The sequence below is a fragment of the Leucoraja erinacea genome, chromosome 27, assembly GCF_028641065.1.
Source record: "Leucoraja erinacea ecotype New England chromosome 27, Leri_hhj_1, whole genome shotgun sequence".
Classification (NCBI taxonomy): Eukaryota; Metazoa; Chordata; class Chondrichthyes; order Rajiformes; family Rajidae; genus Leucoraja; species Leucoraja erinaceus.
Genome location: NC_073403.1, coordinates 16,178,767 through 16,322,945, shown reverse-complemented (window position 1 = coordinate 16,322,945; position 144,179 = coordinate 16,178,767). Strand labels below are relative to the sequence as shown.

General features: G+C 43.8%; 1 protein-coding gene across 1 annotated transcript; it reads right to left on the bottom strand.

Moving 5' to 3' along the window:
- Positions 1-41,565: 41,565 nt before the first annotated feature.
- rnd2 (Rho family GTPase 2) lies at positions 41,566-116,995 on the bottom strand. The gene is made up of 5 exons (XM_055657179.1): positions 116,696-116,995; positions 116,100-116,187; positions 64,429-64,538; positions 46,478-46,612; positions 41,566-43,736 (listed from the first exon to the last, which is right to left on the bottom strand). Exons 1-5 carry the CDS (start codon positions 116,978-116,980, stop codon positions 43,488-43,490), a joined length of 867 nt encoding a protein of 288 aa, XP_055513154.1. The 5' UTR covers positions 116,981-116,995; the 3' UTR covers positions 41,566-43,487.
- Positions 116,996-144,179: the final 27,184 nt, after the last annotated feature.

Below are 144,179 nucleotides of genomic sequence, written 5' to 3'. Positions count from 1 at the left end.
TGGAAACCTGTGGAGCCTGCTTTTATACTTGAGGTAGTTGATGTGTCCAAATATGGGAGATTTCAATACGCTCAGTCTTGCAAATGCTTCATTTAATCTGAATTTCCAGGTTATTTGTATATTAGAAAAGAGAAACAAAAGAGAGGAATGTGAATCATTTTTGACTGGTTTAGTTTACTTTACTTTAGTTTAGTTTAGTTTAGTTTATTTGTCATCACGTTTTTAGTTCAGTTCAGTTTGGAGATACAACGCGGAAACAGGCCCTTCGGCCCACCTAGTTCACAGCGACCAGCGATCCCGGCACATTAATACTATCCTGCACACACTGGGGACAATTCTACATTTATACCAAGCCAATTAACCTACAAAACCTGCGTGCTTTGGAGAGTGGGAGGAAACCGTAGATATCTGAGAAAATCTACGCAGGTCACGGGGAGAACATACAAACTCCATAGAGACAGCGCCCGTAGTCAGGATCGAACCCGTGTCACTAGCATTTTTAGGCAATAGCTCCACCGCTCTGCCACCGTGTCGCCCTTTGTACAGAGATACTGTGAATTGCTTGTTCTGCAAGCTATCCATTCAACTCATGCCATACGTGAGTACAATACTGGAACAACACACAGAGAGTCACCATGTTCTGGCATCATCTTACAACATCCAAGTCTCTGGGAAGTGTCCTGGCGGCACTGGATCGATGAAGTGAGGGTCGGCCTGGCCCAGTGTGATACCGTCAACTCCTTCAACCTCTGCTTCGTGCAGCTACAGCAGGCTGCACCCAAATCACTGCCGCGGGGCCACCCGCCGCAATCACCGCCAGTACCACCGCCCACCACCTCCACAAACGATGCCAACTTTCCCTTTCGCCTTCTACCGCCGCCATCTTGGAACAGCCCAAGCCAGGAATGAAGCATCAGGCGTGATGTTGTTGTGGAGACAGGGGAAGTAGTGAATAAACATGGATGCTGCATCCTACAATGAGACCTGAGGGTTGGGGAGATTTAGGGGTGACACATCCCCTATGTACTGATCAATATTTATCTTCATATCAACATTTCTAGAACTGATTACCTGATCGTTTCACATTGCTCTTGTGTGAGCTTGCTGTATATGCACAGTAGCTCCCACATCCTCAGCAGCGACTATACTTCATAACTATTTTACTGACTGTAAAATATTTTAGAAAATAACATAATGGAAGGTGCAAGGAGGTCCTACTGCAGTTGTACAGGACTGTGGTGAGACCACACCTGGTGTATTGTGTGCAATTTTTGACCTATTTTGAGGAAGGACATTCTTGCTGTTGAGGGAGTGCAGCGTAGGTTTGCCAGGTTAATTCCCAGGATTATGGGACTGACATATGATGAAAGAATGGATCGACTGGGCTTATTCCAGCTTCACTGGAATTTAGAAGGGGACCTTAAAGAAACATATAAAATTATTAAGGGATTGGACAGGCTAGATGCAGGAAAAATGTTCCCGATGTTGGGGGAGTCCAGAGCTGTGAGGTCACAGTGTAAGAATAAGGGGTAGGCCATTAGAACTGATGAGGAAAAACATTTTTACCCAGAGAGTTGTGAATCTGTGGCAATCTCTGCCACAGAAGGCACTGCATGTTTTCAATAGTTAGAATTAGCTTTTAGGGCAAATGGAATCAAGGGATATGGGGAGAAAGCAGGAATGGGGTACTGATTTTGGATGACCAGCCATGATCATATTGAATGGCGGTGCTGACTCTTGCACCTACTTTCTATTTTTCTATGTTTCCATGTATCAATGGGGATGGGCAAACTTCAGGCCCAATATCCTCCTTTATTTTCCTGAACAAAAGTTTTTTTACATTACATCAGTAAAGCTAAACTGAACCTAAATCTTTAATTCTATGTTTATTGTCTTTGAAACATAGAGACATAGAAACATAGAAAATAGTTGCAGGAGTAGGCCAATCGGCCCTTCGAGCCTGCACCGCCATTCAATATGATCATGGCTGATCATCCAACTCAGTATCCCGTCCCTGCCTTCTCTTCATACCCTCCTCATCCCTTTAACCACAAGGGCCACATCTAACTCCCTCTTAAATATAGCCAATGAACTGGCCTCAACTACCTTCTGTGGCAGAGAATTCCACAGATTCACCACTCTCTGTGTGAAATTTTTGTTTCTCATCTCCGTCCTAAAAGATTTCCCCCTCATCCTTAAACTGTGACCCCTTATTCTGGATTTCCCCAACATCGGGAACAATCTTCCTTTGGGATTAAACAATAGGACTTCTGACTGCCAGTTCACCTGCAAAATGCACAGCTCAGTTGCAAAAAGAAAATACTGCCAAGAGCTAGAAATAAAAATAAATTAAGTCCTTTAAGTACCCAGCAGGTCAGACAGCATCTAAAGAGAAGGAAACAGTTAACATTTCAGGTCATTGAACTCCCATCAGCTTCCTTATATTCCTGCTCAAGATGAAAACTGGTTGTTTGATGATTTACTGTAATTGTTGAACCCGCATGAACAGATCACTATTTTTATCTTTTATATAACGACAGGGTTTAAAGGAATTTCAAGTCCAGAGTTTTCCATAACTGGTTTGATTAATTGTAAAGCCAAAAGCTCAACATAATTGCTGCGTGTGATTTTCTTAAATGGAGTATTAAAAAAATGTTAAAGTCAAACCAAGTGTTCAGTGGAACATAAACACCAAAATGTTGGAGGTACTCAGTGGGTCAGGCAGCATCTGTGGAGGGAATGGACAGACGACATTTCGGGATGGGACCATTCCTTCCCTCCACAGATGATGCCTGACCAGCTGAGTTCCTCCAGTACTTTGTTTTTTGCTCCGGATTGCAGCATCTCCAGTTTCTCGTGCCTCCATCAACCTAAACAGTTTAGTATTTTTTCTTATTTAATTTAATTTTTTTCACTCTTCTTCTTCTTGCGTATGGCGCGTACAGCCTAAAGTTGTCGGACAACTTGTTCTATTTGATCTTAGGTAGACAAAATTGCTGGAGAAACTCAGCAGGTGCGGCAGCATCTATGGAGTGAAGGAAATAGGCAATGTTTCAGGCCGAAACCCTTCTTCAGACTGATCTTATTTCATTGTGCACATCGGGTTGATTGCATTAGTTGAAACCGGATGGACCACGTGAAGGTTGCAATTTCCCACCCCATTTTATTTTTCACTAATTGCTGACAATACCAGCAATTATTTTTCACTCCTAAATGCTTTTTCAGATGGCGGTGCTTATGACCCTCATGTGGAATTGTCGGAGGCATAGATAGAGTAGAGGGAACCCTTTTGCCAGGGTGGAAATGTCAAGGGCTGGAGGGCAAGAATGGAGATGAGGAAGAATTTCTTTAGCCAAATTGTGGGAAATCTGTGAAATTCATTACCCAAGCCTACTGTGGAGGTCAAGCCATTGGTATTTTTATAGCAGAAATTAGATGGCTTATTGATGAGAGGTGATCTTCACATTCACAAGTTATAGGAGTAGAATTAGGCCATTCAGTTATGGCTGATCTTCTCTTCCTGCCTTCTCCCCGTAACCCTTGACACCCGTTCTGATCAAGAATTTATCTATCTCTGCCTTAAAAATATCCACTGATATTGGCATCATCTCATAAGGGCATCAAGGTTACATTGAGAAGGCAAGAGCATGGGGTTGAGAGGGAAAATAATCCAGCCAGGATTGAATGGCGGAGTGGACTGGATGTGCCGAATGGCCTAATTCTGCTCCTATGTCTTATGGCCTTCTGGTCTATGGATCCATGAATCTTCACTTGAAGGTTCTCCCAGAGTATTGTATGGAGGGAGAGCTAGCATTTAGATGTAGTGATGATGAAAGAGTGGTGATGTTATTTCCGGTTAGAATGGTATTTAGCTTGGAAGGGGGGTTCCTGCAGGAAGCAGTGTTCCCGTGCACCTATAGCCCTTGTCCATCTTGGTGGTTGAGGTTGTGGGATTGAGTGATGAGAAGATGAGGTGAGTTAATGTAATTCATTTTATTCTCTTGTTGAATTGTTGGTGGTGGGAATTGATGTTTATGGAGATGGGGGAATGTCAGCCAAGTGGGCTGCTTTGTCCTGCTTTAAGGCAAGCAATTTAACAGTTTAGGGTTTCAGTTCCTAAGTATCTACTCAATGAAGCAACATGTCTAGCCTCCATAGTGGAGACGCAAGATGCTGGAATCTGTGATGAAAAACAAACTGCTGGAGGAACTCAGCCAGTCAGGCAGCATCTGTGGAGGCAGAAGTATAGTGAACATTGCAGGTCAACTTTCCTTGCTCAGATGTTGCCTGGCCAGCCGAGTTCCTCCAGCAGTTTGGTTTCTGCTCTGACTCCCATAGCGTTGGCCTGTTTTTCATGAAACCACATGTATATAAATTGATTTTAACCACACCTCAGTAACTCCCTTTTCTGGTTGAGGGAGATGCCTGAGTATGAATCCAACAAGAAGCCAACCACAAAAATGTACGGTATGTGTCGGAGCCAAATGATTATTCACCACATATAGCCAGATTGGATTTGTCCTAATTGTTCTTAACAGGAAATACCTGGGTGTTCAGTCTGGCGAAGGCTCCTGACCTGAAACATCACCTGTCCATCAAAGATCTTTCTTTGCTGTCCATATTCCTCAGAGATGCTGCCTAACCTGCTGCCTGACCTGCTGAGTTACCCCAGACTTTTGTGGCTTTTCTTTTGTATGTGCCGTTCCTTGGCTACTCTCTACCCTTTTACATCAGTCTGAGGAAGGGTCTCCAACTCGAAACATTGGCTGTCCATTGGGTAGATGCCAACACAGTAACGTCACTGGGACAACTTGGCTCGAGGTGCAGTCAACGTTGGACACCTTGGTCTGCAACACCGCAGCTGAGGTGTTCACCACTGTTTCTTGTTTAAGCGTTCAGCGCCATTCATCACCAGGTGTGGTAGCAGAGCAGACATTCGATTTGTTCTGAAGATAGACAAGTAACGCTGGAGTAATTCAGCGGGTCAGGCAGCATCTCTGGAGCTTAGGTATAGGTGACGTTTCTGGACGAGGCCCTGCCCCGGAACGTCACCTATTCCTTTTCTCCTGAGATGCTGCCTGTCCCGCTGAGTTACTCCAGCATTTTGTGTCTATCTATTGTGTAAACCAGCACCTGCAGTTCCTTCCTACACATTCGATTTGATCTGTTGATTATGAGAGGGACTCATAAAAGGACTGGACAAGCTAGATGCAGGAAAAATGGGCGAGTCCAGAACCAGGGGCCACAGTTTTAGAATAAAAGGGAAGCCTTTTAAGACTGAGGTGAGAAAACACTTTTTCACCCAGAGAGCTGTGAATTTGTGTAATTCCCTGCCACAGAGGGCAGTGGAGGCCAAATCACTGGATGGTTTTAAGAGAGAGTTATGCCCCTGTCCCACTTAGGAAACCTGAACGGAAACCTCTGGAGACTTTGCGCCCCACCCAAGGTTTCCGTGCGGTTCCCGGAGGTTGCAGGTAGTTGCCGGAGGTTGCAGGTAGTGGAAGCAGGTAGGGAGACTGACAAAAACCTCCGGGAACCGCACGGAAACCTTGGGTGGGGCACAAAGTCTCCAGAGGTTTCCGTTCAGGTTTCCTAAGTGGGACAGGGGCAATAGATAGAGCTCTAGGGGCTAGTGGAATCATGGGATATGGGGAGAAGGCAGGCACGGGTTATTGATTGGGGACGATCAGCCATAATCACAATGAATGGCAGTGCTGGCTCGAAGGGCCGAATGGTCACCTGCTGCACCTATTTTCCATGTTTCTATTAGATCATTTAGGGAAGGCAACACATTGCCACAGCTAGGCACATGTCATAAATGCTCTCCTCACCCACATCCCAACAATGAAAACAATAATCGAGAATTTAATGGAAAGGAGAAATGTCATCATATTTCATTCTTATCCCTCTCCTTGGCGCCACCACCTGTTTTGAAAAATAAATAAATAAATGTTGATAAGATAAGCCGTCAATGTAGGTTATTTAATGGGGAACTAGATACAAATCTGAGTAATGGAAAATGAAAATAAAAAACAAAAACTCGACTTTGCCAGAACTACCCACTTGTGCAGTTACAAGAGACTGTCGATGCTGGAACGTTGAGCAAAACACAAAGTTGTGGAGAAACCCGGTGGGTCAGGCAGCATCTGTGGAGGGAATGGACCAACGGCGTTTTGGATGCGAGGAACGTCCCGACTTGAAAAAAATCGCCTGTCCATTTCCCTCCACAGATGCTGCCTGACCCTTGTTAGTTCCTTCAGCACTTTGTGTTTTATTTCCGTGTTGTAATTTCTAAGTTTCCAGTTTCCAGAGCATTAAGTTGGAGTTGGCTCTCAGCTGTTAATTCTACTGGTCATTGGGACTGTCCCACGTCCGTGGGACATGGAAAGATACAGCAAATAATATTGTCTCATCACCAACAATACCCACACCTTCCCCGCAAACCACGGAAGTTGTGAGAAATAATTGCACCGTGCGAATATTTTATTTCTGTCTTTCTGCATGTCTTAGAGTAATAACATGTAAACATTGCCACAGCTAGGCACATGTCATAAATGCTCTCCTCACCCACATCCCAACAATGAAAACAATAATCGAGAATTTAACATGTAAACAAGAATAACAGGAAGAAAGGTAGCCTAAAAACAAAAGCTATTTAGAACATAGACCAGGTAGAACAGTGCAGCAGGCATAAGAAAGCGATAGTATGCACTTCATTGCCCTCACTTTGCTGTGCTGATTATAACTCTACCTCTGTCTGAGACCACCTGGATGATCTATGGTCTCCAAATCTGAGGAAGGACCCCCCCCCCCCCCCCCCCCCCCCCCCCCCCCCCCCCCCCCCCGATTCCTGGGATTCCCTGTCTTATAATCCATGTTTATCTCACTAGAAGATTGAAAGGCATCTTAAATGCCACTATTGCAGGCTCTGCCTCCCCATCACCACCCCTGGCAATGTGTTCCAGGCACCCATCACCCCCCCTGTGTAAAACATTTACCCTGCCCATATTCTTTAAAATTTGTTCCTCTCACCTTAAAGTTCTTATTGCATCTTATTTCTCTTGATTAAAATAAGTAAAGTAAAGTAAAGTGGCCTTTATTGTCATTCAGACCTTGCAGTCTGAACGAAATGTTGTTGCCTCGCAGTCCTGCATATAGTAAAAATGACAAAAACACACAATAAACACAATTTAACACCCGCCACAGTGAGTTCACCAGGCACCTCCTCACTGTGATGGAAGGCAAAAGTCTTAAGTCTTTGTCTCTTCCCTTCTTATTCTCCCCCTGCGCCGAGGCGATCCAGGTTTCAGATGTTATGACCCCGCTGGGCGATGCTAAGTAAGTCAGTCCCGCGGCTGAATCCAAGCTCCGCGAACGGGCCGGTTCAACGCCGCGGCCCGGGGTGGTCGAAGCTGCCGAAGCTGAGTTCTGAATACAATTCCTGAGTGGAGGACCTCTGTTGCTGCCGTACATGCCAGGAGTTACTCACAAACTCTCCCGAGTCTTCCCTTTGATTCAAACTCGGACTATTTCTTTTACTCGTGGACATTTTTCGACATTGAAAAAACGTCCCGACTTACCTGATGGCCCGAGTTCCTACGGCTGGCATTACGAGCCGCTACAAAATATCTACGGCCTCCTACGTCCTCACTGCGGACATTCACCGACATCCCCCGAGTTAGAATCAACGGGAAGACTCGGGAGAGTTTGTGAGTAACTCAGGAAAGTGGGACAGAGCCTTAAGTAAGTAAGTCTTTAATATTCCCCAGGTCCCCAGAGCAAGTGAACCTAAAACAACAATAAAAAAAATTATGAAATACTTTAACAAGAAATTAAAGGGCAGCACTTGAATATTTCCTTCACCTTGGCGTTTTCTTTCCATGCTTATTAAAAGCCACGTCTAACAACCTGTTCAGTATCTACACTGTTGGCCTGCCTTTCATAAAACCACATTCTAAAGAATGAGGTGTGGCTCAATAAATGACTCCAGTTTCTGGCTGCGGGAGGTACCTGTGCATGAAACAGATAATAAATTAAAGCTCAAAATTGCAAAATATCTATCGGAACCAGGTGTCTTTTCAATGGAAAGTTGAAATGTCATCATATTTCTTTCTATCCCTTTTCCTCACCACATCCACCTTCATCAACAACATGACAGCGAAGGATTGTCAGTGAAAAATATGTGAGGTTGTTCATATCTAGCTTGTCTTTGTTGCATAAATATCCAGCCTTGTTGTGGGGATATGTTTCCTTACGTCAACTTTCCCCACGTCATTGAGTTCAAACCTTGAACATTCCCACCTCCCAATTTTCTATCGGGAACAAGCGATCCAGAGGAAAAAAGTTTGAATATCTCGCATATTCACTTATTGAACAAAACAATTCGAGACCCTTAGAAACATAGAAACATAGAAAATAGCTGCAGGAGGAGGCCAGCACCGCCATTCATTGTGATCATGGTTGATCGTCCCCAATCAATAACCCGTGCCTGCCTTCTCCCCATATCCCTTGATTCCACTAGCCCCTTCTTCAGACAGAAGACTGAGTTACTCCAGCTTTTTTGTGTCTATCTTCAGTTAATTGTCACGTGCACCAAGTTACAGTGAAAAGCTTCTGTTGCATGCTATCCCCCCAGCAGAAAAACAATACATGATTACTATCGAGCCATTCACACTGTACAAATGCATGACCAAGGGAATAACATTTAGTTAGTCTAAGTAAAGTAATCGCTAAACTAAACTAAACTAAAAGCCAGTAAAGTCCGATCAAAGATAGTCCGATAGAAGGTCAGGGCCGCTCTCTGGTTGGGATAGGATGGTTCAGTTGCTTGATAACAGCTGGGAAGAAACTGTCCCTGAATCTGGAGGAGTGTATTTTCACACTTCTATACCTTTTTTTTTGCATTCAGCCCAGAAGGATCCTTTTTAAAAAATTGAGACTGATCTCTAAAAGGCTTGCACTGTGTTTCGGAAAGTTTAATGGGGTCGGCCAGTAGAAAGGTTGCTGTTAGACTTACCAGATCGATATGGAAAGTCATCAATCAGTATTCACTACATCATTTATGCCCCTAACGATAGGGTGTTCTGAGGTGATACATTTTATGGAAAGCTCTCATAACTTTTTGATTCCCAGGCCTCTCATTAACTGCAGATTAATCAAAGTCTTGAACCACCTTCTGGCAATGGAGATGAGAATCCCATCTGTTTAAGGAAGTTGCTCTTCAACAAATGATAGAGGCAAACAGTTCTCCTCTTGCTGAGGCTGAATGTACCCAACATTTAACTGAGGGTTGTTCGGGGGTGGCACAGTGGCGCAGCGTTAGCGATGCTGCCTTACAGCGTCAGAGAGCCCGGGTTCGATCCTGACTACTGGTGCTGTCTACAACATAATACAATACAACACAATACGGTTTTATTTGTCACATTGCACATAAAGTGAAAGTGCAAGTGAAATGAATTTGTCAGCAGCGGTGCAATGATAAAGAACACACAAACACAATAAAAATGTAACACAAACATCCACCACAGCATTCATCACTGTGGCGGAAGGCACAAAAATTGGCCAAAAAAGGTACAAACTTGAGAAGTTTGTACGTTCTCAAAGTGACCGCGTGGGTTTTCTCCGGGTGCTTCGGTTTCCCCCCACACTCCAAAGATGTGCAGGCTTATAGGTTAATTGGCTTCTGTAAATTATCCCTATTTTGTAGAATAGAACTAGTGCCTGAGGATGGCTGTTCGGTGCGGACTCAGTGGGCCGAAGGGCCTGTTTCCATGTTGTATCTCTAAAACTATAATTAAGGTTGTCTTTCTTCCCTCTTTCAGTTTCCCAGCCTTAATAATGCGGATTAAGCTATTATAAATGCCAGGTAAATGAACAGCAAGAAGTTGACATGTGTATTTGTGAGGTCTATAAATATCTGAGCATTTACAGAGAGAGCCTGGAACTTTGCCAAGTGGTTGAAGAGCTCTTTAGCTCAAATCTCATAAAAGTTTTAAGCTATCCTTTAAGGTTTCATGTGATCTGACGTTAGTATTGTCCTTACAGGCTTTTAAATTCAAACAGCAGTGCAGCTAGACACAGCAAATGGGTATCCACGGCCACCTCGACAATCTTTGACTAAACTCCCATGTATTTATCTTTATTTTTCAATGCTTTGCAACATGTAAGTGGAGCATCCAAATGCAGTGATATAAAACAATCTGAGAACAGACCAAAAGTTTCTAATCCAGACTAAGTAAGATTATGAGTGATTTTCGGTCATGCTCGGAAGCTAAACCATTACAATTTGGTTGCTTACGTTAGCTTCAGATTTTAGAGAGGCACATGGAAATGCAGGGAATGGAGGGATATGGATCACACACAGTCTATCTTGGCATCATGTTCGGCACAGATGTTGTGGGCCGAAGGGCCTGGTTCTGAGCGGTGCATTGCTCTGCTCTATGTTCATGAATGTAATCATGGAGCAGGGGAATGAGGGGGTCTTTCAGACTCTTAACGTTATCCCACTGTTCACTCAGGGCATGGTTGACCTGCCTTGGCTCCACATCTCCCTGTGACCGAGTCCAACAAGATGCAGCGCATTCCAGTGTAAACCTGGACAATAAACAGTCACAGACAGATGCACTCTGTTGACCGGTGAAAATGTTCGTTCTCTAACCATATTGACTCGCAGCTGTCTCCTTACATACCTCAGCAGATGACCGACCGACCGCCAGATGCCGTGCCAATATTGAACTTTCCACCGTGCAATTGTAAATTAAGCTGAAAGTAATAATGCCAAATAGCTTGTAATTTATGCCGTTTAATTATGCTGTCTCAGTGCAGCAGATATTTCATCATCACATGCCGTTATTGATATCTCAATGTGAGCAGTGAAGGAAAGATATATCTTTGGTCAGACAATATGGATTAACGAGGGCCTGAGATATAGGGAGGGGTTGGGCAGGACTTCACTCCTTGGAGCACAGGAGGCTAAGGGGTGATCTTATAGACGTGTATAAAATCATAGGGTGAATACTCAAAGTCTTTTACCTGGAGAAGGGGAAACATTGTTGGTGATAGTGTACGGGGTAATCACTGGTTGGCGTGGACCTGATGGGCTTTAGGGCTTGTTGCTGCTCTGTATTTCTAACTAAACTAGTTAGAGATAAAGTAAACTAAACACCGCTTGCGTATACTAGCGAATATGATAGGCACATCACCCAAACAGATCACATGACCCTCATTGACGTACCACACCATCGTTTGTTAAAGAGGTGACATCTCTGATTCAGATGCATCAGAAGGCAACCAATGGGACTGTATCATCCCACTGCTCCCACATTTACCCCTCGCCAGAAGAATCTGTGCCCACCATCACTAAAGCAGTGAACATGGAGCCGGTGCTGTGAAAAAACGGAGCCAGTAGGTGTTAGCAGACTCATCAGTAATCCTCCGCAGTTCATCTTCACTGCACCGTCTCTGATGATTTAAACACTGCGTCTTTTGCTGATGCAGCTCACCCTGCTCATTTTACAAGAGTGAACGATAATTGGGTGCCGTGCACATAGAGAAATACAAGCACTTTCAACTGCTGAATTCTTCAAAAGAAAAAGGGTAAAAAGTAATGTGAGAATTGAAAAGAGGATTTGCATATTTCTACTCATTTAAGGACCAATGTTTTTGAGGCTTTCATGACAACTTTATCCCACTGTAAACCCAATGACCACGATTGTGCCAGCTGACCGTGGACATGGAAACCACCTCCGAGTCAAATTCCTGCATCTCTCCAGCTAGCAACACAGTGGTTTAGTTCAAGAAACTGCCTCCCCACCACCTTTGCAGATTTGGGGTCTAACTCGCAGTAGTTGTTTGGATTGTGGTGAAATGGAAAAAGAGAATATTGGTCACGTCCAGGCACATGGGATTATTTTACCTTGCTATCGTATTCATGCATTGACATTCTGGGCCGAAGGACCTGTTTTTGTGCTGTACCGTTCTATGTTTTACGAGGCTTTTGCCTTTAGGTTAAAATAAACTAGCTGGCAACTAAGACTAGTAGCAGAAAATAAATGGGCTTCCATATTTGAGGATCACAGTCCATCATTCCTTTATGGAAGGAAGGGAGGACATGAAGCTAGAACAAATAAAAATTGATCCGCTTTTCATTTTAATTTGCCTTATTTTTCTGGCATAGTTGCTAAATAAATCTCACCGCTGAAATCTTGGTTTATCCTCCAGTAAACAGAAGATGCTATTTGGATAGCTCCAGGGGATCATAAAATGTATAAAATGTAATTTCTCTTTGAAGGGAGGAATGAAAACCAAGGTATTGCAGAAATTCATGATAATAATGAATGTGTTTTGAAAATACTCAGGTGCATAATCCTGCTCTCTCTGCTAATGCATGAGAATGAGTAGATTCAAGATTCAAGAGTCATAGAGTCATAGAGAGTCATAGCATGATACAGTATGGAAACAGGCCCTACAACCCAACTTGCCCACACTGGCCAACATGTCCCAGCTACACTAGTGCCACCTGCCTGCGCTTGGTCCATATCCCACCAAACTTGTCCTATCCATGTAACTGTCTAACTGTTTCTTAAACATTGGGATAGTCCCAGCCTCAACTACCCGCTCTGGCAGCTTGTTCCATACACCCACAACCCTTTGTGTGAAAAAGTTACCCCTCAGATTCCTATTAAATCTTTGCCCTTCACCTTGAAACTATGTCCTTTAGGCCTCGATTCCCCTACTCTGGGCAAGAGATTCTGTGCATCTACCTGATCTATTCCTCTCATGATTTTATACAACTCAATAAGATCACCCCTCATCCTCCTGTGCTCGGAATAGAGACCCAGCCTACTCAACCTCTCCCTATAGCTCAGACCCTCTAGTCCTGGCAACATCCTTGTAAAAAGTGTCAAGAGTGTTTAGTTCAATAAGTATTGGTGATGGAACAGTAAAATAGTAAGATTAAACGAGAACTTACCAGTTCGAAGTTTGATCTGTATTTTATGAGGAGTAACGTTGAGGGAATACATGAAGAGCCCGCTAGTCCGCATGCGCATCATTCTTCAAAGCAGCGGTGTGAATCACAGATACCTGTAATGACTTAAACATAGTAAGATTAGAGAAAAAGATACCAGTCAAGTTTATGATCCAGGGTGGGAGCGGAGGGCATGTATTCCCTCAACGTTACCCCTCATAAAATACAGATCAGACTTCGAACTGGTAAGTTCTCGTTTAATCTTACTATTTTACTTCGGAGTCACGTGAGGGACTCCATGAAGATTTCAAAGCTCTGTGATTCTTGCCGTGGACGAGTCCATGACACACATCTGCCTTGGTATAGGGGAGAAATATATTCGACATCCATACGGTATGTAGATGCAACAAACAAATTTATTAACAAAAGAAACCATAAAACCCCGTATATTCATGGGGACAAATGCCAGATATTCATTTTGCCCCTCATGAGCTTGGTTACCAAAGGGTGTGACCCCACAGGCTGTCGTTCCGTTTCTCTCCAGAGGTAGGTAGACAGGGCACTTCTGGCACAGTTGATGGAGTACGTAAGTCGTTCGTCATGGTGTAAATGTACCAGAAATTCCAATACCGGTTGAATGTTCGTAGGTCTGTGGATAATGTTGTTCTGGTTGCAATACCTGTGCCATTTTCTGATATATACTAGGTATTGATTTTTTGTTGACTCTCGTTGGGCTCCAGTGATCATGTTCATAGCTCTCGTTGTTAAGCCCAGGTGTAATAAAGGAGCTTTCAGACTCTACAAACCAAAACGTTAATGTGACGATGACAAGGATGACTTGTCCTAGTTGCTGGATTTACCAGTAAATCCGGTCTGTGTTGAATGGTGATGTGAGGTTCTAATATCATCTCCTGTACCACTGGGAACCATGGTTGGGTAGGCCAATCGGATACTATTAAGATACCAGACGCAGAGTCTTGTCTTATCTTACTTAGTACCCGACTGATGAGGCAGAAGGGAGGGAATGCATAAAAGAACAATTTCCCCCCAATGCAGCAAAAAAGTATCTGTAGCTGCTGCCCCAGGGTCTGGTTCCCATGATACATAGTTTGGCACTTGGTGGTTAAGCCTGGATGCGAATAGATCAACATCTGGTGTTCCGTAGAAATACTTTTTTGTCCAACATCCATTCGATGTTCTCATTGAATTTGCGTGACCTGGTGTCTGCCACTAAATTTTGTCTACCTGGTAAGTAGGTAGCTGATATCCAAATTCCTCTGCGGATACACCATTGCCAGATCTTGTTAGCCAGATTGTCACATGATGTTGATTTGTTTCCACCCATGTGGTTGATGTATGCTACCACAGTGGTGTTATCAATTTGTAATTTCACATGCTGGTGAGATAACCCTAAGCAATATGACTTAAGGCCGTGAAAAGCTCCCAACATTTCTAAATAATTTATGCCCAAAGTGTGTGGTAATGATGACTCCTGTTCATTCCATCTCCCACCACAGCTGGTGATGGAATCCGTGGCACCCCATCCGAGAGCACTAGCATCCGTTTGTAGTGTGATAGACGGATTGCTGATAATGATTGGATTGGAACAATGCCTAATGTTGACTTTCCACCATTGTAGTTCTAATATGGCTTCTTTTGGTAGTTCCATAGGTCTATCAAAATGACCTCCATTGTATTTTAGAGCTCTTATTTTTGCCCTTTGTAAATTCTGATAATATAAAGGTCCGAATTGTGCAGCTGGAAAAGCTGCTATTATCTTGCCAATCATTCTCGCCACCTGTCTAATAGATGGTTTTCTTGTGTCAATGATTTTGCTGCAATCCTCCTCGAGGGCTATTGCTTTGTCTTGTGGCAAAGTCACTGACATAAGAACTGAGTTAATGGTAAATCCCAAGAAATCCATTGTTGTTGAAGGTTTCAATTTAGATTTAATTGGATGGATAATGAATCCTAGACGTTCAAATAATTGTATGGTGGCTGTTATTGTTAATTCTGCTTGTTTTACCCTTTTGCCCAATATAAGTATATCATCCAAATAAGCCATCACAATGTGTTTATGTTCCCGTAGGAAAGCTAAGAAACATAGAAATTAGGTGCAGGAGTAGGCCATTCGGCCCTTCGAGCCCTAAGGCTGGTTTTAATAATTTAGTAAATAACCTAGGTGCATAAGTAAGGCCATTTGGTAGTGCTCTGTATTGCCAGTTGATCCATCCAATTAAATTTCAAATAACGTCTGTGGTCACCTGTTATGGGTACTGAATAGTAAGCATCTTTTAAATCAATGCTTTCCATATAGTAACCTTTGAAGATTAATAGTTTAGCAGTAGCAAAGGTTTCCATTTTTGAAGTGAATATATTTTACAAAAACATTCAAATTACTCAAATCTATGATGATGTGGCTACCACCATCTTTCTTATGTTTAATAAAAATGTTGTACACGAATTCCAAAGGTTTGTGTTGGGTTTGTTCAATTATCCCCATTTTATGGAGTCTCTGCAGTTCAGCATGTGCTTTTGCTTTATCTTTGCCCTTAAGCCTGAACACTCTGTTCGGTACATGCTGGACTGGAGGATTACGTGGTTGTAAGAACTCTATCGTGTATCCCTGGATATTGCTTGGGATATAAGTATCTGATGTTAACTTATACCATGCACCCAGAAAAAAGTGTAATCTGCCACCAACACCCATGCTTTCGTTAATAAGTAAGGGACCAGACCTACCTACCTCTATGGTTACCAGTGGTCTTATTTCTTCCCTTGTCCCCAAGGACGTTGATGCCCCGGTGTCTTCATTTGTGTTGTTGTAGATGGGTGCATCTTCCACGAGGGCCGGCCTGGGCCATGTCCTAAAAAAGACAGCTGTTGGATTGGTCTTGCCCTCGACTGTTCCCCGGAGTAGTCCTTGCGACCCATGAGTGCATAGGGGTGGTACTTCTGGGGGTGGCGTTTGGTTGCTTTTATGATTCCCAGGGCTTTGGGTTCTTCGTCCAAATCTTTTACCTGTTTTGGTAGGTCCCCTCCAAACAGGTAAGTCTTTTCGGTGGTCGTTTCCGTTCTGCATAATCCTGCAAATTTTGGGTCTATGCTCTTCTTTCTGATATTGTTTAGTTCATATTGGGTATTGCAGAAGAGGGCCAGGGCATCTTTCTGGTGTTGATTCATATCTTCCTCATCCAGGGTTCGTGTGAATGCTGTTATCCCTGCGGTGAGGGTTTTAAGTACTTTTTGCAGGAGGACATCCCTTGTCCTGATGCTTGCTCCCACATGCTTCCAAATACATGCGTTCACGGTTGGGACATTAAGGGATTTACAGTTTCCAGGTTGCAAGTGACGCCCCATGGTGTCAATTAGGGCTTGTCCCTGTAGCTGGTTCAGGGACATGTAATTAATACTTGCCGCTAACCTGGCTGGTAAATTATCCCCTGTGAGTTCTGGTTTTGCGAATTGAGCCACCATTTCAAGTAAGTTCTCACTCACCCCTTGCACTGAGTTTTCCATCAGTTCCTGTTCATGGTCAGTCCAAATCTGCCCTGCTATGCTGTCCTGGGAGGCAATAGACGCCAAATACAGCCCTGAATAAGGTACTGCAGAGGGGCTGAATGTCTGCCCAGTAGAGCCAGACCCCCTCTGGAGTATTGCCTCCATCAGCCGCTCCATTTTCGTCCAGTGCTCTCGGGCACCTGGTTCTTGCGGCTTATCCTGGACCAGCTGCCACTCCAACGCGGTACAGAGCTTTCGAGCGCTGACCGCTTGCGGTCGCTGGTCCCGCAGCTCAAACGCGTTCCAGTGATCTTGGTCACTGGTTGCTTGCTGCTCCTCCAATTTCTTCAGCCCCACAGGCCCCTGAGCGTAGGTGGCGTGGGGCTGTTCGAAATCCGAGTCATCCGAAAGAACGGATCTGTCGGTTTTGCGTTTAGCCTTTCCACCCGCCAGTGGTGAGGCTAGCTCCGGCACAGGTGCTCCCGACAATGGAGACAGCCCTGCCGTCTGCCGCCGCTGGCTGCCCGTTCCTGCACGGCTCTCCTCCGCCAGCTTTTTTGTAGCTTTGGTTCGTCTTCTGTCCATCCTAGAGGTAAGAAAGACGTAGATCTCTTACCTGTCTTCGCTGGTTTTATACACCAGCCGTTTAGGAGGAACGTCCTTCCTCCATTGAAATGACTCGTGCAATGCGTGTAGCGTAATGATGCGCATATGGACTAGCAGGCTCTTCATGGAGTCCCTCACGTGACTCCGAAGTAAAATTCTTACATGCTGCAGCTTTTGGCCACATTAATGCCATAGCATAGAGTACAGATACAATAATAAATAATAGCATCAATTAATAATCAGTAACCCCACATATGGGACTGGGTGTCTAGAATGAGCTGTCAGAGGAAGTAGTTGAGGCAGGTGCAATAACAACATTTTAATGACATTTGGACAGGTACATGGATAGAAAAAGATTAGCGGGATATGGCCCTCATATGATTATGATCCTGAAACAATTGGAAATGTTAATTTGATTGTCAAACCTTCTCCTGAAAAGTTAGTGCGAAGTTAATGACATAGAAAGCTATTTGATGCAAACAGTCTAGTTTAGTGTTTCCAATGCAGTGTAGTTATGTTTCATTCAATTGCCAATAACCGAAAGATACTTTGCAATAAATCGTTGTAAAACATTTTTTTAAACGCAGTTCATCATCCTGAATGCTTTGAAATTTTTTATTCAATTGTAAAAGCTTGTCTAGAAAAGTTGTGCAAAGTTAATGAAGAGGGATGCTACTCGTTACAGTTTAATCTGCTTCAAATGTAGAGAAGTTATGTTTCATTCAACTGCCATTATCTAAAATATCTGAAGAACGGTTCCAACCCAAAATGCCGCCTTTCACAGTGTGAAGAAGGATCCCAACCGGAAACGTCTTCTGCCCATTCCCTCCCTAAATGCTGCCTGACCTGCTGAGTTCCTGTTACTTTTGTGGTTTGTTCAAGATTCCTGCATCTGCAGTTTCTTGTGTCTCTATTTTATCCCTCCTCGTAACTAAACCCTCTGTCCCGGGCAAAATCTCCAATAATGTCCTAACTTCTCCTGTGGGCAAGAAATCCAACCTGGAATGTGATGACGAGACTTATATGATGGTGCTATAGCGATGTCTTAACTACTGTGTTATACATTTTCATCATTACCCTTCTACCCCTTATAATTCTACTCATTGATCAAAAATGGCAGTATTCCAGTAATTCATTAACTACCATGGCAGATGCAGTATAATGTGGATAAATGTGAGGTTATCCACTTTGGTGGCAAAAACAGGAAAGTAGACTATTATCTAAATGGTGGCCGATTAGGAAAAGGGGAGATGCAACGAGACCTGGGTGTCATGGTACACCAGTCATTGAAAGTAGGCATGCAGGTGCAGCAGGCAGTGAAGAAAGCGAATGGTATGTTGGCATTCATAGCAAGAGGATTTGAGTATAGGAGCAGGGAGGTTCTATTGCAGTTGTACAGGGTCTTGGTGAGACCACACCTGGAGTGTTGCGTGCAGTTTTGGTCTCCAAATCTGAGGAAAGACATTCTTGCCATAGAGGGAGTACAGATAAGGTTCACCAGACTGATACCTGGGATGTCAGGACTGTCTTATGAAGAAAGACTGGATAGACTTGGTTTATACTCTCTAGAATTTAGGAGATTGAGAGGGGATCTTATAGAAACTTACAAAATTATTAAGGGGTTGGACAGGCTAGATGCAGGAAGATTGTTCCCGATGTTGGGGAAATCCAGGACAAGGGGTCACAGTTTAAGGATAAAGGGGAAATCCTTTAGGACCGAGATGAGAAAAAACGTTTTTTCACACAAAAAGTGGTGAATCTCTGGAACTCTCTGTCACAGAAGGTAGTTGAGGCCAGTTCATTGGCTATATTTAAGAGGGAGTTAGATGTGGCCCTTGTGGCTAAAGGGATCAGGGGGTATGGAAAGAAGGCAGGTACAGGATACTGAGTTGGATGATCAGCCATGATCATATTGAATGGCGGTGCAGGCTCGAAGGGCCGAATGGCCTACTCCTGAACCTATTTTCTATGTTTCTATTTTTCTATGTTCAGGCCTTGTCACCCGTGGCGATCTATGGAGCACCAAGCTGCATTTGGAGTATTGTGAGCTATTTTGGGCACCATATCTGAGAAGGGACGTGCTGGCTCTGGAGAGGGTCCATAGAAGGTTTACAAGAATGATTCCAGGAATGAGAGAGTTAACATATGATGAGCATTTGACGGCACTGGGCCTGTACTCGTTGTAGTTTAAAAGGATGAGTGGGGAACCTCATTGAAACTTACCAAACAGTGAAAGTCTTGGATAGAGTGGATGTGGAGAGGATGTTTCCACTAGTTGGAAAGTCTAGGACCAGAGGTCATAGCCTCAGAATTAAAGGACGTTTCTGTAGGAAGGAGATGAGAATAAATTTCTTTAGTTAGTGAATCTGTGGAATTTTTTACCATAGAATGCTGTGGGGGCCAAGCCAATAGATATTTTTAAGACAGAGATAGATCGATTCTTGATTAGATGGGTTATGGGGAGAAGGCAGCAGAGTGGGGTTAGGAGGGAGAGATAGATCAGCCATGATCGAAAAACAGAGCAAACTTGATGGGCCGAATGGCCTAATTCTGCTCCTATCACATGACTTTTATTCCTTTATTCTTCTCAGTATCCTAATACTTACTGCCTCTCTTTCCCTTCTAGATTATTCTTCACTGCACGTTTCTCTGCATTGAATTTTAATAGCCTTACTTCTGATTTATCCATTCATGCCTTTGGACAGCTGACAATTTTCTTCCTCATTATCAACTGCGCTGGAAATTTGTATATTGTAATTAAAAAGTCAAATCATGCTTTTTACATTTGATTTAATCAATAGGACAGAAATCAAAGGACCTAGTCTTGTAGAACTCACTGCCTCTTAGCCATTATCCTTTGTAAACACAAGAAACTGCAGATCCCGGTGCAGAGAAAATGACACAGAGTGCTGGAGTAACTCAGTGGGTCAAGCACCATCTGTGGAGAACATGAGATAGATGATGTTTCAGGTCGGGACCATTCTTTAAATTGGTTGTGGTGAGTGGGGGTGGGAGAGCGGGGGATAAAGCTGAAAGAGAGAAGAGGGCCGGACATAGCCTGGTGAGTGACAGGTGAGGGGGGCGTTTATCTTTTATTACTGTTCAATGTTTTTTTTCCTTTTCTGATGAGGCTCCCACGTGGGACTTTACAAAACACGTCGCTAAAGTGCGTGGAATGCAACATCCTCTTGCCTCTCCTTGTTCCTTCCTCTTGTTCTTGGTTCTTGGTTTCTTGGTCCTCCAAAATATTCCAAATGGAATTTGAACTGGAGGTGGTGAAGGGAGGGCTTAAGCCAGAAAGGGTTATTGGGAAGAAAGAGCTATTTTTTCAACATTTTCATTTGTGTTATTCAGATATGACTTGACCTAAACAGATCCCTGTTGACTTTTCTTGATTAAGCTGTGCCTCCCGAGGAACTTGGACCATGAGGAGGGGAACTCCCTGTCGGTCTGCTCCTGGGCCTGGCCAAGATTCGCGGGTCCAGGCAGCGGGCAGTTGATGGCCGCATAGCGGTCGGCTGCCTGCCCCTTTTCCGGGGTTACGTCCGTGCCCACGTGTCCCTGGAGAGGGAACATGCGGTGTCCACCAGGACTCTGGAGGCCTTCCGTGAACGCTGGTCACCGCGGAAGGTTGAATGTATCGTTGATAAAATTGTTAATATTTTAATTGGATAACTCTGTTGATAAACTGCCAATATAGTCATTCTTTGATCGTGTTACTACTCTGTATTTTTGTTTATTCTGAATAAAAGCATTTTGTATTAAAAAAAAAGAGGAACTTGGACCAAGCTGCCAAATAACATACGTAACAAACGCATGTGGGGCTAATGAACAGGCCACCATACTAGATGTGATATTCACTGTTGTATAAATCAGGAGTAATATAGTAATGATGGAGTACATTTAGACCTCCTTAGCAGTAATAAGGAGGCGGAGGAATTCATGGAATGAATGAAGGATTTCTTTTGAGATCAATACATCGAGGAGCCAGGACACAATTATTTTGGGTCTTGCTTTGAGCAACGAGAAAGAGAATATTTTTACAAGGAGACCTTTCAGGAAGAATGACCATAACATGACAGAAACTTGCATTAAGTTTGAAATTGAAGCTGAAGTCTTAAATCTTAGATAAGGAAAGTATAAGAGGATAGCCAACCTCAGATGACTGGGAAAATTCATTTCACGATTTGATGGTGAATTGGCAATGGTTAGTATTTAAAGAAATATTACATTAATTGTAAAATAAAACCCTTTGGGGCACAAGAGCCCACAAGGAAAAGTGATTCATCTGAGGCTGACAAGAGAAATGAGAGGGAGAATAAATCAAAGGAAGAGGCTTATAAAGTTTCCAGAAATAACATTGAGCCTGAAGATTGCAAGCAGTTTAGAACTCAGCAAAGAGGGACCATGAAATGGTTTTAAAATGGTAAGCTCGAATATGAGTATAGACAGACTGCAAACACTGAAACAGATTGCAGAGCTTCTGTTGGTATGTAAGAGGGAAAGACTAGTGAGAGCAAACAATGGCAGCACAGTGGAGCAGTGGTAGAGCTGCTGCCTCACAGCGTCAGAGACCCGGGTTTGATCCTGACTATGGGGGCTGTCTGTGCGGTGTTTGTACGTTCTCCCTGTGACCGTGTGGGTTTCCTCTGGGCGCTCTGGCTTCCTCCCACTTTCTAAAGGACATGGAGGTTTGCATTGGCTACTGCAAATTTCCGTTAATGCATAAGATGTGAAAGATGGATAACATAGAATTAGTGACGGGTGATAAATGGTTGGCATGGAAGGGCAAGTTTCCATGCTGTATCCCTAACCAAAAGGCACCCTTGCAGATAGAGAGAGGAGGATCTGTAATGGGGAATAAGGAACTGGCATTGGAATGAAACAATTACTTTGTGCATTTCTTCACAGAGGACAAAACAAAAAAAAATCTCAAAATACTAGTGTAAATGAAATAAGTATAAATCACTAAATGGAGACACAAGATATTCAGATGCTGGAATCTTGAGCAAAAACAGAAGGCTGGGGCAACTCAGCAGGTCAGTCAGCGGGAAAATGGACAGACGATGTTTTGAGTCAGTGACCTTCTTTAGACTGGCTGAAGAGTAGAAGAGCTGCAGGAATCACAGATGGGGAGTAGTGAGAGGGGGTCGCACAGATCTACTGGTGGAGCAAGGAGGAGAATCAGGCAGATGGAGAAAGAGATCCAAGAATGTTCTGGTAGCCAAACATCATCACCGACTCCTGGTGATGCCTTGGTCAAGATCACTCAAGATGGAGGTGGAGCATTTGGGTCAGGAACTCACACGGGAGGCTCGAATGAATGGTGAAAGGAGAGTCGCATCTCACAAACTAACCACCGGTCGGAAATATCTCGCATCATTTGTGGAGGAGTGTCTGGTTACCAGCTTGGTCGTGCCAATCAGCTGGGTGGTGCCGTGGTAGAGCTGCTGCCTTACAGTGCCAGAGACCCGGGTTCGATCCTGACTACGGGTGCTGTCTGTATGGAGTTCTCCCCATGACCACATGGGTTTTCTCCGGGTGCTCTGGTTTCCTCCCGCACTCCAAAGATGTATTTAGGTTAATTAGCTTTGGTAAAAATAATAAATTCTCCCTGGTGTGTTTAGTTTAGTTTAGTTTAGTGATGCAGTGCCGAAACAGGCCCTTCGGACCACCAAGTCCGGACTGACCAGCGATCCCTGCACATTACCACTATCCTACATGCACTAGGGACAATTTACATTTATACCCAGCCAATTAGCCTTCAAACCTGTATGTCTTTGGAGTGTGGGAAGAAACCGAAGATCTCGGAGAAAACCCATGCAGGTCATGGGGAGAACGTACAGACGTACAGAACGTAGTCGGGATTGAATCTGCGTCTCCAATAATAATAATAATAATACATTTTATTTATGGGCGCCTTTCAAGAGTCTCAAGGACACCTCACAAAAATTTAGCAGGTAGAGGAAAAACATGTAATGGGAATGAAATAAATAGTAGAGACATGACTAGTACACACAGTAAAGACAGAATACAATTCAAAACACAATATGAGGCAATTAGTGCACAGATGAAAAGGGAGGGGGACGTGGGGCTAAAGATAGGCAGAGGTGAAGAGATGGGTCTTGAGGCGGGACTGGAAGATGGTGAGGGAAACGGAATTGCGGATCAGTTGGGGGAGGGAGTTCCAGAGCCTGGGAGCTGCCCTGGAGAAGGCTCTGTCCCCAAAACTGCGTAGGTTGGACTTGTGGATGGAGAGGAGACCGGCTGATGTGGATCTGAGGGACCGTGTGGGTTGGTAGGGGGAGAGGAGGTCAGTGAGGTATGGGGGGGCCAGATGGTGGAGGGCTTTGTAGGTGAGGATCAGGATTTTGTAGGTGATCCGGTGGGAGATGGGAAGCCAGTGAAGTTGTTTGAGGACTGGAGTAATGTGATGCCAGGATTTGGTGTGGGTGATGAGTCGGGCGGCTGCGTTCTGGACCAGTTGGAGTCGGTTGATGTAGGTGGAGCTGATGCCAAGGAGAAGTGAGTTGCAATAGTCCAGTCGGGAGGAGATGAAGGCATGGATGAGTCTTTCAGCAGCGGGAGGTGTGAGAGAGGGTCTGAGTTTGGCGATGTTGCGGAGATGAAAGAAGGAGGTTTTAATGACATGGCGGACGTGAGGCTCAAGGGAGAGGGTGGAATCAAAGATCACGCCAAGGTTGCGGGCCGTGGGAGATGGGGAGACAGTGGTGCCGTCGATGGTGAGAGTGGGGTTATTGATTTTGCTGAGTGTGGCTTTGGAGCCTATGAGGAGGAATTCTGTCTTATCGCTGTTGAGTTTGAGGAAGTTATGTTGCATCCAGGTTTTTATAGGTGACAAACAGGAGTTGATATGGGAGAGGGGGGGGTTGTGGGGGGATTTGGTGCCGAGGTAGATCTGGGTGTCATCGGCGTAACAGTGGAAGTCCAGGTTGAAGTGGCGGAGTATCTGACCAAGGGGGAGGATGTAGATGATGAAGAGGAGGGGGCCGAGTACGGAGCCTTGGGGAACGCCTTGAGTGACTGTGGCTGTAGCAGAGGTGTTGGAAAGGTAGGAACGGAGCCAGCTGAGTGCAGAGCCTTCAATGCCGAGGTCTTTGAGTCTGGTGAGCAGGATGTTATGGTTCACTGTATCGAAGGCTGCGCTCAGGTCGAGGAGGATGAGGATGTTGAGGGAACCAGTGTCAGCAGAGGTGAGGAGGTCGTTGAGGACTTTGAGGAGAGCAGTTTCTGTGCTATGGAGGGGGCGAAAGCCAGATTGGAGGGGTTCAAGTAGGTTTTACGCAAGGAGGTGGGAATGAAGTTGCGACGCAACGATACGCTCCAGGGTTTTTGAAAGAAAGGGGAGGTTTGAGATTGGGCGGTAGTTAATGAGAGAGGAGGGATCAAGACCAGGTTTCTTTAAGATTGGTGTGACAGCAGCAGTTTTGAAAGCAGAGGGGACAATTCCTTGGGACAATGAGGAGTTGAAGAGATTAATGAGGTAGGGGCAGAGAACGGGGCGGCAGGACTTCAGCAAGGGAGTGGGGAGAGGGTCGAGGGAGCAGGTAGTGGGTTTGGAAGAGCTGATGAGTTTGGAGATTTCAGTAGGGGTGACCAGGTCAAACTGGGAGAGGAAGCAGTGTGGAGGAGGGGTAAGGAGGTCAGTGGAGATGTTGAAAGGAGGGGCCTTGGTAGGTGGTGGAGTAGATGCTGGGGAGTCGGGTACAGGGGATAAAGATTGATAGATGGTGCTGATTTTATCAGCGAAAAAGTGGAGGAACGAGTTGCAGAGATCCGGAGTAGAGGTAGGGAGAGTGTTGGCTCGAGGCTTGAGGAGGTTGCCCACTGTGGAGAAGAGGGTTCTGTGGTTTAGGCAGGGGTCGGTGAATATGGAGGAGAGGTAGGCAGATTTTGCAGCAATGAGGGCATCTTTGTAGTCAGTGAGGTGGAGTTTGTAAGCTTCAAGGTGGACTGTGAGAGATGATTTATTTGTGAGTCGTTCAAGTCGGCGACCAGTCTGTTTCAGTTTACGAAGTGCAGGTGTGTACCAGGGTGAAGATGTGTTGAAAGTTACGGTTCTTGGGCCATAGTGTTACGGGCCATAGTGTTAAGGGAGGTAGACAAGGTGGAGTTGAGATGGTTTGTGAGATCATCAGGTGAGATGGCGCTGTAATGCAGCAACTCTACCGCTGCGCCACCGTGCCGCACCTTAGTGTGTAGGATAGTGCTACTGTACACGCATCGCTGTTCGGTGCGGCCTCAGTGGGCCGAAGGGCCTGTTTCCGCACTGTATAAACTAAACTAAACTAAACCACTCCAGAAGCCCCAGAACTCGAGTGGAAAACAACTGATGGACTGCCTCAGAAGGGGAAGAAGGAAAGATCTGTCCAATAGCTTGCCCACCGCCAGTGCTTAGCTGACTGGCTCGTAATTATACAGTCTCTCCTTTCTTTCTCTGTTTAAACAGGGACAGCATGTTAATAACCAGCCTGTACCCCAGAATCATGGGGAACCAATGAGGGTTGGGGATTAATGGTGCAAGACTGCATTTTGTGTTTTTTGCTGGTTTTATCAGCCTAGGATACACCTGTCATAGAGGCCTGTAATATATAGTTTTAAAGATAATCAACCTCAGTATTTCTTCTCTCTATTATTTGAATCACGTCCATTATGTATTTAATAACCTTCATCCTTAACTATAATGACTGTGCTGTCCTCATTGTGGAGATGGATGGAAAGTATTCATTTGCAACCACGCCTTTGCTTTTAACCTCAGTAGACTGGTTACCATTTTAGTCTCTAATCACCCTGCCCTTTTCGTTATTATTCTCATGTCCTTTAGGTATTTACAAAGCATTTTGATTTCAACTGGCTGCATTTTTCTCACGCTATTTGCAATGTCATTTCCTGTTTTTAATTTGACTTCAATGCTCATCTAAGTTTTTTTGATTGATTGAATTGATTGCAAAATACAGCATGGAAACAAACCCTTTGACCCACTGAGTCCACGCCAACCATCGATCAACCGTTCACACTAGTTCTACTGTATCTTATCCCACTTTCTCAGCCGCTCCGTAAACATTAGGGGCAATTTACAAAAGCCAATTAAACTTCAAACTAGCACGTCTTTGGGGTGTGGGAAGAAATCAGAGCACCAGGAGAAAACCCACGCTGTCTCAGAGATAATGTATAAAATCCACCCAGACAGCACCCAAGGGAAGGATCGAACCTGTGTCTCTGGCACTGAGAGGCATAACCTTGAACAGTTGTGCCACTGTGCTGTCCATTTTTTGATGGTTGATATAAGATTTCCTTTTTGTTTGGTTTATCTATCCTGTATGTTCCTCACCATGCAGTGGTGTTAAGTGGTTTGTTGGTTACAATGAATGTACAGTTATACAAGATTTTATATAAGGAGATAACAAAAAGGTGATGGACACTGTCCGATCCATCTAGGTTACTAACCTCCCCACCATTGAAGGAATCTGTAGGAGGCGCTGCCTCAAAAGGGCAGCTAATATCATCAACAAACCCCACACCACTCTGGCCACACTCTCATTTCATTCTGACTATGGGGGAGAAGGCAAAAGAGGCAGAAAATGGTGACCAAGTTCTTGAAGCTACAAAACAATGAACTAAACTATGAAGTATGGACAGTCTATGATTGTACTAAGGACTTCAGACATTTTTCCACTGGTATTAGGATTATAGAGTTATAGATTGTTTTTGTTTGTTTATTATATGCTAGCTATAAGTATTGTTTTTACTGATCAGTTCTGCTACTGCAAGTAAGACTTTCATTGTCCCATTGTTGGTACATATGGCAATTAAGCACTCTTGACTCTGATCTCTTGACTCTTGACTTAACTGAGAGTCTTCCTGACAACACATTTCACCATCACCATTTACCATGTCCATCAATGCCAGTGGAAGGATCCATGATGGGTTGATGGACACAAGGCTGGCGGTGGGGTTGTTTAGATTTGACAATCCTCTGGATCGCAAAACACACGTCTTGAACACCATCATCGTCTTAATATTGTGTAGGAAGGAACTGCAGCCAACCAGTCACAAAATGTTAGAGTAAAGGGCCTGTCCCACGACCATGCGATTCCATGGGGCAAGTGCGACCTAACGTGGTCGCTTGAGCCGTACGGCCTCGCGGGGCCAGTCCCACTTCAATCGCCGGAGCCGTATGAAGTTGTGCGGAGCTGGTCCCAACATCGTGCGGGGCTCCGAAAAACTGACCGTGTTCAAAAATTCCACACGGCAACGGCCTACCGGCCCGCAGCTGCCTCGACACCGTGTGCACCGCCTCGACGGGCGTGCGCAGCGTTTTGACGCCGTACGCAGCGTCTTGACGCCGTACGTCACGTGCGCAGCGTTTTGACGCCGTACGCAGCGTCTTGACGCCGTACGTCACGTGCGGACTTCGCTCGAACTTCATGTCACCGGCCCTGTCCTGGGATCACTCGACCTCCGCGCGGCCCCCGCTTCCGGTTTGGCCGCGCTTGCCGCATGCAGGTTGCATGCTCGTGGGACAGGCCCTTAACTCAGTGGGTCAGGCAGCATCTCTGGAGAAAAGGAATTGGTGACCTTTCAGTTGACCCTCCTTCAGATGAAGAAGGGTCAGTTTCAGGTGCCGACCAGAAACGTCGCCTATTCCTTTTCTCTGGAGATGCTGCCTGACCCGCTGAGTTACTCCAGCATTTGTTGTCTATCTTGCTGTAATATTGTTTGATTTCAAGTTGTTCTCTCTAATCCACTATTGTTATGTCACAAAAGAAAGCACAAAGTGCTGGAGTAATTCAGCGGGTCAGGTAGCATCTTGGAGAACATGGATAGGTGACGTTTTGAGTCGAGATCCTTCTTCAGATCGACACGAAATGTCACCTATCCACGTTCTCCAGAGATGCTGCCTGACCCGCTGAGATACTCCAGCACTTTTTGTTAGTAAACCAGTATCTGCAGTTCATTGTATCGACATTGTTATAAACTCAGCCAGGTAACATTCTCAAAGGTTTAATTGGAAAATGTTTGCAGTTTAAATAGACTAATAGATGTTATAATGTTTTATTGGACTGCTGTAAAATTGATGACAAACAACCTTTAGCAGCATAATGATCACATTGACAGAAAGATGAAAACTGTTATGCAGTATATCTCTCTGCTCAGTTTTTTCGATGAAATGTGAACATTGCAAACATTAATTTAAACCAATAAATCATATGAATCTATTCTGAATCTTAGAGATCATTTTTAAAATAACTAATTATCAGACATCTCAATAAGATGCACAATAGTCAGTTCCAATTTACTGTGCTAATGTTGACATCCCTGAGGAATTAATTTCTGCATTAATGTAAGTCATTAAAATCAGTTTGTTTTTGTGGTTATGTTAATGTCCTAAAATATCATTAATACATAATGAACTGCAAATTTAAAGACCTGAACAAGCTTGTTGTACTAATCTTCTTTCTTTTCTAGACAATGGGTAGTACAGCGAGGGTTTTAATACATAGTAATATTTCCTCTCAGTTTTAAATGTAATTCTTTTCTTTCTTTTCATTTGCTTCTACATTGTATGTGTGGGTGGCTCGTGACCAGGTCCCGGGTTTCCACCAGTGCTGTGCTCTAATGTGTTAGTATTCAGTGCATGTTGTGTGTTATGGTCTTGGTCAGGGAGTTCCTATGCAAAAGGTTCTCATCCATGTTGTGATGTTCTGCATCATGGTGTTTACGAGTTGCTTCAGAGATCTTTAATGCCTTCAGACACAAAAGCTATCATTATGCCCCTGTCCCACTTAGGAAACCTGAACGGAAATTTCTGGAGACTTTGCGCCCCACGTAAGGTTTCCGTGCGGTTCCCGGAGGTTCCCAGAGGTTTTTGTCAGTCTCCCTACCTGCTTCCACTACCTGCAACCTCCGGCAACCACCTGCAACCTCCGGGAACCGCACGGAAACCTTGGGTGGGGCGCAAAGGTCTCCAGAGGTTTCCGTTCAGGTTTCCTAAGTGGGACGTGGGCTTAAAGGCACGCTCTATCAGAGGTGTTCTAGAATGGCATGTCGATGTTGGTGTTTTTCTTGCATCATCAGACAGATTCAGATGCCATTTGGCCCACTTTAACTCGCTCTTCCAGACCGCATGGTGGCTTTTCACTTGTCCTTTGACCAAATGCTTACATGGTCAGCTGCCAAGAATTGCATATCATTGGCTGAGCAACATAGAATCATAGAATCATAGAAAGTAGGTGCGAGAGTAGACCACCAGGTCCATCGAGCCCGCACCGCCACTCGCTCATGGCTGAACACTAAACAGACACACTACCCACAAACAGTAGACACAAGACACAGAACACAAGACACTACCCTCCCCTTTTTACCGCTATCACCCCTCTCCACCCCAAGAACCTCGTGATCTCCTGGGGGAGGCAAAAAAACGGATAAAAACCCAGGTCCAATTCGGGAAAAAAAATCCGGGAAATTCCTCTCCGACCCCAATCCAGGCGATCGACACTTGTCCAGGAGATCACTCAGGTCTTACTATACTAACCATACCTAGGTCCATATCCCTGCCCTCTCCCCGTAGCCCCTTATCCCCTTGGCAGCTAAAAAGCCATCTATTTTAGTCTTAAATATATTTAAAGTTTCTGCTTCCACTGCTCCCTGGGGGTGAATTCCATAAATTAACCACCCTCTGGGTGAAGAAGTTCTTCCTCATCTCAGTTTTAAAAGAGCCCCCCCTATTCTGCAACTATGTCCCCTAGTTTGTTTGATCATGGGGAACATCCTCGGTGCATCCACCCGATCAAGGCCCCTCACGATCTTATATGTTTCAATGAGATCATTCTTCTAAACTCCAAAGAGTAGAGTTCCAGCCTACTTAACCTTTCCTCATATGTCAATCCCCTCATTGCAGGAATTAATCTTGTAAACCTTCGCTGCACTGCCTCCAGGGCTAGTACATCCTTTCTTAAGTATGGACCCCAGAACTGTACACAGTATTCCAAATGTGGTCTCACTAATACTGTGTACAGCTGCAGCAAGACCTCCGTGTTTTTATACTCAATCCCCCTAGCAATAAAGGCCAAAACTCCATTGGCCTTCCTGATTGCTTGCTGCACCTGCATACTAACTTTCAGATACATATATTGGAATCCCACACTTGCCCTGTTCTTCAATTCCTCATGCAAAACACAAAGTGCTGGAGGAACTCAGTGGGTCAGGCAGCATCTGTGGAAGGAATGGACAGGCAACTTCTCCTTCTTCAGACTCTTCCAAGTCAAGGATGTAGCTTTGGGTACTTGCATGGGCCCCAGCTATGCCTGCCCTTTTGTTGCCAGCATTGAACAACCCTCTCTCATTGACCCATTCCTTCTCTCCTGAGATGCTGCCTGTCCTGCTGAGTTACTCCAGCATTTTGTGTCTACCTTTGAACAATCCTTGTTCCAAACGTATTCCGACACCATTCCCCACCATTTTCTCCGCTACATTCTTGACTGCATTGGGGCTGTCAACTACACCCATGCAGAATTCATTGATTTCATCATCTTAACTACTCACTTTCACCCTACCTTCAGATTCAATTGGACCATCTCTGCAATTAACTGATGTCTACTACAAATCCACTGACTATGGAATGAGCTGCTCGAGGAGATGGTTGAGGCAGGTACTATAACAACATTTAAAAGACATTTGGATAGGATAGGACAGGATTAGAGCGATATGGGCCAAACGTAGGCAGATGGGACTAGTGTAGACGGGGCATTTGGTCAGCATGGGGATTGGGCTGAAGGGCCTGTTTTCATGCAGCATAACTCTACGACTCCCACAGTTGCCTTGACTACACCTCCTCCAAACCTGAATCTTGCATGGACGTCATCCTGAGTTCCTCCAACATGGCGGCGTAGCGGTAGAGTTGCTGCCTTACAGCGCCAGAGACCCGAGTTCAATCCTGACTAAGGGTGTTATCTGTCGGGAGTTTGCACGTTCTTCCTGTGAACGCGTGGGTTTTTCCTGGTGGTCCGGTTTCTTCCCACATTCCAATGACATGCAGGTTCGTAGGTGAATTGTCCCTAGTGTATAGGGTGCGGGTGATCACTGATCAGCGCAGACTCGATGGGTCGAAGTGCCTGTTTCCACGCTGTATCTCTAAACTAACCCTCCTTGCGTCTCCTTCAAGAACTCGTACACAGTTTAAGCAAATGTCAAAGGCTTATCCAAATGAACACATTCTTAAATCATTACCTCAGCTGTGCTTAAGTAATTAACTTAATTATTTATGAATATTTACTTGAAACAATAGTGCAAAACATAACGCAGTATGTCACTAATTAAATAGGTTTCAAAACTGAATAGATTTTTTCAAAGTTTTGACTGAAGGATATTCCATGAAATGTGTTTTATAAAGGTGTTAAAATCCCCAATTGGCATGAGATTGGGCAGTGGAATCGGGAGGGTATTTTATACACGGATGTGAGTAATATTTCAACTTTTATGGATATTCGTTGACACATCTAATGGAGGTGGTACTGCATAAAGATCAGTTCTGGACACAAAAAACTGGAGTAACTCAACAGGACAGGCAGCATCTTTGGAGAGAAGGAATGGATAACGTTTTGGGTCGAGACCCTTCTTCAGACTCAGAGACCGGTGCATTGAGGCTGAGGAGAACTCAGAGACAGGAAAAACAACAGCAATCGTTTCAGAGATTTTATTTGGCACAAGGAAAGCGCACTTGTTTTTCAGCAAACATTGATATTTGGAACCAGCACAACATTTAAAAAGCAGTTGATTTCCTGAGCCTCTTCCCAGTTACATCCTGTCAGTCAGCATCAGTACCAGGAGAAAGATTTCACAGCTCAGCATCAACCCTTGGCAGCAGCAATCCTAAACGTTGTCACGGGTTAGATGTAAACAAGTGAGGATATTATCAACGGCCACTGCCTAACCTTTAGTTGCTTGTGCCTTGAAAAGACACAGAAGCACTGGATACCAACTAGAGGCTCTGCCAGAAATATAACAGTCAGCTTTTCAGCGCTAACAAATCACTAGCTACGGAGGTTGCATTATATTTATAACTGAATATTACAGCAACTGTGGGAAAAGTTAACCTTTGCATAAAAGGCATATAACTAACAAATATGTAATCCATAGCAAGGGACTTCAGCGTTGAATTTTACATTGTTATATTGTGAACTGATTTAAATGGGTGATCCAGCTCTACAGAACTGGGCAATGTAGTTATATGACAAGGTGCCCTCCTCCATCATTTCTGCTGGTGATGATTTGTGTCAATGTAGCTATGTGTTACTAGCTGAGGCAAAGGGCATGTATTTCGATTTTCTGTTGAAAACTACTGCATTTACCACACAACCGCAGACCCTTGTAAATGATGACAGTATGTCGGACCTGTACCAGGCAACCTGAATTCCAATGGAAACATCAGATGAGTATAACCTTGTAGAATGACTATGATGTTAATGGTGAATGTGCTTACTCATTGCACGTTACACAATGGCATGGCTATAATTGCTAATCAGGAAAATGAAAATGACTTTACAATTAACAAAAAGGTGCCTTGAAACATTCCTGTGAACTTATTATGTAGATCTGTACAGTGGAAATTTCAACTGAAAACCCAAATGGATGAAGGCACAAGGAACTGCAGATGTTTGCAGGTTTACAGAAGAAGACACAAAGTGCTGGAGTAACTCAGCAGGTCAGGCAGCGTCTCTGGAGGACATACATAGGGGACATTTCAGGCCGAGACCTTTCTTCAGATTGTAGAGGGAGGGAAGAAAGCTGGAAGAGGGAGAGGTGGAGGCAGACAAAGCTGAGGATTCGATAGGTGGATAAATGTCAGGAGGGTTTTAGATCGGCAGATGGGTGGACAAAGGCCAGAGGTAAAAAAGAAGACAAAAGGCCATGTGATGAGTTTAATGTGAAGCTAGAGAAAGGGAACCAGGCAACCGTTTCGCCAAACATTTGTGATCTGCCAAGGCCTGCTGGTTCTCCTGGTTGCTAAACATTTGGACTCCCCGTCCCATTCCCATAGTGACCTTTCAGTCCTAGGCCTTCTCCATTGCCTGGGTGAGGCCACACGTGAACTACAGGAACACCACCTCATATTCCGCTTGGGTACCTTACAACCCAACAATATGAACATTGCATTTTATGCAACTGTCCAATACACCAATTATCCCCCTCCCCATTCCCTCCCCTCTTTTCTCTGTGCCTCACCTGGATGGCACCATTTCCCCCAATATCCCACCGTCTCATCCCCTTCCCAGTCCCTTTCCACCTACATCCCTTCATCTGGCTTCACATTGAAGACTCTTCTCTTCTTTTCATCTTAGGCCTTTGTCTACCCATTACCAATCAAACCCTCCTCACCTGTATCCACCTATCACTACCCTGGCTTTATCCCACTACTGCATCTCTTCCAGCCCTTTTTCCCCATTACAGTCCTTCTAAAAAAGCATCCTGACCTGAAACGTCACCAATCCATGTCCACCAGAGATGTTGCCTAACCCACCGAGTTACTCCAGCACTTCATTTCTTTTTCTTTTAACCCAAGTGCATGTTAGGTTTAAAAGATTCAAATGATTCAGTTGCCACTTTATGTAAAATTCTATATTACTCAGAGGTATTCGGGTTTCTCAGTTGCAATCTTCAGTTCAGAGGAACTTGAGCAAAGGAAAGACAGAAAAATATCTCAGAGAGCTTCACTGGCCTACAATTGCTGAATAGGTTGCCAGGACCTGAGGGTTTGAGCTACAGGGAGAAGTTGGGCAGGCTAGGACTATATTCTATTGGACCGCAGGGGGTGAAGGGCGATCTTACAGAGGTGTATAAAACCACGAGGGGAATAGATATGGTGAATGCAGTCTTTTTCCCAGCATAGGGGAATCAAGAACTAGAGGGCACATGTGTAAGGCGAGAAGGGAATGATTTAATAGGAACTTGAGGGGCATTTATTTTACACGGATATAGAATAAATAGAATGAAGAAGTATATGCCAGAGGAAATAGTTGAGAGGTACAACAATAACATTGAACTGACATTTGGATAGCCCCATGGATAGAAAAGGTTTAGAAGGATATGGATAAAATGCAGACAAAGGAGCCTAGCATAAGTAAGGCATCGAGGTTGATGTGGATGCGCAGAGCCAAGGGGCATGCCTGCTGTTTTTTAAATAATGCAACATGGTTGGCAACTGCACACAGCATGTGATAAGTGAACAGATAATGTATTGGCAATGTTGCTTGCAGAGTGAATGTTGTCCAGAATGCCAGGAGATGCCCCTTTCAACGTCAAATAGTGTCTTGGAATTTTTATGAACCGTCTGAAGAAACCATTAAAGAAACCATCTTTATCATGGTTTAAAAGCTTCCGTTCCCTTGTATTACTCGTAACTCGCTACCTAAAATATGGGACTGAGGGGAGACTGAATCCATAAACTTGGAATGTGGAAACAGAGTTGATTGTTGGAAGCCAAGGAGCACCATGCAGGATACACGGAGGATTCAATTCACTGCCAGGTTCTCAAAGAAGCAAAGAATATGAATCCCTGCAATTTTATTGCGTTTTGTCCTGAAGATATATGAGGCTCGATGTAGCTGAAAGAAGTACTTGGATACAAACCCTAGTTGGTTAGGTTTTCACCATCATATAATTCTCCGCTGCAGTTGAACCATTTACTTTCTGTCTCTTCTCCTGTGTTCAAACCTGAAAGCTTCAATTATATCCTGCAATCCCACTGTCGCAGTGATTGTTTGACTTCAATATACAAAGTAGGATATTCTCTCTTGTAAATCAATGGAGTAAAGATTTCAGCAGCACGGTGGGGCAGTGGTAGAGTTGCTGCCCTACAGCGCCAGAGACCCAGGTTCGATCCTGACAACAGGTGCTGTCCGTACAGAGTTTGTACTTTCTCCCCCGACCGCATGAGTTCTCCCCAGGCGCTCCGATTTTCCACCCGCATTCCAAAGACGTACAGGGTTGAATGTTAATTGGCTTTGGTTGTAATTCGCATATCACTGTACCTTAATTGGTACACGTGACAATAAAAGACCTTTGAAACCTTTGAAATTGTCCCTGGTGTAGAGGTTAGTGCTGGTGTACGGGGATCGCTGGTCGGCATGGACTCAGTGGGCAGAAGGGCCCGTTTTCGCACTTTTTCACTAAACTAAACTATACCATATAACAATTACAGCATGGTAACAGGCCATCTCAGCCCTTCTAGTCCGTGCCGAACACTTATTCTCACCTAGTCCCATCTACCTGCACTCAGACCATAACCCTCCATTCCTTTCCAGTCCATATACCTATCCAATTAATTTTTAAATGATAAACTCGAACCTGCCTCCACCACTTCCACTGGAATCTCATTCCACACAGCTACTACTCTCTGCGTAAAGAAGTTCCCCCTCATGTTACCCCTAAACTTCTGTCCCTTAATTCTCAAATCATGTCCTCTGGTTTGAATCTTCCCTACTCTCAATGGAAAAAGCTTATCTACGTCAACTCTGTCTATCCCTCTCATCATTTTAAAGACCTCTATCAAGACCCCCTTTAACCTTCTGCGCTCCAAAGAATAAAGACCTATATACTCTGGGGAATTATAATGGGGTGCAATTATTATTCAGAATCCCACCTAAACCATAAAACGTAGAATACTGGTGTATAATAGGTAATGAGTGGCCATCTAAACCTATATGGGTTCTCTTCCCACCATCAGGAGGTAGAGGGAGGGGACGAAGGCGCATTTGTCAGAATGAAGCCTAATGATATTTATCACTTGACATTGTTGCTGTAATAGTTGGCAATACTGTTTTTAAACCAGTCCACACTGTGATCTATAGAGGGCACAGCTACAATGGGATTATCTGAGCCATTTCCAGAAAATGACTGAAAAAGGGTCTCAACCCAAAACGTCACCTAGAGATGCTGCCCGTCCCGCTGAGTTGCTCCAACATTTTGTGTCTAACAACAAGATGGAATGGTAGTGACATAAATAGAAAGGTGAAACAAAGTGCCACCACTTTGGACCATGTTGAGAGGTGTACAAACTTGACACACTCCTTCAAACCTTCCAACGGGAAGGACTTGCAACTTCTGATTTGGATCAAATATAACTCTGCTCCTGTAGAGAGGGTCGGTACCAGAGAAGTTCGAGACTTCAATCTATTTCTGACATTATTTCACTTCTTACATATTTATTAAGAACCAGGGGACATAGGCTTAAGGTGAGAGAGGAAAAAGTTAATGGGAACCTAAGGAACAGCTTTTCCACACAGATGGTGATGGGTATATGGAACATATGCCAGAGGAAGCAGTTGAAGCAGATACTATAAAAGCATTTAAAGGACATGGACAGGTACATACATAGGAAAGGTTTAGGGATATATGGGCCAATGTGGGCAGATGGGAATAGTGCAGATTGGGGCATCTTGGTCGGTGTGGGCAAGTTGGGCTGAAGAGCCTGTTTCCATGCTGTATGACTAATGTTATATCTTCTTGCGTTCTCTGGAAATGGCTCAGATAATCCCATTGCGACCTTTTCAGGCCATCGGCATAGATTTCTCGCGGCTTCAGTCAAATCACTCAATTCAAACAATTCAATCTTAATTTTCAGGCCACATTGCCACAGTCACCACTGTGATTTAGGGCACACCTCAATAGCCATTTAATCAAATGTATATCTATTCACAGCAATTGAAATGTTCATGTAAGAAAGTGAAATCCAGTATAAAATGATCTTGTCACATGGCTGGAGGGCAGATCATTGTCAAGGCAAGAGTTCCGAGCAATTGCATTTACTGTCATCACTGGAAGCTGATTAGATTTTTGTGCCCCTTAAAGTTTACTTCACATCACCACCAAAATCTAAATTGTGTGATGCAATATTAGAGAGAAGGTAAATATTAGGAAGGAATTCTAATACATTCAGAAAACCTCAAAACCTTTCAGAAGAGTCAATTGTTGGTGAGGCCCTACTTGGAGTACTGTCTGCAGTTCTGATCACCCAGCAGAAGGGTTCCCTTGAGTCGATTGTTGAAATTTGGGTGGAGAGGGGTGCGAGTGCAGATTGAAAATGATGGGTACTGGATACAGATATTATTATTTATTTTTTTGTAAAATAGAGTTTATGATCTGGAATCCACGGCCCAAAGAGGCGGTGGAAAGTTTTGAGCTTTCAAAAGGCAGTTGAGTGGAAATAGTTTAGTTTAGTGTAACGTGTACAGTAAAAAACTTTTTGTCGTGTGCTATCCAGTCAGCGGAAAGACTTGATTACAATCGAGCCGACCACAAAAAATATATTTTGCTGAGGCTTTGGGGTACAGAGTGAGACATGGGTTGAATGACTAGCTCGACGAACATTCAGCATGAACCCAATGATACAAAAGGCCTCCTTCTGTGTTGTAATAGTTCAGTGATTTGTATTGAAATACCTCCGCCTATTATTTCAATCCCACTGCTTTAAGTGATTGAATGCCCTTGTTAAAATATTGGGTGGAGTAATGGCAGACATTATACATTGAAAGATACATTCTGAAATTACGTCATGGCATTTCAATGCATAAAATAAATATTTTCAGGTGATGAATTTGATGGGAAAATACATTACATTTATTATGGTTTATTTTATTACATTACATTTAGTTTGGTTTAGATTTATTTAAAAAATAAAAAAGCACTATTTTTTTTTAAATTAAGAGTATGCCGTACCATCACAGCATCATGTTTGGCACAGACGTTGTGAGTCGAAGGGCCTTTTTCAATGCTATATTGTTCAATGTTCTATGAAATGCTAGATATTTGTAAAATCCATTTGATGCCCTTCAACATTTGGACAGATTCAGGGATAGGGGTTTAGAGGGATATGGGCCAAATGCAGGCAAATGGGACTAGCTTAGATTGGGCACCTTGGAGAAGTTGGGCCGAAGGGCCTGTTTCTAAGTTGCGTGACTCTGTGCTTCATAAACTGACCCTTGGTTATGGGAATGATAAGGAATGGATAATAAGTCATGGCAATTAATAATACTTGCATCCCATGAATGAATGGAAAAAGATAAATTACTTCTGGCAACTAAAGGGCCTGTCCCACTTGGGCGTCATTTGCGTGTAATTTATGCAACATTATTTACGCGTCACGATGCGCGTCGTGCTGCGCATGTGATGCACGCAAGGTGCGCATGGTGCATATTACACGAGCATGGTGCGTGGTGACATAGGCAGTGATGCGCGGTTGCGCACGGCGCCCCAGGATTTTGGGATGTACAAAATCTTCACGCGCTACCTGCATGACGAGCAAATGAGGCCCAAGTCGGACAGGCCCTTAAGCAACTTTTGGCATTGGAGCAAAGTGAAATGTGTAGTAACTACATTTGTAAATAACGCAGCCGAGTAATGAAATGATCCGAAAAGAAAATCAAATTATCAGAGTAATTTTATCAGTGAATCTGAAGTAAAAGGAGAAAAACCTGTACAAAAACGATCAAGAGGTATTAACCCTCTCAAAGGATCAGGCTTTGCTGAAAGATTAATGATAAGATCGATTGATTCTGTTAAGTGGGGAGCGAAAGAAATGTGATTTCAACTCAGACGGGCCCATTACTAAATGGAGTCTGCACATAGGCAGGAAACATGTTGGTCTCATTGACCTGCTTCCATTTGAGAGCGATCTCATTCCCATTTGAACTGATTGGAATTGGCAGAACCTCCGGACCAAGTTAGAGCGAAAGCTTTCAATGCTCACAAAATCTTTTAAGATGATTGAAATGTGGTGACTGCAGTTCTGGACGTTTTGGTCACTAGAGAAATGGAAGTGCTTTGAAAAGCATACCACCTGCCAGTGCTATTTTTGTGACGGCAAACCAGCAAGTTAAAAACTGGACTTTCAAGTTTTTTAAATTTTTAATATTCCAAACAGATTTTGACTTCAGAGACACTGCGCAGAAACAGGCCCTCCGGCCACTGAGTCCACACCGACCAGCGATCACCTCGTACACTAGCACTATCTTACACACTAGTGACAATTTACAATTTTCACTGAAGCCAATTAACCTACAAACCAGCACATATTTGGAGCGTGGGAGGAAACCAGATCACCCAGAGAAAACCCATGCAGTCACGGGGAGAATTGACAAAGTCTGTACAGACCTTTGTCAGTAACAATCAAACCCGGATCTCTGGCGCTGTCAGGCAGCAGCTCAACCGCTGTTCCACTGTGCCGACCCCTTCTGAAGTTAAAAAAATAAAAGGTAATAATTCAATTATGGAGTCAGCCCCTTGAACAGCTTCTGTAGATACAAGGAACTGAAGATGCTGATTTACAAACAGAAGATAGCTTAAACAGCTTGTAGGGAGGGGGCCCATCAAAGACACTGACAGCAAAGAACGATATGCATACCAGAACTTACTTGTCAACATGAAAAAACAAACTCCCTGCACAAAATGGTTGGCAGAGTATGTCGGTCACCAAATGGCCTTGTTAGTCACCCTGAACTGGAGTGCAAGCAAGTCACCCTTGGAGGCTGCCTAAGATTAGTATGAGTCGGCAGACTGGCATGGGATGTAGTTAACGTTAAGACATTGAACATGGAGCAGTACAGCACAGGAACAGGACCTCCTGCCACAATGTTCGTGCCGAACATAATACTTTGTTAAATCAGCAGGGAGCTATTAGTTAGTATTTGGCCCCTGTGACATATTTGAGGCTAAGTATTCCTTATCTCTACCAAAGGTAGAAACTTAAATACATTCTCTATGAACGTGTTTAAAGGGTCTGTCCCACTTGGGCGACCTAATTGGTGAGTTTAGAAGAGTTTGAAAAAATGACATGTTGAAGACCTCCTTCGACTATGTTGAAGGCCAGCTTCGACTAGCTACGACTAACTTCGGGAAAATTGGACACCGAATAGTGGAGAGTGAAGACGACCTTCGATTTCCTTCAACGTCCCTTCGACCTCCCTTCGACTATGATGAAGACTATGACTACGACTACCCTCGATTACGTACGACTAACATGCCGACCTACTACGACCTACTATGACTAATCCTATAAGTAAATAAAGTATCGATTTTTTTTTCATGGCGACCTTTTTTTACTCGCGGGCATTTTTTAATATATTGAAAAAATCGCCGCGACCTAGCTGAAGCCTCGAGTACGCGGAGACCACTCTCGAGCATGAAGAAGAGTTACGAAGACCTCCTAGGACCTCATGCTGCGAGTATGAGTCGAGGGCAAACTCGGCAGAACCCGCGGATTAGGACGCCCAAGTGGGACAGGCCCTTAAGATTGTTTTTCTCAGTTGGGTTCTTCCATAAACCAAAACCTTGCTTCGCCAGATTGTCCATTTTGGAATTTATGCTCCAGTCTTCGATTTACACAGATTGCTTCGACATGTAATATGCTCAGCTTTTTCCGTCTGCATATTGTACTAACTGAAAAGGCTTGCAATGTCGATAGCTTTTCTCAATTTACAATACACGCCAATAAACAGTTTGTTTGTGTGGGGAAAGCACAGCGTGTCTACTGGTACAATGCAAGTGCGAACAGGTGATTGTTTTGTAAACTGTAAATGAAGAGTGATACAAAGGAATGCATGCGCTGATGAACTGTCATGTATCATGAGTGATGAGGATCGTGCTGCAGGGAACATTCAGACATGGAATGAACAATGAATAATTGGGAGTGACATCTGAACGTCATGTGAGCTGAAAAATGACTTACTGGGTGTACTAGGGTTGGGTGGCATTTGCGTTTCCTCCTTTCTTTTCTTTTGTGGAACGAACAACATTGCCAAGTAAAACACAAAGTGGTGGAGTAGCTCAACAGGTCAGGCAGCATCTGTGGAAGGAATGGGTAGACACCCACACACGTTTCTCCAACTATCCCACCCTTCTTTGCCCCCAAAACCATCCCTTTCCATCTGTATCCCTGCCTTCGGGTTTATATTTCACTGTTCTTCTCTCCTTATGTTTACTTTTCATCTCTGGGCCTTGTCCACTCATCTGCCAATGTAACCCCCCCCTCACCTGTGCCTATCTATCAATTAATTACCAGGCTTTGTCCCACCCCAATCTCTTCCCATCTTTCTCCCCATTATTGCAATCAGTCTGAAGAAGGATCATGAACTGAAACGTCGCCTATCCACTCCCTCCACAGGTGCTGCCAGACCCTCTGAGTCACTCCAACACTTTGTGCTTTACTCAAGATTCCACATCCGCAACTCCTTGTGACAACATTTTGTGAAGGTTATGTATGAAGGTGGGAACCAAAAGCAAATGTGAAGCTCCTTGCTTTGTTAACCCAGCAACACTTACCATCTTGGATCATGCACCAAGATCTGGCATTGTTAGCATATCCATTTCTGGTCCCATTTCCCAAGCCAAGGTAGCACCACCATGAATTGTCAAATCGGATGTGATAAAAGCGATTCATAACTCCAGATACTTGTTACAAAAACAAAATGCCAGAATTTCTCAATTGTTATTTTATTGAAAATGTATGAAGATGAGTTTATGTAAAGCCACATTCTCGTAACAAGACCCGCTATTGCATTGTAACAATACCTTGCTTCTCTGGTTTACGACCAAGATGATGAGATTTATAAGGCAATGAATTTTTCATAGCAAGGGAAGCTCAGGTTATCTGTAAAGTCAACTTTGATTTTCCCTTCAGTTGCCGTGGAATTACAAAGTGCCCTAAGGCGAGTTATCAAAATGTAATGGATCTAACTAGGAATTGCTCATTAACTATTTCTGACAAATAGTGAACTGGGAACAGTCTTCAAAACGGCCAGTCACAAAAACTGGTTGCTGATATAAAATCCAACCAATTGCTTCAGTAAATTGGGGAGACTCGGTAAAGATTGTACAAAGAGATGACCCATTCAACGACAGCGTTAAACTCATCCCATTTAAACCATGCATGTTATATTGGAAACTTATACTTTCCAGTAGACGGCTTAACCAGTGAAGATTTTGGTGGGATTCAACAACAGCAGAAAAATCTGTCCTCCTCTCGTTCCATTTGGAAAGTGTGTTCATTTACACACATCAACATTTTTGCATGGAGATTAAATTAATTCTTTGATGTGGACAGTAATTTTTTTTCTGTATACGTAGAGGTGCCGGCACATATGATCAATAAATTCTCATGGCACGTGGGTGGAAAACCAAATAATAACGTTTAACTTTTTAGAAAAGTTACCGTCTCGCATACCGTCACACAAAAAAGCACAGTTTTTTTGATATGGTAAAAGTGTGATGTGATGTGTGTGTGTGTGTCAGGCACCAACTTCAAAATTCAGTTCCTTTGAAGTCAATGGGATTGAATTTCAGAAGCAGTTTCAAGCCTCACAATACTACAGCATCCTTTCTGCACATACAGGTGTTAGTTTGGAGTTTAGAGATACTGCGTAGAAACAAACGCTTTGGTCCACTGAGTCCACACCGACCATCGACCGCTAGTTCTATGTTATCCCATTTTCTCATCCACTCCTTGCTCATTAGGGATAATTTTACAGACGGCAATTAACCTGCAAATCCGCACGTCTTTGGGATGTGGGAGGAAACCGGAGTACCTGGATGAAATCCATGCGGTCAACTCCAAACAGAGGGCACCGGAGATCAGGATCACGAGCTTTTCAGCTTCACAATGTGAAACACTGGAAACTGGATCCCAGCATTTGATCATTTCTATGTGGCTCTGGAGGTCAGGTAACAAGATCAGCAGCAAGTCCTCCAATATCAGGTGATGAAGGCACAGTTTGACAAGAAAAATGAATTCTAATTCTTTATGCAACTTCTTTGTAATGATGGGGAATGCAAAGTCTCCAAGTTAATAAGAATTGAAAATGTGCACAACATTCCCTATAAGAGTCTATGAAGGTTTAGTGCAAACACTGGTGCAATGTTAAAATTTTTGAAGGTCATGAAAGAATGGGGATATTATATTTGATGTACATTTGTTAGAGTCGTAAATAGAGTTGGTTTTAAAAGGCAATATCCAAAGTGACTGTCACACATTTTTACTTCACAACACCAAAATTATCACTGCCACCAGTCTTTCCTACAGTCTCTGGAGTAATCCAATTCTCAATACAAACAGCCCACACCTCCCTTAGCAACACAACTTCACAAACATTCAAACACTTGGTTAATCTTCCTCTTCATTAGTTCCTTTTCACAAGCAGCCAACACAGCAACAGTCAATCTGAAAGCCTCATAAATAAACAACGGCTCTGGGGATTCCGAAAAGAAAAATGGCCAGATTTTGAGGCCTAGACTCCAGGAGAAGCCTTGAATACCGACCTTGGACTTGGCAACAACCCTGTTGCTTCTGTGTCAGTTACTGTACAAAATGCAGAATAAATACAAATAAATCTGTGACAGTTCTTCACATTACTGCGCAGCTTTTGGCACGGTCCTTTCTGATCTCCGTATCTTCCAGTAAGTCTGTCCTTGCTGGCATCTGCGATACCCTCTTTAATCCCCGCTTGGAATTACTGCGCTTCAGATTTTTTTGCATCTTATTTACAGAGGCCAGGGTAGTAACATGGAATACATCGCGGACACTGTTCTCAGAGGCTTTAGATGAACACTCCACATAGGCCGTCGCTCCGATCTGCCGAGCCACTGTGCTGCCCTGGAGAAAGAGAGGGAGGAGGCAAGGGGGATAAAAGTCAGAACGTTATCCTTCACGGCATAAAGAAAAGCATGAAATGTGTGCTTCACATTTAATTAACCTTCATCCATTATGTTGTCCAATACAAGTAATTTGAGCACAGCATGAAACATCGCCCAAGCAGGATTCATTCAAAAGCATGTCAAAATAGCCAAAGTAAGGCTCAGTTTTGCTGCCTTTAAAGTGCTGCTTTTGGAACGATTAATTTTGTACGGTTTCTTTGAAAAATATGTATTAATGTCATAATGTGAAATTTCAGATAAAGTCAAATGGAGCTATTCCCTCCGATCTGCCTCTCGGTCTTCCCACTTTTAGGAGAAACCTCCCTGCAAACATGCGTATCATTAAGGAGCCTCCTGGCTATGAATGGGTGAGGGTAATTCTATGCTTGGGTGTTGAGGGAGCTTTGAGGAGGAGAGAGGAGGGCTTCGTTAGATTGAAAACCTCATTAAAGACAGCTAAACATCACCTCTCAGATATGACTGGGTCGCTTCTCAAAGGCTGCATTCGAAAAGGATGCTCTCACGATAAAATGAAACTAATTAGTGTTTAAACGTAGAAATAACAGCTCTTCAATGGACTACATTGAAGTTCTATTTATTCCACGCATGTTACATTGTATTAATGTTTGAATCCTTTTAAATCAACTTCATGATATTTAAAGCAACAGCTAAACTGTGACCCCTTGTCCAGGACAAGGGGTCACAGTTTAAGGATAAAGGAGAAATCCTTTAGGACCGAGATGAGAACAATGTTTTTCACACAGAGAGTGGTGAATCTCTGGAACTCTCTGCCACAGAAGGTAGTTGAGGCCAGTTCATTGGCTATATTTAAGAGGGAGTTAGATGTGGCCCTTGTGGCTAAAGGGATCAGGGGGAATGGAGAGAAGGCAGGTACAGGATACTGAGTAGGATGATCAGCCATGATCATATTGAATGGTGGTGCGGGCTCGAAGGGCCGAATGGCCTACTCCTGCACCTTTTTTCTATGTTTCTATGTTTCTATTTAATTTTGTACTGATCTGCAAAGGTGGAAGAGACTTTAATCGGAAAATTAAGTTGCGAAAAAGCAGCCTGGTGTATAAATGAGGCCGAGCCTTTGTGCCAAGAGATTTGGTACCCGGTGTAACAACAGGAGCATAATTAAAGACAAACAGCCACCTGTGGACTATCAGGTACTGTTGCAGCTGCACCAGTTCAGTAGTTGGAATGTAATACAACCACATGCTTTATTAATTGTTCAACATGACAGAACCAGTTCTTTAGTCACAATGTTTTTAAGCCGTGCTATTTTGTGAAGCTTTACAAGGAAACAAAGAGATGTGAAGAAATGTAATAAAAGACATACCTAATGAATTCCAGAGAGAGAAACCATTATACGTTGTTTGGTACTTTCAAAATGACAGCTATTAAAGTGGATAATACATCTATTCTCCAGGAACTAGATGTTTGGCATTCAATAAAATTGCCATCATGAAATCAGAACAGTTCATCTTTTATTGATAGTGCTGATGTCAAAAATAACATCTTTCACTGTCATTCAGAGTAAAACTAAATTGCCCTCATTCCAGCATCTGTATGGGTCAAGGAAGTGAAACTAATCGAAAAACGTGGGTCAACTATTCCTTCCATCTTGCTGACACCCACGATTATTTAAAGCTTTGACAGAAATTATTGTAATCGCCTAATCTAACCTAATAGACAATAGATAATAGACAATAAGTGCAGGAGTAGGCCATTCGGGCCTTCGAGCCAGCAGCACCATTCCTTCACTGCCTTCCTACACAGAAGGCCTTCCGGCATCATTCCCTAACAATAGGCAATAGACAATAGGTGCAGGAGTAGGCCATTTGGCCCTTCGAGCCAGCACCGCCATTCAATGTGATCATGGCTGATCATCCCCAATCCCAGTTCCTGCCCTCTCCCCATATCCACTTGCGATTCGGACGGTGAATCTCAGAGCTATTTTGTTAAACCAAAGCCGAGGTAAAGCACTTCGGAGCAGCGAGCACTTCATCCGACAAACCTACTCGGTGGAAGGGGCGAGGTGCGGGCGGTGCAGAGAGTGAAAGACTGCCGTTCATTGGTGTGTGAGGCGATCTCCAGGGATTGTGAAGCCAGCCATGTCATTGTGGTTTGATGATTAATGAAGGCAGCAGGGACATAGCCAGAATATGTGCAGCACTTCAAGCCACCTGAAGCATTTCATCTTCAGCAGCTCCGCACCATCGACAAAGCAACTCCAGCGACCAGGCGGCCATGAGTTCTTTGTAAAGAAAATAATTCATAAGCACCAACTGAAACGCCTGCCCATTACGGATTAGCTTCAAGTCTCAGCTTTCAGATAGTGCATGTGTTTCCCTCAACTGTGGAATTGAGTGGTTTTAAATACTTTGCAGGAAGTCTACAAAACAGTGGAGCTGGGCTCAATGCTGACTTTGGCTGCAAACTGTGTGGAGTTCCCACATTCTTCCTGGGATCACATTTCTGCCCAGTATTCCCGTTTCCTTCCCACATCCCAAAGAAGTGGCGGTATGTTAATTGACTACTCTAGGTAAGCAATAAAAGAACCCACGGAGAGATGATGGGCATGTGGTAGGGAATAGGTGGCAGGTAAATACGGGTAAATGGAACTGATAGGATTGCCAGCATGGAACCAATGGGCCAAATGGCCTCCTTCTGTATTACAATATACACACATACCTGTTCGTGCGTAACTGGGATAAGTCTCAGCTTCGAGAGTTCTCTCAGGACATTCAGGTCTGTCCTCATGTCAATCTTACACCCGACAACCAACACTTTGGCACTGGGACAGAACTCCTGGGTCTCACTTTGCCACTGAAAGGAAAAAGAAAGCAGCAAAATGAGCAACAGATCATTTGAGGTGCAATGAAACAACAAACCTTCGACGAGTGCATAGGTTCTAGGAGCAGAATTATGCCATTCAGCCGATCAAGTCTACTCCTCCATGGCTGATCTATCTCTCCCTCTCAACCCAATTCAACGTGGCCTTCCCCCCATAAACCCCTGAAGCACGTACTAATCAAGAATCTGTCAATCTCCACCATAAATATATCCATTGGCTTGGCAATAAAATACAAAGTTCTGGAGTAACTCAGAGATTGAGCATCTCCACAGATATCGCCGGACCCGCCAAGTTCCTCCAGCACTTCCTGTGTTTTACTCAAGATTCCAGCATCTGCAGTTCCAATAGTTATGCTCCAATAGTTATTTAGTGAATCTTAATAGTTATGAAATGTACTGTTTTGAAGGAATGTTATGAGAAGGGGTCACACATTCAAGGTCAAGTTGTGATGTCCCAAACCTCTTGACTTTGATTATGCGGCGTAATCACTAATTGGAAAATAGATTTCATCATTTAAATCATCTGTTGCTTGTGTTTATATGGAGTCTCAAGACCAGATTAAGTTGTTTCATTGTCTAGTTCAGTTAGCATGGATATGTTTCAAAATTGTTTTAAAGGACCTATACACTGCTGGTCAGAGCCCGCATGGATTAAAAACAATTAAGGATTGAAGAAGGTTCGCGATCCCAAAACGTTGTCTGTTCTTTCCCTCCACAGATGCTGTCCGACCCAACAGCTTCCTCTGGCACTTTGCTTTTAAACCAACGATCCATTGGGTTTTTAAGAAATGCTGATTCTTTTAAAAATAACTTTATTCTAAAGTGATCATTTGTTAAAAATTACAGGAAAAGAAAGACATTTAGGACTGGAAGTGAGGGGTGGTCATTGAGGTGTACAAAATCATGAGAGGAATAGATCAGGTAAATACACGGAGTCTCTTGCCCAAAGTAGGGGAATCGATAACCAGAGGATATAGGTTTGAGGTGAAGGGGAAAAGATTTATTAGGAACCTGAGGGGTAACCTTTTTTTACACCAAAGGTGGTAGGTGTATGGAACGAGCTGCCGGAGGAGATAGTTGAGGCAAGTTCTGTCTTGCTTGCTGCAGTTTAACAAACCATCTAATGCAATAATACACTGATAAATATATGATAATTAATAATATAATAGCCAGTCATGCTAGATAACCAAACCATAATAGTGCAAAACTGAAGTCCTAGTGCAACCAAAAACAAAGTCCATAGAAGATCATATTTGCTGAGGTTGTGGTAAGTGTTCTATGTAATTCATCTTCTTCTGAGATGTTGCCTGACCTGCTGAGTTACTCCAGCACTTTGTGTCTTCTAATGGCTGGTGTGTGCAGTATTCAAGAGCCAAATGGTTACTGGGGAGAAGCTGTTATTGAACCTGAAGGTCATGGTTTTCAGGCTCCTGTAGCTTCTTCCCGATGGTAGCAATGAGACAAGAGGGTGACCAGGATGGTATGCGTTTTGATGATATTGGGTGCCTTTTTCACTTCAAGGGTAGGTTGGTCAGTACCTGTGATGGACCGGGCAGTGTCTCCTACTCTCTGGACACCATTAATTAAATACAATAAGATTTCCTTCAAAGCTTTGTTTAGAAAGTAGAACAGAGTTGGGTTTAAGTTAGTTTATTGTCACGTGTACCAAGGTTTAGTGAAAAGCCTTTGTTGCGTGCTAGCCAGTCAGCGGAAAGACAATACATGATTACATTCGAGACTGCGTACAATACAGAAGAGCATTCGTGTTGTGAAAATAATCTTACTCTCTGACAAAATTAACAAGCGATAATGCCTTTTTTGCCTTGTAGGTCGTGAAATATTATTTCATGTAATTAGCCTTTGTTCCACTTCACAGAAGGCTGAAGATGCATCAACTCCCTGGCTGCTAATGAAGATGCCCTTCCCATTTTCTGTAAGTCTACTTTCTCGCTCCATGAACTGTAGACGGCACTGCGTGGCCCCAAAGGAGCCCTTGTTCAGTGAACCATGACCTGTGTAATGATCCAGGCCCTCAGTTTTCCTGCTGGTGGTTCCCACAAGTGTTGACAGTTCAAGAAGTTGCAAAGGGATTAGAGTAACGGCAGCCCCCGCAGAGAGGGGGCATTTGAGGCAGGAATTTGTCAAAGATGGGTCACGGATCACCGATGGCAGGGTCGATTAGTTGTCAGTGGGATCCCGACCTCCTCCACGCACTCCTCGTCAGCAACTATTCCTCCCTAATGCTTTCGCCTTTGGACACATTCCAGCAGGATGTCATTTCACTGAACCATTGCTGGATCAGGAGTTCATTAGACCTTGCCCTGATGCATGTTCCCGCACACAAAAAGAATAGACTGTTAAAGCCAACAGCATTGCCACCTTTCACCGACTGAAAGCCCCTGTCCGCAGCTTCAACCTATTCCAACTTACAGGAACACGATTGTGGACTTGTTTTTAAAAAAAAACACACCACTAAAGTAGCGGAAATCTAAATATTCTCCTTGTGAATATTCAGCAACAGGGGCTCCCTATCCCTCCACTCCCCATAACTCCATGTGCCTATCTAAACGCATCTTTAATCTAACTATAGAATCTGTGAGAAAGTTTATAATGTGCGCTTTTGTATTCAGAGTCTGACATTTTGCTTATCTCACCCACTGTTGCCAGCCTCTCATTTGGGTCATTAATTTACACCTTTCATTGAACGTCCAGAATCCCACATGATTAAAGCTCATAATTTGATTTATTCCAACAGGACTAATAGTTACGACATCAACTGGTTATCTGTCGACTACATAAAGCTTTGGAATGACTGCCAGTGACAGATCAGAAGCACATCAGCGCCTCTACTTCCTGAGAAGATTACGGAGAGTCGGTTTGTCAAGGAAGACTCTCTCTAACTTACAAAATTCTTAAGGGGTTGGACAGGCTAAATGCAGGAAGGTTGTTCCCGATGTTGGGGAAGTCCAGGACAAGGGGTCACAGCTTAAGGATAAGGGGGAAATCCTTTAAAACCGAGATGAGAAGAACTTTTTTCACACAGAGAGTGGTGAATCTCTGGAACTCTCTGCCAGAGAGGGTAGTTGAGGCCAGTTCATTGGCTATATTTAAGAGGGAGTTAGATGTGGCCCTTGTGGCTAAGGGGATCAGGGGGTATGGAGAGAAGGCAGGTACGGGATACTGAGTTGGATGATCAGCCATGATCATATTGAATGGCGGTGCAGGCTCGAAGGGCCGAATGGCCTACTCTTGCACCTAATTTCTATGTTTTTATGTTTCTAACTTCTACAGGTGCACAGTTGAGAGCATGCTGACCGGTTGCATCGTGGCTTGGTTCGGCAACTTGAGCGCCCTGGAGAGTAAGAGACTACAAAAAGTAGTAAACACTGCCCAGTCCATCATCGGCTCTGACTTTCCTTCCATCGAGGGGATTTATCGCAGTCGCTGCCTCATAAAGGCTGGCAGTATCATCAAAGACCCACACCATCCTGGCCACACACTCATCTCCCTGCTACCTTCAGGTAGAAGGTACAAGAGCCTGAAGACTGCAACGACCAGGCTCAGGAATAGCTACTTCCCCACAGCCTATCAGGCTATTAAACCTGGCTCGGACAAAACTCTGAACATTAATAACCCATTATCTGTTATTTGCACTTTATCAGTTTATTTCTTCATGTGTTTTGTAGTCAATGTCTACTATGTTCTGTTGTGCTGAAGCAAAGCAATAATTTCATTGTCCTATCAGGGACACATGACAATAAACTCACTTGAACTTGAAATTGAATTCAAATTTAGAATTCAGAATTCAAGGTTTATCAGGCTACCTAGATCAGAGGGTATTAGCTATAAGAAGATCTTGGATAAACGTTGAATCATTTTCTCTGGTGTGCTGGTTTAGTTTAGCGATATAACGTGGAAACAGGCCCTGCATCCCCACCGAGTCCACGTTGACCATCAATCACCGGTACACTAGTTCTATCTTACACACTAGGGACAATTTACAAAAGCCAATTAACTTACTAAACCTGCACCTTTTTGGAATGTGGGTGGAAACCAGAGCACCCAGAGAAAACCCACGTGGTCACAGGGAGAACAAACAAACTCCACACAGACAGCACCCATAGTCAGGATTGAACCCAGATCTCTGGAGCTGTGAGGCAGCAACTATACCACTGCGCAACTGTGCCACTGTGTTGGAGGTCGAGGGGAGACCTGATGGAAGTATATAAAATTATGAGAGGCTTAGATAGGGTAGACAGTCACAACCTTTCTCATAGGATGGAAATGTCAAAGACTCGAGGGCATAACTTTAAAGTGAGGGAGGCAAAATGTATAGCATATGGTGGTAATGTCTTGAATCACACAAATATTAAGAAGAACCGAAGGTTTGTCTTGGGTTCTCCAGTTTCCTCCCATGTCTCAAAGACATGTGGATTCGATAGGTTAATTGGCCACTGTGAGTGGCCCCTTCTGTGTAGGTGTGCGATAGAATTTGGGGGAAGTTAATGGGAATGTGAAGGGTGTAAATGAGTAGTTGATGGTTGGCATGATGAGTTGGACTTGTATCTGTGCTGTCTATTTCTATGGTTCCAGGACACAGGCTGAGTTCCAGCATTTAACTCCAGCCAACTCCAGCTTAGACTGGGAAACCTTCCCACTGTTCCCATGCCTGGTTAGCCCTGGTACAAGTTCTGTAGCTCATTTAAATCCATGGGAAAACAGCTGTCTGCAGAACAGTAATGAGTAGTGAATTCCCTTTGGATTTGCGTTGAAAAGCTACATGTTTTTTTTTTTGTTTTCACAAAAAGAAACTTAAAATGTTTTAATATTTGTTTATATTTCCCGAGTGGTTTAGGATGTTTGAGAATGTCAAATAAACGAAAAAAACATATATTTTAAACAACGAGTTGGCATTCAGTGCGCCCGGGTTGGAGCTGGGCCTCTGATCATCTGCAAGCTAGACTTCCAGTGGGAACGGGTGGTAGATGCTTGCTGCTAGGGAACAGCACAGGGGCAAGAGGCCAGCAAGTGAATATATCTCACTGGTCAGTAGAAGAAGCTTCTCATGGTCATTTCAGTAAACATGCACCTGAGGTTGGATTGATTGCATTCGAAAAGCAACCACATGGCCTATGAAGGAAAAGGGGCACTATTGGCAGTAACATGGGGATTTGCACATTACGCTGGACATCTACAGATAGAATCATACAATGTGGAAACAGGCCCTTCAGCCCAACTTGACCACACTGACCATCATGTCCCATCAACACTAGTCCCACCTATCTGCATTTGGCCCATATCTCTCTAAACCTATCCTATCCATGTACTTGTCTAAAGGTTTCTTAAACGCTTCAATAGTACCTGCCTCAATGACCTTCTCCAGCAGCTTGTTCCATGCACACACCATCATTTGTGTAAAAAAATTATCACTCATGATTTTTTTTCCTCAAGGTTCTAGCATCTGTAGCGCCTTGGTTCTCTAATTAAACCACTAGCACGTCTGTGAGATGCTGGAAGAAACTGGAACACTTAAAGGAAACTCATGTAGTTACTGGGAGTGTCACGGAAGCCAAGATTGAACGTGGGTATTGGGAGCCGTGGGGCACCGCTGCTATCTTGATCTTGAATGGGATTTAAAACCTCTCTCTCACTTGTTGAATGAGCCTCTGCAGAGGCATTGACCCTAAACCCTCAAGTGGTTGAGAATTCTTTCACACTGTGGATCCTTGGTAAAAGACTAATTTGAAGGCATGAAAAGACAAAAGGACTGATCAATCAGGAAGCAGTCTTTCGCTGACACATTTCTTTGGTTGTCAATTGTGGAATTAAAAAAAAGAAACTCTGAAGTGATGAGAACTCAGTGGAGATCCCGTCGGAACAGGAGACAGTTTGTACCGAAGTGAGCTGGAGAAACCGCCTGCAGCACATTTAACTTTAGGAGAAATAGTTAAGAGGACCGTTCACAGTTGTGCTGAAAACCCAGGTCAAATGTCAATGTTCAGTCCACATACAGTTCGGATGCTCACTGGTGTCAGGTGGGACAGGGCTCATTTAGCTGCAGCCAGAGGTTGAACTAAGGTGATTTAGGGCTGTGGAGAACAGATCCGCCCATTGTCTGCTGCCGGTAGGTTTTACCGCACATGTAAGCGGAGTGGCGGCCTCATTAGAGATAAACAGAGCTCGGGCTAAATCCAGAAAGTAACACCAGCTGTTAAAGGAGATGAACACAGAGGGGAAGGTAATTTACAGATACCAACAACCCAGCAGAGAAAACAAATGCCCACCACACTCCTCCCCACACTGACCCACTGCTCATTTTCCACCTGTTCCCTGTGCCCTCACAAAGACAAAGCTTCTAATCTAACCATATCTCGGGAGACACCAGCAAAGCCACCCGGCCATGGGAACAGCAACTCGCTGGCCACACACTGAAACAAACTAAGCTTCACTCACAGTTGCCTAAGCAACAGATTAAGCCCATGTTTTTGTATTGCCTCTGCTGAGCCTTATAGGGATATGCAAAATCTGTAAGAGATACACTGGATTTAGAATGAAAAATATTGTTCGAAGTGAGCCCATATTATCCTTCCTGAGTTAGGTTTTGGCACAAACGCAAGGAGGTGTCAGGGATACTTGGTGACTTCTATGGTAGATTTACTGCAATGAGCTGAAACCAATAAATGATCAATAACTACTGCTGAAGTTTAGTGAACTTCATGTTGTGTAAAGCAAAATCCATATGACAAAGATCTGCAGATATCATTCATTTTGCAACAAGAATATGCTGCAGGAACTCAGTGAGTCGGGCAGCATTTGTGGAGGGAATGGACAGGTGACGTTTCGGGTCATGACCCTTCATCGGACTGATGAACAAGATGATGTACCACGGAAGGGCAGAAACACCCCCGTGACATTAGTACTACAATCAACTACAGGAATCGTTAGTGCTCCCTACTAAAACTAGTGGAAGAATGGAAAGTCTTTTCTCCCTTTCCCTTGTCAATATTGCCTGACCTCCTGAGTTCATCCAGAACTTTGCATGTTACTCAAGATTCCATCATCAGCAGTTTCTTGGCTCTTCATTGAACAACAGCCAGTCATTGCAATTGGTTTTAGATGTCAGGAGTGAAAACTGGACAAAATGGAAAACAAAAGTTTGTTCTTGTTGCTTCGCTGTGAGACTGGAAGAGATTGAAAGGGAAGCCTGTGTTACTGAAGATACCCAGCCATTTATACACTGGGAGCGGGAGACATTTTGTGGACGAGGAAGGTTGAGCAGCCTGCATGCCGACATTACATTGCACATCAAGGATCCATTTCAGAGCAGGCAAAGCCTGTCCGTGGTGTGATAGATGCTTTGCGTTTATTGCAATAGACCCGATCCATTAAGTATTTTCCCATTATGGCTGATCTGATCTGCCTGATCATTTGGAGCACTAACATTCCTGCAGCTGACTAGAGGACTAATGTAGCATGCATATTTCTTCTTTCCCCTGGTAGATCATGTTGTCCTTCTAGTCAGCTGCCTGCTAGTTAGTCCAAGAAACATACATGGATTCACAACAACTTAGTTCAGTTTGGAGATACAGTGCGGAAACAGACCCTTCGGCCCACTGAGTCCGTACCGACCAGCGAGCCCCGCACACATACACTATCCTACGTACACTAGGGAGAATTTACAATTATACCAAGCCAATTAACCCACAAACCTTTATGTCTTTGGAGTGTGGGAGGAAACCAGAAAAAACCTCATGCAAGTCATGGAGCGAACGTACAAACTCCGTATAGATAGCACCCGTAGTCAGGATGGAACCCGGGTCTCTGGCGATGTAATGCCCCTGTCCCACTTAGGAAACCCGAACGGAAACCTCTGGAGACTTTGCGCCCCACCCAAAGTTTCCGTGCGGTTCCCGGAGGTTGCAGGTGGTTGCCGGAGGTTGCAGCTAATGGAAGCAGGTAGGGAGACTGACAAAAACCTATGGGAGCCTCCGGGAACCGCACGGAAACCTTGGGTGGGGCGCAAAGTCTCCAGAGGTTTCCGTTCAGGTTTCCTAAGTGGGGCAGGGGCATAAGGCAGCAACTCGACAGCTGTGCCACCATGCTGAACTTACATTTACATGACATCCTTATACACCAAACCATCCCACAGAGCTTCACATTAGCAAACAAAACTGTGATAGCGACCCAGATATAAACAATTATGACGGACATTCAACAACTTAAAGGTTTAGGTTTTAAGGAGTAGCATCAAGGAAGAAAGTAAATTAGCGAAACAAAGAGTTTAAAGGACAGAATTCCAAATGTGGGAACCAAAATAGGGTCACTCGTGGGGGAATGCAAAAAGCACTGCAATTGGAAGTGTAGAGATCTCAGTGTGTTGTAGACTTGGAGGAGGTTACAAAGATAGAGGGGGGTAGATTTACTGAGGGAATTAAAGACAGTTAAGGCTGTCCATCCTCTGCTTCCAGAGGGAGCACCTTACCACTGTACAGATGTGCATGCCTGTTGCCTTTCCATTGCTCACCCAGTGACTATAATGTTAGTTCGACCAATGTAGGAAAGCACCAGCAATCTGCTCAAAGCTGGTGGACACTGGGTTTAAAGTCATCTACTTGTGATGTGAAAACAGGAACATTTTGTATTTGGGGTAGCTGGACATCTCTGGTGTTCCTGCTCACCCACTCCAACCCCTTCTCCTTCTCAAATACATGATAAATCGCTAGATACAGCATAGTATAAGGGAACTTGGTGGTGCTGGATTAGCAGATTTTCCAAACCACTGGATGGTGTCCATATTAAAGTCAGGCCACTGGAAGTTGTCCATATTAATACCACAACACATCCTGACCTGAAACGTCAACCACCCTTTTTCTCCAATGATGCTGCCTGACCCACTAAGTTACTCTAGCACTTTGTGTCTATCTATGGTGTATACCAGTATTTGCAGTTATTTTCTACACACCTTTAATTTACTTTTGTCTGGAAATGTTTCACTGTATTAAAACAATTTTTCTAATGAATGGGAACTGGAGCCTCAGTGGGTGGAGAGCAAGGGAAGTGAAGAAGACAAAATGCCAGAGTAAATCAGCAGGTCAGGCAGCATTTTTGGGTAACATGGATGGACGATATTTCGGGTCGGGACTGAAGGGTCTTCGACCTGAAACACTAGCTCAGTTCCCTTTTCCGCAGAGGCTGCCGAACCTGCTGAGTATTTCCAGCATTTTCAGTTTTAATTCAAGGGAACTGGAGCTCTGGTGGGTGGAAAGGGCACATAGGAGACTTCATCTGGTGCACCAGATGGTATTCGGGCATGGTCAGATTTGCAGGTCCGTGGAGTTTTACTGAAACTTCTGTCGAGATGTCTAACTAGCTAGTTGCCGTCGTCAGATCTGAGATCAGAACTAATGTGTGTCCTGTCCAACCAACAGAATATATTCTCCTTAAACTCCATTGCAGTCAGTTTAAATTGTGTAAAATGTAATAGTTGATTAGCTTTAGAGCAACTTTACATTCGTACCACTTTAGCGAATTTAATACTGTCTATTAGTTCTGCGCTGAATTTTAAAAGCAACATTTAATTAGAACTACTGCAGCAAGAAATGGTGATGTTCAGGTTTAGTATGCTGGTGCTAACATCGCGGCGATACATGCAGCAACTGCCAAGACTTCTTTTCTCATCAATTTCAATAGCAGCAAAAGCCCTTTCAAATCAAGACCATGCTGACCATCAGAGCAGCTGGCATTTACAATGGAAGCTCTCCATAAACACTGGCACCATTTTCAAAAGGGAGCTGAGGAGGTAGCTTGGTTTATTTGCTGGATCGATGACAGATTTGACATTGCCCACTCAAACGAACACCGTCTCCTTGTCCTCCCCAACTCACACATTCCCAGCAGTGAAAGTACGCACTTTCCAAATGTCTCCATAATGCAACTCATCATTAGTGTCAAGAGGTAGGTGCAGGAACTAAATTGGTAAAATATCATCGTCGTATTTTTTATATGGGGATATGGGGAAAAAGCAGGAACGAGTTACTGATTTTGGGATGATCAGCCACGATCATATTGAATGGCGGTTTTGGCTTGAAGGGCCGAATGTCCAACTCCTGCACCTGTTTTCTATGTTTTTATGTTTCACAAATGACAGACCCGGTTCCTGCACTGTACAGTTCTATGTTCAATGTTGTTATATGCCCATCTGTTCATGTGCCAATTTAGATAGCATACTGGGTAGAGAGGAACGTACAGTCTTCGAGAGATTGCATAGAAGAATAGCCACACAGGACATGCCTTCTTCCAGTTTAAGGTATAGGCTCAGGAGACAAGGATCTGCAGATGCTGGAATCTTGAGCAAAACACACAAAGTGCTGGAGGAACTCAGCAGGTCAGGCAGCATCAGTGACCGGAGAAACAGCACCTCATATTTTCCTTAGGTAGCTTACAACCTAAAGGTATGAACAGTGAATTATCCAATTTTAGGTAAGTAATCTAGGAACATTCCTCTTTTGTTCCATAGATACATAGACAATAGGTGCAGGTGTAGGCCATTTGGCCCTTCGAGCCAACACCACCATTCAATGCGATCATGGCTGATCATCCACAATCAGTACCCTGTTCCTGCCTTCTCCCCATACCCCCTGATTCGGCTAGCCCGAAGAGCTCGATCTAATTCTCTTTTAAATGCATTCAGTGAATCGCATAGGAAGTCTTGTATACCAGCTGCTATAAGGTTTTATAATGCACAAAAATTTTAACTTATTATGTATTGAAGATATCTGTTGAAATGTGTGGTGTTATGTCTGTTTTGAAGCTGTTGTGGCACTGTAATTTCCTGTAAAGGATTATTAAAGGTTATTCTATTCTGAATCGGCCTCCACTGTCTTCTGAGGCAGAGAATTCCACAAACTTACAACTCTCTGGGTGAAAAAGTTGTTCTTCATCTCAGTTCTAAATGGCCTACCTTTTATTCTTAAACCGTGGCCCCTGGTTCTGGACTCCCCCAACATCGGGGACATTTTTCCTACATCTAACGTGTCCAATCCCTTAATAATTTTATATGGTTTCAATAAGATTCCCTCTCATCCTTCTAAATTCCAGTGAATACAAGCCCAGTCGCCCCATTCTTTCATAATATGACAGTTCCGCCATCGCGGGAATTAACCCTGTGAACTCCCTCAATAGCAAGAATGTCCTTCCTCAAATTAGGAGACCAAAAATGCACACAATACTCCAGGTGTGGGACTCACCATGGCCCTGTACAACTGCAGAAGGACCTCTTTGCTCCTATACTCAACTCCTCTCATTAAGAAGGCCAACATGCCATTATCTTTTTCACTGCCTGTTGTACCCCACCTGGACTCTTACCCATTTCTCCTCTTCCCTCACTCCCTCTGCCTATATTCCTTTCTCTGGCTCCACAATTTAAATCTCTTCCATCCTTATCTCACACCTTTTGCCGTTTCATCTCTGGCCTTTGTCCAACCGTCTGCCTATCCAACCTCCTTCCCTGTATCTATCTATCACCATTTACCTGGCTTTGTCCTAGCCCTCCTATCTGCCAGCTTTCACAACCTCCTCCCCCCCACCATCACAATTCAGTCTGAAGATGGATCCCGACCAGAAACATCACCTATTAATGTTCTCCTGTGCTGCTGCCTGACACACTAAATTACTCCAGCACTTTGGGTCTTTTTTTTGTAAACCAGTATCTGGAGTTCCTTGTGTCTGCGATATTTAAGTTCAGGGCCCTTCTTCAAACTCAAGGTGTAGGCTCACTTCATACTCATTTGGGGCCACATTAGACCAATTTTCCTCCCCTCAAACTGTTTGTTTTCCGAGCCTTACAAAGTCATGAGATAAATGTCCATTCTTTTTCTCCCCGCTGAATCCCAGGTGCACAATGCAGCTTAACCCAAATTAGAAGCATCTCCAGGCCATGTAATCGGAATTAATTTGACTTTGGTGGGTTTTCTAGCAAATGTTATACAGTCTTACTGTTCTAATAACTCCGAACCGATAGATTTGTTTTAAAATATAATTTTTAAAAATCCAATGTCCACTTTCTACAGTGTTCACAAATGCTGCCAGTGCTGTGTCATTTACTGCTGTTTTACATTCGTTTTATTCAGCTTGGAAGAGCATCAAATGCTAACACGGTGCAATTTTACAGTGCTATCAAAATCCTACTAAAGAGCAGGATAATCTTCGGGGAAAAATGAATCTCATAAAAAACAGAGAGACACGGGATAATGAGACGATCTCATAAAGAAGGAAAGTGCTCTCAGATGTTGATTGTGTCAGTGAGTCTACTGCATTGTCAAACTATTAATCCTAAAATGCCCATCACAAGGGAGTTACATTCACTCATGTTTGATACATGCATCGCTGATCTGAATACTCGTTGTTTGATGCCTAGTATCACCACCATTTTTTGTAAAACAGTACAGAGAGAGATTGGGTAAAAAGGAGGATTCAGCTGGCAGGAGTAACTGTGCCAATAGGCCAGAGATTCCCATGTCCACATTATTGAAAGGCAGAATTTGGCACAATTTGCATCCAGGACTTGCCATTGTATTTCCTCATATACAAACGGTAGCTTTTTAAAATGTTCTGAAATATAAAAACCACGACAGTATATCTCACTGAGTCCCCCTTCCCCCCCCCCCCCCCTCTCCCTCTCCCATTGGGTAGAAGATATTAAAGCTTTAAAGCACGTACATCCAGATCCAGGAACAGCTTCTTTCCCTCTATTATCCAATATTGAACAGTCCTCCCTATGAACTAAGAGTAAAGACACGATCGCCCAACCCATCTCATTGCTGACCGCAGACATTTTTGAGTGAAGGGGTCACACTGGCTGTTTCCTAATCTCTGGTACACCCTTGAAACTCAGTGTGTTTTGAAAAATTTCACCAATGGATCCACCATCTCTGCAGCATTTCCCCTAAAACCCTTAGGTGGAAACTAATCGACTCCTGATGATATGTCTGCCTTTAGCCCTGAGAATTTCTCCAATATATTTTTCCTTGCAACTGGATTTTACAAGTTACTTGATATTAGCCTGCCCCCCCCCCCCCCCCCCCCCCCCCCCCCCCCCCCCCCCCCCCCACCAAAGGAGCTTACAGCAATTGGTAGACGTTGCCTGGTCCATCACAGGCACCGGCTCCCCCACCATTGAAGGGGGCTAGAGTAGCCGCTGCCTCAAAAAGGTATCCAATATCAAAGACCCCAATCACCCTGTCCATGCTCTCATCTCACTTCTACCATCGGGAAGAAGGTACAGGAGCCTGAAAACTGTGACTGAAAGGTTCAAGGACACCTTCTTCTCAACAACCTTTTAAACGCAAACACAGCACCAACCTCAGCAACTATGATCTCCTCTGGAACATCTCGGTTACTCTAATAATGGCTGTTGTTTGTAGTTGTATTGTGAATGTATTGATTTTTTTCATTGTTTATTTATTAAGTGCATGTATTGAGATTACGGGCATGTTCTACTGCTGCAACAAAAAAACTGAATTGCTCCAATGTCTGCACATACAGGTCGGCCACCAATTTTCCAGCACCCTTGGTTCCAGAGCCTTTCTGGATTATCTGTTTTGCTGGACCAAGAGACATCCTGGCCATGGGGGGCCGAGATACCATCCCACAAAGTGGGCCACAGAAGGCAGCTATGGGAATGGACCTGCCGGCTCTGGATGGGCTGGAGTTCCAAAGCCCCGGCCACAGGGGGGCAAATTCAACCCTCCGATCGACCGCTGAACTCCTGAAGAAGTCGAGATTGTCCACCTCACTCGGAATAGGGGTCACATTTTCGGCGGGACTTCCTGGGGGGGAAGAGCAGGGAATTTTGACCGGATGAAATAGACCACCAGTGGCTTGGAAAATCGGAGGTGGACCTGAACGATCAGGGGGCGCTGTCCTGTGCACGGCTGCCCTGCCAGCAGTTGTCTGTCTTTTCACCGTTTTATTTTTAGTTTTAGTTAGTTAAAGTGTTTTGTTTGGAGGTCTAGACTTTTTTGTGTGGGGGGTGGGGGGGGGGAAGGAGGAAACTGCCTTTCAGGGTCCCTACCTGGTCAGAGAGGCAGCTTTTCTCCGGGCTGCAGCTTCGACCCGTCCTCACGGCCTACCGGCGGGCCTGGAGCGGCGTTTCCTGTCGCAGACCACCCAGAACCTCGGCTTCGGCGACACAGCGCTGGAGCGCTATTGTGGAGCGGGCGATGCCTTGCCTGGGTCGCCGCGCTGGAATTCCGGTGAACTGAGACCGCCGGGAACAACATCGCAGAGCTGCGGGACTGCGGAGCGGCCAGCTGCGGGCGGCGGCGCCGAACTTTACACCGGGAGCCTGGGATCTTGCGACAAGATCGCCAGTTGTGGAGCTCCAACCGGCGCGGCCTTGTCGGCTTCGGAAGCCGCGGCCTCCAGTACGGAGGCGGCCATTCCAGGGTTCCCAAGCCACTGTGAGGACTCTCCCGACGCTGGAGCAACATCACCCGGCGAGAACAGCCAGGAACATCGGGCCTCCGTAGAGGCAACTGTGGAGGCCTCAATAGGCCCGACTATGGGTGAACTGGGGTTTGGGACTGGACTTTGTGCCTTCCCTCATGGTGGGAGCCATTGTGGGGGGATGTTCTTTGTGTTTAAGACTCTCATTGGTGTTATGTCTGTATTCTTTTTTTGTGTGCTGCAAAATGGCAAACAGCATTTCACTTCACTACATCTCGGTGTATGTGAATGTGACCAATAAAATACCTTTGATACCTTTGATGACTCTTGACTCTCTTGCCTCATTCTTGTCCCAAATTGGATGATGTGTTACTGCCACCAGATGTGTTAATTCCACATATGTTCTAACTGGCACTGCCTCGAGACCACTCTGGGGTATTAGTACAGGGAATGTGCTTCTGCCGACAACTTCCCCAGTGAGTGGCAGAAGACAAGTGTAGTATCAGGGTGCTAGAGCTCATTTCTGTACCTGACTATTTCCTACTAATGCCCTGCAATAATCCATTTCATTCCTGAATAAAAAAGGATAAAAATAAGGGGAAATAAGTGGAAAGAGTCCAAACCACCCAATGATGACCCCTTCTCCCATCTCCACCGACCCCTCTCCTCTTGGACTCCCCCTTCTACCCTCTTTAGATCTTTCATTTCTATTGTGTATGAAGAAGGGTCTTGACCCGAAAAGTCATCTATTCCTTCTCTCCAGAGATGCTGCCTGACCCGCCGAGTTGCTCTAGCATTTTGTGTGTATCTTTGGTGTTAAACCAATATCTGCAGTTCCTTCCTACACAAAATAACATCCGTTGAACATGATCACAACTGTGAGCAGAACAACAAGTATCAGAAACACATCGATCAGGGCACAACTGTAGGAAGAAAAATTAACATTTCAGATCTGACCTTTTGTCAGAAAGCAGCATTTTCTCGTTTCTAGCCTTTAGAGATTTTACTCCTTATTAAAGCTATGACTGACACATTTGAATGCCAAGGAAACTGTGGACTTGAAATGGAGAGTACTATAAAAAGTTCACAACATGACCCTATAAAAAAACAAGTCACAGAGATACGGACATATTACAGCTTGAAATGCTCTTTCTTAAGTATTATTTCTCAATCTTTTCCACCAGGTACCAATTTTTAAATGTTCTTTTGTGAATTGTGTTCAGACATTAATTTTCATAAAGTCCTGTTTTATCATCTCAATCTAAATGACAGCACCTCCACAGATACAGCGTTCCCTCGGGCTGGAATTATTTCCTATTTGTAGCACTGCCCAAAATTAACATTGCAACATTTAATTCAAAGTTAAAGTTCGGGACTCAAAATATGTTCGGGCATCAAGGGTAAAGTTCAACGATACTTGCGGACTTTATTTTTGATGGGTTCCAGAATGATATGATCACATTTTCTCGCACGTTTATTCATATGCACAGATGCAACCAATCTTTCAGGAAAGAAAGCACTTTTAAGTTTTAAGATGTTACTTAAAAAAAAACATTTTAATCGCAAAACGATAGTGGTAACATCAAATAGTACAGAACAGGAACAGGCCCTTCAGCCCACAATATCTGTGCTGAACATGACACCAGGTTAAGCTAATCTCTTCTGCCTGCATGTGATCCATATCCCTACATTCTCTGCATATCTATGTGCCTGTCTAAAAACCTCTCCATTACCACTGCCATACCTGTCTTCATTCATCACCATCACCACCTTCACCGCCTTCACCACCTTTAGCACCACGTTCCAGGCCCCCTGCACATCTCTTTTAAATGTTGCCCCACTCACCTGAAACCTTTGCCCTCAAGTCATTGATATTTCCACCCTGGGAAAAAGGTTTTTTTTTTCTACTCTATCGAGTCAAGTCAAGTCAAGTCAAGTTTATTTGTCACATACACATACGAGATGTGCAGTGAAATGAAAGTGGCAATGCTCGCGGACTTTTGTGCAAAAGACAAACAACAGAACAACCAAACAAATTATAAACACAATCATAACACACATATTCTTTTACATAATAAATAATAGAAGGAAAAACGTTCTGTAGAGTTAGTCCCTGGTGAGATAGGCGTTTACAGTCCGAATTGCCTCTGGGAAGAAACTCCTTCTCAACCTCTCCGTTCTCACTGCATGGCAACGGAGGCGTTTACCTGACCGTAGCGGCTGGAACAGTCCGTTGCAGGGGTGGAAGAGGTCTCTCATGATTTTGTTTGCTCTGGAGTTGCACCTCCTGTTCTTAATTTTATGTGCTTCTATCGGGTTTTTACTTGTCACTTCCCAAACCAGATGGTAATGTTCCCGGACAAGATGCTTTCCACTGCCGCTGCGTAGAAGCACTGTAGGATCCTCGGAGAAGGATGCATCTTAATTTTATGTGCTTCTATCGGGTTTTTACTTGTCACTTGTTCCATCGTGCTTGTACTTCTGTGCTGCCCTTCACTAAAGTACTCCAATATGAGATCTACAACATCCCTATTCCCCCCCAAGATATGCACTTTCTATGCTTCACATTACTAGCAAGAGACTGCTCAAAAGCCACATGTTAAAGACTACACTGTAGAAATTTAGAAACAAGGAACCGTAGATGCTGGTTTTACAAAGGAAAGTCTGAAGGAGGGTCGCAACCCGAACCGTCACCTATCCACGTTCTCCTGAGTTACTGCCTGACCCGCTGAGTTCCTCCAGCACTTTGTGAACTACCCGGTAGAAATAATTTGGTCACCTTGTTTGATTAGGTAAGTGGGTTTACCACTTCGACAAACTTGTTAGTGCACATATTCCTTATATTCAAATCTAGATAACGGTAGCATGGACAGGAAAAACACTCAAAAATGTGCAAATTAATGTTGCTAAAATATTGACAAGAAGTCGGTGGCACGGTGGCGTGGCAATAGAGTTGGAGCCTTGCGAACGCTTACAGCACCAGAGTCCCAGGTTCGATCCCGGGTACCGGTGCAGCTTGGATGGAGTTTGTACGTTCTCCCCGTGACCGCGTGGGTTTTCTCCAAGAACTTTGGTTTCTTCCCACACTCCAAAGACGTGCAGGTTTGTAGATTAATTGGCTTGGTATATATATATATATATATATATCTTTTTTAAATTGTCCCTTGTATATGTAGGATAGTGTTAATGGGTGGGGATCGCTGGTCGGCGTGGACTCAGTGGGCCGATCGGCCTTGTGGTGCTGTATCTCTAAACTAAACTAAATTACTAAGTAATTTCTGCCTTCCAGCCAAGTCCAACCCAACTTGTCTGCTTCCTTCAGACAGCTACAGGCAGGCACCAACCTTCTTTAAAACACTGTCTAGGGTCTCCGGACGGCTGATGTCAAAGCAGATTAGCACGGCATCCGAGTCAGGGTAGGCCAACGGGCGAACATTGTCATAATATGCCGATCCTGGAGGAGACAAAAGAAAGCAAAGATGTCAAAACGGGATGTAAACGGCAAGTTATTTCATGCAGGCCCTGTCATGACTAAGCGGCATACAGGTTCTTAATAAAACAAACGCATTAAACAGGAGAGATTTCACAGCAGGATACAGACAACAGCAAAACAGAAAACTGCTGAGCATATCGTTTGTCAAAGAGCTTCATGCTCGGGTGAGTGCACCTCTTTAAACCTGACTTTTTCATTGAAATTGAACTTCTAGTGCAAGAAAATCCATAATCCAACTTCCAGACAAACAAAATTAATCCGGTGACCTCAGCCAAGAATCTAATAACCAAGACATTTGAAGCATTATTGTGGCAAACAGTAATCTTAGGAAATACCAACAGACTTAAATTCAAGTACAAGGCGTTGTTAAGGTCGCACTTTAGTCTAGTTTAGAGATACAGCGCGGAAGCAGGCCCTTCAGCCCACTGAGTCCGCACCGTAGATAGATAGATAGATAGATAGCCTTTTATTGTCCAACGTCCAACAAACCCCACACCAACACTATCCACGCTAAGGAAAATTTACTATTTTACCAAGCCAATTAACTTACAAACCTGTATGTCTTTGGGGTGTAGGAGGAAACCAGATCAGGGGAAAACCCATGCAGGTCATGGGAAGAACGTGCAAACTCTGTACAGACAGCACCGGTAGTCAGATCGAACCCAGGTCTCTGGCGCAGTAGGGCAGCAACTCTACCGCTGCGCCACCGTGCCACCGTGCCGCCCTTGTAGTAATGTGTTCTGTTTTGGTCACCCGGAGGTTTTTGTCAGTCTCCCTACCTGCTTCCACTACCTGTAACCTCTGGCAACCACCTTCAACCTCCGGGAACCGCACGGAAACCTTGGGTGGGGCGCAAAGTCTCCAGAGGTTTCCGTTCAGGTTTCCTAAGTGGGACAGGGGCATTAGACTCTAAAATACAAGGAACAAAAAGAGGAGGCAGTGACTTGGAGACTACAGTATTCTCCAGTTCTGTGGTGTAGAGCCTTCATTATAACTTGGTATCCTCCAGTTCAGATAATTCAGAAATTGCCATTCAGTGAAATTGATCCAAATAGACAAAGGAGTGAGAAATGAATGTACTGTAATGCAAAGGGAGTCTCAACCTGCTACCATTGATCCACGATCAAAAGATTAAAAAGATGAAGACAATGTTCAGAGCTAACATGATGCCTTGCTGAACTATGTACAAACCTTCCATCTTTGCTATTATTACCAGTGGATTAAACTAATTTTGCTTATCAAACAACACGTATTAAGATGTCATGTTTTTGAACAATTTCATGCAATTAGAAAGATTTTTGCCTCCAATTTATTGCACCCCATGAAGAATGGCTGCCTCAAAACCATTAAACTTGTGGAGTAAAAAATAAGGCTACGTTATTCATCTTGAGGCTACTGTTGACAATAGCTTGTGAAGACTGTCACAAACAGGTCAGTTGCGGATAACTTGCTATTTACACAGAATCACAGGATATTGGAAATCGTCTCAAAACAAATCTATTATGGATTCAACTGACACCAAGTTTGCTGGATAAACTGACATGCGAATGATCCTGGTGCAAAAATACATCAGATTTTTATGAGATTCAGTCAATAGGAGACTGGGGTTGGACAGGTTAATAGGCAGCAGCAGAGAGGGAAAACTCCAGCTTTGACATACTGTATGTTGTCTATCTTTGGGTAACTTTAGATATATCTGTCCGAGCTGTCAGTCCAACTGGATTGCAAAGTCCAAGATGATTTTAGATCTAGTCGTGTTATCCAAAATCCAAATGAATGGTGAATTGGCAAGTGAAGGGAAATGATTTGAGGAGTTCCATTGCAGGAGGGTTAGAAAAAACACAATACGGACTAAAAACAAAAACAATTACTGCAAACAGAGTTCATGTGTAGGAAGGGACTGCTGGTTTACACCGAAGATAGACACAAAATGCTCAAGTAACTCATGATGACCTTCCAGCAGAGCAGCCTTTGGAAATTTATAGATAAATATTTGGAAATACAGCTATATATATTTGGAAATATTTAGTCAATCTGATTGCATCATACGACTTGCATTGCGCAGTTTCAGCAATATTGATCTATTAACTGTTTATGTACTTAAACTCCACCAAATACTCATTTCATCATTCTGTTGCCAGTACATATGACAATTAAATACTCTTGACTTCCGGGGAAATTTTTTTTTGCTTTTACATCTTGGGTCTTAAGCAATGCTTGGTTGAAAAAGGCAGATTAGCAGTGCAGACTACTTTAAACAGAAGGGAGATACAAGAGAATCCAAGCCTTTTCTTAAGAATTTACTTTCGGCATTGTCAACAGGATAGGGCCAAAACGCCTCTTTCTCAGGTCTGAGATCGGACCACTAAAGCTGGTGACTCCTCAGTAGACCTTTAATTCAGACTTTAGAGATACAGTGTAGAAACAGGCCCTTCGGCCCACTGAGTCTGCTCAGAATCTTGTGCTAGCACAAATCTGAAGTACTACGCTGAGTTTGAGCGTTGGAGAAGCATATCGGGCAGGAGCAATCATGAAGTAATTCCACTTCACTAGAACTAAAAACTGCACTGACATTGTCACACACTGGGCGTTTAGTTACTGTAGGATTTCAGGTGCTGGGGGTGGGGTGGAGGAGTGGTGAATGACAATGATTAATTTCACAACGGATGCAAAAATATGCACACGGCATACCCAAATGTTTTGGCTTCAAATCTACATCTTAGTGGAACTGGTACTTTTTTTTTTTAAGTAAATAATTTGCTTTTTTTTTAAAAAGAGAGAGAAAAGATCGGAATATTTCATGTCTGCATCAAAGATCAAGGTTGCTTGTTCATCCATTGCTTGTTGTCTTAATTATATTTTAAAACGTCATACAAGATGCAGAGATCCAATACAATTTCTACCGTATTAGCAATTTGTTGAGGTTTTAGTGGAATTAGAACTTGGGCACATGCCATATTACCTAAAAACTAGCAAGATATATATGTTCGGCAGCTACACATAAATAAAGACAATCTTGTTTGAGAGGCTGTGAAGAAAATATATGTATGCATAGGGTGATTAATTAATTCCAAAACCAAGGCAGTGGCAGGTATAATAGGATTGCAGGTAAATATATTTCCATGGGTACTTTACAATCTAAAAAAAACATTAACAGTAGATTTTATTTCAATCAACCCTTTAAGTACTGATTTTCTGCATCTGTAAACATGTAACAAGAGCTAAAGTTGATTGAATTGGTTCATTCAGAATGGATGAGTTTGCATTTTTAACAAAGCAAGAGATTTCTGTACTGTTGGGAGCGGAGCGAGGCGGGAAAGATGTCCAATTCCAGGTTTTCTTTCACGAGCAACATCACCATTTGCAGAAGAATGTACACCTCTGAGAAACTGTGTGCATCAAGAGACGAGAGTGTTGAATTGCCATTTGTACCGGCAATGGAACAATGAATTTCTTACTTGCTGCAGCTTAACATGCCCGTAAACGCAAGTTTAAACCCACAGATAAATATACACTAATAAAATGATAAATTAATAACCAAAATACTCGGTAACTATAAGATCAAAGTCTTTAGTGCGGCCAAAGACACAGTCTACTGTAGATCATAGTTATTGGCCTTCACCTCCAGCTTCTTTCCCAGAGCTATAGCTGCTGTGAACCGGCCCTGCTGAGTGCCCCCCACCCCCACGGACTGCCTCCCTCAGATGGTCACGTCACACAGACACATCTGCACTTTAGTCTCTTTTGACTATTTTACTGTTGTAATGTTCTTTGTACAAACCATGTTCTCGGGGTATCTAAATCTAAATTTTAGTAGTTACTTGAGTTATGATGTCGGATGGAAGCTGCATACCCAAATCTCGTTGCACTTATGCGCAATGACAATAAAATATATTATTATTGTTATTATTATTATTATTATTATTATTATTATTGTTGTGCATAGCATTGTGCAGTATTCCGGAGCCTGATGGTTGCTGAGAGGAAACCGTCTTGAATTGTATTTTTAATTATTATTGAAAACGAGAGCTGTAACAACAATTAAGCCATTCCAACAACAATCAAATACAGAACAACATTGTGCTGGTTGAAAAGACTGCGAATGAAATGACCACCATCATTGCTACCCCAATATCATATTCCTCCCTTCATTGGGGCGAGGAAAGTCTCTGTTAAAGGAACAGATTGAAATAAAATGAGCCGAAGGCAAGAATTCATGATGTGATATTGTTGGGAGTCGTTTTTTTCCCCCATACCGTTAATGATTAAACAAATGCATATGCTCTATGCGACATTTGATTTCAATGGGTGATGAATTAATATATTCACAATATGCTAATGGGGAACGATGCTAATGTTAGCCATATTGCAGCATCTGCCTTGCGGGTTTTATTCTTTTGTTAAACTTCTTTCAGAAAGAATCGTTGCTGAATATCACTCATTCAAAGTCAGTGGATGAACGGAAATAAAAGAAAGAACAATGTGCATTTCTATGGCACTCTTAGCTTATCTGAAAGCACTTCGTACCCAAAAAGTAAATGCACAAACAGCAACATTACCAGATCAAGACACAAAGTGATGCAGTAACTCAGCGGGTCAGGCAGCATCACTGGAGAACATGGATAGGTTGCTAACAGGCAACCGAACCATCCCACCAACTAGAGAGCAGTCCTGAGCTACCATTTACCTCATTGGAGACCCTCGGACTATCATTGATCAGACTTTATCTTGCACTAAACGCTATCCACGTTATACCCTTTATCGTGTAATTGTACGCTGTGGAGGGCATGATTGGAATTGTGCACAGTCTTTCCGCTGACTTGCTAACACACTGCAAAATCTTTTCACTACACCTCAGAACACATGACAATAAACTAAACCCAAGCTCTACTCAATTAGGTGATGGTTCGGGCCAGGACCCTTCTTCAGACTCTGACTCTGACCTGACACGCCACTTACCCATGTTCCCCTAGAAATGCTGCCTGGCCCGCCGAGTTACTCCAGCACTTGTTTTCTTTTTTGTTGTTGTAAACAAACATCTGCAGTTCCTTGTTTCTAACATTACCAGATCATCTGGTTCCAGTGATCCTTGGTTAAGACACCAGGGATAACTCCACTGCTTTCTTTCACAATGGCACCATCTGACAGAGCAGTCACAGATTCAGTTAAATGCAAAATCTAAAGTAAATCCAACGCATCGCTGACAGGGCAGCACTCCTTCAGTACATACCACTCTCAGCCTCAGTACAGATCCATCTAAGCTTCACACTGCCTCGGCAAGGCCACCAGCATAATCCAGGAGGAGTATCACTCCCTCTTCTCACCTCTCCCATCAGGCAAGAGATACAGAAGTGTAAGAATGCACACCTCCAGATTCAGAGACAGTTTCTTCCCAGCAGTGATCAGGCAACTGAACCATCTTACCACCAATAATGAGCGGTCCTGAGCTACCATCCACCTCCTTGGACTATCTTTAATTGGACTTTACTGTACTTTATCTCGCACTAAACGTTATTCACTTTATGATGTATCTGTACGGTGTGGACAGCTCAATTGTAATTATGTAGTCTTTCCACTGACTGGTTAGCACATAACAAAAGGTTTTCCATTGTACCTTGGTACACGTGATAATAAACTAAACTAAACTAAACGAAAACTAAACTAAACCTAAACTAAGGTGCACAAGTGTTTGGAGTGGGACTAAACTCCATATCCCTGAGGGTCAAAGGTAACTTCAATACATCCAGGTACTTTGCAAATGTGAAAAGGAAGTCCTACCTGCCACATAACTTGTTGGGTGACTTTGCCACCCCCTGAACTTCCCTCCAATTGTTTTCCTTATATCTTGCTCCGCTAGTCATATGTAAACTCTGGTTGACCTCCCAGCCTATTTGCAGAGTTCTTCACGGTGTGTAGCCGAGAGGTAGCCTCAAAGGAGCCGAACAGGTTATCAGTTAAACGTCAGCGAGCCACAGGTTTCCTGCGATACCTCAGCAAGTCAGCTATTGTTTGGCGAAAGGTTGGTGCGCAAACACTCTGCTCGCTTGACGTTCACCTTTATTTGCTCTCTCTGGAGCATCAACCACTTTGCAGGACGATGCTGGAGGTCTCGATTGGAATGTTAATAGTCTTTCATTCTGCTGTGGTCAGCATTTTAAAAGAGGGACCATTTCTCACTCATTGGATGATGAGTTTATAGCATTCACCCTGGCCACGGAAAAGAACAGTCAGCACCAGGAAGATTTCCCCATGTAGCATTTATTATAGTCCACCAAACATAATAAATGTGAGAACCTTCACCTCCATAACTAGAAATCTAGAGGAATGAAGGAAAACTGCAGACTCCAGCAAAACACTGGTGTGACGGCAGCTATATTGCTGATGTGTTGTGTGTTCCTGTTGTTTTGTTGAATGGGTCCAATTGTGCAGATATTTTTATTTTCACAGATGGCTGCAGACTTGAGCAGCTTTTATTGATGGTTTGCACCCAAAGGTAAGGTTGGTCAGATAGAAATATGGCCCCAGCCTCAAGCCAAATGCGCAACATGGAAACACATTGAAATAGAATCTCATCGATTTCAATGGAAACAAAGTTTGAAACCTGAGTACAATGTGCTGCCAAAACCTTATTGTGTATTTAGAACAAATAGCGAGAATTAATTTCTTCATCTTTCAATACAGGATGACTTTGAATGTGGTCAAAGATAAACATAAATTTAAGGGCAATCTGCTACAATACAAAATATACACACAAAATATAATGTAACCACAGCAATTGGAAAATTAGTTCTTTGCATTTTTAATTTCCATACATTTAGAGATCTTTGACTAGACATTGACCGAGCGTATCTGAGGCAAATTGGGGGCGATGTTGGATAATGCAAGGTTACAGAATCGGGAACGTATGTTAGAGTTGATGGAAACAAGGATATTGAGGGGATCAAGGGATTTACGTATCCATGGACACAAATCACTGAAAGCTAGTGCACTGGTACATAAAGTAATCAAATTGACTCATGGAATGTTGTCCTTTATCTCAAGGGGTTTGGACTATAAAACCAATGAAGTGATGCATCAGTTCTGTCACAGCATGGTCAGACCCCTGTAAGTACAGCATTCTGTTTTGGAGAAGATTTCAGCAGACACAAATGAATTGCAGAGCAATCTTGACAGTTCAATTATGAGGCCGGGTTGTATTCCCTTGAGTGTAGTGTGTTGATGTTTTGAGTATTGTAAGCAGTTTGGAGGAAGGGTGTACTGGCCTTGGAAAGGGTCCAATTCTTGATTAGTGTGGGTGTCAGGGGTTATGGGGCGAAGGCAGGAGAATGGGGTTTGAGAGGGAAAGATAGATCAGCCATGATTGAATGACGGAGTAGACATGATGGGCTGAATGGCCTAATTCTGTCCCTATAACTTATTGAATGGGGTTAGAGAACAATTGTTTCATCTGACGGTACTCTATAACAAGAGACCATGATCTTAGATAGACCCATTCAGGATTGAAATTAGGAATCGCCAAGGATAATGGCAACATTTCTCTCTTAGAAGGCTGAAAATTCATTAAAAATTTGCAGAGACATGGAGCAACGTTAAATGGATCTCAGCTGCAGATTAGAGTCAAAGTGTAACTAAATGGTGAATAAATTCATGGAGTTGAATGGCCACTGCATTTCTTAACAATGTCATTTTCTTCCCACACTGCCCAGGAAGTTATAGCATTCAACAGCTCAGAAGCAGGCCCTACATCCCAACACGTCTATGCCAAGATGCCCCATCTAAACTAGTCCCACGTTTGTCCCAGAGGATTGAAGGTAAACAATAACTAAATTAAATGAAGAACTGAGCTTCCGAATGGACAACAGAGCTGCCACATGAGCACGCTGTAACTTTACTGGGTGCATTTGAGGCAGCACTCTATGTTGACTTCAGGCCACCCTTGTAGGGCTTGGGACCATGATTAAAACACAGTTTTCAGTATCAAAATCTAATCTAAAATTGAATATGAATACCTACACAGGAAATGCAAGGTCGATGTATATTGAATGGCTTGTTGCATCTTTTGGATAAACTAGATTATGCAAATAATGTTAGACAATAATCGATTTCATTGCACTTGGAATATTGTGTACAGCCATGATTTCCATATCACAAACAGATTGGAGACACCAGCGAAACAGACTTTCAAAGATGTACTGAAGGTGCTGCTTTGCACTGGAATGCTACAGGTACTGGTTAACCTACACTACTTATCTTTGAAGTACTGAAGTGCAAGTTTAAAGATGTTCCAGTAGTGAGAATTACAACAGGTTCGCACTCTGAACTCAGAAAACATGGCCACCTCCAAAGATGCATTAATCAGTCACCATGTGCACCCCGGGGAAGGTTGTAGTCGAGCCCTGCCATTTGTAATCTAAGTGTGTAGGAAGGAACTGCAGATGCCAGTTTATTCCAAAGGTAGGCACAACATGCTGGAGTAACCCAGCAGGTCAGGCAGCATCTTTGCAGAAAAGGAATAGGTGACATTTCGGGTTGGAAGCCTTCTTCAGACTGAAAGATAGAAAACTTCTTCAAAGTTGGCAAACCTTGAGGAGCTCTTGCAGTAGAGCAGACATAATGTGGAGGATAGAACTGCAGATGCTGGTTTACACTTGACGATACAAACAAAATGCTGGAGCAACTCAGCGGGTCAGGCAGCATCTCTGGAGAAAAGGAACAGGTGACGTTTCGGGTCGGAAGCCTTCTTCAGACTGAAAGATGGAAGATGGAGGAGGTGGGGACTGTGAGCACGACAAATTGCTTCTGTAGACATTAATATTTTAGGATTATATATTGTAGATATCAGAAATGGAAATCCTGATGAATGTGCAACACCATTCAATCAAGGCTGATCTACCTTCCCCTCTTAACCCCATTCTCCTGCCTTCTCCCCATAACCTCTGACACCCGTACTAATGAAAGGAAACAGAAAACAACAGGAGTATCAGAGTCAACATTCTGTGAACCTGTTCATCGACACAGGCCAAACAGCGGCCAAATTTCCCAGTTCTGCTCTGCGGATTCCGGATGATAAATTAAAAAACTCCTTTGGAAGCAAGCGCAAATGTCTTGCATTGTTCACTAAACCGCACACAGTGATTTGTCCTGTTCAGTCTTCGAATGTTTAAACCTCTGAATAAATAATTGGAATCGCTCTTATTACATTTCACACACTTTTGGAAAAACCATTGTCCTCGGTAATGTAACGGGCCCATACAAGGCTGGCAAACCCTTGTCAAATCATTCACCCTCGCGAAGAAACCAACTGGATTTTAAACGTTTCCATTCACTGAGCTTTATCTCAGCGAAAGATATCTTTACAATAATGAAACTGTTTTCTTTTCCCTGGGAGGAAGAAAAATGCCAATTGTTCCACCGTAACGCTTGAGATTTTTTTTTTGCAATGTTTGTAGCAGTGTGGTTTTGGGAACGTGCGACACTTTGCAAAGAAAGTCGAGCCGTGCCAGCAACGCACTGCGGATCCAGGAGCCTCTCACAAAGCGGTGATTGAGAGGGATCATTTTAATCTGCTGTGCTGGTTATAACTAAACCATTCAGCGAGAGCAACTCACTGTAGCAGCTCCAGTGGCCCCGGCGTTCAACAAAAGGCCGACGCTCGAACCACAGTCCAAGGGCACAAACCAGTGCTCCTCTTTTCCCAGCAATTCCTTGCCAATGTTAGAGCGGAGCTGACAACTGGAACCGAAGTGAGTGAGAGAGAGATAGAGAGACAGGCAGAGAGAGATAGACAGTTAAAGAGACAGAGACAGAGACAGAGAGACAGAGAGACAGAGAGACAGAGAGACAGAGAGAGAAGAGAGAGAGAGAGAGAGGCAGAGAGAGAGAGAGAGAGAGAGAGAGAGAGAGAGAGAGAGAGAGAGAGAGGGAGAGAGAGACCGAGCGAGAGAGAAAGAGACAGACAGAGAGAGGGAGAGTAAGAGAGAGACAGACGGGCAGAGCGAGAGAGAGAGAGAGAGACAGAGAGAGAGCCAGAGACAGAGAGAGAGAGAGACAGTGAGAGAGAGAGAGACAGTGAGAGAGAAAAACAGACACAGAGAGAACAGACTGAGAGAGAGACAGAGATAGAGACAGAATCAGAGAGAGAGAGAGGGAGATAGACAGAGAGAGTGAGACAGAGAGAGAGAGAGTGAGTGCTATTCTTCAATTAACTGAATATTTCATGTCTGCAAATTCATTACTTTTTCAACTTTCAGTAATTCAATTAAACGCATGTGACCCATCAACATTGTTAAGAGTGAATTGTGCCGCTTGTGGAGTTGTTGGATTTCTTCCGTGGCGTGCCATAGCAACACTCTTCCTACTGCATAATAATGGGTAAAATTGCCCCCTTTGTGGGAAGGCGGGCATGAATAGCACTGGAGGCCCGGCAGAATGCAAAATAAACCCACAACCAGCGAAAGCATTCTGCTGCACAATGGCAGAGCTTGGAGCTGCTGTCAAACCGGCTGCATCTCTGCAGAGTCTCGGAGGCCACGAGCAACAATGGCACAATGTACCTCACAACACTTACCAACAACAAACAACAATGCCGGGCGCTGTCAATAATTACTGCTTTGGATTATTGACCAAAATTACGCCAGTAAGGTACTTCATTGATATAATACGGTGTTTTAATTCCCCATTCAGAGTCTGGTATTTCGTTTTAAAACTTGCACCGACCGCTGTGTTTAGACCCCTGGTGTTCTGCACGGAATCTCTGCACGGGTGGATTTCAACAGAATTTCGCAAGAATTTTCTTGAGTCTCTCAGCTGATGAGCTACAGACTTTCTCACCTCGACCTCCCATCTACACCCCACACACACCTCCTTTAGTGCATTCCTTAAAATCTACCCCTTCCATAAAATGTGTTGTCGTTTTCACTCAGATTAAGATTTGGCCAAAACAAAAGTATGGCCTTGGGACTGGAGTGAGACTTTTACACAATAAACCCGAGTTATAAATGCAAATTGTGGCTGGGGCAGTTGAAGTGACTGCGGTTAAATTAACAAAGGCAAACTGGTTCCCACAGGCAGACGAGAGGAGCGCATCCCATGGGAATGTACATTCTTGGGGCTAGATTCGCCATCATTATACGACCCAAAGCTGGGTTCTCAGCATTGAGACATGGAAATCCATCTTCATGCTGCCTCAGAAAAGCAACCAACATAAACAAAGGTTTGTTCCACCTCAGTCAATCCTTCTTCTCCCTGTTCTCATCTAGCAGAAGGAACAGAAGCATGACAGCGCGCACCACCAGACTCAGGAGCAACTTCTTCCCCTCTTTGTCATTGGGCTTCTGAACGGTCCTTCCATCAGCTAGGGTACTGCCCGATTCAGCTCTGCTCCATTGAGGAAATTGGACTTTGTTCAATGAACTGTTGCTCCACATTGCTGAGAACTATATAGAAACATAGACATAGAAACATGGAAAATAGGTGCTAGGAGTAGGCCATTCGGCCCTTCGAGCCTGCACCGCCATTCAATATGATCATGGCTGATCATCCAATTCAGTATCCTGTACCTGCTTTCTCTCCATACCCCCTGATCCCTTTAGCCACAAGCCATCTAACTCCCTCTTAAACATAGCCAATGGACTGGCCTCAACTACATCCTGTGGCAGAGAATTCCAGAGATTCACCACTCTCTGTGTAAAAAATGTTTTTCTCATCTCAGTCCTAAAAGATTTTCCCTTTATCCTTAAACTGTGACCCCCTTGTTCAATCTTCCTGCATCTAGCCTGTCCAACCCCTTAAGAATGTTGTACGTTTCGATAAGATCCCCCCTCAATCTTCTGCACTCAATATGCTGCACTCTGTCTTCCCTTTTGCTACACCTATTGTACTTGAGTTTGACCTGCTTGTATCTTTGTATGGTATATCTGATGTGTTTGGATAGCATGCAGAACAAAGCTTTTCACTGTACCTCGGTACACAATAACCAACCTGAAGCTAAAAGGATCACGGAGGCAGGATGTTCCCCTAAACCAAAGCAGCAGATATTTCCTCTCCCAGCCCTGGCTGGAAGTCTGACCTCCTGTCCTTGCCTGTCCTGCTTCTAAAAGCATCAAGGAAGCAGGGCCTGAGAAACGGGTCCAACTTTCCTTTCTCTTGATTAGACTGTTGCTTCTCCCTCAGGGTCTCTCATGAAGAGAGAGACACAAGACTGGAGATGCTGTAATCTGGATCAAACAACAGGCAGCAAGTTGACCAGCATCTTCGACCGATCCTTTCCCTCCGTAGATGCTGCTCCCTGGAGGGCAGTCGTTGGGTTGGGTGGGCAAGCGTGGAGATACCTTCCCTCCTCCTCCATCCCCCCCAGACCCTTGCTAATCATCATCCAAATAACATCAGAATGGACACAAGTAACAACACAAAACCCATAACATTAAGGAACACACAGAGTCCTCCCGAAAAAAAAAGAAGTAAGTTTTAAATCCGCTGCACATGCCTGCAAGTGCATTTCGGAGAAAGCTGGACTTGTGCAGAATGGAGAAAGGAATGACAATAGACAATAGACAATAGGTGCAGGAGTAGGCCATTCGGCCCTTCGAGCCAGCACCGCCATTCAATGTGATCATGGCTGATCATCCCCAATCAGTACCCCATTCCTGCCTTCTCCCCAAATCCCCTGACTCCGCTATTTTTAAGAGCCCTATCTAGCTCTCTCTTGAAAGCATCTAGAGAACCTGCCTCCACCGCCCTCTGAGGCAGAGAATTCCACAGACTCACCACTCTCTGTGAGAAAAAATGTTTCCTCGTCTCCGTTCTAAATGGCTTACTCCTTATTCTTTAAGTGTGGCCCCTGGTTCTGGACTCCTCCAACATCAGGAACATGTTTCCTGCCTCTAGCGTGTCCAAACCCTTAACAATCTTATATGTTTCAATGAGATACCCTCTCATCCTTCTAAACTCCAGAGTGTACAAGCCCAGCTGCTCCATTCTCTCAGCATACGACAGTCCCGCCATCCCGGGAATTAACCTTGTAAACCTACACTGCACTCCCTCAATAGCAAGAATGTCCTTCCTCAAATTAGGGGACCAAAACTGCACATAATACTCCAGGTGTGGTCTCACTAGGGCTCTATACAACTGCAGAAGGACCTCTTTGCTCCTATATTTGATTCCTCTTGTTATAAAGGCCAACATGCCATTTGCTTTTTTCACTGCCTGCTGTACCTGCATGCTTTCTTTCATAGACTGATGAACAAGGACCCCCCCAGATTCCGTTGTACTTCCCCTTTTCCCAACTTGACGCCATTTAGATAGTAATCTGCCTTCCTGTTTTTGCTACCAAAGTGGATAACCTCACATTTATCCGCATTAAACTTCATCTGCCATGCATCTGCCCACTCCCCCAACCTGTCCAAGTCACCCTGCATTCTCATAGCATCCTCCCCACAGTTCACACTGCCACCCAGCTTTGTGTCATCTGCAAATTTGCTCATGTTACTTTGAATCTAATCATCCAAATCATTGATGTATATCGTAAATAGCTGCGGTCCCAGCACCCATCCTTGCGATACCCCACTAGTCACTGCCTGCCATTCTGACAGGACAAGCTGCTAGCTAGTGTTGAGTGAGAGTGGATGAAGGTTTGTGGAACAAACATGGATCAACTGGCCCAATGATCAGCCGACAAACCTGTACGTCTTTGGAATGTGTTAGGAAACCATAGCTTCCTGGAGAAAACCCATGAGGTCACGAGGAGAATGTACAAACTCCATACAGGCAGCACACATAGTCAGGATCGAACCCGGATCTCAGGCGCTGTATGGCAGCAACTCTATGGTTTCTGGGCACCCATCAGTAAATGCATGGACCAGTAACCATAGACGGTGATTGAAAGGGAGTCTTAGAAGACAATTTCATCCCATGCGGCTTTGCAGCTGGGAATGATGCAGTGCATCAGGCACTTTCCAGCAAGAATCAGACCCTGGTATCCCACGCTGATCATTGAGCAGAAGCTACATGCACTCAATGCCCATAGCTGGCTCTCTCTCCGTTACCCTTCACTTAGACCAACCAAGTGACCGACTCGCCCCGATTGCAAACTTCAACCAAAGTATTCTCTTTCAATCACTCCATAAAACAAAGAGCTTGTCCCACTGTGTCAGTTTTCTTCAAAATGAGGCAGTCACGGCTGAGAGACATGATTTTATGCACCATCGGCAAAGGCATTTCTTTAAAGAAAGAAATATTTAAAAAGATTTCAAGGGCTGTGAAATTCAATGTGTGCAATCTTTGGAAATTGCCTCCTGGTTTTGATGATTTCACAGCTGATTGAAGCAAAGGGCTGCTGGATCATTACCACTAAACACAACCCATTGCTTCTACTTGGTGAACAATGAGAGAAAAAAACAAATATTCTGAATAAACCTGATAATATTAAACTTGGCACAGACACTTGTCAAAGGTACAGATTGCACTGACTGACAGGCCCATCTGACTGGCTCGGAAACAAATAGAAAGACGAGTCTAGTTACAATACAACTGAACAGCCAAATGAGAGAACTACATGCGTGTGGGTTTGTACATGTATGTGGTTGCGTGCAGGCGTGGTTGTATTTGTGTGGGCGAGTAAACTATAATAAGACCATGAGACATCCAAATAATCTTCTCATTTGGCAACTGTCCAAAAACATGATTTAATTTGGCTCATGTTGTCAGTGCCTAATGGGAGTGGAGTGCGCTGGGAGTGTGAGACTGTTACATATACACCACCTGAACATCATGAGAAAGCAGCCTTGCCGAGGAAACCCATGGACAGCTTGTAGAGAGAAAGATGCACAACAGACAAAGCCAGTCGACGACAACGAGATAGGTATTACCTTTGAATATTCATCGTAATACCATCTCAACCGAGCTGCTTAAAGAAAATCTTAAATGCACAATGAGACGCCTTTTCGCATTGACTCTGATTTTATTTAAAGTAAACCACAGTGTATTAACAATGTTTATTTGATAAGTATATAAAATGATGAGAGGCATCAATAATATATATAGAAAACATAGAAATTAGGTGCAGGAGTAGGCCATTCAGCCCTTCGAGCCTGCACCGCCATTCAATATGATCATGGCTGATCATCCAACTCAGTATCCCGTACCTGCCTTCTCTCCATACCCTCTGATCCCCTTGGCCACAAGGGCCACATCTAACTCCCTCTTAAATATAGCCAATGAACTGGCCTCAACTACCCTCTGTGGCAGAGAGTTCCAGAGATTCACCACTCTCTGTGTGAAAAAAGATCTCCTCATCTCGGTTTTAAAGGATTTCCCCCTTATCCTTAAGCTGTGACCCCTTGCCCTTATATATATATATATATATATATATATATATATATATATATATATATATATAATGAGGAGAGGCATAGATAAAATATATACAATTATGAGAGGCCGAGGTAAAACATATAGAATTGTGAGCGGCATAGAGAGATAGTCAAGTCTTTTTTCCCCAGGGTGGAAAGGTCAAATACAAGACATTGCAGCTTTAAGGTGTGAGGGGGAAAATTTAAAGGAGATTTACGTCAATTGTTTCTGTTTTACCTGGAAAGGCTTGGTGTCAGGGGAGATAGTGGAAGCATATATGATAAAGTTGAAGAGAAATCTAGTCTGGCACATGAATAGGCGGAGAATTTAGTTTAGAGATACAGCGCGGAAACAGGCCCTTCAGCTTACCGGGACCGCATCGACCAGCGATCCCCGCATATTAACACACTATCCTACACCCACTAGGGACAATTTCTACATTTACCAAGCTAATTAACCTACAAACCTGTACATCTTTGGAGGTATATTGGCCACATGTGTGCAGGTGTGCAGTTTAAAGTGGCGTCAAGTACAGCACAGACATCGTGGGCCGAGGGGCCGCTCCTTGCTGCACCGTTCTACATTCCACATTCTGTGGTTGTGTTATAAAACTAGGAAGTTTCATGCCATTTGCTCAGTTAATCTGCCATGCATTTATCGATTGGTCTCCAGGTCCAATAATTCATCAGAAGTGAACAAACTAGAACTGGCTGGGGATTGGAATAAATAAATAAAACTCGGATCAATTTGCTGAAAAAAAAGTTTAATGTCTCCGAACTCGAGTCTCTGTCCAATCAGTGTTATTGTACAGATCCCAATGGTCGTTTTTATACAGTACACATGAAACAGGAAGCGACCTGTTTGCTTTTCATACATTGATAATGTGGAACCAGCTCATGTGATTGTTTTATTGACCTAGAAATCTCAACAAAAGATTAAGTGAAGACTAACACAGAAGACAGTTTAATCATAGTGCAGTAACAAAGATCTGCAGATGCTGCTTTATTCCAAAGATGCTGGAGTAACGCTTATGAAGAAGGGTTCTCGACCTGAAATGTCACCTACCCTTTTTTGCCAGAGATGCTGCCTGACCCGCTGAATTACGCCAGCACTTTGTGTTGATCTACAGTTTAAACCTGGTTCTTTTAAGAAGTTTTAGCCATTCGTGTGTGCAATGTGACTGCTAACCGCAGTTGGTTAGATTAGATTCCTTTACTTGTCATTCAGACCTTTCAGGCTGAATTAAATGTCGTTGCCTGCAGTCATACATATAATAATAAATAACAAAACACACAATAAACACAAATTAACATCCACCACAGTGAGTTCACCAGGCACCTCCTCACTGTCTCTTCCCTCCTTATTCTCCCTCTGCGCTGAGGCGATCCAGGCCTCCGATGTTGTTACCCCACCGGGCGATGGTAAGTCAGTCCCGCGGCTCAACCGAGCTCCGCGAACGGGCCCGTTCAAGCTCCGCGGCCCGGGGCGGTTGCAGCTGCCGAAGATGCCGCCCTCCAGTCCAGCGGACGCAGCTGTTGCCGCGGGAGCTCCGTAAAAACAGGTCACCAGCCTGTGACCTGCGAGCTCCCAGCGATGTCGTCCACTGGCCTGCGGCCGAGCCCCGGATTCAGGTCGCCGCCGCCGGAACGCCGCCTCACCCACCGGAACGCCGCCTCAGCCCCGAGTCGTGCCGCCGCCACCGGAGCACCGTCTCAGCCCCGAGTCGGGTTGCCACCACTGGAGCACCGTCTGGCAATCTGATCTCTTTAAATCTAATTTTCATACCATAAATAACTATGTGTCTTTTTTTCTTCCTTTTAGTGCCCATTTTTAGTTCTGGTTTTAGAGACACTGCCTGGAAACAGACCCTTCAGCCTACTGGCTTCATGCCGATCTACATGATCCCACTTTCACATCGACTCCCTACACATTAGGGGCAATTTTACAGTGACCAAGTTAACCTACATCTAATAAACATCTGCCAACATTCATGCTATCCTGCCATCAGGAACCTAATTTACAGGTGACAACCTTATTATTAAAGTATATGTTGGCTAAAATGGCCCTCTCAAACATTACATTATTTTTAATTACCCTATTTCTACGCCTCCATTCGTGTCAGGTTCTCTGGTCAGTTCTTGTTTTAAGCTAAATTTACATTCCTATCATTTCTATTTCCATGAAGAGGTTTAGGAACTTACATTAAAGGTGCAATGTCAGTGTAATTCGCCACAGATGCAACCTGTACCTGAACTGTTGTCCCATAAAGGAGCCAAGAACTTTACCATGCGTGTGTAAGGCTATGGCAGTCAGCACAAGCGAGACACATTAAAATCGTGCATGGTTGCCTTTTCTAAACGGGCATCATTTTACTGCTCGCAAAATCCAAACCCATTCCAGGCTTTAGAGTCACACGGCCACTTGTGCCACCACCCAACTGTCAAAGGTTGGACCATCAGTGGTTGGTCAAAGGGGAGAAGGCGCGTACATCATTCCTGTGAGTTTCAAGGAGCTTGCACCAACTAGTGTAGTCAAACCAGAATACTTAACAAGGGCGTTCTCTGTAAATCTGCAAAGTCTGCTTCACAACAGTAGATTTTTGACGAAGAACACTCCCCCCCCCCCCCCCCCCCCCCCCCCCCCCCCCCCCCCCCCCCCCCCCCCCCATGCATTGGAGATTTTAAGCAGATTTGGGCTTAGTGAACTCATGCATTGAGAATTCAAAACATAGACGACTGTCCCCCACAGGGCTTTCCGGAAGGTCAGAAAAAAGCAATCCATTCAGTCTCTGTCACTCTTTTCATCATCTTTTCTGAAGGCACTGACTGTTCTGGCCTTGACGGCTGCTAGTGAACGAACGAATGGCTTTCCTCCAGCAACTCAGCCAACAGGCTTATACCCCACACCCGCACGGGGAAAGTGTGGAGAGAGTGTCCAGCTTTAAGTTTCTGGGCACTCACATTTCAGAGGACCTCACATGGTCCACCAACACCGCTGCGCTGCTCAAGAAGGCACAGCAACGATTGCTCTTCCTGAGGACATTAAAAAAGACTGGTCTGCCCCAACAGCTGCTGACAACGTTCTACCGCTGCACCACAGAGAGCATATTAACGTATGGCATCTCTGTGTGGTATCTCAGCTGCACGGAGGCGGAGAGGAGAGCTCTTCAGCGCGTCGTCCACAGAGCACAGAGGATTATTGGGACACAGCTACCAGCCTTGGAGGGCATCTACCACACACGGTGCCTCAGGAAGGCCGTCAGCATCCATCAAGACTCCTCACACCCTTGTAACGGACTGTTCAAACTACTTCCCTCCGGCAGACGTTACAAGGCCTTCTACGCCCGAACCTCCAGACTCAGAAACAGCTTCATTCCCAGAGCTATAGCGGCTCTGAACCGGCCCTGCTGAGTGCCCCCCATCCCCCCTGGACTGTCTCCCTCAGATACTCACGTCGCACATTTATTTATTTATTTTATTTATTTATTTTTGACATCGGTTGGAAGCTGCATACTAAATCTCGTTGCACTGATGTGCAATGACAATAAATATATTATTATTATTATTATTATACACAGGGGTTGTTAAGGGGAAAATACAGGTCCACCACCAATTTTCCAGCAACTGGTTGTCTGACACCTTTATAATATAATAATAATAATAATCTTATTTATATAGCACATTTTTAGTCAACTTGCATTGACCGCAAAGTGCTTCACATAATTACATTACATTTACACACAGGCAAAGGTGGGTGAAGTGTCTTGCCCCAAGGACACAACGACAGTATGCACTCCAAGCGGGATTCGAACCGGCTACCTTCCGGTCGCCAGCCGAACACTTAGCCCATTGCGGACAAATCCGGACAAAATCACCAGATCACACACAAATTCCTCCCCCCCCCCCCAAATGTGGCGCATAAGCTGGGTGAGGTGGCCGATCTCTAACTCATCAGAACTTCCACGCTGGTCGGTGGGTCGATTTTACCCCGAGGCCGGTGTTGTGGAACCCCAGCGCGGACGAAACCGGCAGATCCGTTCCCATAGACGACGTCCGACGCCGACTTTGTGGGCCGGTATCTCGGCTCCTCGGCGGCCTAGGTGGACCGTCCCGGTCCCGATCCCGGTCCCGGCCATGACCTCTGTTGGTCCAGCTAAATGGATAATCCAGAAAGGCTCTGGAACTAAGTGTGTCTGAATATGGTGGTGAACCTGTAGACTGCTGGAAGAGATTCACAGCCTTACGTGCCTGAGAGAAGTCTTTGCTAACCAGCTATTGCCCCAACTGAACAATAAGTATGCAAAGCTGAGAGGAAACACTATAATAGGTCTCCGGTTTCCTCCCACACTCCAATGACGTACAGGTTTGTAGGCTGACAGTCTCGCTATAATTGTAAATTGTCCCTAGTTTGTTTAGGATAGCGTTAGCGTGCGGGGGTCGCTGGCCGGTGCAGACTCAGTGGGCTGAAGGGCCTGTACCGCACTGTATCTCTAAAGTAAAGCAAACTGGGCTAACTCAGGTGGTGTGTTGTTCACCACACTCTTACTGGGTTGGTCATTTTGTGATGTGCGGCCTCTGTTATGGCTTAGGCTGGTAGTATAGATGTTCCAACTGTTTCACTGATGGTCATGTCATAAGATCATAAGAGATAGGAGAAGAACTCCAGCACTCTGTTTTCTTTTGTGTAAACCAGCATCTGCAATTCATAAGGTCATAAGGTCATAACTCATAAGGAACAGGAGTAGAGTTAGGCCATTTGGCCCATCAAGTCTACTCCGCCATTCCAAGGCTGATCCATCTCTCCCTCCTAACCCCATTCTCCTGCCTTCTCCACATAACCTCTGACACCCGTACTGATCTATGCCTTAAATATATCAACTAACTTTGCCTCCCCAGCCTTCTGTGGCAAAGAATTCCACGGATTCGCCACCCTCGGACTAAAGAAATTCTTCCTCCTCATCTTCCTAAAAGACTGTCCTTTAATTCTGAGGCTATGACCTCTAGTCCTAGACTCTTGTCCAGCATCTTGCAAGTGGTTGATGTACTCAGAAATACAGTAATGAGAATTGTAAGTGGCTTTGACTGTGGCACAGAAAAGGATCATCTACATTAATATCGAATTTCCTGATATCTGCTTTTCAACAATCTATTAAGATTGTTGCGATTACCATGATGTGTCTCCTTAACTGGAAATTTGTTTTCGAGAGCAGCAGTCTGCAGCAAAGAGAAATTTGATCGCAATGCAGACAGAAATTTTACTGCTCCCAAACCTCAACACTATAATTTGATGAGCACCCAATTCCCCTTCACAATCACTCGGTCCACTATAAATACACCTGACAAGTCTTCTTCAATTGAATGTCTTCACCACCTGTCTGCGGGCAATAAGCACCAAGAGTGTCATTATTCATGTGTTTTCCTTCAACTCACTCACTATCTTAACTTGAAAATATATGATTTGATCAGTACGGGTGTCGGAGGTTATGGGGAGAAGGCAGGAGTATGGGGTTAGGAAGGAGAGATAGATCAGCCATGATTGAATGGCGGAATAGATTTGCTGGGCCGAATGGCCTAATTCTTCTCCTATCACTTATGACCATATGACTGTTCCTTCATTGCAACTGGATCAAAGATTCATTATTTTTTTTAAATCAAAAGACAAACCTGCAACCATTTTAAAGATAATTAATTGGACAGCACTGCAGAAATTACATCGGAACATTCTTGTGTACCTCCACCTTGCTGCTCAGGAGCATCACTGAATATTTCCTTGAGGGCGGAGTTTAGTTGAGACCTTTGTAGGATGGCAGCTATTGCATGTTAGTAGCATCTTACCTCTCATACTGAACAGTCCTGCGTTCAACTCCCACTCAGGTAGACTAGTGCTTCAGTACAGGACCACAGGTGTGCTACACTGCCACAGATCCCTTGTTTTGCAAGCAACGTCAAACTGAGACTTTCCTCTCATTAAAACATTCCAAAACGCTATTCAAAGAGTGCAGGAAGGTTTCTTCTGACGTACCAACAAACATACATTTCTTGTATAAGGAAGGTGCTACAGGAACCTGAGAACAATGACCTCCAGGTTGAAGAACAGCTTCTACCCGGCAACCAACAGGCTCTTGAATACTACGCAACACTAACGTAGAATGATAGAAAATAGGTGCAGGAGTAGGCCATTCGGCCCTTCAAGGCAGCACCGCCATTCAATATGATCATGGCTGATCAACCAAAATGATGTATTCAGAGCTATATCTATCTTGTATACATCCAGTGAAGTGGCCGCCACTGCCTTCTGTGGCAGAGAATTCCACAGATTCATAACTTTCTGCGTGAAAATGTTTTTCCTCATCTCAGTCCTAAATGGCCTACCCCTTTATTCTTAAGCTGTGACCCCTAGCTCTGGACTCCCCCAACATCGGGAACATTTATCCTGCATCTAGCCTGTCCAATCCCTTAAGAATCGTATATGTATCGTATAAGATATCCTCTCATCCTTCTAAATTCCAGTGAATCCAAGCCCAGTCGATCCTTTCAACCCCAGCAACCATGATCTTTGATGAGCTGTACCTTTGTTTGCACTTCAGTCTTTGGTTTTGGACTATTATGGTTACTTAGTATTACTTACGTATGTTCATGTCTTATATTAAAGATTATTGTAAATTTATCAGTATTATGATGTTAATGGTTTAGCTGCAGCAAGTAAAACATTTATTGGTCTATTTTTGGTATAAATGACATTAAACATTCTTGACTCTAGTATTGCCCGATGTTGTGAAAACCTCCAAGTGTCAGTTTATTATTTTATGTTCTGTTCGGATGGAAATATTTAAATTCTGTTGATACAGGCCCTTTCTACTCGTCCAATAATTTAATTTTACAATTCCCTGCCCTGCGATGGCCCACTATTTATTTTAATTTGCTTAGTCCTTTCCCAAACACAATTAAAAATCCAACTGAAACCAGGAAGCTTAAAATATAACACAAAGTGTTGGAGTACCCGAGCAGTATGTCAGGCAGCATCTGCAGAGGGGGTAGATGGGTGATGCTTCAGGTCAAGACCTTTCTTCAGACTCTGAGGAAGGGTCCCGGGCAGAAATATAGTCCGTCTATTCCCACCACAGATGCTGCCTGACCCGCTGACCTCCTCCGGCACTTGGGTTTGTTCTGCTCATGATTCTAGCATCTGCAGTTCCTTGTCTCTTTGTGGTTAAAATATATATCAGTGTAGCCAAACAGAATCGGGAAATGCAATTGTTTTAAGACTGGAAAGCAACATAAGAGGAAATGGCTGTTCTACGCAGGGACTCTGCTGCTGAAGTTGGCCACATCATCCTCTCCAATTCCTATCACTGCCTCAGCACTTCAAAAGCTGCATCCTTGTTGAAAGATATGTGTCTAAATAACAGCAAATGTGTTTGTATTGTCTGAATCTTGGGATAGAAAGCCGTTGTTCAGTCTTGGATTAGACAGATGGATTAAAGAAAGTAGCAATCATTCCAATATATTCATAGCAAAAGGATTTGAGTATAGGAGCAGGGAGGTTCTACTGCAGTTGTACAGGGTCTTGGTGAGACCACACCTGGAGTATTGAGTACAGTTTTGGTCTCCTAATCTGAGGAAAGACATTCTTGCCATAGGGGGAGTACAGAGAAGGTTCACCAGACTGATTCCTGGGATGTCAGGACTTTCATATGAAGAAAGACTGGATAGACTCGGCTTATACTCACTGGAATTTAGAAGATTGAAGGGGGGGATCTTATAGAAACTTACAAAATTCTTCAGGGGTTGGACAGGCTAGATGCAGGAAGATTGTTCCCGATGTTGGGGAAGTCCAGAACAAGGGGTCACAGTTTAAGGATAAGGTGGAAATCTTTTAGGACCGAGATGAGGAAAACATTTTTCACACAGAGAGTGGTGAATCTTTGGAATTCTCTGCCACAGAAGGTAGTTGAGGCCAGTTCATTGGCTATATTTAAGAGGGAGTTAGATGTGGCCCTTGTGGCTAAAGGGATCAGGGGGCATGGAGAGAAGGCAGGTACAGGATACTGAGTTGGATGATCAGCCATGATCATATTGAATGGCGGTGCAGGCTTGAAGGGCCGAATGGCCTACTCCTGCACCTATTTTCTATGTTTCTATGTTTCTAATATCCATGAACAATCGCACCCATCATTGGTCCCATTTCAATATCAATACAAATATTCCAGTTGGATGAGAATCCTAGGTTGAATTTCACTCAGAATTTCTTTCACAATCATCTCTAACCTTCCAGCTGCCAACATCAACGCAGATTTTATTACTTTCGATCAGCATGTGGATCCTTCAATTTGACAACTGAAGGCAGCGTTCAGCTCCTGCGAGGAAGAAAAACAAGTTCTGGCCTAGCGGGCCGTTCCTTACAGATGCACGCTGAGTTGAACTTCATCCACAGCAGGAAGAACAAAAGAATGAGTCAGTGTGTGCCCGAAAATAGCTTTTCAAAATCAGTAATGTGAAGGGAAGAGGTTTCATACAGTGGTGTAAAGTACTTTGGAGGGCATGTTCACCAATAGATGGTTATAAAGGCTACACAGGACAACCATTATAATTGATTTGAGGCACAGATTATAAGAGCAGGGAAGTCAGGCTTTTCGCCACTATCATCTCCCCAAATAAACTGAACCAAACCAACATCACAAATTTAACTCCCTCTTTTTCATCTGCCTCTCTCCAGTCTATTGCACAAGTCAACCTCCTCTGGAATCCTCTCCATTCCCAATGGTAGAAGCTTTCAGATAAAAGGCTTGTGCTTTAAATGGAGCCAGAGCTGTAGAGTACAAATGTCTTTGCTCTCATGCTCTCTCTCTTTGAATGCTTCCTCAGAACCCGTCTCCAAAGTGTACAAACTCCCCAATGAGCACCGCTCTAATGCACTTCAATATCTAGGTTTGAGCAGATTTACCGCTACCAAAGTCAGATTCGCTGGTACCAATGTTTTCCAAAACAATGGATTTCAAAGTATTACCTCATAGTTGATACAATGTGAAACAGCTGAGGACCCCCCACCCTCACCCCACCCCCCAAATGTAGCGATCTTTGGAGGGGTAAAACACCGTAACACAAGAACCCAGGGAACAAATCCATCCAACCAGTTTATCACAATGGAGTTACTATCCGTTTAATCCCAAGAAGAACAAAATGACTCAGACGCCAGGCTGCAACAGGTGTGCTATCTGGCACCTGCTTCCACAATGAATCGTCTCCAATGCAATTTTATGCTTGAGGGATTTTGGAAAGGCTTTTGGATTGACCAATGTTTCATAGAGGTGAATTAATTCAAATTATATTCATAAAACTGAGTTAAACCCATTTCATATGATTTAAGTTTAAGTCCATTGATAACTCTTACATTAACCCTAGTATTCTGCTTCCAATATCCATTTGAATATTTTGGCTTTATTTACAATACCATGAGAGAATGTTTCTTGGGTGGGGAATGAGATGGATGAAGTCCCAATAAAATGGATCACTTGCTAAGAATTGAGATGAAGAGCAATTTCTTGTCTGAAATGGTTGTGAATCATTGGACTTCCCCACCTAGAGAGCTGTTGAGGCAGTCACTCGGTATTGTCAAGGGCGGGTTGAGCGTTGGATTAGAGAGAAATTGAGGATTGTGAGATTCCTCACAATACATCCAGAGAGTTGTAAATCTGTGGAATTCTCCGCCACAGAAGGCAGTGGAGGCCAATTCACTGGATGTTTTCAAGAAAGAGTTAGATTTAGCTCAGGGCTAAAGGAATCAAGGGATATGGGGGAAAAGCAGGAATGGGGCACTGATTTTGGATAATCAGCCATGATCATATTGAATGGCGGTGCTGGCATGAAGGGCCGAATGGCCTACTTCTGCACCTATTTTCTATGTTTCTATGTTTCTAACACCTGGAGAAGTCGAGTTGAGTCTGTGACTAGATCCTCAATAATCTTGTTCTGTGCTTTATTTCACAGACAAAAAGTTGCTGGAACACAGTCTGAAGAGGGGCCTCGACCCAAAATGTCACCTATACCTTCTCTCCAGTAATGCTGCCTGACCCACTACTCCAGCATTTTGTGTCCATCTTCGCTGGAACACATTGTTTCTTCCTGGTGCTGTCTACGTCTGATCTTTGTCCTCTAAGCTGCTTAAGCTACTTAAGGACCTGACCACCTAATTTGATAAATACAGTTTCTTTTTTAAACTCTAGTGACCTTTTGTAATATGAAACATTTTCAAATCTTTTTTTTTATACTTTAAAGGTGCTGGTACATCATATCAGCACGTACGATGACAAAATAAAAAATCATTGCTCTTATAGAATGGTAGAGTAGGCACAAGAGGACAAATAACAACATAAGAAATAAAAGCAATCATTAGCTACTTGGCCTCCCATGCCAACAAGAGCGTAGGGAATAGATACGAAGGAGGAATAACGTAGAACTACTGTGAACAGGTGATCGATGGTTGGCGTGGAGTCGGTGGGCCGAAGGGCCTGTTTCCATGCTGTATCTTTCAATCAATTCAATCTAAAAACCCATCAATCTCTTGCTTCAATGTACTCAATGACCGAGTGCATTGTTCATTAAAGCGCCTCTCCTTCCTCTAAAAGCAAGCCAACAAAGACCTCAAATAGCAAATCTGCTATCCCGTGAACCAATATTTTAGGGCAGCACAGTGGGGCTTTGGTAGAGTTGCTGCCCCACAGCGTCAGAGAACTGGGTTTGATCCTGACCATGGATGGAATTTGCACATTCTCCGTGACCATGTCGGTTTTCTCTGGATCCTCCCACATTCCAAAGACGTGCAGGTTTGTAGGTTAATTGACTTTGGTAAATTGTACCTAGTGTATTGGCTGACCGTTGGTCTGGGCAGTTTTGGTGGGGCAAAAGGGCTGTTCCCACACTGTATCTCCGAACTAATATGCTGAACCATTGCTGGAGTCCCTCTATTGCAAGACATTCTTGCTTAGATAAAGGGCTGAGACCTACACGCACAATGACAGATGCTCACTGCAACTCCTACATCATACATTCTTATGTATGTGTTAGCCTTTCATACGTTTCAGACTATATCATTAATGAGTTACTACAAAGAACCACAACTCCCCGTCTCATTCCACTCCTACCATCGGAAATAAAGTACAGGAGCCTGAAAACCGTGACCACCAGGTTCAAGAACAGCTTCTTCCCGGCAACTATCAGGTTCTTGAACACTGTACAACACTAACCTCAGCAACTATGATCGTCAATAGACTGTGACATGGGTTACACTATGGACTATGGTTTTGCACTACGTAGGTTACCTAGGATTACTGTTCTTAATTTTTTGTATGATTGATTATTATGATATAATTATCTACGTGTTATTACGCCAATGGATCGGTTAAGCCGCAGCAAGTTCAGTATTTCATTGTTCTATTGTCGGTGTATATATGATAATTAAACACTCCTGACTCTCTTGAGATGCCTGTGCATTAATTTAAGAGGCATCACACTTGAAGTCACATCATTCCTCATGACTCCAGATGAAATAAATTAACTCTGCATATTTCTGTTAATTGTGCCTGTTTGCAGACATGAAGAGTTTTTATTTTACAGCTGTAGGGAAAGTACTTTAAAAGAAACTGACTACGAAACACGACTAGCAACTAGTTTGGGGGAATTTTTTGAAAGATAATTCACCTATTTAAATGCAGGTTATTCACAGGTGCTGGGTTTGATCCTCAAATTCAAAGGCTTAAGTTTTCTTTGTGATAAGCTCCCTATCAGCTGTATCGGCCAACCTCCATTCTTAACTACTGCACATCAATGAATTTTGTTGTGAAGCCAATCCCCATTTTTTAAAACATTTGTTTTAAAGCAGTACTTGCTATTGCTTTTTTAAATTTTAGACATTAGAGATACAGCGCGGAAACAGGACCTTCGGCCCACCGTGCTGACCAGCGATCACCCCAGTAAACAAACACTATCCTACACACTAGGGACAATTTTACAACTTACCAAAGTCAATTAACCTACAAACTTGGACGTGTGTAGGATGGAACTGCAGATGCTGGTTTACACCGGAAATCAATACAAAATGCTGGAGTGAATCAGCAGGTTCATGCAGCCTCTCTGTTGCGTCTTTGGAGTGAGGGAGGACACTGGAGCACCCGGAGAAAACCCACGCGGTCACAGGGAGAGCATGCAAACTCCGTACAGACAGAACCCGTAGTCAGGATCAAACTCGGGTCGCTGGAAGGCAGCAACACTACCGATGGGCCACTGTTGCCAGCCAATTTTCCAAAGTGTTCATGGCCAATTTTATTTTTGACACTTTTATTCAGTTTCAGTACAATCCTAACGTGCAACAGCCCAGAAATTCAAAAGCCTAGGGCTGTTTTTGTTTCCAGCACGGCTGGAACGCACATGAAGTCTGGAACGCACATGATGTCAAGTCTAATTGGACAACTATTGGGGTATCATCTTCTGTCCCACATTTTGCAGACACGGAGGCAAGGTTTCTGCCTCAGAGATTATTCTGGCTCAAGTGGTTCCGATGTAAACCTGTCAGTGGGGTACAGAGAACATCATGGCTTTTATGGAGCTATTTGCTCATCATCAGTTTTGAAAGGCAGCTTCCTAAACAAGGCTTGGCCTGGTTCTAACAATGGACTTCTCGCTTGAACGGCCTCTTAAATTCTTATCACTGGCCAGACCTTCCAAACTCCAGCTCAGGACCCTCAGCCAATACGTCACTCACCCACTTCCTAACACCAGATCGGGATTCATATCATTTCTTGACCCCAGGCCGCAAGAAGAAGATCTGATCCACAAACGCCCGGACACTGGGATAAACGGCAACCTTTGCACAGTCTGTAATAGTGCAGAGAAGGAGAGATGTCCAATGCCCAACAGCTGGGGGCGGCATGGTGATGCAGCAGTATAGTTGCTGCCTTACAGCGCCAATGACCCGGCTTTGATCCTGACCATGTACAGAGTTTGTACATTCTCCCCGTGACCTGTGTGGGTTTTCTCCAGGTGCTCCAGTTTCCTCCCACACTCCAAAGACGTGCAGGTTTGTAGGTTAATTGGCTTTGGTAAAAATTGTATATTGTCTTCTAGTGTGTATAGGATAGTGTTAGCGTGTGGGGATCGCTGGTCCGCCTGGACTTGGTGGACCGTTGGGCCCGTTTCCGCGCTGTATCTCTAAACTTGACTCACAACTAGCAGGGTCAGTGATGTGTTGCACACCAATGGATACTTGATCCTCTGAATGTGTCATTGAGAGACTTGCACAACACTCAATATTAGTGCAACTTGGATGTACTTTGTGCCTGGATACTCCATCACACCTATATTGAACATTCTTGGGCCTATGCAATGAAACACATGGCATTCCCCTTTGAACTATAAATTCAAATGTTGCCAATGGACTAAAACACAACAACCTACTTTGAATACCAATGAACTTTCAAGTGATTTAGCTAATGATTTGGAAATTAAAGATGTAAATGGAATTTATCTTTCAATCCTCTATCGTTGGCAGTAACTTCTTGCAAGGGTGACTTTCATTCCCAAAACTGAAGGTGTGAATACTATTATCATGGGATGGTTGCTGTATACCAGCTAAACACTGTCTTGACAGAAGGAGGTCTTAACCCAACGACTAAGAGATCCACCCTGATTGAATGGGTTGGTTGTCGTAACAGGACAAGTTATTTAACTAATTCTAAGCAAAGGGCAAAGTACTGGAGGAGCTCAACATCTGTGGATGGAAATGGACAACGTTCCGTGTCAGGACCCTTCTCAGACTGATGTAGTAGAGGGGAGAAACCTGCTCCAAGGAGGTCTGAAGGAGGGTCCCAACCCGAAACATCATCTGCCCATTCCCTCCACCGACCTTACCTGCTGAGTTTCTCCAACCCTTTGTTTATTGCTCAAGATTCCAGCATCTGCAGCCTCATGTGACTCCACTAAACTCAACCCATTCACTTTGGAAGCACCCAAGGTGGACACAGGTACCTACATTACTCCACCCCCTTCACCTCAAAGCAGAATTCCTAAAGCAACAGAAGAGGCACTTTCAATAACATTCTTAAAAAAAGCTCCAAGTGTGAATATTTACATTTTGCTTGCAAACTGTAGAAATGTTGATTAAAAAGTCCAGCATTTTTGTGAATTCTGAGCGACCCATTTTATTTTCAATCCAAACCACAGACGCAAGCACTTTCATAACTTAATATTTAACTAATCACCACGGCAGCATAAAGAGAACCGCAAACGTCCATCATTTCTGGGAAACAGGTTTTTGACGTTAGCTAATTGAAACAACTGCCAGATGGCACAGACGCAAAAATACTAATCCAGCATTTGACATGGTAAACAGAAAGATAACATAACAATCTGATTTACTTTCCTATTAGTTAGTACTTGCATCTTTTTCCAAAAGAACATTAAGTCAACCATCCATTGCTTAATGAAAATTGTGTAATTACCCACTAGTATTCCGTTTTGGTGTCGAATATTTTAATCTTAGAATCACAAGTTGCGCCATGCATCAATCCCTCTTATAAGCTGAGCATTTGGGTCATCATTTGTGTAACACTGCCAGACTGCAGGGCAGATATTATTTTAACCAGACTAATACGAAGCTCATTTTTTAAATAAAGGCTTCACCATAAAGAAGCCCGAGGGCAGTAGAGGCACAAGAGTAGACCATTCCACGACCCTCTCCAACTCTAGCACCAGATCAGTTTGAAAATACACTGCCTTTCCTTCACCCTTGCTGGGTGCAACTTCCAAGAACCCTGCTCCCAACAACAATCACCAGAGGGACTTCAAAATAAAATGGCCTGCCAACAATTACTGCAGAGTCATTTGGGATGGGCCATCAAAGTTGGCCTTGCTGGCAAAGTCGACGCCCCAGAAAATAATAAAAACAAGGCAAACTGGTAGAGGTGGAGTGAAGACTACCATAGAAACATAGAAAATATGTGCAGGAGTAGGCCATTCGGCCCTTCGAGCCTGCACCGCCATTCAATATGATCATGGCTGATCATTCAACTCAGTATCCTGTACCTGCCTTCTCTCCTCACCCCCTGATCCCTTTAGCTACAAGGGCCACATCTAACTCCCTCTTAAATATAGTCAATGAACTGGCCTCAACTACCTTCTGTGGCAGAGAGTTCCAGAGATTCACCACTCTCTGAGTGAGAGAGATGAACAGAGAGGGAGATGAATAGCGACATTAGTTCACAGCAACAGCAGCGTGATGTTCACATGTTTGAGTGATCAGTTGGGATCAAGTCACATGGCATTCAACCCTATTCTGCAGCTGAGGAAGAGATTTCAGCTAAGAGTTTCAGCATGTACATTTGCTGTTGTTTCTGTTGACTGTAAAGTCAGAATATTGGTGGAGGCAGCCACAGGAGGTTTTACAGCAGCCGGGTGAGTGAGTGGTTTGTGCGGCAGCAGCACGGGGCGGCGGTGGAAGAAGCCGACAGCATCGCGCTGGGCCAGACTGATCCCCTGCTTCATCGACCCAGTGCAACCAGGGCGCCAGATCTTAACGTGCGAAAATAAGCAATTGCACGTCTCATTCGGCCAAGATCGGACTTTTCAGAGACTTGAAATTTTCAAGATGGCGCCAGTACGCCTTTTTCGCACAAACGGTGATGGGTGTATGGAACAAGTTGCCAGAGGAGGTAGTTGAGGCTGGGACTATTCCAATGCTTAAGAAACAGTTGGACACGTACATGGATAGGACAAGTTTGGAGGGATATGGACCAAGCGCAGGCAGGTGGGACTAGTGTAGCTGGTACATGTTGGCTGGTGTGGGCAAGTTGGGCTGTAGGGCCTGTTTCCACACTCTGTGAGAATATGATGACTCCCTGCGTTCCGTTCCATAGGAGGATCTATAAGGATTATTTCACTCCTGTAACCGTATGGATTGTACGTGTGTAGCACGATTTGTCTGGCTAGTGCACAGAACAAGCTTTTCACTATACTTGTACTTCGGTACCCATGACAATAATAAACTAATGAAGTATTTAAAAACGTGGAAATACATCATATCTCTTTGTTCCTAATTGCAAACAATCTGCTGATCTTGCTGCAGCAATTAAGAGCTAGAGGCATCCAATCATAGAGTAAGTGTGCAAATTAGACTCTGTGAGGCCAAAGTGATTAGTCTCCTTGGACATTATCCATGTTCATATCTAATGTCTGTCACAGGCTTGTGAGTTTCTCCAGCATTTTTGTCTACCTTCGATTTTCCAGCATCTGCAGTTCCTTCTTAAATAAATTCCATCAGTGCGGTATGTGTGGAAGATAATTGATTAATTTGCGTTAAGTACCATAATGTTTCAACCAACGCAACCATTTCTGCCATCTACAATATCTTTATTATCAGAGACTGCTTAGTATGTGAAAATCTTCATACGTGGCAGGCCATGTTAATTAGTGTCCATTCCTGTTTCTCAATATGTTAATTTTTTTTTAACGATGAGCGTTTTTTTTCCCCCAAACTCCTCCATATCTGATGGTGTTGCTAATCCTCTAACTAGGTGTTGGCAAAATGCTGCTGTGCTTCATGGACTTTATGATGTAGTGGGCCCTGCACCTACTGCCATAGGCAGAGCTAAGTCCATTAATCTTTCTCCACAACCTCTGCATCCTCCTACGTTATATGGATAACACATTGCGTCGCAGGTTACTTTCAGATCTATCCAACTCCCCTACTGAAGAAAGATTAGCATTCCTGTCAGCATACGTATCGAGGTTACTGTATAGAACATGGAATTGTACAGCACAGGAACATGCCCTTTAGCGCACAATGTCTGTGCCTAACATGATGCCAAGATGAACTAATCCTCTCTCCCTGCACATTATCCGTATCCCTCTATTTCCAGCATATCCATGTGCCTATTTAAAGGCCTCGTAAATGCCACTATTGTATCTGTTTTCACCACCACCTCGTTCTAGACACCTACCACCTTCTGTGTAAAGAAAACTTGCCACACATAGTATCTATGACCTGAATGCTATGCCCTGTAGTCTTTGACATTTTCACCCTGAGAAGAAGATTCTGACTGTCTATCTTATCCACACTTTTCATAATTTTATATACCCGTCAAGTCTGTCCAAACGTTATATAGTCACAAAATGCTGGAGTAACTCAGCGGGTCAGGCAGCATCTCTGGATATAGGAATAGGTGACATTTTGGGATGGAACCCTTCTTCCTTGAAGAGTACCCTGGAAGAAGGGTTCCGACCCCAAACGTCACCGATTTCTTTTCTCCAGGGATGCTGCCTGATCCACTAAGCATTTTGTGTCATTCTTTGGTATAAAACAGTAGTTGCAGTTCCTTCCTACACACTCCCATGCCTTAAATGGCTTTATCCTAAGAATCGTTTCACCCCCAAGGCATTTCTTAGCATTTGATACTTTTCATACAAATGCCAGAGTGAAATTAGACATATCAAAAGATGCAGTAAACTGTACAGAGACCATTAGGGGTTTCAGCATGGCTGCAACTACAGATTCAGGCCAATGTTCCGAGTCCTTCTGAGTTAGCGGAACAGAGAATCCACAAGTCATTAAGTCACTGAATATGTTACCATCAATTTTACATTTATACATAATTAAAACACAACAAATGGGATTTGCAAGAAAAAAGAACCTCAAATGGTTGCAGTTCATTACAATTTCTTTATTGATTTTTAATGTCTGTGGGCTTGGGAAATAAGGGATTCATCATTTTGTGAAGAGAATGCTTTCAACATGAGGAAACACAATATTGCGTTCTTAAAGACCGATGGCTTTGTGAATGTCACGAGTTCTTAAAGGGCTGAAATAAGCTGGGAGAAAGATTACAAGGATAAAACTAATCTATAATGTGCATACCTGTGTGGGCAATAGACACATTTCACAGATTCTGCCCAAAGAAGGGAAAACGGTGCCAGCTACACGATTAGATCTTTACCGGATGACTTCAGTGACATACCAGACTGAGATTTTCACTTTTCCCAGTCCGACTAAATATAGAGAGCTATTTACAGCACTGCCCACTGTATTCTCATGATATTCTAGAATACTCACGCATTCAAAGATTCCAGCGCAGCATTTTTAAAATAGAGTATAAATAGCTGACAGTGATCGATTAGGAAGAGAAATAGAAGAATAATGCAGAGCTATATTATGCAAGATCTCTATTGGCAGAAAGAAATTAAGTTGCTACCTCAGAGGTGGTTTTATTTTTCTTTGGCTTGCATGACACACTCACAATTTTACACTCACACTTTGGATTATGCATAATTTTCTATAAACAGATTATTTCTCCGACACCTATCAACATTCAGATGCAATGACAGTTTACAATGCATCCAACATTTGTTTTAGAAATTCCATCAGGATGGCAGTGAAAAGTTGTTTTTAATGTAGCCTAAAGGTGTCATTTTAACATTTACCTCACAGCAGGAACTTGTAGTCCAAACTTGTCATTTTAATCTGCTACAACCAATACAGGCTCAATATGATCGCAATTTTTGCATACTTTCATTTAAATCTGTAGCAAGTGTCTGTACCATCATAGACTGGAAACAGGCCCTTCGGACAATATGTCCCATCTACACTAGTCCCACATACCTGCATTTGGCCCATATCCCTCTAAACCTGTCCTATCCATGTACCTGTCTAAATGTATCTAAAGCGTTGCAATAGTCCCTGCCTCCTCTGGCTGCTCATTCCATGCACCCATTCCATACGCCCAACGCCCTTTGGGTGAAAAACATACTGCTGATTGCCTCTCAATGCTTTAAGATAGGCACGTGGAAATGCAGGAAATGGAGGGGGTGGGGGGGGGGGGGGGGGGGGGGGGGGGGGGGGGTGGATATGGATCATGTGCGGGCAGAGGTGATTAAGTTAACTTGGTATAATGTTCATCGCGGTTGATATGGGCCAAAGGGCCTGTTCCTGTGCTGTATTGGTCTATGTTCAATGCACCCCTTTCGGTTCTTATTCTGTAGCCTGGCAGGAGGTTGGGAGAGGCTATTCTGCAACACCAAGCTGGGGGAGCTCAGCTAAACTGTGTTCCTCTCATGGACTCCATGTCAGGCCTAGCAATGGATCATAGTGATAAATGCAACGCCATCTGTTCCTCAGCAGGTCTCATTCTACACTGCATGCACACAAATCCCAGGAGTTACTAAAGTTTCCATGGTAAAAATCCGTCAGCTCCAGTGAACAAGGTTTCCCCATTATTTTAAACCTAAAAATGACAGATTGTTGCATGCATTAATTTCAATCCATACTGCTGATTGCCTCTACATACATAATGCGGTACCCACAAATTAGTGCTATCACTCCACAGCGAGAATCTCTACACAACTTCACTGGGGACTCAAGCTGCACATTTTCAGTTAATGTTAATTAGGATCCAACAGTGTAAACAGACAGACAGCCTATTTGCAGAAGACTTCTGTTGCCAAATTAATTACAGACAAGATTCACTCACAAGTAACCTCACAGCCAGGTTAGAATGAGGAGGAATGTAGCTGTCATTGTATCGCCCTCCCTCATAGTCTACTCCTGTTTAATAAACCACTGATATATCCGAGCTTCTCCGAGTCTGGCTATTTGAGCACCGCCACATTGCTTCACCATTAGTAGACATCCCATCAGCTGCCAAGATTCTTCAAGCTCTAGAATTAACCCTAGAACCCATTCTGCTTCACTACCTCTGCTTTCTCCTCCAGATATACTTAGCTTCGGCTTCAGTTGGAGTATTGTGTGCAGACTTGAGTTTGTGTACTCGTCTGCACGTTGTCACGTTTAGCTTTTGTCGCCTGCTAACCAGTCAGCGGAAAGGCAATACATGATTATAATCGAGCCATCCACAGTGTACAGATACATGATAAAGGGAATACAGTGAATAACGTTTAGTGCAAGATAAAGCCAGTAAAGATAGAGATAGACCAAGGGTCACCAATGGTAGACAGTAATACAGGACTGTTCTCTAGTTGCTGGTAGGATGGTTCAGTTGCCTTATAACAGCTGGGAAGAAACTGTCCCTGAATCTGAAGGTGTGCATTTTCACACATATACATTTTGCCCGATGGGGAGAAGAGGGAGTGGCTAGGGTGCGACTTGTCCTTGATTATGCTGGTGACCTTGCCGAGGCAGCGTGAGGTGTAAATGGAGTCAATGCAAGGCAGGTTGGTCTGTGTGATAGTCTGGGCTGCGTTCACAATTCTCTCGCGGTCTTGGATGGAGCTGTTCCCAAACCGTGCCGTGATGCATGCTGATAAAATGGTGTCTGATAAAAAAAAATTGGACCCCTCCTTACAGGAAGGACATGGAGACGTTGGATAGGATGCCTGTAAGTGTGGTGTTAGCTACAGGAGATTGGGATCTTTGGGATGTGGAAGGAAACCGGAGCACCTGGAGGAAACCCACGCAGTCACAGGCAGAACGCACAAACGCTACACAGACAACACCCGAGGTCAGGATCGAACCTGGGTCTCTGGCACTGCGACCTGGGTCTCCGGCACTGTGAGGCGGCAGCTCTACCAGCTGTGTCGCACAGTTCCTGTGCTGTACTCTTCAGTAACACTCCTTAAACCTACCTGATTGAGTTTTTGAACATCTGACACGATTCCTGCAGCTTTACATCAATGTTTGTGTAGTGCTGCACCTTGGGTATAAACTAACATTGATGGTGTTATATTTCACTAAGAATGATGCACTCGCTCACCACTGCAGATGTCACAGTGATTTATACAATTTACACTCCTGTCTGGATGAAGGCAAAGAAGGAAGGAAGGAACAGAAAAGCAAACAAAAGTCGATCGGAAAATAATTCCTTCACTTTGGTGAAAATGTAATCAACATTCCAAACAGACGTCTTTGAGGGACCCCATCTATTTTTAGGGTTCATTTTACTTTTCTTGTAATAAATACAATGTTCTTTCTCATCACTGTTGAGATTAACTTGAGCCATTTGTGGTCAAAGTCGCGTTGAGTGAAACAACGTATCAGTGGTAAAATCTTCTTCAAAAAAAAGATGGGCACTACAAATTAACATATTTCCCCCATCACGTTCAGCCTCCCTGCATCACACAGTGACACTGGACACACAACAAACTGCAGATGCTGCAATCCGGAGCAAAACACATAGTGCTGGAGGAACTCGGCAGGTCAGGCAGCATTTATAACTCACTGAGACTGATTCTTTTTTTTAATGTTGAGAGTGCGGACATTTACTATGATGAAGAGAACGCAGGCAGCAGGATGTTGTAGCGATAGAGTTGCTGCCTTACAGCGCCAGAGGCCCGGGTTCGATCCTGTCTACGGGTGCTTGTCTGCACGGAGTTTGTACGTTCTCCCCATGACCCGCGTGAAATTTCTCCGAGCTCTTGGGACTCCTCCCGCACTCCATAGACGTCCATGTCTGTAGGTTAATTGGCTTGGTACAAATGCAACAAGTGTCTTTAGTGTGTGTAGGATAGTGTAAGTCTGTGGGGGTTGCTAGTCCGAGTAGGCTCAGTGTGCCGAAGGGCCTGTTTCCACGCTGCATCTCGAAAACTAACAAAAAGACTAAAAACACCAGGCAATGATTCAATTTGGGTCACAGTAGAATCCCTTCAGATTAACCTGTTGTGGAATAGTGTTTGGATAGCTCAGTGGGGCTGGCACAGAGAATAGGGTCTAACTGTGCACAGCTGTGTCTTTTGCCCATCTGAGACTCAGACCACAGCTCCCAGACATCACATTACAGTGACAGGGACAGATGCAAAAGGTTTCTTAGCGCACGTATTGCACCTTCTCATCCAGATATAGAACATTGGGCTGCAGAGATTAAGGGGAGAGAATCCCGTTACATCTTTACTTTTCATTTTAGAAAACAAACGCCCCAGATCTCGCACGAGTGAAGCTAGTTCAAAGCCCCTAAAGCATAAACATGCAATCCATTTGAATCATTTGCAGTCAGTTTTAATGTGAATGTAGATTGTATCCACGGCAAGCTTCTTTCGAATGAATAGATTGGTTCATTCGACATCGTAACAGCCAGTTCAACAAAATAATTAGATGTGGAAAGTGACAGTGAGAGAGGGGGAATATTTAGAATTCAGCAGGTGTAAATTAAATCAACACAAAATGTGCTATAAACGTGCAGCAGGTCAGGCAGCAAGTGGCAAGGCAGATTCTTCCAAGTGTTAACCTATTGACTCACATTTACTTTTACATCCTGAGCAACCTCTCAGATATTCAGAGAATTTTCTATTTTTATTACAGTTTCCAGCAATCATAGTTTCCTTTTTTTCCTAAACCTTCTACATTACGTGTAGAGAGACAGATAAAACATGGACAAAAAATATAATGTGGCCACCTCTGACAGAAATTCAAACCCATTCCTAATTGACACCGTGGTCATGAAAGCTAACCAACTGAATGCATCCAATACCACCCCCCCCCACCACCCCCCCCCACCCCCCCCCCCCCCCCCCCCCCCCCCCCCCCCCCCCCCCCCCCCACCAAAGACCGCCTCCTCTAATCTATCGCAGCACGCGTGGACAATCACGCAAGCACACCATATCCTGGCTCCAAATCCGAGACATCAGTAAAGAAGTTGCTATTACAAGATGATCTGATTGTATTTAACTTTCAGATTACATTGTAAAATAAAAGTACAACTGTGCATGGTACTTCAACAAGAGCCAGTACCTTGTTGAAGTAGAGTCATAGAGTGCTACAGTGTTGAAGAAGGCCCTTCGGCCCAACTTGCCCACACCAGCCAACAATGTCCCAGCTACACTAGTCCCACTTGCCTGCCCTTGGTCCATATCCCTCCAAACCTGTCCTATCCATGTACCTGTCTAACTGTTTCTTAAACGATGGGATAGTCCCAGCCTCAACACCCTCCTCTGGCAGCTTGTTCCGTACACCCATCACTCTTTGTGTAAAAAGGTTACCCCTCTCAGATTCCTATTAAATCTTTTCCCCTTCACCTTGAGCCTATGTCCTCCTGTCCTCAATTCCCCTACTCTGGGCAAGAGACTGTGCATCTACCCGATCTATTCCTCTCATGATTTTGTATACCTCTATAAGATCACCCTCATCCTCCTGCGCTCCATGGAATAGAGACCCAGCCTACTCAAGGCGAGTTTATTGTCACATGTACCAATTAAGGTAGAGTGAAATTCAGATTGCCATACAGTCTACCAATAAAGAGCAACAAGACATGCAAATACATTTTTAACATGAACATCCACCACATCGACTCCTCCACATTCCTCATTGTGATTGAAGGCAAAAATAAGTTCAGCCTACCATGTGGAACCTTGTCGAATGCCTTACTGAAATCCATGTACATAACATCTACAACTGTGCCCTCATCGGTCTTTTTGGTCACGTCTTCAAAAAAAATCAATCAGATTTGTGAGACACGACCTCCCACGAACAAAACCATGCTGACTATCCCTAATCAGCCCTTGCCCATCCAAATGCCTGTGTAACCTATCCTCCAGAATACTCTCTAGTAACTTTCCAACTACAGATGTTAAGCTCGCCGGCCTATACTTCCCAGCATTTTCCCTGCAGCTATTCTTGAAAAGAGGCACAATATTTGCCACCCTCCAGTCATCCAGCACTTCTCCTGTGTTTAAGGACGACTCGTAAATTTCAACCAGGGCTCCCGCAAATTCCACTCTAATTTCCTGCAATGTCCTCGAATATATCGGATCAGGCCCTGAAGATTTATCTACTTTCATACACGACAGTACCTTCAGTACTACTTTGACGGCAACACTGACTGCTCTCAGGCCACTTCCATTGACTGCCCCAAGTTCCTCCATCCTACTGCTTTTCTCCTCGGTAAATACAGAGAAATACTCAATGAAGACCTTGCCCATCTCCTATGGCTCCACACAGAGGTGACCACTTTAATTCCTGAGAGGTCCCATTCTCTCTCTAGTTACCCTTTTCCCCCTTATGTATTTATAAAATCTATTGAGATTGTCCTAAATGCTACCCGCCGTAGCTATCTCCTGGCCCCTTTTTGCCCTTCTGATCATCTTTTTTCAGTTTACTCCTTAGTTCCCGAAATTCCCCCAGGGATGCACTTGATCCCAGATGCCTATACCTGTCCCATGCATCCTTCTTGTTTTTGACCAACACTTCAATTTCTCTTGTCAGCCAAGCTTCCTTATGTTTGTCTACTTTGCGCTTCACTCTAACGTGGACGTACAACCATGAGCTTTTCATCGGTACACTTTTTAAATATCCCACTTGGTCGATGTCCCTTTCCCCTCAAATAACCTGCTCCATTCAACTTGAGCGAGACCTTCTCTCATACCCTCAAAGTTGGCCTTACCCCAACTGAGCATTTTAACACATGGACCTTCTCCGTCCCTATCCATAACTAGCTTAAACCTAATCGAACTGTGGTCGCTGATCCCACTGGTTATTTCATACTGAAGTAAGAGCCAGTCAATATTGGACAGAAAACTGTAGCACAATCTTTTGACATGCACACTGTTACAAATTTGGTCTCGCAGTTTGGGGTTAAAAAAAAATCAGTTCTGTAGGGCAACACCGTAAACATCTTTGTTAATGTTTCTCTGGTTTGGCATAGCTGGTAAAATTATTCTCTACCGATGTACAACACAGGAAGAGGCACTTCAGCCCACAATATACCATAAACTTTGCTGCATATCAGGCTGGAAATAATTGATAGCCAAATTAGTTGTTCGACACGTGATTATTTCTTCCTGTGGGTTAAAATCCTTCTCCAGTCCCATTTTAAAAACCTAGACTGATGTTTCAGTGCGGTGCAGAGAGAGTGCTGATTATCAGAGATACCACACACTTCACAGCTTCAAGTTATCCCACACTGCCCGAAGGCAAATGAAGTCCCTTTTGAATTATCTTCACTCTTGTTACATGGGGAACACATCAAATTGTGTATAGCAACTTCCCAGAAACAGCAAAACAATAACACATGGCGATTTTATCATATTTATTGAAGGATAGATATTGCCCACAACATCAGTAATACACCCCTGCTTCTCTTCAATATGTCATAACTACTCGAGAGAGAGCAGACGGGATCCTTGTTTAAAGTCAGCAGGCAGCTTCTCCGACAGTGCCGCACTGATTATCAGTCTAGATTTCAACATGGGCCTGGGTGGGGATTCAAATCTACAACCTCCTGACAATGTGCTATCCACCGACTCAGAGCTGAAGCTGTTCAGACCCAACAATCTGTTACTTAATACTTGACTAAAATATCATATGGAAGAAGACTGTATCCACCACCCATCTGCAAATATAGCCATTGACTTATCCTTAACCACAGGCATTCCTGACCCTTGATTTTATCTCACAGACTCAAGGCTTAAGCTATAGAATCTGTGAGCTGCTGAGAATGCCAAGAGGGTTTTCAACTCCATGTGAAAATAATGAGACCAATGAAAGCCATAAAAAGGGGCTGTATTGTCCCGGTGACATTTCCTGTGTGGGTCAGGGTTTGGAGAGGGGCATTGCTGTTAAATTGACATTAGTGTCATTTGGTTCTGCAATTGGACTATGATTTATTAAAGCACAATTCAATCTTTTCCACTAAGTGGATCATTGATTGTGTGTGGGCTAAAGTGGTTTGCGCTGCTTCCAAAGCACTAATAGTCGAGCCTTTGTTCTCGGGGTCCGTTTCTCTTTATTAATCTGCATTCTAGGTCCTTAATCAATTAATTGGGATTGCTAATCAAGGGGGCAAAAGCTCAGCCCGTTATCTGGTTTTAGAAAGACGCAGGTCACAGGGGGGGGGGGGGGGGGTCAAGGGGGTCGTGACCTTTGTAGGTTCTCAGGCTGACAAGAGACATAGGCAGCTTGTGTACAGAGTCCTGGATAAATCTGCTCTGAGAACAAGCTGCCCGCACTCCACTCTGCCCCGGCAGTGACAATCTTAATGAAGTGAATGAAATAATTGCTTTTAAAAAAGAAAGTTGTAACCAGACTGGAATAGGCAATGGAATTCCTTCCACGTAGATTTAGAATGTAGAACAATACAGCAGAGGCACTGGCTCTTCACCCCACAATGTCCGTGTTAACGAGATGCCAGTTAGGATAATCTCCCCTAAACTAGCCTGTATGTGATCCATATCGCTCCAATCCCTGCATATCTATGAGCCATCCGCCACTCTGTGTAAAAAAAAACTTTCCTCACAAGACTCCTTTAAACTTTGTCCCTCTCACCGTAAAGCTGATTTCTCTAGCCTTTGACATCGAAGGTTCTGACTGCCACCCTATCGATGACTCTTCTCATTTTCCATGCTTCTATCAGGTCTCCCCTCAACCTCCGACGCTCCAGAGTAAACAGGATCTCTGGTGGTGTTCCCAGACACTTGGCTCAAAGTGCAGCTGCACTGAACTACTGTGGCAGCCAGTTTAGTTTATTCTGGAAAACATTCATCCAGACCACGGCGTGGTTGAATTGGACTGTGGAGCAGCTCCTCGGCACAAATTGAATAACTGCCTGTCGTTTGAGATAACAGAGCAGTTCATTTAAACAAATGCATCAAGAGAGCATTAGGGCACCTTAACATCGGGTCAAAGTGCTGCTCTTGGCGTCATGGGCTGCTTTGTGACGGAGGTGCCTATCTATCTTCCTTTTTCAAAACCTGAATGCTACTCAATTAACCTCTCTCTCCATGTCCCCTACACACACACACACCACTCTCAGCCTCCCAAGTGTAAATTGTGATAGAATCAGTTTTAAGATCGTCTCTTATAGAGGATATTGTTAGTGGAACAGATTTAATGCCCCTGTGTTGCAATCAGCATTTCCTTGTATTCTGAGCAATGTTGGATACTTTAGCAACCCGAGACAGATGGACAGAACTGAACTGTGCATTTGTCTAAAGTAAAGGGACTCAGGCACAATATCTCACCCTCCACAGAATTTCCCAATGTTCACTATTGGGAGAATATTTATCTGCCACAAAAATGTTTCTGGGATTTACTTTTTTATTATTTTTTTTATTAGAAGTAAGTACAACAATATGGTACTATAGATACCTAGTATATACTAACACGTTACAGTTCATGTACAGCTTCTTATTTTTTTTAAATTTTAACAATAAAAAGGAGACCAAAAGAGAATAGAAAAGAAATAGAGAAGTGTGTGATATCAGAAAGTGAGAAAAGGAAAATGACAAGTGGAAGAAAATGAAGAGAAAAGAAGCAGAGGTGGAAAACAGAAGAATAAAGGAGAGATAGCTATGTGTTACTCTTGACCACCATTCACCCAGTCCTGAAACGGATCAGTTCTACGTTTGTGTTGCACCTTATGCTTGTAAGAAGTCGACAAATGGAGACCAAATCCTTAGGAATTGGTCTACTTTGTCTGTTAGGAGGAATCGCATTTCTTCAAGATGTAAGGTTTCCGACATGTTTGAAATCCACATTTTAAGCGTTGGTATCGATGTATTTTTCCAAAATGTCAGTGTAAGTTTTTTTTTGCCATTATTAAACCATTCTAGGATTTACAACTACAAGCTAAGAGCACAAAAGCTGGAAAGATGCGACAACCCTCAACAAAACATTGGTCAGGCTACAACTGGACCTTTGTATCCAAGTCTGGTCACCAAACTTTAGCAAGGATTTGAATGTACAGAAGTGAGAATGCAGAAAACATTTACTGGGGATGGTTCCAGGGATGAGGGATCTAGGCTTCCTGTGAGGAAATTTGAGAGGAGATTTGATGAAGGGGTGTAAGATAAGGGCCGATTCAGAGGGAATATATAGAGGGAAGATAGACACAAAGTGCTGAAGTAGCACTTGGTCTGGCAGCATCTCTGGAGAAAAAAGGATGGCCGATGTTTCGGGTCAGAACCATTCATCTGAACCGAAGTGTCACCTGTCCATTTTCTCCAGAGATACTGCCTGGACCGGCTGAGTTACTCCAACTTCCTTCAACCTCTTGTCTAACACAAGGTCTTGCTTTCTTGCAGCCTCAGCTGGGTCAGTAGGTAACTCCCACAGATTCCAAGGCTCCTGTCATTATCGGGTCCATTTTCCCTCGGGGTCCTGCAATGAGCAACAACCTTTCAGTCTTGATGGAGACCTGCAAACTACAGGGACCAAACCAATTTGCAAAGTATGGATACTGAACAACAATGCTTTTCCTTCGCTCAACAAGAGTAAATATAAAGTTAGAGAGTTTATTATTCGATTATATATATATATATATTTTTTTTTTTTAATTATATTTTTATTAGAAGTACGGTAAATTACAATACTACACAACACATATATCTTAATGCATTTTTTGTACCGCTTCATTTTTTTTGAGCTTTAAGAAAAAGGTAGAAGTAAGGCAAGTAAAGAAAGTGCGCAAGAGTCGTGAAGTGCAAGAGTGTTGGGAAAAGAAAGCCCCTTAGAAAAGAAGTTAGAGAAGGAAGTAAAGTGAGAAAATAGACCCTAGAAAAGAAAGAAAAAGAAAATAAAAACAATCGCTCTATTATAACATTAAACTCCGCAGAAAGGGGACTACCAACCAAGTCTGTTTTTGTTGTTTTACCTCCCGTTACCTGGTCCTGATACCACTTATTTATATATTTGTTTTTTTTAATTACTATTGCACCTCATACTTGTAATAGGTCCAGAAACATAGACTACGTCTTTTGGAATTGGTCTGCTTTACCTGCTAAGAGGAATTATTCGATTATATTTTCAGCTTCTCAATTCCCATCCACTGCCAGGTACACAAAAATGCTGGAGAAACTCAGCGGGTGCAGCAGCATCTATGGAGCGAAGGAAATAAGGCAACGTCTGAAGAAGGGTTTCAGCCCGAAACGTTGCCTTATTTCCTTCGCTCCATAGATGCTGCTGCACCCGCTGAGTTACTCCAGCATTTTTGTGTACCTTCGATCTTTTCCAGCATCTGCAGTTCCTTCTTAAACATCCCATCCAATGCCATTCTGTTTCTGGTGAGTTTCACAAGAGTTGGGGAACAAAGTTTCTCCAAATAAGGAAATTCCTATTTTTAAATTGGCAACCGGTCTCCTTGGCAGGGATTTCCAATTGCTGTAAAAAATGCTTGGGTTAAACTTGCAAGTTAGTAAACCAATAAAGCATATCCAAACTGCTGCTGGTTTTTGAGAATTTAATCCTTGACTGCAGTGAAACAGACCAACTCTCTGAGGTTAAAATTCCTCATTGTTTTTCTCCCATGCAAATTCCTGAAGCCTTTTGGAAGTGATACAGGAACAATCATGTGGAGAGGAGGCAGCAGGGATATGGAGGGGAAAGTGGGTTTGTGGGCAAAAATGGATCATTTCTACATTTTCTTTTCTCCAAAAAGCAGCAATTTGTAACAGAAACTAGTCATGCTACATGGAAACAGGCCCTCATTGCCGACAAAGATGCCCAATCTAAGCTAATCCCATATCCGTCTAAACCTTTCTATCCATGTGCTTGTCACAATATCTTTAAAATGTAGTTAATGTACCTGCCTCAACTATTTCTTCTGGCAGCTCATACCACCCGTGTCTGTTCTATGCACCAGCTCAACTGTGCTACTATGCACGTATAGGATTCACTAGCTCTCTAGGACCCAGTTCAAGTATATTCTGGGAATCATATCATGGGAATTACCATTGCATACATATTTCGGAGTTAAGCAATTTCATGACACTTCATCACATCCCAATTCCAACTTTGCCCAAACATCCAGATACTTGGATTCAGCTCGTGCTCAGAGCTGCACCAATGGATCACAATGTGTTAGTGCGCATCTCGCTAATTATAGCCAACTAGTGGAACAGTGATGCAGAGAGCAGAGAGCTGCTGCCTCACAGTGCCAAGGACACAGCTTCAATCTTGACCTCGGGTGTTGCCTGTTACATTCTCCCTCTGAATATGGGAACTTCCTCTCGTATATCGGGCACATCCCCAAAGCTGTGCACATTGATAGGATAATAGGAAACTGTAATTGCCCCCTAGTTTGTAGACGAATAATAGAATCTGGATGGACTTGATGGGAATGGAGGGTGACTACAAAGTGTGATCAGTGTGTTGATGGGCTGCACAAATTCGATGGGCAGAAAGGCATGTTCCCATGCTGTATCTGTGTATGGCCATTCCCTGGAAATTCAACCGTTGAGTTGAATTGAGTTGAAAGAAGGGGAGTTGAGTTGAAGGAAGCAGAATTGAAAGCTCAATATTTTGCAGAGTGATAAGGACAAGGATTATATCTGGGTCATTCAGAATCACTCCAGAAACTCACCCTGCATCTCCCATGTGCAAATCACCTTTGGGTGACCCTGGCCAGATTACTGCATCAGGGACTGACAAGATGACCTCACTGAAATTAGAATTCTAGGTCTGTTGCAAAATGAATTTGATTAACATCAACTCTCTGACAAACCTCGGCAACATTCCAGATTTATATTAAATAATAACTACAGCAACGTAATTTAAATTCAGTGCATTTTGAATTCTAAGGTCATCAGAAAAAAAAATTGTATTGCGTTGATAATGAGTTGGTAAAACTGACAAAGTTAATGCAATTTGAAAATAAATTGCTGTGTGTTATACCTCCCCAACCCCTTTCAGGATTAACAGTAACAATTTCAAAGAAGTTACTGTAAGATTTTGGATTCATCTAAATTAAATGAAAGCACAGGTTGCAAGGAATGCGGCTAAAATGGATGTGGTGTTTATTAGCATCCACTTTCAATCAATCTTCCATCAACAGTGGGTGCCCATAGCTCTGGGAACTAACAAGAGGTCTGAATTAAGACCTCGTCTATTCATGCACCGAATCTCATCAACATTCTTCGAGCAAATTTGTTATCAGAAACCACAGAATCCTGCGCAAGGCAAGGGATTAGTTTCCCATCCCATCAAAAATAATGTAGTACACTCAAATGAGCAGCCAAATACCAAAATAGAACTTTAAATTTATAAGAACAGACTTTTAGACAATAGACAATAGACGCAGGAGTCGGCCATTTGGCCCTTCGAGCCAGCACCGCCATTCAATGTGATCATGGCTGATCGTCCCCAATCAGTACCCCGTTCCTGCCTTCTCCCCACATCCCCTGACTCCGCTATTTTTAAGAGCCCTATCTAGCTCTCTCTTGAAAGCATCCAGAGAACTTGCCTCCACCACCCTCTGAGGCAGAGAATTCCACACTCACCACTCTCTGAGAGAAAAAGTGTTTCCTCATCTCCGTTCTAAATGGCTTACTCCTTATTCTCAAACTTTTAATCCAGTTTGACTCAGGTTTACAAAATATTCCATGAATGAATTCAGAAGATAGGTTTAATTTTCTGTGTGTTATAGAGAAATAAAACAAAATACTTTCTATGGTTACCTTACAAAAAGGTGGCACGGTGGCGTAGCGTTGGGGGTGCTGCCTTACAGCGCCAAAGACCCGGGTTTGATCCTGACAGCGGGTGCTGTCTGTATGGAGTTTGTACGTTCTCCCTGTGACCTGCGTGGGTTTTCTCCGAGGTCTTGGGTTTCCTCCCACACTCCAAAGACGTACAGGTTTGTAGCTTGGTATAATTGTAAATTGTCCCTAGTATGTGTAGGATCGTATACATGGGTTTCTGGTAATGCGTGGACTTGGTGGGCCGAAGGGCCTGTTTCCACGCTGTATTTCAAAACTAAACTAAACAGCAATTAGATGCAGTAGGCAGGCAAAAACAAGTGTACTTAAATAATTTGAAATGGTAGGTCATGAAGCAACTAATAGTTTGACTGAGTGAATTGATTGAAATAAACAGCATGGAAACAGACCCTTTGGCCCATCGAGTCCATGCCAATCATCCATCACCCGTCCACTTTCTCATCCACTCCCCACAAATTAGCGGCAATTTACACTAGAAAAACCCACATGTCTTTGGGATATGGGAGGAAACCGGAGCACCTGGAGGAAACCCACAGTCACAGGGTGAACGTGCAAACTCCACACAGACGGAACACAAAGTCAGCATCAAACCAGGGTCAACCAGCTGCACCACTGCGCCGCCCCTGTTAATTTGTACTAAAAGATTTTGTACTTAATTAGAAGCTACTGGTGTGTAAAAAGGACTTTGTTGAAATCTGCTGCAAGATGAAACTGCAATATTATTAGCAAAAAAACTGATGGCTCTTTCATCAGTATCAGTGATGAGAAAAGATGGTAAAGAATCTAGACCACTGACACAGATTTAGAAAGTGTTGCTCTTTTCAATCATCTCCTCCCCTGTTGCATATTTTCAGTGTGGTCAGATTATATTTTAAAATATACACAATAAATTTATAATGCGAGTCGGTTTAATTAGTCGATTCTGATTATTTATTTAGTTACTCTTACTATTACGTTACAGGGTAAACATTTCAGAAAAGGAAAGCTTCAAAATTGAGGAAGCTGTCGCTAGTAGGTGCTGACTGGGGCTGGAACTGGTAAAACCAAATTTAACCGAAATGTTCTATTGGGGGCAAAAAGGCTGCAAGGATCCTTTATAAATCTATTAAATTTAATTAGGACCTTGTTTTATAAATCAATTACAAGTGCACTAACTCACCCTATTAAACATGCCTTGGTAACACAGTATTTCCCCTCTTATGGTCTTTCAGATTTTATGGTCATTGAAACCAAATAAATCAATGCAAATCCTTGCAGTTCATATTTCCTGCAGGATAAATCCCCAGTGACAGAGAAGAGAAACATGGAAAAGTGCAGCCTTTGCTTTCACAGCGACAAACCTCGGCCACTTTAAACATGAAAGATGATCTTCAAGGGCGAAAGCTGTGGTTTCAAGCTCTCGTTAGGCTATATTAGATGCAGGAATTCATCTTTGGAAAGGCTCATTGTAGCTTCAGACAATGCTCCTCATGTGAAAGAGAACTCAAAGGGACAGCAGGGAGCAGCCACGATGGAAGGAACCTCCGCTGGGTCCTAATTCCTGCTCCACAAACAGCTAGCAGGTCTCTGTTTTTCTGGGGAGATGCTCTAAATAGCAGCCACTGGAAGCAAAAATCATTCCCTCCATCACACTGCGTGAAAATAACCAGCAACCTTACAATTATATATTCGCTTATAATAAACAGTACAGAGAAATATAATGGAAGTTCAGATTAAGAAAAACATTGACCCATAATTCATTATGTCTCCCCTCCAAAGTGTAAATACTCCTGTAAATAATTTATTGAACATCCAAAATGAAGGACAAATGACAACAGGAAAGGGATCCTCCAGGTTGAAGACATTAAGTGAATCGATATGTTGGCCTTAGGAGACACCAAGCTCTAGAATTGAGAGAGGGGATTTGGTTTCCCCATTGGGAGCAAGGGCCATCCAACCTCTCTGAGTGCTGCCTTTTCCATTTGGAAGTGTTCAGTTGCAGGTTATGAGCCCACAGGAGGCTGCTCCCATCTATTCATTGTGGAGTCCAGCCATTGACATGTTCTGGTGGTCATTGAGTTGAGAACGACAGAGGCCAAGCCGTCCAAATGAGTGACGAGGTTGTTGCAATCAATGAGAATGCTTACATCATTTGCACTTCTGCATGGAACTAAAAATATACCCGCCTTGCAATGTTTAAGGTGGTGGCTGTGTGACTATTTAGTAGTTTATCAGATTGTCAGAATGTTATTGTATTCAAGACCTTGAATTAACATCTTCAGTGGTGCAAATATTCAAATAAACTCTCACTTTACCCCCTTTATCTTGTATCTGTACATTGTGAATGGCTCAATTATAATCATGTATTTGTTGTCTTTCTGCTGACTGGTTAGCACGCAACCAAAGCTTTTCGCTGGACACATGACAATAAATAAACTCAGTTACAGCCTCCAGTCAAACTCAGCTTCAGTCACTCCACTGTTTGTCAAACGCGCTTTCAGTTACCAGGGTCTAATGTGGTTAAACTCCAGACTGTTTCAGACATAGGCAACTTGAAGTCGCTCTTTATAAACAATGAACCTCCTGGAGAAATGTGGCACTTGCTATTTCCACCCTGCACCTTTTGCGTTGTAAGTTGATGTAGTGCAACTTACTAGATACAATACAAGCGAGATGTTGGCAATGGAACAGTCCCGATGTCCAAGAACAATATTGGCAATTTTTTTTGCTTTCTTAAGAGCCTGACTCATGACAACTTTAGGAAGGGCAGTAATAGACGTGACCCGCAAACTCAAAACACTCCTGTTAGAGTAGCTGGAAAGATTCATATTTTAGGAAGTGGAATCCCTCAGATTCCTCCTCCTCCCACTCCTCCCTCGGTCTTGCTCTGAGGTGGGTGAAGATAGAAGTGGTGGACATCGGCAGTATTCCTGATCATCACGGACAAGTTGGGCCGAGAGGCTCGTTTCCGTGCTGTGTGACTTTATGGGTCGCCTCCCCGTGGCCAGCTTCGGAGCTGCACCGTTTGCAGATAATACATAGAACACCAGCAATGTATTTTGGTGCGCCTGGTGTTAAATAGTTTTATTTTAATTTTGCGAAATTAATTTCCTCTTCAAGTTTTCCCCAAGGGGATTCTGGAAAGGCCCAGACTTCCCCCAGCATCGGCGGCCGCGTGTACCTGGGGCAATGTCTCTGCTGTTTGTGAGGAGCGAAGTGAAGGATGTTTACAGCCCAGCGCGGATCAGACACGAGCTGTCAATTTCTGTTTGGGAATCTACCAATAGATCACAACTCCCACCTCTCTCACTGGCGATCCCGCTCCCCAAACATCAAACCCACCCCACCCACAATTTGAGCAGCAAGTGGCGCGGCGGGTCGAGCTGCTGCCTCACAGCGGCAGAGACACGGGTTCGATCCCAGCCTCGGGTGCTGACTGTGTGGAGTTTGCACGTTCTCCCTGTGACTGCGTGGGTTTCCTCCCACACCCCCGACGACGTGCGGGGTTATATGTTAATTGGTCTCTGTAGATCGCCCCAGCACGTAAGAAGTAGATGGGGAAAGAGTGGGATGACATAGAACTAGTGTGATCGATGGTCAGCATGGACTCTGAGGGCCGAAGGGCCTGTTTCCGGGCGGTATTTCTAAACTAATCCAAGGTGACACATTTCTCCCAAATCCCTTTCAGGCCAAGCCCAGGGTCGGATAGAAGAGACCAAATAACAACCCGGGCGCAAGGAGCGAACTATACTGTATACACAACGCGGGTGCAGGGAGGGAACTATACTGTATACACAACCCGGGTGCAGGGAGGGAACTATACTGTATACACAACCCGGGTGCAGGGAGCGAACTATACTGTATACACAACCCGGGTGCAGGGAGGAACCGCAGGCGCTGCTTTACACTGAAGATAGACACAAAGTGCTGGAGTAACTGCGGGTCAAGCAACATCTCTGGGGGAAAAGGATGGGGGATGTTTTGGGTCGGGACCCTGTCTGAAGACGGGTCCCGACCAGAAACGTCTCCCGTCATGTTATCTCCAGAGATGCTGCCTGACCCGCTGAGTTACTCCGGCACTTTGCGTCCAAACACCAAAAATACTCGAGCAAGACACAACGCATAGACGGAGCTGCGGGATCTTTGCGGAACTTGTAACTTGTAACCGCTTTGGAAGATTCCCAGCGATCGTTTAATGAATGAACGCCCCTCCTCGCAGTCAATAACCATCCGCTAAAATATCTACCGCACGTCCACATTAATCTCAACCTGTCCAACAGTGAATGCAGGTGGACTACAAGCAAATCAATGCAAGTGTTCAGATGTAGCCCGGAACACGGGAGAGCCGGTTACACGTCCCATCAGTGGCTGTGTCTGAGGGTTTCATTGATTTAAAAACAAGGCTTGAGATGCACGATCTCCAGTCGGTTAGAACAAGCTGCGAGTGTCAGCATCTGGATACGGGAGTTGCGCTGAATTTGCGCAGTGGCGCACGGGTCTGCGCTTCACCTCAGATCAGCTAGCACCACCAGCACACAGAGAGAGGGAGAGAGAGAGAGAAAGTGAGAGGGACCGCTCAGGTACCGGGCAGCAACGATACAGAGACCACAGAGAGTCACCGGCCCTTGTTGATACAGTCTACACGTCGAAGATAGACACAAAATGCTGGAGTAACTCAACGGAACAAGCAGCGTCTCTGGAGAGAAGGAATGGGTGACGCTTCGGGTCGAGAGCCTCCATCATTTATACAGTGCTACCTTTAAAGACCAAAAGATTCACTGACCTGAAGTGTCCCACATGTTGAGTTCGATCCTTTGTTTGTCAATTTCAAAACTCGCCGTATAGTTCTCAAACACCGTGGGGACGTAGTTCTGGAGTGAAAGACACATTGCGCGGAGTTAAACAACGAGATAGGAGAACGGGCAACGTGGCTCCAGAACACGAGTTAAATATTTAACACGCAACTGCAGCAAATTAATTTAACACGAAGACAAGACTTAAAATCAGCATCCTCTCTGTTTTAATTTTAAAAACTTGCTATCGAGGGCGAATGGATATTTGGAAGATCAAAATACAGATTAGGAAATACTTCAATCTGAACTTTTACACACCTTCACACCCATTACTGTCATATTTGTCTTTTAAAAAGTTTAGCGATTTAGAATAGAAAAGACATACAGAGAGAGAGAGAGAGAGAGAGAGCAGCGTGTGTGTACACTGTTTTGGGACATTTAGTTTACGAGATCCCCCTTCCAGCCTACTGTGAACATCTTAATAAATCATACTGTGCGTTCAAATCTCAGATCATTAAACAACGCGCTAAATAATCACAATACAACGCGCAAAATAATGATATATATTAAATAAAATAACACCAACCTCTGGATAACAATCCTTGGCAAAAACGTGCAATAAAGTGGTTTTCCCACATTGTGCATCACCCACCACCACAATCTTGCAGCGAGAGACCTGGCTCTCCATGGCTTGTTTCTTGGAGCCTCTGTTCATGAACAGAGAGGTTGGTATCCCGCAGAAGCGGGAGTGCGTGTAGTGGACAGAAGGAGGCTGGTTGGCCTGCGGTTCCCTCTCGGCTGCCTGCTCCAGCCTTACTGAGTCGCTCTTTCTCTCTCGCTCTCGCTCGGGCACCCGGGCTCCCAGCCTCATTCACATGCGGAACACCAATCAAGTGGCCGTGTCCCAGCGATGTGTGCAAACAGGGAGCAGCATCTGGGCGTGCCTTTAGTGGTGACATGATTACATTAACACGAGCGGAGTGGATTCAAACAAACTGCATCAAGTCTCCAACTTTACTCGAAACACTGCAAACGGCACTCATTCCCAAACTATAGAAGCTGATTTCAATCCGACTTTTGCCTCGACCTCGCCTCGATTCATTCCCACACTCCATCGATGCAGCCTGTCCCGTTGAGGTACTCCAGCATGTTGTGTCCATCTTCGATTTTTAAAATACATTTGGATAGATATCTGGATAAGAGGACTTTGGAACGAATTTAAGTTCATAAGTTATAGGAGCAGGATTAGGCCATTCGGCCCATAGTCGTTAGTTTATTGTCAGGTGTACTGAGGTACAGTGAAAAGCTTTTGTTGCGACCAAACCAGGCAGCGGAAATACAATACGTGATTCCAATCGAACCATCCACCGTGTACTGATACATGATAAAGGGAACGACATTTAGTGCAAGATAAAGCCAGTAAAGTCTGATCAAAGAGAGTCCGAGCGTCTCCAATGAGGTAGACAGTAGCTCAGGACTGCTCTCTAGTTGTTAGTAGGATGGCTCAGTTGCCTCTGTCATTCAATCATGGCTGATCTATCTTTCCTTCTCAACCCAATTCTCCTGCCTCCACATTACCCCTGACACCCTTATTGATCAAGAATATGTCAATCTGCATACATAAAATATTGAACAGCACAGCATAGCACGGGAACAGGCCCTTCAGCCCACAATGTTTGTGCTGAACATGGTGCCAAGTTAAAATGGCTGTACATGATCTATATCCCTCTATTCCCTGTACTTCGATGTGCCTATCTAAAAGCCTCAATAGCCGTTGCTATTGTTTCTGCCTCCACTCCTGGCAATACGTGCCTGGACCCCACCACTCTGTGTGTAAAAGACTTGCCCCGCACATCATTAAACGTTCCTGCCTCACAGCGCCAGAGACCCCGGGTTCCATCCCTACTGCGGGTGCTGCTTGCACGGAGTTTGCACGATCTCCCCGAGACCTGCGTGGGTTTTCTCCGGGTGCTCCGTTTCCTCCCGCACTCCAAAGACGTGCAGGTTTGCCGGTTAATTGTCCTGCTGTATAATTGCCCTCCCAGTGTGTATGAGAAAGTGGGATTACGTAGAACTAGTGTGAACGGGTGATCGATGGTTGGCGTGGACTCGATGGGCCGAAGGGCCTGTTTCCCTGCTGTATCTTTACACTAAAGTTCCCCCTCTCACCTTATAGCCACCCTGGGAAAAACAAGTTCTGACTGTCTACCCTATCTATACCTCTCATAAATGTAGGAAATTGGGAATATGCCAACTTGGTCGGCATGGACAAGGTGGGCCGAAGGGCCTGATTGCCTGCTGTAGACCTCTATGTTTCCAGTAATTGTGATGGGAATTGGGACACATGCCGACTGAAAACCCCAGGCTGGAATTGAAATGAATGGAATAGAAACTGCCATCATTTTTTGGAACCATAATGTAAAGGGAAATGCATGTATATATTTTAAATGTTGCATTAAAACGATTCCATTATTGCAGACATCCATTCAAATATATTGGCACGGGGTCAGACTTTGTACAAACGGTAAGTGTTTCAACTCCATCAGACAGTGCCACAGTGTGGTGAAAGGTGGATTTACATCAACAAGAGTATTTAATTGTCGTATGTGCCAACAACAGAACAATGAAATGCTTACTTGGTGCAGTTTAACTGCACAATGCAACAACTAAATGCAACAACTCATAGATAAATATATAATAATCAATAAGACAATAAGCTCGTTACTGTAATCCAAGCTAACCAAATGCTGCAAACTCGAAGTCCTTAGTGCAACCAAAGTCTCAATCCCTCTTCAGTTCCAAACCCAATTTTTTTTTAAAGTTTTAGATTTTTGAAATACAGCATGGAAACAGGCCCTTCAGCCTACTAAGTCCTCAGGAACCATTGATCACCAGTTCACACATGTTCTATATTATCCTGTTTAAGGAGGAACTGCAGATGCTGGAAAATCGAAGGTACACAAAAATGCTGGAGAAACTCAGCGGGTGCAGCAGCATCTATGGAGCGAAGGAAATAGGTAACGTTTCGGCCCAAAACGTTGCCTATTTCCTTCGCTCCATAGGTGCTGCTGCACCCGCTGAGTTTCTCCGGCATTTTTGCGTACCTTCTATGTTATCCTATTTATGCATCTACTCCCTACATATTATGGGGTAATTTCACAGAGGCCAATAACCTACAATCCTGCATGGTGTTGGAATGTGGCAGGAAACCAGAGCACCTGGACAAAACCCACGTGGTCACAGGGAGAACGTGCAGATTCCACACCCGCAGCTCCCAAGGTGAAGATCGAACCCGGGTCTCAGGTGCCGTGAACCTCCGGCCCAAAGGATGGGAACATAGCCAGAAAGTGAAAATTACATGTAGGAGCAGTTTCTTCCTAACAAACATCAAGCTATCTAACACTACAGTCTCCAGGAAGCTCCAAACCGCATGGACTTGGGAGCATTGCCTTTAACTTTGCACTAGTATGGTTTGTTTTTTATTTACTGAAATTATTTTTTGTTGGTGAGGCAACATCTCTGGAGAAAAGGAATAGGTGGCGTTTTGGGTCGAGACCCTTCTTCAGGGAAAGGCCTCAACCCGAAACATTACCTAGTCCTTTTCTACAGAAATGCTGCCTGACCCGCTGAGTGACTCCAGCATTTTGTGTCTATCTTCGGTGTAAACCAGCATCTGCAGTTCCTTCCTACACTTCTTTGTTGGTGTTTATTATGGTGTTTACAGAGAACTATGTTTGCATATCTGTTCTGTTGCTGAAGTAAGAATTTCATTGTTCCATTTCCGGACCTATGACAATAAAATACTCTCGACACGACTCTTGAGTGTAATAATTAATTATCTTCAATCACAATGAAAATTGCCCACACCCATCCAGAGAGAAGACATAATGCACATGTGATCACCGTACTGTTAAACTGGTGCTGATATGTACCTCAGACCATTATGAGTAATGGAAAAATATAGTATCTATTTCAACGATAAAGGTGCTGCATCAATTATTTACTTTTTTACGCCATTTGTAATAAAGAAATTGAACCTCAATGCCTTGCGGAGGAAGAAGAGTTCAATTAGTGTGAAGAAGGGACCCCAACCAAAAAAAGTCACCTGTTCATTCCCACCTTGGATGCTCTCTGACCTCTTGAGTTCTTCCAACACTTTGTGTTTTGTTCAAGAGTCCAGAGGCAGTTGATTTTACAAAGATAATAATCGTCACACAGTTTGTAAACAGTCCTTGTGTATCTTGCATTCCTTGTTAAAGGGAAACTGTTCCAAGAGTCATAGAACACTACAACACAGAAACAGGCCCTTCAGTCTACTTTATCCGTGCCAAACAAGTTGGCAGACTGGGCTAGTTCTTTTTGCCTGCATTTAGCCATTAGCCCTCTTATCCACATAACTGTCCAAATGTCTTTTAAAAGTCATAACTGCATCCGCTTCTCAGGCAGCTCATTCCAGGTATGGACTCCCACCTGAGTGAGAGTATTTGAATCTCTCTCGATCTTCATTGGATGTACACAGGAGAAGTGGGGAAAACGCTACAAGGCATTGTTCAGAGACGCAAGAAACTGCTGGAATCTTTGCGCAAAACACAGTGCTGGAGGAAATCAGCGGGACAGGCCGCATCTCTGGAACATTGTTACGTTGAACTGACTGCTCCTTTCAGAGCCATTTACAGAATGTAATAAAAAATATTCATAGCCAGCTGGACAAAGAGCAATGATGAGGTTTCAATCTGGAAGCCGTGGGGATGGAGTTTAAAGGGTAAGAAGAGGTTAGGGTGGACCAAGACCATTGGCTAAAGATAGAGGGTTTCTAGGGAGGTGCAAAGGTTCCAGACAGAAGGGTGAAAGGGTGGCACAGTGACACGGCAGTAGAGTTGCTGCGTTATGATGCCAGGGACCCAGGTTCGATCCTGACTACAGGTGCTGTCTATATGGAGTATGTACATTCTTCCTGTGACTGCGTGGGTCTTCTCCGGATGCTCCGGTTCCCTCCCACATTCCAAAGATACACAGGTTTGTAGGTTAATTGGCTTTGGTAAAAATTGTAAATTGTCCCTAGTGTGTAGGATAGTGCTGGTGTACGGGGTGATTGCTGTTAGCACAGACTCGGTGGGCCGAAGGGCGTGTTTCCGTGCTGTATCTCTAAAAGCTAAAGTCTAAAGCTGTCAAAGGAGACACAGAGTTTTTAAGAAGGAACTGCAAATGCTGGAAAATCAAAGGTACACAAAAAAAAATGCTGGAGAAACTCAGCGGGTGCAGCAGCATCTATGGAGTGAAGGAAATAGGCAACGTTTCGGGCCGAAACGTTGCCTATTTCCTTCACTCCATAGATGCTGCTGCACCCACTGAGTTTCTCCAGCATTTTTTTTTGTGTACCGAAGGAGACACAGAATTGGATGTGTCCTCAGGTGATGAAGACATGTGAGGTTTTCATCAGCAGGAGGGAGAGACATCATAATGTTAGAGACAGCTGGTCTTGCTGAAGGCAGATGTGAGTGATTTGATGCACAGCCCGGCATCAAGCAGAGCAACGTGACTGTAAGGTTCTGTAAGCACCGGGCTGAGCAAATGGCCAGCACAGGAATGGAGTTCTGGACCGCAGGCAACCATACGGAGATTCTGGAAGCACAGATATGTTGAGAAAGAGGAGGATTGAAATGCCATAGAGAGGAAAATAAGCATTCTGAATCCGAGTGCAAAAGTGACATTGTGACAAAGCAAGAGGCAGGGCATTTATCAAATGCATGGAACACAGAACAGAACAACACGAACAAGTTCCTTTGGCCCACAATGTCCATGCCAAACAAGATGCAAAGTTAAACTTATCTCCTCTGCCTGCACGTGAGCCATATTCCTCAATTCCCTGTGCGTATGTATATCCATGTGTCTGTCTGAAAGCCTCCTAAATGCCACTATTGTATCTGCCACCACCATAATCCCTGGCAGCGTGTTCCAGGCACATGCCATCCTTCCTGTAAAAAAAGTTGCCCCGCACATTTCCTTTAAACTTGGCAATGGTGTGAAAACGCATACCTCCAGATTCACGGACACACACACAGTTTCTTCCCAGCTGTTCTCAGGCAACTGAATCATCCTACCACAACCAAAGAGCAGTCATGAACTGCTATCTACCTCAATGGTGACCCTTGCACTATCCTTGTTCCGACTTTGCTGGCTTTACCTTGCACTAAACGTTAATCCCTTATCCTGTATCTATAGGGTGATTTTACCAAAGTTAAAATGAGCGTAGATTCCCCCCTCACGTGACCGAAAAATTTAACTGGAGGACATATGTCACTTTGGTACATGTTAGTGAATGGGGAAACACGCACTTTCACACCCGTTAAAAACATGGAAAACAGCCGATTTTTGAGCTGAAATTTTCTGTGCTAGTCGGGGTGACCGTGAAGCACAGCGACCTAAATTTTCAGGCAAAAGAAAAGATAGAAAGTAAGGTAATTACAAGAGGGAACTGAAGGTGGAAAAACAGCGGAAGTGAACAGCCGACATTTGCCGTGGAGATTTAAAGGTCCAAAATATCGGGAATTATCGCGTTTGCCTTAATGTGTCAATAATGCCTTACTTTTGATGAAATTCAGCGAGCAAACGCGATAATTCCCGATATTTTGGACCTTTAAATCTCCACGGCAAATGTCGGCTGTTCACTTCCGCTGTTTTTCCACCTTCAGTTCCCTCTTGTAATTACCTTACTTTCTATCTTTCTTTTTGCCTGAAAATTTAGGTCGCTTCACGGTCACCCCGACTAGCACAGAAAATCTCAGCTCAAAAATCGGCCGTTTTCCATGTTTTTAACGGGTGTGAAAGTGCGTGTTTCCCCATTCACTAACATGTACCGAAGTGACATATGTCCTCCAGTTAAATTTTTCGGTCACGTGAGGGGGGATCTACACTCATTTTAACTTTGGTGAAATCACCCTATACACTGCAAGTGGCTCGATTGTAATCATGTATTGCCTTTCCGCTGACTGGATAGCACACAACAAACGCTTTTCACTGTACCTCGGTATAGGTGACAATAAACTAAACAGAACAACTGAACAGTAATTGAGAATATGAATAAGTGGGAAAAGCATTTTGTTTTCCCTGTACACAATGTAGACGATGACAGAAAAAAAACACAATGGTGACAAAAATATAACAAAACTGACAATTGTAATTAGAAATGTCAAAAATACGGATGTCTACAAGAGATGATATCTACAGCGAAGATAATTAAAAATGGAAAGTTATAATTAAATCAGTGAAATTCATCAGTTTGAGAATATAAAAAAATAAAGTTTGTCACTTTCATGGATCCTAGTATATTATACACCAACTAAATAGTTCAGTTTAACAAGAGTTCAAATCTGATTAGAGTTAGAGTCATAGAGTCTTACAACATGGAAAGAGCCCTTTGCCACAACGTGTCCATGCTGACACAGATGCCCAATCCAAGCTCGTCCCATTTGGCTGCACTTGGCCCGTATTCCTCTAAACCTTTCCTATCCATGAACAAGTTACTGCGCAAAGTTTTGCAGATGCTGAACATTGGGAACAGTCAGCAGATCAGAATATGCATGTGCAGTTTACCAAGGAGTACAAATAACTTGCTGTGTACCTGGACAGTAAACAAATGAATGAACGAATGAATAAGTTTATTGGCCAAGTATTCACATACAAGGAATTTGCCTTGGTGCTCCACCCGCATGTAACAACATGACATACAGTGAAAGTTAGGAATGACACATAAAACATTAAACATTAATAATAATAAACTGGACTGGTCCAGGGACGCTGAGGGCCTGTACAAGAAGGGACAGGGCCGGCTGTACTTTTTGAGGAGGCTCCGCTCATTCAACATCTGCAGTAAGATGCTGCAGATGTTCTACCAATCGGTGGTAGCCAGTGCCATCTTCTACCCTGCCGTGCACTGGGGCAGCAGGACGAAGGCTGCGGATGCCAATAGGATCAACAAACTCATCAGGAAGACTGGCTCCGTCCTGGGGTGGAGTTGGATTCATGGGAGGTGGTCTTGGAGGAGATGATGCTCCGCAAACTGCCGACAATACAGCTCAACCACTCCGTGACACACTGGTGAATCTGAGGATTACCTTCAGCAACAGACTGGATCCACCAAGATACAGTACAGAACGCCACAGGAGATCCTTCTTCCCTGTGGCTATCAAACTGTACACCTTCCCCCCACTGTGTCGTGGGATAGACTGAGACTGACTCCCCTCCCCACCTCCCCGTCCCCAATCTTTGCACATCCCCAGTCCTTTCCACTCGGCACGTTAATTTCAAGTTTCATTTATTTTGTGTTTTTATGACTGTTGGCAGATCAATTTCCCTCCTGGGATAAATAAAATTCGATCGTATTGTATCGTATCGTAAGATGTAAAACAGGATTAACATTTCAGGTTGAAGGAATAGAGTCTTATAGACCAAATGCAGGCAGACGGGACTAGCCCAGGAGGCCAACTTGGTTGGCATGGACAGGGTGGCCCAGGGGCTGGTTTCTGTAAAGTTCTATGAGTCCTTGTTCTGTATACTTGAACTAAACATTGTTTGCTTGTGATAGACAAAAAATGCTTGAGTAACTCAACATGTCAGGCAGCATCACTGGAGAAAACGGATAGGTGATGTCAGTCTTCAGATTGATTGTGGGGCGTGTGGGGTGGGGCGTGTGGGGTGGGGGGGGGACTGGAAGCAAGAACAAAACAGGACAAATTGGGACCGGCTTTTTTTGTTTGCTGGAATGTTTGGAATTCAATGATTATCTTTCAATTACAATATGTAGCAGGCAGGACACAATTTGTTCCTTTATTCTATCTGTTTTAATGTCACTTCACGTCGACGACACAGCAATTCAATAAAGAAAAGTGATTTTTTTTTTTTAAATCGCTTGCTGCGTGAAAAACTAGAAAGAAAAGCATTGTATTTAGCCATCCTTTATTGCATGGTAAAGTGTATCATATTTTAATTAAATATATTAATTTGCCATCTCCTTTGTGGGCAAATACTAAATTCTGAAGTTCAGTTTAATGTACAGCAAGGTTCTGGAGACAGGCATTGAAATAGTCATTTGTAGGTGGCTCAGCTGGTAGCATCATAGGCTCACAGCACCAGAGACCAGCGGTTCGATCCTGACCTCGGGTGCTGTCTGATGTGGAGAGTTTGTTGGTTAATTTGGCCTCTGTTCATTGCAGTTAACGTGGTGCAAAAGCGGGATAACATAGAACAAGTGTGAATACCTGATCGATGGTCGGCATGGACATGGTGGGCCACAGGGTCTGTTTCCATGCTGTACCTTCCCATTCAATCAATCAAAACAATTAATTAGTTTGCAAGTTAACTTTCAGGGCCTCCTCTACCCAGTCAGCGAACAGAAGCACTGCACTCTAATTTTCTAACTCCATTGATGCTACTTGAATTCTAAATATTTCCAGAATGTCTGTGCTTATTTCAGATATACACCTTTTTATACATCTGCCACAAGGCTTCTGAACTTTCAATGCATGAAGGCAAGCATGACGAACATGTTCTTTACCATGCTATCGCCTGTATAGCCACTTTCATGGAATGAACATGCTTCGAAGATCAAAGTACAATTTCCTTTGCATTTCACCTCCCAATATGCATCACCTCATGCATGTCCAGATTAAACTCTATCTTCCATTTCTCCACCCAAATTCCCAACTGAAATATACTCTACTTTAACCTTTGCAACCATCCTGGCTATCCAGAACACCACCAATTTTAGTGCCATCTGTAAACTTACTAACCTGCCCCAGTTTATGCTCATATCCTGGTGTAGAATTAATTTTGGATAGGGCATAGAACTTCCTTTATTTTTTCAAACAGCACTCTGTGTTTCTTTAGTTTAATATAAGGGTCCCAAAGGAAAGATAACAATTTAGACTCTCCTGCACTCCTCAGCGCTACATTGAAATATACGCTTAGGTTTATTCACTTGGGTCCCTTCACAGAAAACTGACCGTAGCATATATTTCATCTAGACGTAAAATTCCCTTGGAGAGTGACTTAACTCAGGAACACTAGAAATTGCCTTGTTTTATTTCCCACATAAAATGAGTGCATGGCAGTTCAATTCAGCAATACGTTGCATCATGGCCTGGCTCAGACGTGGCCTGGCTCAGACATGGCCTGGCTCAGACATGGCCTTGCTCAGACATGGCCTGGCTCAGACGTGGCCTGGCTCAGACGTGGCCTGGCTCAGAGGCACTGCTTCAAAAAGGCAGCCAATATCATCGATGACCCGCACCACCCGTTGCCATCTCATCTGACTACCACTATCAGAAAGAAGGTGCAGGAGCCCGAAAACCATGAAGAACAGCTTCTTCCCATTAACCGTGAGTTTCTTGAGCTCTACACAACAGTAACCATAACCCTACCTCAGCAACAATGATGTAAAACTGGACTGTGTTTTGGTTACACTATGTTTTCTGCTTTTGCTGTTTTCTGTTTTGTGATTCGTGGTATTATGGCCTGGTTAGATTCAGATTAAGATTCAAATGTTATTGTCATTGTGCAGTGTACAGTACAGAGACAAGGAAATGCAGTTAGCATCTCCCCAGAAGAGCGAACATAGAATAATGAGCAATAAATAGCAATAAATAATGAGCAATAAATACATACAGTCGTAGAAGTGCAATTTTTCTGGGGGGAAGGAGTGGGGGGGGGGGGGGGGGGGGGGGGGGGGGGACTGGCAATCACCGAGGGACAGTGTTGAGTAATGTAACAGCCACAGGGAAGAAGCTGTTCCTGGACCTGCTGGTCCAGCAACGGAGAGACCTGTAGCACCTCCCGGATGGTAGGAGGGTAAACAGACTGTGGCTGGGGTGAGAGCAGTCCTTGACGATGCTGCATTACCTAGCATTACTGATTATTAATTAATTGCATTATTATATATTTATCTTTGTGTTCTTATATTAATGGGCTTGTAAAGCTGCAGTAAAAAAGAGTATAATTGTCCTGTTGCTGGTATATGTGACGATCAAACATTCTTGACTTGACTCTTGCCTTGACCATCTGTGTAGCTTTATGTAAACCAGTGTGTTGATGTAAACATGGTTTAAAAGTTTGACGAAGAGCCAAGTGTGTATTTTGTGTGTATTTTGCTCACATGACTTTTTTAAGTCCAAAATCATTTGTAATTTCTTGGCTTTAAATTGCCTGAGAAAATTAAATGGATTCTATTAAGAAAAGCACAGCTAAGTCCTTCCGCCAAACATTTCATTGTAATACGCTTCCTGTGATTAGTGAAATTTGCTCATTCAAACTGCAACAAAGAATTTGTGGAATTTTACGAAGTACAATTTCTTACTGTCTTTAGGTACATTGAGAAGTTTCTACAGCACAGCAGCAGATAGAATGAAACAACTTTCTGTATCCATTTCTTGTTGCCCTGGGCACGTTATAATTTCACAAGTGAACTTGTCCCTGTTCAGCGCACAAAGAGAAAGCCACTTGTCTAATTTGATGTGTTACATGGTCTCAATTAAACATTTGACCCACAATAATGCAGTCAATTAGCAAGAGCTAATTGGAAGGAATGCTTCATACAATGGGTGAAGATAAAACAAATTATTTCAGTTTGTTCACTCAATTTAAATCCATTCTACATTTACTTATTTAAAGATTGGTTTAGTTTCATTTCGTTTAGTTTAGTGTCCCATGTACCGAGGTACAGTGAAAAGCTTTTGTTGCGTGCTAATCCGTCAGTGGAAAGATGATTCATGATTACAATTGAGCAACGCACCATGTATAGATAGATTATAAAAAGGAATAATGTGAACACTTTATACCTTTTCTAGTTTCGGAATTGGCTGAACAAATACTGCACAAAAATCTTTCTATGAAATTACAGGTGCTAACATCACTATTCAAAACATAGCTACCATATGTAGAAACAAGGAACTGCAGATGCCGATTAACACCAACAAAAAACGACAAATGAAACTCAACGTGTCAGGCAATACCTCTGGAATACATAAATGGGGGATGTATCAGTTCGGGGCCTGATTGGAGGGTCTCAATGAGTCTTCAGACTAATTGGAGGGTCCCAACCAAAAACATCACCTATCCATGTCCTCCAGAGATGCTGCCTGACACACTGAGTTACTCCAGCACTGTGTTCTTTGAGCTAAAATATATGTTATTTTCGGAAATACATAGTACATCTCACTTAATTTACAAGAGCCAAGTAATATATTAGTTTTGTCAATAGGGCTAAACTCGTAGTTTCATTAGGATGATATTGGAAAGGAATTGATTCATAGCTATCAATAATTTGGGTTCAGAAGATAAAATAAGTGCTGTGAGGGCCATACTGTTTGGCGAAGAATCCATTCCTGTCCTCAGATTATAAGGCCAATGATGCGAATATTTAATCTAACTATTCTAAAGGGGGATAAGCAGAGTAAAATTAAATCAATGGATATATTCTATCAGGTTCAAGAAAAGGTTATTTTATCAAACTAAAGAGGCATGAAGGTTGGATGAATTTAACAAATTCTACTGTCAGATACGTGGTCAGATTGTGCGGCAGGGTGGCACAGCGGTAGAGTTGCTGTCTTGCCGCGCTTGTAGCGCTGGAGACCCGGGTTCGATCCCGACTTTGGTTGCTGTCTGTGTGGAGTTTGTACGTTCTCCCCGTGACCTGCGTGGGTTTTCTCCGAGATCTTCGGTTTCCTCCCACACTCCAAAGACGTACAGGTTTGTAGGTTAATTTGTTTGGTATGAGTGTAAAGTGTCCCTAGTGTGTGTAGGATAATAATAATAATAATAATAATAATAATAATAATAATAATGCATTTTATAATAATAATACAATAATAAAATAATAATTTAATAAAATCAATGCATGGTGGAAGTTATTTGCTATTGCCTTTTTGGACATATTAAAGTTGACACCTTACAGGACAATAAAATCACAATATTATTATTTACCAATATTGGAAAAGGGTAAAGTTGATTCAAAAAACTCATCAGAAAGTAATGCATTGAAAAAATATATTGTACATACGTACGATTTAAGCCTCATTAAACAGTCTGTCTCGTCTTTTTCTTCTTTTGTTGTTTTTAGTCTGTTTTTAAATGTATGTTTTAGTGTATCTTTAGTTTAGTATTATGTGGAGGGGGGTGGGAAACTTTTTTATCTCTCTCCTCGACGGAGATGCAACCTTTTCTGTATCGTATCTCCGTCCGTACTGCGGCCTAACATCGGTGGAAGTTATGTCGGGTATGCTAATCTAAACAGGTGTGTTTTGAGTTGTGATTTGAATTGATCGATAGTGTCCAGGTGACAGATGGGAGGTGGGAGAGTGTTCCAGAGACGTGGGGCAGAGCAGCTGAAGGCTCTGGCACCCATGATGCTGAGTCTAAATGTGGGGACAGTTAAAATTGCAGCTGAGGAGGAACAAAATGACCGGGAAGGAGTGTATGGTAGCATAGTATTAATGTGCGGGGATCGCTGGTCGGTGTGGACTCAGTGGGCCAAAGGGCTGTTTCCGCGCTGTATCTCTAAACTAAAAAAACAAACATGAGTTTTGAGTATCGCAAAGAGCATTGACGATGGGATTGTGGGTATTATTATCTCGCTCTCTTTGGTTGTTTTTGAAGTCGGAGGAGAATCAAAGACCACAGCAAGGTTTTGGAATGATTCTGCAGGAAATACTTGCAGTTTCAACATCTGGTGTTATTGCTGAGTTGTTCTTTTATATCTGTTTTTGCTGCTACATATTTTTGAGCTGATAGATATGTTTGATTTCATAATGGATTCTATAGAAACTAATACAAAATTAGCCCTTGCTGAGAAAGGTATTTTAAAAAAAGATTGATATTTTTAAATCTCACACGGTTTAACCTCTTTAATTGCCACGTCAAGACTTTTTCATTTTTTTGCTAGTTTTTTGTGGTCTGTAAGTATGATTGGAGGGACCGGTATGCTGTACTGAGTTCAGCTATGACTCAGTTGGCAGCAGTTTTGTCTTTACTGACGAGATTAAAGTACTTTAGCAAAAAATCTAGGTGATTTTGATAGTCGAGGTTGATTATTGCACTAATTGGTCAGGTTCTGATATTAAACTGTTGACATTGTCAGTGAACACGTGTGATATCTTGGTGTTGTTCTGAATGTGAGCAGACTGGATATCTTGGCAATCTGACTAACATTTATTCCACAATCAAATTAATGAAAGCTGATTATTAGGTCCTAACAACATTGTTACCTGTTGGAACTTGCCCAGGGTAAATTGGCTTCTTTGCTTCTCAAAACCTCGATCACTCATCAGAAAGTATTGCATTGACCGTGATATATTTTGAGATATATTGTACATACTGCCGTACGATGGCAGCCTCGCCAACAGTCTGTCTCGTCTTTTTCTTCTTTTGTTGTTTTTAGTCTGTTTTTAAATGTATGTTTCAGTGTATCTTTAGTTTAGTATTATGTGGAGGGGGGTGGGAAACTTTTTTATCTCTCTCCTCGACGGAGATGCAACCTTTTCTGTATCGTATCTCCGTCCGTACTGCGGCCTAACATCGTGGAGCTGGCGGTCCCTTTGTCAGGGATCAACTTCGGGAGCTCCAACTGCGGGAGCCTGCGGACTTAACAACGTGGAGCTCGCGGTCCCTTGGTAGGGGATCGACCGAGAGCTCCAAGCACAGAAGCTATCGAAAAGATGCCATTAAGCTGGAAAGAGTGCAGAGAAGATTTACATCTGAAGTCTGAACCTGAAATATCACCTATCCAGGTTCTCCAGAGATGCTGCCTGAACCACTGACATAGCCAAGCACGTTGTGCCCTTATTTTGTAAACCAACGTTTGCAGTTCTTTGTTTCTAGAATTTGAGGATGTTGCCAGGATTAAAGGCTGCAGCTACAGGGAGACATTTGGTCGGATAGCACTTTAGTCCTTGAGGGGTAATAGGCTGAGTGGTGATTATTCTAGAAGTGTATTAGATCATGAGGGGAATAGATAAGGTGAATGTAGCCAGCCTTTTCCCCAGGGTAGGGAAATCAAGAACTAGAGGACATAGGATTAAGGTGAGAGGGGAAAGATTTAATAAGAACTTGAGGTACAACATTTTTACACAAAGGGTGGTGGGTATATGGAACAAGCTGCCAGAGGAAGTGGTCGAGGTAGGTACAATAACAACATTTAACAGACACTTGGATAGGTAAATGGAGAGGAAACATTTAGAGGGATAAGGGTCAAATGCGGGCAAATGGGACTAGCTTAGATGGAGCGTCTTGGTCAGCATGGAAGACTTGGGCTGAAGGGCCTGTTTCTGTGTCCTATCAGGATCTATACAGCAAGTACAGACTCTATGCCATCCTGCAGGCTTTATGCCTTGATGCAAGAAGAGGACATGATGAGATGTGGAATGGAGCTTGGGGCAGGGATTCTGCTATTTGTGACTCTATACTCACTGCAAAGTGGTGAGGCTGGAAATCAGATGCAAAACTACATGCATCTCAAAAAACGGTAAGCTGTGTATGAGCACTATAGCTTAGCTTTTGTGAACACTATCAAGTACATTGCGAATGAATGCATGTATAGCCACTGAGAATGTCAGAAAGTTGTTTGTACAGTATTTATTTTGTTCATATTTATTATTATGAAAATTGTTTATTTTTGGAAAAATAAACACTATGGCATTACTGTGAGGTCTGCGATTTTCACTGCTACATAAAAATAAAATATAGGAGAAATGGTAAATGTGACCAGTGCCTTAATGATCAACGTCACCTGGTTCAATCATGGCTTTGTGAGCCACAGAATGACTCTCTGGTGTTTTTTCTAAATTCCTCGATGTGCCTGCCCCCTCCCTCCTATTTTATGGCCCATAACATTCCCCCTTTATTTCTTCTCTGGACATTACACAATTAGAATATGGATGTTATGTTGGCTCGAACATTACTAAATGGGTCTGTGGACCCACATCCTTTCCTTCCCTTTTTTTCAACTTTTCACAGTTTGAAATAATTACATGGCAATTGGCATCAAATATCAAATAATAGATGTGCTGTAATCCAACATCCAAACTTCTGCATTATTAGTTTTGTTTTTAAAGTCCGTTTCAGAAAATCCATTTGTTGTTTTAGTGTTAAAGCTAAATTATAATGGCATTTTATTGAATGAGTCAATTCTGCTGCATGTTTGTAAAGGTCCAGCTGATCAAATCTGGTGGTAGATCTGGTAGTCTGGGGCAGCACAGTGATGCAGCTGGTCGAGCTGCTGCCTCACAACACCAGAGTTCCTGGTTCGACCCTGACCTCGGCCCGCTGTCTGTGTGGAGTTTGCATGTTCCCCCTGTGACCGCTTGGGTTTCCTCTGGGCGCTCCGGTTTCCTTCCACAGCCCGAAGATGTACAGATTTGTAGGTTGATTGGCCTCTGTAATTTGTCCCCAAGTGTGTAGGGAGTGGATGAGAAAGTGGGATAACTTAGAACGGGTGAACGATGGTCAGATGTGGACTCGATGGGCTGAAGGGCCTGATTCCATGCTGTATATACAAACACTTCTAAATTCTGTACTCCAGATCTATAATGGTGGGGGGTAAATTTTCTACCTAACTTTGTCCGCAGTTTGATCACCGTACCTGATCATACCCATGAGGAGTAATTGGGAATGTAGGAAGAATAAATTGGGTAAGGGGAGGATTTGAGTAAAAAGGGGACTGACCTCGAAGAAAGGTCCCGGCCTGAAACATTGTCCATCTATTCCCTCCAATGGAATGGATGCTGCCTGACCCGCTGAGTTCTTCCAATGGGTTTTATTTGCTCAAGATTCCAGCAGTTCCTTTTGGGGCCAAAGGGCATGTTTGTATGCTGTATCTCTCTCAATCTGACTCCGTTATTGTTATTGTTATTGTTGACACACAGGGTGATCTCAATCTCACTTGGACCAGGAAGAGAGCTGAAAAAGGGGGGGTGATTTGAAAGAGTGAATGTATCTGACATTTGTGGAGTCCTGCCAGGTATTGTATTGTATTGTATTCAAATTTATTGTCATTGTCTCAATTTGAGACAACGAAATGAATTTCCCTTACAGGCAGTATCATTAAAAAAAAAATCATTTAAAATAAATAAATAAATAAATAAATAAATAAATAATAAAACATATTCAAAATAAAATTGAAATTGAATTAAAAAGGTCTTTTTGCTGGACATTGAATGACCACAACAGACTCCCAATAGAATATGTTTGGCCAGAATATTCAGGAGAAGGACATCTTGTGACATTGTAAGTCTCCACCGTACAGCTACAAAGTTTCGGGGGGGGGGGGGTGGGGGGGGGGGGAGACTAGCCGATAAATTTTCAGGAAGTACAAAATGTGAGAGCATTGTAAGGGAATAGCAAGATATCAAAGGGGGCCCCACAGGGATGAAAGGGTTGAAGAGGGAAGGGTCAAGGTGGTGGGGGCAACTAAAAGGGAGGGGGAGACTGAGATAGGGAAAGAGGGTCAGAGGTGGGGATACTGAGGGAGGGGTGATTGCAAGGTTTCAAGGAAATGTGCGCAGGTAAGATAATTTCTCACTATTTGTGTGTGTTTGGTCAGATTGCATGTATGTTAAGCTAATATACTAGAGTTGAGCCACAGACATGGACTCCAGTTGACTTGGACTTGTTGACTTGTTTGTAAAGCGTCATCAACATTTCATGGCAGGCGCTTTTGAAATTATTTCTTCAATTGAAGAGAATGAGCTCTAGTTGATGCCACTGACTCTAATCCTATGTCGTACTATTGTAAATTCCCCCGGATCATAGTTTGACACCACATGGCCAGAGAGAACTGTTGTCGATCGTAAAGAACAACTTCACACTTGTGCTGCAGATGGTGCTGTTATGAGGCAGTCATAGTGCCAGTGCAGGGAGGAAGTGTGAGAGGCAGGGTCCTGTGCCCAGCATGGCCCCTTGCCATTGTGAAGCATGTGCCCTCCACACTGGCAGGGCTTGCAGCTCGTATCTGCGCAGTGAATTATGTGGACGGGGAGTGATGGCACACCCAGCATCGCCGTTAGCAATATGTTGGTGAACAAAAACCAAAGCAGGCAGATGCATTGAACAGTGGGAATCCTTACAGTCATATCCTCATCCTGATCTGCTGCAGGTTCATTCTTCGTGCAATATAAATGCAGATTGTTGGGTTGCATTTTAGAATTTCTGTAGGTAAGTAAAGGATTGGTGTTGATGCAGGAATCAATGCACCAGTGATGCGTTTGACACCAGGCAAATGTCAGACTTGCTCCCAATCCAGAAATATCCAGGCTAATTTCCCAATGCTCAGTATCTGACCCAGTAACGATCGCTGGCACTATGTAAAGGCACAAACAGCTTTAGCATGTGATTTATGCATACAAACTTGTGCAAATGAATCCAATTTCCACCTACTTATTTCCATGTTTATGTAAGTTTACTTTCAGCATGACGTTTAACCGTCTGCGCTGAGGCCTAATGGCAGAGCTGGCGACCTCGAGGCTCCGGAGGCAGAGCCTGTCAGGACTCGCCCTGGGCTCGCTCCCGTGAGGGCAGCCCGGTGAGGGGCTGAGACGCTCCCGTGAGGGCGGCCCGGCTCGAGGGTAACAGCGCTCCCATGAGGGCGGCCCAGCTCGAGGGTAACGGCGCTCCCGTGAGGGGCTGAGACGCTCCCGTGAGGGCGGCCCAGCTCGAGGGTAACGGCGCTCCCGTGAGGGCGGCCCAGCTCGAGGGTAACGGCGCTCCTGTGAGGGCGGCCTGGCGCGGGGCTGAGACGCTCCCGTGAGGGCGGCCTGTTTCGAGGGTGGAACGGCGCTCACGTGAGGGCGACCCGGCTCGGGGTTGGAACGGTGCTCCGGTGGCTGAGACGGCGTTCTGGCGGCGGCGGCCTGAGTCCGGGGTTCGGCCGCGGGCCAGTGGACGACATCGTCAACAGCTGCATCTGCTGGACTGGAGGGCGGCAGCTTCGATCACCCCCGGGCCGCGGAGTTTGAACCGGCCTGTTCGCGGAGCTCGGTGAGCCGCGGGATTGACTTACCATCGCCCGATGGGGTATCGCCTCAGCGCAGAGGGAGAAGAGAAGGGAAGAGACAGCAGCCCTAAGATTTTTGCCTCCATCACAGTGAGGAGGTGCTTGGTGGACTCTCTGTGGTGGATGTTAATTTGTGTTTACTGTCTGTTCTGTTATTTATTATTGTATGTATGACTGCGTGTAACGACATTTCGTTCAGACCGTAAGGTCGGAATGACAAATAAAGGATCTAATTCTAATTCTAATGAGGGCGGCAGTAACTTTGGTTGTTTTTAGGGTGCGATGTCCTGATCTGTCCATGAAATAGATGCTCACCGCCTCCCGTCATAACCAGCCTGTACAATGCAACTGCCCTAGTCCCCACTGGTAGCGTGTGGTGTCAGTGGAGGTGGCCGCAGGAGGCCCTGCAGCAGCTGACTGGGCGAGTGTTAACTATGCGGCAGGTGGAAGGAGCTGGGCCAGACCGACCCAGTGTCATCGTTCCAGTGCCACCAGGACACCCAGGCCTTAAAGTGAGAAAATATAACTTTGCAAATCTGATCAGACTTGGAACTTACAAGATGACGAGAAGGCGAACTGTGGTGACTCTCTTGGTCCTGTCCTGGAGAGGATCTATTGTATGTATGCCTGTATAGAATGACTTGACTGCCTTGCACAGAGAGCAGGCATCTCACTGTATCTCTGGTACACATGACAATAATAAACTGAACCAGACTAAACAACCCTCTCATTACAAAGTTCATGGATTTCCTTCCTTCAGTGTGATGTTTTAAACATTAACAGGTTTGAATTTTACATCTGAGCAAAACATGATTGTAAAATAAATGAATTGGGCAATCGCATTTGCATAAAATAAAACTTTCCTGCCTGTTTACCTTCAAAGCTGGGATTCAAGTGCGGAATCTTATGGAGGGCAGGCTCATCACTAACGTAGCTGACAGTAGCCATTTCACACAGTGAGGGCCTGCAGATAAGAGCAGCAGGAGTCCGACGGGCCATTTGTACAATAGGCCAACTTAAAGAAACCAAGCATTCATTTATTATTCCAAAGGACAATCAGATTCATATGTTAATCTGCTGAATCCAACAGCCTTTTGAATTCTAAACAATCTGATCCGAGCCACTGTGCTCCGTCTTCAATCATTGTTTGTGGTTTCATTTGCTTATGTGCCATGGTCACAGCTCCCCAATACAGATCCTGACCTATGGCTGTTATTCTCCCTGGTTTTTGCTGACATTATGCATCAGTCTGTTTGCAGGACCAATACGCAGGGTGGCTTAACGGCGACTCGGCTGACATGAAAATTCATGCGCTGGATTATCTCACAGGCGTGGAGCTTGTTTGCTCGGTGCAGCCTGATGCCATCTGCGCTCGGGGTGCCATATGGGTGACGATAGCAGGAGAAATAAAACAAACTGATGCCAAAATCATGAACGCAACCTGGAGTTTGGGAGTTCATTGCCTGTTTAAAAGGAGATGCTTTGTTGTGCTGTCAACTCTCATGCCTCTGGCGGCATCATCACCGCCTCCCTAACCCATCCGTATCTCCTTGCAGCTGCTTCAGAACCGTATATTGCTTTTTACTTCAGCAACGACTAAAGGAACACTGCAGCTTAAACTACAACATGGAGGCAAATCCATGCACAAAGCACAATGGCAAATGGAGAATCAACTCACACAGAGATTACATTCATACACACGATACACATTTACACTACACCCACACACTACACTCTATACATGCACACAGATATTCACATTAATCACACATCACACACACATGCTCAATTGCACACACTTACAATACACACACACACATACACAAACATGCAAATGCATTTACATGACACCCACACATTTTACACATGTGCACACACATACACCTACATGCACACCTACACATACAAACACACACTATACCCAGATGTGCAAACATACAAACACACAAACAATACAGACATTTATGCGCACACACTCACACACGCGATCAAGGATGACTTCGGTTCTACTGGATGTCAACGTTTCAGATTGGGATAGACACCAAGTGTTGGAATAACTCAGCAAGTCAGACAGTATCACTGGAGAAAATGGATAGGTGGTGTTTTGGGTTGGGGTACTTCTTCAGACTCCAGCGTTTTATGTCTATCCCAATCTGAAACAGTGCCTATCCAAGTTCTCCAGAGATGCTGCCTGACCCATTGAGTTACTCCAGCACTATGTGTCTTTTTATCTACACCCAGCATCTGCAATGCCTTTTGTCTTCCATTAATAAATTAACAAAACATTCATTGCAGTCATTGCAGTACACAGAGAATGCAGTACAGATTTGAAATGGCTCGCTTTAAAGATATCAGATATTTCTTAGTCTTAGATTTGCATTTATGAGCACCTAATCAACCTTTCGCTTGACGTAGTCTGGTTGCCATGGCACCAGACAGCTCCACTTCCCTCTGGGATGTTCATGCAGGCAGGTTACTATGCATGATCATTGCCTTCTCTCAACACTCAGCTTCACTCCGACCTTTCCCTGTGATGTGGATAATATTGGTCCTGTGTGAAACTGTGATTAATGAACTAATTGCTGCAATACACTCAGAGATCTCCGGATGTGCTTTCACCTAAACATTTCACTAATTGCAAATTTCCCAATATTTGTTGTGAAAAGCCTTCTCGGCTTTGATTACTTTGTTATAATATGCCTCTTCGTTTTATAATTCTCTCAGAAATCACCATGTATCAAAACCCTCTGGCCTAGCTGAAAGGTTTCTGAATTGGGCCACTGCATCATCTCAGGTATCCTACATTAACACCACAGTAAATTAAATTCAAGTACACAACTTAGACTTAGACTTAGATCCTTTATTTGTCATTCAGACCTTTTGGTCTGAACGAAATGTCGTTGCCTGCAGCCATACATATAATAATAAACAACAAAACACACAATAAACACAAATTAACATCCACCACAGTGATTTCACCAGGCACCTCCTCACTGTGATGGAGGCAAAAATCTTAGGGTTACTGTCTCTTCCCTCCTCATTCTCCCTCTGTGCTGAGGCGATATGTTGTTACCCCACCGGGCGATGGTAAGTCAGTCACGCGGCTCACCGAGCTCCGCGAACGGGCCGGTTCAACCTCAGCTACCGGAGCACCGTCTTAGCCCCCCGCCGGGCCGCCCTCACCGGAGCACCGTCTCAGCCCCGAGTCGTGCCGCTGCCACTGGAGCGCCCGAACGCTGCCACAGCTCGAAGACGGCCAGCCTCGCGTTGGTGAGTCCTGGCTGGCTCTGCCTCAGTAGCCTCGAGGTCGGTCGCAGGTTGGAGGCCGCCAGCTCTGCCATTAGGCCTCAGCGCAGACGGAGGCAGAGAAGGGGGGAAACGACAGAAAGAGTCGCATTCCCCTGAAGGGAGAGACAGAAAACCATGTTTCAGCCCCCCCACCCCACACATAACACAACCCAATAACCAAAAATTTAACCAAACAAGACAAAAAAACAACAACAAAAAGTAAAAACAGACGGACTGCAGGCGAGACGCAGGCGTTCAACAGCGCCACCACTTCCACATCATCACATGCACTTTCAACACATGGGTCTCTTTACAAAGGCAACTGGACGTGTCTGGAGTACATGAAGGAAACTGAGGCAGTCAAGTCCAAGGCAGTGGGCAGGAGATATGGTCACAGACTGGGGATTTGGTCAGAGCATGGAGGGGAGTCCGTGAGGGATACATGGCCTTCAAGGGAGTATTGGAGTCGATGCTTTGATAGAGATGAGCTGGAGGATGGAGAATGGGGCTTCCATGGGACAAACCGAGTGCTGGGCATTTGGGCATTTGGGCATTTGGGCTTGCATGGTTTTCGACAATGTGAAAAACTGGAGCACGGAAACCAAGCAGTGGGATGGAACGGCACTGGGGACAATGGTAGAGTGAGGTCAATGATTCAGGAGGAGGTCAATATCACAGAGCTGATGGGTAGAAAGTGGGCACCAGAAGAGAGTTTTCAGTCTGATGCTATTCCATGAACATACGGTTGTCCTGGCAACGACTCGTGCTTTGTTTGAAGGTACGCACAGGCACAACGCAGCGACACCACTGATGTGTCACGCATATGTTTATTAATCATGCACAGCTTATGGATAACATAACATAAGGGGGGGCGGCACAGTGGCACAACGGTGGAGTTGCTGCCCTACAGTGACAGGGACCTGGGTTCGCTCCTGACTATGAACGCTTTCTGAACGTAGGTTGTACCTTCTCCATGTGACCACGTGGATGTGCTCCAGTTTTCAACCAAACTAAAAGTTTTTAAGGTTAATTGGATTTGGTAGATATTGTAAATTGTTCCTCATGTGTGTAGGAGGGCGTGGGCGTACGGGGTGATCCCTGGTCCACAAGGACTCGCTGGGCCAAAGGGCCTGTTTCTGCACTGTATATCTAAAGTCTGAATGAAATAATGCATTTAGTTGTTTGGACTTAGAGTTCAGTTATTATATTACAAGTTAAATTGTCCCCAGTGTTAGGTATATTGACGTTAAAATAAATTGTTGATAAATGTGAGGTAGACAAAAAAGCTGGAGAAACTCTGCGGGTGCAGCAGCATCTATGGAGCGAAGGAAATAGGCAACGTTTTGGGCCGAAACCCTTCTTCAGACTGGAGATAAATGTGGTTTGGTTTTTAATTGAGATGCGTACATATATATAGTGTATTTATAGTATCGGGTGTACACACACACTGAACATTTTTTTGGGCATTTATTATATTGTTACATGTACTGTTCTATTTATTCTGTTGGCTGCTGCAAGTATTAATCTCAATGTATCTGGGACTGTGACACTCTTGAAAAACCAAGCATTTGGGATGACGAAGGGCACCTGGGGGCAATGGTAGAGTGATTGCCACATTTCGATTCATGATGAACCAGAGAGATGTCAGTCTTTATCACAGAGCTGATGGGTAACCATGATAAGGAGACATACTTTAGAGAGTTTTCAGTTGACCGTCTCATATCTACAACCACATGAATCGTTTTTTTTTACTCGCCATTATTGGCAGCTCAGTCCAGGCTGGTAGGAGTGTGTTAATTAGGAGCACCTGGCTGAGGCAGAATGTGCGAACGCCTTTCCTGTTTTGCTTGGACGTCCCAGACTCTCCCCGATGATGTGCGGAGTGCCTTGCACGAGGCAGCAGGTGGAGGGGAAGAAGGAAGGCTGAGGGAGGCAGCATCGGCGAGAACTAGTGGGAGGAGAAGCAGCATCTGAATATGCTGCTAGACATCGGCAGGAGTGGGAGATGAGGAGGGAGGGAGACTAAATCAGACTGATTGAGGCAGTGCAGCGTAGGTTCACGAGATTGATTCCTGGGATGGCGGGACTGTCATATGAGGAAAGATTGAAAAGGCTAGCCTTGTATTCACTGGAGTTTAGAAGGATGAGGGGGACTCTTATCGAAACATATTAAATTATAAAAGGACTGGACAAGCTAGATGCAGGAAAAATTTTCCCAATGTTGGGCGAGTCCAGAACCAGGGGCCACAGTCTAAGAATAAAGGGGAGGTCATTTAAGACTGAGGTGAGAAAAAACTTTTTCACCCAGAGAGTTGTGAATTTATGGAATTCCCTGCCACAGCAGGCAGTCGAGGCCAAGTCACTGGATGGATTTAAGAGAGGGTTAGATAGAGCTCTAGGGGCTAGTGGAGTCAAGGGATATGTGGAGAAGGCAGGCACGGGTTATTGATAGGGGACGGTCAGCCATGATCACAATGAATGGCGGTGCTGACTTGAAGGGCCGAATGGCCTCCTCCTGCACCTATTTTCTATGTTTCTATGTTTTAGCACAAGACCTCATACCAGGTGGCAGTTCAGCTCTGGGACAGGCAGCTGAAGGAGAGTGATGAAAATTGTAAGTTATAGAGATAGAATACAACTTTTGTCGAATGAACTGCCTGTCCTTACTCATTGCTCGGCCAATGTTCTTTACCTCATTTAGCATGCAGTCACTCCTTTCCTTCGAAAGCCGGGCTGGACTTTGACAGATAGGAGGCCCAGTCTGGTGCTTACTAATGCCTACTACAACAGTCCACATAATTGGCAACAAAACCATGGAATACAAATGAAAATGCAAATGCTGGAATCTGAAGCAAAACTGAAAACTTTGCATGAACTCCGCCTCCAACTGGGTCCCGACCTGAAATAATAACTGGGTTGTCTTTCCACAGATGCTGCTTGACTGGTTGAGTTCTTCCAACATTTTTTGTTCTAGGTACCAAAATGCTTTGGTGATTAAATTATAACTACAGCAGTTGTGCAAAGGCTCAGCTTTGGTTTAGGTTTATGTTCATTATTGTCACCTATAGCAAGGTACAGCGAAAAGCTTTGTTTTGCATGCTATCCAAACAGATCAGATATACCTTACATAAATGCAATCAAGGAAAACTCAAGTACAATAGATAGAGCAAAGGGGAAGATACAGTGTGCAGAATATAGTTCTCAGCATCAGTTCCACAGGCAGGGTCCAATGTCCTCAACCAGGTAGAGATGAATCAGATAGTACCCTAGCTTACATAAGGACTGTGCAGACACCTGATAACAGAGGGGAAGATGCTGTTCCTGAGTTTGGAGTCTGGTGTGCTTTTTCATGCTTCTGTACCTGGACAGGAGCAAGGAGAGACAAGAATAACCGGGGTTAGACAAGTCTTTGATTATTTTGACTGCTTTTCCAAGGTAGATGGAGTAAATGTGTAAGAAGGAACTGCAGATGCTGGTTTAAACCGAAGATAGACACAAAATGCTGGAGTAACTCAGCAGGCAGCATCCCTGGAGAGAAGGAATGGGTGACGTTTCGGTTCGAGACCCTTCTTCAGGCTGGTCTCGACCCGAAACGTCACCCATTTGTTCTCTCCAGAGATGCTGCCTTTCCCGCTGAGCTACTCCAGCTTTTTGTGTCTATCATCGATGGAGTCAATGATGGGGAGGCTGCCCCGTGTAAAGGACTGGGCTACATCTACATCTCTCTGCAGTTTCTTGCGGTCTTGGCCAGAGCTGTTTCCAAATCAAGTTCTGACACAACCTGACCTTTCTATGGTGCAACTGGAGAAGTTTGTAAGAGTCGCTGGATACATGCCAAATTTCCTCAGTCTCCTCAGGAAGTAGAGGTGGTGAAGTGTCCTCTTGGCTATCACATCAATGTGGTTGGTCCACCACAGTTCATTGGTAATATTAATGCTGAGGAACCTGAAGCTCTCAATCATTTCCACTTCCACACCACCCACATCAAACTGGATGGACACTATTATGCGCAGGTAACCACGTCTTTGGTCCAATGTGGACAAGACATGATTTTACAAGGACGTGCCAGCACTTGAAGGCTTGAGCTTTAGGGAGAGGTTGGGGAGGTTAGGATTTTAACCTAGCGCAGGAGGATGAAGGGTGATCTTATAGAGTACAAGATCATGAGGAGAATAGATAGGGTAGATACACAGAGTTTATTTGCCCAGAGTAGGGGAATCAAGAACCAGAGGACATAGGTATCAGGTGAGAGGGGAATGATTTAAGTAAAACTGTGGCGCAAAGGGCAGGACAGTGGCTCAGTGGTGGAGTTGCTGCCTTACAGCACCAGAGACCTAGATTTGATCCTGACTATGGGTGCTGTCTGTATGGAGATTGTACATTCTCCCTGTGACCGCATGGGTTTTCTCCAGGTAATCCGGTTTCTTCCCACGCTCCAAAGACTTACAGGTTTGTAAGTTAATTGGCTTTTGCAAATTGTAAATTGTCCCTGGTTTGTAGGATAGTGCTTGTGTGCGGGATGATCGCTGGTCAGCGGGCCGAAGGGCCTGTTTCTATTCTGTACCTCCAGAAGTCTAAAGTAAAGAGACTAAAGTAACTTGAGGGCAACTATTTTACACAGAGCGTGGTGGGTATATAAAAAGGGGCTACCGTAGGGGGTAGTTGAGGTAGGTACTGTAACAACATTTAAAACATATTTGGACAGGTACATGGATAGCAAATGTTTAGAGGGATATAGGCCAAACACAGGCAGGCGGGACTAATGTAGATGGGACATCTTGGTTCACATGGACATATTGGGCCAATGGACCTGTTTCCACGTTGTATGACTCCATGGTTCTAAGCGGAGTTAGTTTGAGCAGGATGTCTGTCACCAGTTTAGCTGCTGGTCCTTTGCTGAAAACTTCAATGGTGCCGATGCTTCAAGCTTAGGTAACTGGACACTGTCCAGTTTCGGCATTGAAAATGTGCTGCTCAGTATCCATATGATGGCTGGGATACAGGGATGGGATACAGGAAGTAGGTCCACTCAAGCCAGTGAAATGTATAGTGTTTGGATGAACCCAGAGTGATAGAGGGAGATGGAGGATGTTAAGGCAGCAGTTATGGGAATAGATTGAGAGACTAGAGAGAGGATAATGCAGCTGCCATTAAATGGTGCATCTGGAGACAGCCATTTTCTTTGGGATGATCGCATGGGTTCAGGGTCCAAGTTATTCTACTAAGCTCCAGAACGAGTGATACATGGATGACGAACTGTGTAGCTAGGAAGTGAATATTGCATCAAGGGTGCAATAAAGATTCCAGAGCAAAAATGAACTGAGTAAAAATTAATAGAGAGTGTATCAAACAGCCAGTTGCATAGGAAGTGTATAATTTACCTGGACAAGGCTGCATGCATGCTGCATTGCTGATGGGAGTGGGGGATGAAAATGCACACAAAGTTTCCAAACACCCAATATATTCAGGGGTGGTGCTGGAGGACAGGGACATTGCAAATGCTACACTTTTCCTTAAAGAAAATGTGCAGAGATAAGTTGAGTAATGACAAACTAATCAGTTTTAATTCATTGTTGGATTATGTTCCAGAACAATAACCAGAGGCAGGATTAGCAATCACAGGGATATGTGAGGGACAAGGGCCAAACATGGGAAAATGGATGAGTTGGGCCAAACGGCCGGCCATTATTCATCACAAATGTGCCACATAAAATGTGATGCCCGCTTGATGGTGAATTATTGGTAT

Excerpts from the sequence above, each read along its gene's own strand:
- rnd2 (XM_055657179.1), bottom strand. The coding sequence starts at position 116,980 with ATGAGGCTGGGAGCCCGGGTGCCCGAGCGAGAGCGAGAGAGAAAGAGC. Across the intron at positions 46,613-64,428 it reads TAGACAGTGTTTTAAAGAAG|TGGCAAAGTGAGACCCAGGA; the intron begins GTTGGTGCCTGC and ends TTTTCCTTTCAG. Across the intron at positions 43,737-46,477 it reads TCCCAGTTACGCACGAACAG|GGCAGCACAGTGGCTCGGCA; the intron begins GTATGTGTGTAT and ends CTCTTTCTCCAG.